This window comes from Calidris pugnax, unplaced genomic scaffold (genome assembly GCF_001431845.1).
Source record: "Calidris pugnax isolate Ruff unplaced genomic scaffold, ASM143184v1 scaffold19, whole genome shotgun sequence".
Classification (NCBI taxonomy): domain Eukaryota; kingdom Metazoa; phylum Chordata; class Aves; order Charadriiformes; family Scolopacidae; genus Calidris; species Calidris pugnax.
In genome coordinates this window covers 1,491,860-1,636,038 of record NW_015090775.1, presented here as the reverse complement: position 1 = coordinate 1,636,038, position 144,179 = coordinate 1,491,860, and the positions used below count along the sequence as shown (strand labels likewise).

Genomic DNA, 144,179 nt, shown 5'->3' with positions numbered 1-144,179 from the left:
AATTCTCTGACTTACTACGCATTTCAACTCTTGACTGGCACTTCCTACTCAACTTTAAAGAAACCCACCCCCCACAGATATTCAAGTGTTTGGGACTCCTTCAGCATGTACAGAATTGTTTTGATGACTGAATGTAAAGCTTTTGCACTCCACAAGGACTGAAGAGAGGAGCACATTCAGGCTCAATTCACAGTACTTCGAAACTTTATTAGAAATGTGTGATATCACTACTGGACTAAACTGATCTTTTTGCAAGCACAGAGCGTGCTCTGATGAGGTAGTTTACTGTCCTTCATGGAACTGAGCATATTCGGAAGCTCCAGTGGAGACTGAGAAGAAGATCTTCCAAGCTTGTAACAAGTTGCAAGATAGGCTTGGGGAAAACTATTTATTTTGTTTTGTCCTCTCTGCTTCAGTTTTTTTCGGTCATTGGTACTAAAACTTCTGCTTTGACCCACTTCTGGTGCAAGATGCTCTCGGTTGGAAGCTGGTGAACACAGGAGAGGGAAGGAGAAGAGAGAACCATCTCGCGAAGGCTGCGCTCACAAACGGCTGTCCTTGCCTGACTTCATCAACAGAATGAATTAAAACAAGGTGTGAGCTCCCTTGGATTTCCCGGGATTAACCATGGCTCCCAAGCTCATTTTTAAAATCGGATTGCTCTTTTTGATTTGCTTGCAGCAAAGTTCTGTTTAGCTTTATTGTTTAAGCATAACACTTTCTAATTTGTGACTTTATCCCAGTATGTGTGTGAATGACTAGCTTGCTTTTTTTTTTTCCCTCCCGCTGGTCATCAAGAGCAATTCCACTGGTGTATTAAGGTCTCTAATTTTAAGGAAAGGGATATCACGTAGTTCTTAAGCGGGGCTTTGCCTAGCTACTGGAAGGTAATATTTCCCTTTACAATTATTTTCTGCAGCTGCAAAGAACAGAAGGCCCACAGAGTTTCCCTGGGCCAAGTGCCATAGAAACTAATTTCAGCTAAGGCAGACTCATAAATTGTTCCATTACTCTATAAATTGGTCTGGGCACATGTCACTTCTAGCCAAGCTGAGTTACTGGCCTGTAGTTCTAAAATCCTGCCGCGCTTTAAAGAACACGTCTTAAAGACATGATGAAAATAAGTAATATCGGAAGTGAGTTAATCTTCTACAAAAGCATGAAACCTGCAAGGATGTCACATTATTAACCATTTCATCGGAAATACGTGATGGCCAGACCAAATATTTTGAAGACAAAGCATTTCTTTCATTTGTAAAACAGAAAAGGAAAAATAGAAAACCACTATCTAGGAGCTGTTTAAAATGCAGACTCCTTAATTGCTCCACATCCAGAAGAACAAATACAATCTGTATGTGGGAACGATTACTGGCTGTGTATGTTTACAGGCAGAGAGCAGCGCCTGCCATTTTTCAGAGGTGCCTTCAAGCATTGACAGGATTTCACATCATTACGGAAGACTTCAAGCAGTCTATGGAACAAAACTTAAAATGCAAAAATCAAAATCGTTAAAATTAATTTACGGAGGTCAATGTAACAATTTCTTAAGCAGGAAAAATTCTGGTATTTCATTTTAAGCACTACCAATTTCCTTTTGCTCCTCAACAGGAAACACAGCACACGAGCAAAGGCTTGCAGAGAGACTGTCAGCCCCAATGGGAGATGGAGCACCCAGCCTGGGTGATGCTTTCTGTTTTTTTGGTTAAATGCAAAAATCAAAATCGTTAAAATTAATTTACGGAGGTCAATGTAATAATTTCTTAAGCAGGAAAAATTCTGATATTTCATTTTAAGCACTACCAATTTCCTTTTGCTCCTCAACAGGAAACACAGCACGCGAGCAAAGGCTTGCAGAGAGACTGTCAGCCCCAATGCGAGATGGAGCACCCAGCCTGGGTGATGCTTTCTTTTCTTTGTTTAGGTGTTTTCTTTTTTTTCTTTCTTTTTTGAAGGTGGAAAAATAGACAACCCACTCCAGTCTAGGCTTGGGAAAGCAGCACAGCCAGGCTTAGTTCCTTTAGTCTCAATCCTAAAGGCGGTGGAAGCCGGGACAGCTTCTCTCCACCTCGTTCAGCTCCCCATAAACCCCCCACCTAAAAGCCCCCCTGGGATCGGCATCCCCCACGTCCCTTGTAGTTCAAACAAAGCCAACTCTCCCTGGGCAGAGAAAGGCCGAAGCCCAGCTCTCCCACTCCCTCTGGGGCCCTCTGCTTCCCTTTTATGACTTCCCCCACTTAGGCAGCACAGCTGTCAGTTCCACCTCCCAGCACTTTAACAAGCCGCAACTGCCAGGTTTTGCAGCTTATATAGTCTTTAAGGGCTAACCTCTTCCTTCTTCTCTACTGAAGGCTTTTAACCCTTTCTAGGTGCTTGCTCAAACTTGTGGCTTGTTTGCGTGCCGCTTTCTGGAGTAACTGGGGTTGTCTGGTGTCTCTCCGTGGTATCCAAACTCCTGTTGTTCCCAGCTGGGGAATTGCAGAGCTGTTCCTGTACGCTGGTGCTCCAGCTGTAGGGTTAGAGGGCAGTATATAAACCAATATATAAACCCTTTTTTTTCCCCAGCAAAAAGATCAGAATTAATAGATTTCACTGTTAAAATGGTGATATTTTATGAATGGCATCAAATACATGTAAACCTGATAAGGCCATTCTGTAGGTACGTCTTCGTGTTTATTCTTCAACTTGAAGGGTGTTTTGCTCAACATCAGGTAATAAATGTCACTTTGAATGATCAATTAATTGCACTTGTACCTGTCTAAATGCTGATCTTTTTTCAAAATGTGCTCTTTTTCTTTTTGAAAAGATTTTAAGCTTCCTGTATCTGTTTTTAATAACCTTTAAAACAGCACACATTTTAATAACAGATTAAGAAATAAAAGGCAGCATTTAATTTCTTAAATCGAGTATACTTTAATAAAAAAGTTCTTGCTGCAGAGCTTATCTCACTTGGTCAAAAACACTGTAAGTTCCATATTCCTCTGGGGGTTATTTTTATTGTTTGTAAAACTTCAGGAGGATTTTAGCTCCTGCTGCAGCACTTCAGCTGTTCGGTTTGTGGCCCAGCAGTGCAGCTTCCTCAGGCTGTGCCAGTTTAGGGGTTCTTGCTGGCTGTGGTTGATCACAGGAACTGCCATGGCTGCAGAGCTGTCAGAGAGCTGCGCTCCTTCCCACACCGTCAAATTTAGACGGTTGCCACAGTTGCTGGGGGGTTTGTTTTCAGAGAAGGTTTTGTTTGTGCGCTCTTTCGGGGTTGCTGTAGCACTTTTTTGAATTTTTCTTCCAGAGGTATTGAAAGGCTACACTAACGCCAGCCCTGGAAAAATCTAGCTAAAATCATGGAAAAGTAAGATAGAGAGTTTTCAAAGCTCAATTTACAAAACCATCCTTTGATTTTTGGATGCCTCCATTTCGGACAGAAAACCAAGACCCCGAGCACTGACAACAATTCCTGAACCTTGAAGCTCTAGTGGCACAGTTTCATGCAAACCAGGTCTCACATCTACCCATATGGTATCTAAATGAAGTAACGTTTAAAACATCTGGCCCTACATACATTCAAAGAATTTGCGGGGTCAGGATTTCATCACACATCGGTTTGCTCCAGGGTTCATCCGTTCCAGTTCTGAAATCTCTGAAGAAGGAAACCCTGCCACCTTTCCTTTTTTGGGGTCGCTCAGCCTGGAGAAGAGAAGGCTCCTGGGACACCTTATTGGGGCCTTTCAGTACTTACAGGGGGTTGTTGTGATAGGACGAGGGGTAATGCTTTTAAACTAAAAGAGGGAAGATTCAGACTAGATATATGAAAGACATTTTTTACAACGAGGGTGGTGAGACACTGGCCCAGGTTGCCCAGAGAGGTGGTTGATGCCCCATCCCTGGAAACATTCATGGTCAGGTTGGACGGGGCTCTGAGCAACCTGACCTAGTTGAAGATGTCCCCGCTCATTGCGGGGGAGGTTGGACTGGACGACTTTTAAACCCAAACTATTCTATGATTCCAGTATTTGGCCACCCGCACAGGGGAAATATTTTTCCACATTTCTAATAAGAATCCCCCGTGCTCTGACTTGTGCCTGTTGCTGCGTATCCTGTCACCAGGCACCTGTGAGAAGAGCCTGGCTCTGCTTTCTCTGTGCTCCTCTCCCGTTAGGGGTCTGGAGGCAGCAGTAAGACCTTCCCTTTGCCTTCATTCCTCTCTGCTGAGCGAGCCCAGATCTCTCCACCACGTCCTACGGCCCCACAACCATCCTGGTGGCCCTCCACTGGGCTCACCCCGGTATGTCAATGCCTCTCTTGTCCCAGGTACCCTCAAACTGGACACAACACTCCAGATAGAGCCTCACAAGTGCTGCAGGAGGGTAATAAACACTTTCCCCAAACAGCTGGCTACACTTTGGCTAATACAAGCCATTTACTCTGCTTCAGACGCGAGACCCCAGGTCCCATTTGCCCTCGTTGAACTTCATGAGTTTCTGTCAGATCGTTCTCTGGTCTCTCCACATCCCTTACTCAGCAGCCCTGTGCTCCCAGCGTAACAGACCCAAACTATTCTATGATTCCAGTATTTGGACACAACACTCCAGACAGAGCCTCACAAGTGCTGCATGAGGGCAATAAACACTTTCCCCAAACAGCTGGCTACACTTTGGCTAATACAAGCCATTTACTCTGCTTCAGACGCGAGACCCCAGGTCCCATTTGCCCTCGTTGAACTTCATGAGTTTCTGTCAGATCGTTCTCTGGTCTCTCCACATCCCTTACTCAGCAGCCCTGTGCTCCCAGCGTAACAGCTGCTCCCTCCAAGGCCATGTTGCCTACAAACCTGCTGAGGCTGCACTCCATCCCACCACCCAGGTCATGAATAAAGATATTAAAGAGTCATCCCCACTACGAATCCTTGAGGGACGCCACTTGTACAACCAGTCCCCAATTCTGCTTCACGTTGTTATTACAACTTCTCCAGCACAGTGGTCCGGCTGATTTTCTACCCGTGTCACCATCCACTTACAGAGTCCGTACCTCACTAATTGGGCTGCAAAGAGATAATGGGAGACCCTATCAAAGGCCTTGCTAGAATCAAAGTCAACAACATGCAGTGCTCCTCCCTTCACGCCAGAGCAAGTCATCTCATGGCAGAAGGCAACCAGGTTGTTCAGGCAGAATTTGCCCTTGATAATCCTGCACTGGCTCTTCCCAACCACCTTCTTATCTTTCCCGTGCTTGGAAGCAGCTCGTAGAAGAATTCAGTCCACAACATTCCCAGGGAGCACAGTTCAGCTGAGTGGCCTCTGCTTCCTCAGATTCTTCTTCTTGTCCTTCTCTAAAACGGATGTGGACCTGCCTTCTTTCTTCTTTATGACTTGTTTGTAATATATTATTATTTCAATCACTTAAAAAATGGCAGTGGGACCCTAATATGCTATTAGAGGGTTAGAATCTACCAGGTCTTCCCTTCTAAGGAAATTTTATATTCTAATCTAAAAAACTTGCAATATTTAGCTTTCAGTAAATTGTGACGTGGTTCTGCTACAGAAATTTTTGCCCTGAGTAACAATCTTGTGTCAAATTATTGCGATTTGCATAACATACACATTTTGCAAGAAATTTTCTGTAAGAAAATGGAAACTAGACAAAGTAATTTCCTCAAATCTACTTTAATTACTCAAAAACTTCCCTAATGCCAATAGACATTTAAAATTCTATTTTATATAAAATAAATGTGAATAACCAGCTTGATAAACACCAGAATAAGAAAGGAGAAAGACCAAATGATGTGAAGAAAAACTTGTCCATCGTAACTATTTTGTAATTGCTACGTGAAACTCGAAGGACTTCAGAGAAAATGAAACTCATTTCTCCCGAGGGCAGAAGGAAGAATGGTGTAAGAGCTGCTTGGGCACAAGACTGAAAGGGACTCTCGTGACATCTGCAAGAAGCTCCATAAAATGCTGGAGAGCTGAGTAAAGAGAAAGTTTTCTGCGTGTACGACGTTGTGTTACAATCCTGCGATTGGACTCATCTTTGATAGGATGAAGCAGCTGTAGCCACAAGATCAGCGCTGTTTGATGTGAGGCAGGGGTAACGGTTGAGTTCTGTTTACTAAAGCTCTCCCCTTTTATACATGTTCGAAAATACTTGTGTATGAGGCCCCATCTACATAATTATTTTTTTGTTAATGTTTTGTAACTAAATGAGGAGTGTAACTTCTAATGCAAATAGTTATGCAAGTGCAGAGGTGACTGCAGCTGCTTACAGTAAACAATTTTACTGGTGAAGGTAGGCGATTTCCTGTTCTTAGGAGAAGCTGCTACACCACTAGAGCACCTTTTTACACGTATGACATCCTCTGCCCCTAAGAAATCATAGTGCTTTGCCTATTTTGGTTTTAAAAAGTGGGTTACACGAAATAATGGCAGCGGATCTAGAGCTGAGGAGGTGCCTCTGTGCCCAAGGTTTCTTCCTCGGTGAGCTCTGGCAGTGGAGGTGGCACTTCTGGTGACCACGGGGACGATAAGATAGTGCTCAGCCTGCACCAGCCACACCAGTGGCGTGGTGTCAGTAACCAGAGTCCTGGCATGACCCAGCCACACCAGTGGCGTGGTGTCAGTAACCCGAGTCCTGGTATGAGATGATTAATTAGTAGGGATTATTGGTGTTGTTCAAACAACGTGACCTGTGAGCAGACAAAGCTGTGATAATTACACGATGCCATAGAGAGCTTCATAGCTGTCTTCAGCAGCGCATCGCCCGGGTTTGTCACCAGAGCTGGCAGCCTTGAGGTTCTCTCGGTTTCACTAGGGAAGCGTAATAATTTCTAAGAATTCAGCTTTGGAGAAAGCCAGTGGTCCCAGAGAGAAAAAAAGAGCCACTTGAGGCAGGAGGCTGATCAGCTTCTTTGCTCTGCTCTGCTCTGCTGAGACCCCACCTGGAGCACCGTGTCCAGCTCTGGAGTCCTCAGCACAGGAAGGACATGGACCTGTTGGAACGGGTCCAGCGGAGGGCCACGAAGATGATCAGAGGGATGGAGCACCTCTGCTGTGAGGACAGGCTGAGAGAGCTGGGGTTGTTCAGCCTGGAGAAGAGAAGGCTCCGGGAAGACCTTAGAGCAGCCTTTCAATATCTGAAGGGGCTACAGGAGAGACAGGGAGGGACTCTGTCAGGAAGTGCAGTGACAGAACAAGGGGTAACAGTTTTAAATTGGAAGAGGGGAGATTTAGATTAGATACTAGAAAGAAATTCTTTGCTGTGAGGGTGGTGAGACACTGGCCCAGGTTGCCCAGAGAAGCTGTGGCTGCCCCATCCCTGGAGGGGTTCAAGGCCAGGCTGGATGGGGCTTGGAGCAACCTGGTCTGGTGGGAGGTGTCCCTGCTCAGGGCAGGGGGTTGGAACTGGGTGATCTTTAAGGTCCCTTCCAACTCTAACCATTCTATGACTCTATGAAATGGATTGTGTTACATCACTACCAGCCATTATTCAATACGTAGTGGAGGGCTTGGGAAGGCAGGTGTGGCCAAGGCGGGGGCCAGCCCCATGTCCACTGCAGATATCGTTTTGACAAGTAAATAAGGGTAGACTTCCCCCATTTTTTTGTTGTTGCTAAGAATTTGGTAAATAATATGAGCCATGTTTTATTTTAAAGTGACACAATATAGGGATGTGAGTTATAATGGCTTATAATTGGTTATTAGTTATTATTTCAAATGTTCAAGGATCCAGTTTGTATTTATTTTGCAGGAGAGCAAAATCCAGCAGAGAGTGGATGCACAATTGGCATAACACAGAGGAAGGAACAGAATATAGAGTAGCCCATGTGAGTTTCTGTGGGCAGAAAGGAACGCCTCTTCTAAGCACTGAACACATCTCAACCCCAGATAGTTCCTTTTAAAATCAAAAAAGTTACAATGATTACTACCAGGCGAGCATCTTGTCGGTGACTAAAGCAGGCTTTGTGATGGATTCATTGGTGGGGGCTGGAAAGGACTGAGATCACAGGTGGACAACTGATGAATGTCCAAAGCTCTCTCTAAAGCACACGATGTTAGGCGACTTAAAGTGACACAATATAGGGATGTGAGTTATAAGGGCTTATAATTGGTTATTAGTTCTTATTTCAAATGTTCAAGGATCCAGTTTGTATTTATTTTGCAGGAGAGCAAAATCCAGCAGAGAGTGGATGCACAATTGGCATAACACAGAGGAAGGAACAGAATATAGAGTAGCCCATGTGAGTTTCTGTGGGCAGAAAGGAACGCCTCTTCTAAGCACTGAACACATCTCAACCCCAGATAGTTCCTTTTAAAATCAAAAAAGTTACAATGATTACTACCAGGCGAGCATCTTGTCGGTGACTAAAGCAGGCTTTGTGATGGATTCATTGGTGGGGGCTGGAAAGGACTGAGATCACAGGTGGACAACTGATGAATGTCCAAAGCTCTCTCTAAAGCACACGATGCGAGGTGGGCAGGGTTAGAGGGGCAGAAAGTGGAAGCAAAAGAACACAGACCACAAACCACAGCTCATGTGGCCCTCCGCTTTCTTACTGCTGCTGCACTTGCAGATGAAGTTGCAGCCACATTTCCTCTGCAAGGCTGGCAGGAAGGACAGAGGAGAAGCTTGCAAACTGCAGAGTAAGGGGAGTTCTATCGATGTTAAGTGGCAGCTCTTTGATGTCAGGTGCTGCCCAGTCCTGCAGAAATTCATAGAATCATAGAATTGTCTAGGTTGGAAGAGACCCTTGGGGTCATTGAGTCCAACCATCTACCCTACTCTACAAAGTCCTCCCCTACACCATGTCCCTCAGCACTGCATCAGGCAGAGCTCCCATCCTGTGTTGAGGAACACAACGAGGAAGCCAAGGGGCTTTGTGTTGCTTTGAAGGGAGGATGAATACAGACTGTGTACAAATGAAATATTCATGCGTCCCTGTGTGGTTTTTTTCAGTTCCTTCAACAACTATATTTTGATTTGACCCCGAGATTAAGAAATGTCTTACACCCTCCAGGGCCTGGAGGCTGTGCTGAATGAGGAGTCTGAGTATTGGTGACACTGGACCAACACCACGTTGACTGCTGCAGACCCTACTTTTCAGTTTAGAACCAATATTTACTGGCAGAAAATTGTCAAAACAAAAATAAAAATCAGACATGCTTAAATATTTGTGACGGGGAAGGAAACCACTTCTATCCTGCTCACAGTTTGCAGACCACATGGTTCCTGTTCAGGTTCCTGCAGGGGAGGGGAGAAAACCTGTGGCAGATTGTGGGGTCTCTTCTATTTCCAAAGCAGAGAAAACTCCAGTGAACATAACCATCTCACCTGCTATTTGTGTGTCCTTTTCCCTGTTATTTTGGCTGCTGAATATTGCAAAGGAGAGGCTTTAGCCATTCTTATGCAGGGCAGATAGGTCAGCTCTTTTCACTAATTGGCAGGCAGAGCCCATTTTTCTGGTTTGTTACCTGACTACCAAAGAACAATGCGAAGGTGCCGCTAAAAAAAAAATAATAATTAAAATAAAAGATTCTTCTGTGTCATTTATTGCTTGCACACCAATGCAGACACACCTATGTATATACAAATACACCAGCCAGAAAGAATCATAGAATCATAGAATGTTTTGGGTTGGAAGGGACCTTAAAGATGATCCAGTTCCAACCCCCTGCCCTGGGCAGGGACACCCCCCACCAGCCCAGGTTGCTCCAAGCCCCATCCAGCCTGACCTTGAACCCCTCCAGGGATGGGGCAGCCACAGCTTCCCCATTGCAGGAAAGAGATGACACAAAGGGAATTGAAGGAGAGAAAAGTAAATAACAAACCCGAGAGGGAGAGAGGGAGTAAGCGGTGGGTGTTTTCTTTCCTCTTCTGCATGGTCTTTGTGACAAGAAAATGACTTTGGAGGTTTAGGCATTAGATTAGATATTTAAAAAGGAATGGCAGAGAAAGCATGAATGAGTGTGATCTTTTGAAACTAGCATTGCCTTATAAATGAAATCAAATTGCTTCTGCTGGGACAGCAGGTCCCATGAAGTATGCCATCAAAGTGACCTGCTCTGTCAGACAGCAAGTCACGCTTCCCCTTCCGCTCAGAGCAAAGAAACAATTTGTATGACTTATCATGTCAGTATTTTATTAATTTGCTTTCTCATCCATTACTGGGATGCGTTCTATCAGCTACTGGGTTCCTCTTGGCTCTGTCCTTCATCATGTTCACTGGCAGAAAGTAGTATTAGCTGGAAACAAATCTCTCAAAGAGAAAGATGTATTTCTCTAGGCATTTCAGCAAGTCTGAAATATTGTTGCTTCTGACAGGTTCTAAGGAAAAGTAGGAAAAAAGCCAAGTCTGAGTATCTTTTGCATGAGGAACTATTTAAAAATACGTGTCGTATTTTGTGTATTAATTTGATTCCTGTGAAGAAAATAGCATTTTCTTGCGGGTCAGAGAGCACAGGGTATGGTAAAAGAATGGTCCGTGCTGCAGAGGGAAATGCAATTCCCTCTTTTCCGTGCATGGAAAGCTCCACTGCTCAGCTCTTCATCACATTGTAGGAACCTCCCAGACACCATCCCCATCGCTCCCACATTGTAGGAACCTCCCAGACACCATCCCCACGGCATCGCTCCCTGGCACTGCCTGCTCTCTGCCTTCAGAGTATCTCAGCTGGTACACAGGGAAATTATATACTAAATTCTTCATGTTCTTCCAGCTGCCACACCACTTGTGAGGTAATAACAGCAGTAATGCTTAAATAGTAATTACGAAGGTAGTAATATTAAAAATTGAAAAGAGAAAAAAAATCATTACAAAAGCAGTTAGCAATTTATAGGAGAAAGTAACTAATTTCCCTGTACTGCAGCCCTGAGATTATTCCCACATTTAAGTGTTTTAAGAACTATGCTTTAACGATTTTAGGCAACAGTCTAAAAAATTGAATAGATACATTAAATATAAGATGAATCCAGGAGACAGGTGAAAATTTACAGCCACATAAATAACAGTTAAAAGCTTCAGTTTCTAAAAGCTCCACCACTGTCCTGGAGAGTTTCACGACTGATTTCCACAGGAGTGGAAAACTTTGGATTTTAAAATCTCACCCGGAAAATGGTGCATAAATATGTAGATATATTTCCCACGAATTCCAGGTGAGAATTGCCAAGTTTAAAAGTAAGGATCAGTCTCAGAACTCAGCCTACGATTTGAGAATTTGTTTTCCCTTTTTTTTTTTTTCCCCTGGCACTAAAAGTTCAGGAGCACTAATGATGCCCTCGTTGGCTTCACCAGCGGGGTTGGACCTCAGTAAAGTGTTCTGGTCACCCACAAAGCCCTTCCAGAAAGAGGAGCTTTGCACTGTGTGCACTAGTGAAGCGCTGTAACAGTATTTTAACCACTTCAATAAAGAGTCATTGCCCCAAATATACACAAAGGAGGGAACTGAGGAGTCGGAAAGCGTGATTGATGAGATATTTATCACCAGAGCAGAAGCGCACTTGAAAAACATCCAGATAAAAAGAACTACCTGAAAAACAGCTATCCTATGGTAAAACTACTTCAAGCTGGTACCTAGAGAGAAGAAAATGTGAGTAACGACATCTGAGGACTGTTTCTTTTGATTTTTGCTCAGGACAACAACTCTAATTGAGGAGAATTTTGCCCAAAGAAGCATGAGACCTTTTGGCTGACTTGGGATCTACTTACACTGGCCTCGGTGAAAACATTTTTGCTTTGGAAATGAGAATTTATGATTTAAAGGAAAGGCCATGACCCAAAAGGAAAAAAAAAACCAAGAAAAAGCACTGGAACTGGTGTGGGGTATTAAAGGAAAGGCCATGACCCAAAAGGAAAAGAAAAACTGAAAAAGCACTGGAACTGGTGTGCGGTCAGGTACAGACGGACTCGGTGGGCAGCAGATGACCACACCATGGGAAAGTGCTGCAATGGGAAGAGGGAAAAGAGGGAGCAAGCCACAGGCAGCCTTAATGTCTGAAATGAGATGAAACCATGCACCTCCCACCAGAAACAACTGGTTTGAGCACTCTTAGCTTCCTGAGAAGGAGAAATTCCCAATATTTTGGCCCTTTTCGAAATGGACATTTTGCCTCCCAGACCTTGTTCTGCTGAGAGAAACCTGAGAGAAGTTTTAGCTGGTGGGACACGTTTGTGCTTTGCTGGGCAGAACCTGTTGTTATTTTAGGAAAAGTTTCATAAAGTATCCCAAAGGAAGTTACTAGTACTAGTTGACATTTATATATATCAGTTTCATAAAGTATCCCAAAGGAAGTTACTGGTACTAGTTGATATTTATATATATTAGCTTTTTAAAGCATGGAACAAATTATAGTTGACTTGTTAATTAACTGATTTTCATTCAGCAGATGGGGAAAACAGACATTGGGAGGGTAGAATAAATTGGCCGTACGAGTTAATGGCAGTCAGGAACACGAATCAGTATCTTCTGGCAAACAGGGCACGAGTCTTTGCCAACTGTGCCACGGTGACAATATGGGCTTCTCTGGTATCGTGTGCTCGCTCTCTCCACGTTTGCCTCCTGCCAAGAGGCACTACTTTCTGCCTGCCAGGAGGTTCCTCATCCTGGCGTGTGGCATGGTCTGGCCATGGCCACTGCCCTACCCCAGCACCCTTTCCTCAATGAAGGACTCCATTTTTCACCTACAAAAAGGCCTTAACTGTTGACTTTTCAAGGCTTAAGTTCAAGCTTCTTTCTTCACACCATTGTCAAAAGCCTTGCAGACCTGATCCACAGCAATTAGGTTTAGTAATTTAATTACATTTTAATCCTCAACCCTTTTGGTCACGTTCTAAAAACTCATCTAGTTTATGAGATGATTTACATGATTAAAATTGTTAATTTTTTGAACGTTTGCCTCCTGCCAAGAGGCACTACTTTATTTCTGCCAGGAGGTTCCTCATCCTGGCACATGGCATGGTCTGGCCATGGCCACTGCCCTACCCCAGCACCCTTTCCTCAATGAAGGACTCCATTTTTCACCTACAAAAAGGCCTTAACTGTTGACTTTTCAAGGCTTAAGTTCAAGCTTCTTTCTTCACACCATTGTCAAAAGCCTTGCAGACCTGATCCACAGCAATTAGGTTTAGTAATTTAATTACATTTTAATCCTCAACCCTTTTGGTCACGTTCTAAAAACTCATCTAGTTTATGAGATGATTTACATGATTAAAATTGTTAATTTTTTGAGATCTCTGAATTTCAGCCAAGGTGCTCCAAGTATGATGGATGACTGTTCAATACAGCCATCTTAAACAGTTTATAATCTATGACTTGGTCGACTGTCAGTTAAAAACTGTCAAGGCTGGGGGATGAAGGGATTGAGAGCAGCTCTGACGAGAAGGACTTGGAGCTACTGGTGGATGAGAAGCTGGACATGAGCTGACAATGCCCTTGCAGCCCCGAAAGCCAACCGCATCCTGGGCTGCATCAAAAGAAGCAAGGCCAACAGGTCGAGAGAGGTGATTCTGCCCCTCTACTCCACTCTGGTGAGACTCCAAATCTGCACTGTTTTTGCAGGCATTCAAAGCATTTCTCTTAAGACCACTTGGCCGTACTCATTCCAACATACCATCTAGCTGTTAGCTTCACATGAGTTCACTTTACACCCAGAAAGTTTAATATGAAAATAACAATTCTATTCTTTACATAATTACCAAAGAAAAGCCTCCTTGGAAATATTCCGAAACCTTCTGGATATGTTTCTGGGCAACTGGCTCGAGGTGGCCCTGCTTGACCAGAGCAGTTGGACCAGATGATCTCCAGAGGTCCCTTCCAAACCTCAACCATTCTGTGATTCTGTAATTGCGAGTATAAGCCGTGTCACTACCAATCTTTTGTCATGGCTTTCTCTTATGCTGCATTTACATCACAATTTAGCAACTCACCACCCTTCACCCCTACCCACCTGTTCCCCTTTCTCTCTCTTGTGCTACCACTGGTGCATATCTCAACCTGGGGTGATCCAGTTCAAGAAGACATTTTTTTCTACTTCAAGCTGGTACCTAGAGAGAAGAAAATGTGAGTAACGACATCTGAGGACTGTTTCTTTTGATTTTTGCTCAGGGCAACAACTCTACTTGATGAGAATTTTGCCCAAAGAAGCATGAGACCTTTTGGCTGACTTGGGATCTACTTACACTGGCCTCGGTGAAAACATTTTCGCTTTGGAAATGAGAATTAATGGTTTAAAGGAAAGGCCATGACCCAAAAGGAAAAGAAAAACTGAAAAAGCACTGGAACTGGTGTGCGGTCAGGTACAGACGGACTCGGTGGGCAGCAGATGACCACACCATGGGAAACTGCTGCAATGGGAAGAGGGAAAAGAGTGAGCAAGCCACAGGCAGCCTTAATGTCTGAAATGAGATGAAACCACGCACCTCCCACCAGAAACAACTGGTTTGAGCACTCTTAGCTTCCTGAGAAGGAGAAATTCCCAATATTTTGGCCCTTTTCGAAATGGACATTTTGCCTCCCAGACCTTGTTCTGCTGAGAGAAACCTGAGAGAAGTTTTAGCTGATGGGACACGTTTGTGCTTTGCTGGGCAGAACCTGTTGTTATTTTAGGAAAAGTTTCATAAAGTATCCCAAAGGAAGTTACTAGTACTAGTTGACATTTATATATATCATATTAGCTTTTTAAAGCATGGAACAAATTATAGTTGACTTGTTAATTAACTGATTTTCATTCAGCAGATGGGGAAAACAGACATTGGGAGGGTAGAATAAATTGGCCGTACGAGTTAATGGCAGTCAGGAACACGAATCAGTATCTTCTGGCAAACAGGGCACAAGTCTTTGCCAACTGTGCCACGGTGACAATATGGGCTTCTCTGGTATCGTGTGCTCGCTCTCTCCACGTTTGCCTCCTGCCAAGAGGCACTACTTTATTTCTGCCAGGAGGTTCCTCATCCTGGCACATGGCATGGTCTGGCCATGGCCACTGCCCTACCCCAGCACTCTTTCCTCAATGAAGGACTCCATTTTTCACCTACAAAAAGGCCTTAACTGTTGACTTTTCAAGGCTTAAGGTCAAGCTTCTTTCTTCACACCATTGTCAAAAGCCTTGCAGACCTGATCCACAGCAATTAGGTTTACTAATTTAATTACATTTTAATCCTCAACCCTTTTGGTCACGTTCTAAAAACTCATCTAGTTTATGAGATGATTTACATGATTAAAATTGTTAATTTTTTGAGATCTCTGAATTTCAGCCAAGGTGCTCCAAGTATGATGGATGACTGTTCAATACAGCCATCTTAAACAGTTTATAATCTATGACTTGGTCGACTGTCAGTTAAAAACTGTCAAGGCTGGGGGATGAAGGGATTGAGAGCAGCTCTGACGAGAAGGACTTGGAGCTACTGGTGGATGAAAAGCTGGACATGAGCTGACAATGCACTTGCAGCCCAGAAAGCCAACTGCATCCTGGGCTGCATCAGAAGAAGCATGGCCAGCAGGTCACAGGAGGTGATTCTGCCCCTCTACTCCGCTCTGGTGAGACCCCAAATCTGCACTGTTTTTGCAGGCATTCAAAGCATTTCTCTTAAGACCACTTGGCCATACTCATTCCAACATACCATCTAGCTGTTAGCTTCACATGAGTTCACTTTACACCCAGAAAGTTTAATATGAAAATAACAATTCTATTCTTTACATAATTACCAAAGAAAAGCCTCCTTGGAAATATTCCGAAACCTTCTGGATATGTTTCTGGGCAACTGGCTCGAGGTGGCCCTGCTTGACCAGAGCAGTTGGACCAGATGATCTCCAGAGGTCCCTTCCAAACCTCAACCATTCTGTGATTCTGTAATTGCGAGTATAAGCCGTGTCACTACCAATCTTTTGTCATGGCTTTCTCTTATGCTGCATTTACATCACAATTTAGCAACTCACCACCCTTCACCCCTACCCACCTGTTCCCCTTTCTCTCTCTTGTGCTACCACTGGTGCATATCTCAACCTGGGGTGATCCAGTTCAAGAAGACATTTTTTTCTGCTTGTTTAAATCCATGAACTGGTAGGCTGTGAAGCAGGTGAGCACCAACACCAGCATAACAGAGAGCAGAGGAGGCGGGCAGGGTTAATTTATCTGGGAATCACAGCCTTAGGCATACTCTGAGGTGTCTTTTGGCCACAGTAGCCAGGAGTCAACTCATCAGCACTATGGCTCTAAAATGGCGTCTTTAGGAGTGGGTTCCCTTTCAGGAAACCTATATTCAACTTGGAGGTTTTTTGGTTGCTGCTGCATATCCAGAGAGCGTCAATGAATGTTTTAAGAACCCTCTGTTTCTCTAGGGACACCGTGTTTCTCGCTGCAATGGGAAGAGGGAAAAGAGTGAGCAAGCCACAGGCAGCCTTAATGTCTGAAATGAGATGAAACCACGCACCTCCCACCAGAAACAACTGGTTTGAGCACTCTTAGCTTCCTGAGAAGGAGAAATTCCCAATATTTTGGCCCTTTTCGAAATGGACATTTTGCCTCCCAGACCTTGTTCTGCTGAGAGAAACCTGAGAGAAGTTTTAGCTGATGGGACACGTTTGTGCTTTGCTGGGCAGAACCTGTTGTTATTTTAGGAAAAGTTTCATAAAGTATCCCAAAGGAAGTTACTAGTACTAGTTGACATTTATATATATCATATTAGCTTTTTAAAGCATGGAACAAATTATAGTTGACTTGTTAATTAACTGATTTTCATTCAGCAGATGGGGAAAACAGACATTGGGAGGGTAGAATAAATTGGCCGTACGAGTTAATGGCAGTCAGGAACACGAATCAGTATCTTCTGGCAAACAGGGCACAAGTCTTTGCCAACTGTGCCACGGTGACAATATGGGCTTCTCTGGTATCGTGTGCTCGCTCTCTCCACGTTTGCCTCCTGCCAAGAGGCACTACTTTATTTCTGCCAGGAGGTTCCTCATCCTGGCACATGGCATGGTCTGGCCATGGCCACTGCCCTACCCCAGCACTCTTTCCTCAATGAAGGACTCCATTTTTCACCTACAAAAAGGCCTTAACTGTTGACTTTTCAAGGCTTAAGGTCAAGCTTCTTTCTTCACACCATTGTCAAAAGCCTTGCAGACCTGATCCACAGCAATTAGGTTTACTAATTTAATTACATTTTAATCCTCAACCCTTTTGGTCACGTTCTAAAAACTCATCTAGTTTATGAGATGATTTACATGATTAAAATTGTTAATTTTTTGAGATCTCTGAATTTCAGCCAAGGTGCTCCAAGTATGATGGATGACTGTTCAATACAGCCATCTTAAACAGTTTATAATCTATGACTTGGTCGACTGTCAGTTAAAAACTGTCAAGGCTGGGGGATGAAGGGATTGAGAGCAGCTCTGACGAGAAGGACTTGGAGCTACTGGTGGATGAAAAGCTGGACATGAGCTGACAATGCACTTGCAGCCCAGAAAGCCAACTGCATCCTGGGCTGCATCAGAAGAAGCATGGCCAGCAGGTCACAGGAGGTGATTCTGCCCCTCTACTCCGCTCTGGTGAGACCCCAAATCTGCACTGTTTTTGCAGGCATTCAAAGCATTTCTCTTAAGACCACTTGGCCGTACTCATTCCAACATACCATCTAGCTGTTAGCTTCACATGAGTTCACTTTACACCCAGAAAGTTTAATATGAAAATAACAATTCTATTCTTTACATAATTACCAAAGAAAAGCCTCCTTGGAAATATTCCGAAACCTTCTGGATATGTTTCTGGGCAACTGGCTCGAGGTGGCCCTGCTTGACCAGAGCAGTTGGACCAGATGATCTCCAGAGGTCCCTTCCAAACCTCAACCATTCTGTGATTCTGTAATTGCGAGTATAAGCCGTGTCACTACCAATCTTTTGTCATGGCTTTCTCTTATGCTGCATTTACATCACAATTTAGCAACTCACCACCCTTCACCCCTACCCACCTGTTCCCCTTTCTCTCTCTTGTGCTACCACTGGTGCATATCTCAACCTGGGGTGATCCAGTTCAAGAAGACATTTTTTTCTGCTTGTTTAAATCCATGAACTGGTAGGCTGTGAAGCAGGTGAGCACCAACACCAGCATAACAGAGAGCAGAGGAGGTGGGCAGGGTTAATTTATCTGGGAATCACAGCCTTAGGCATACTCTGAGGTGTCTTTTGGCCACAGTAGCCAGGAGTCAACTCATCAGCACTATGGCTCTAAAATGGCGTCTTTAGGAGTGGGTTCCCTTTCAGGAAACCTATATTCAACTTGGAGGTTTTTTGGTTGCTGCTGCATATCCAGAGAGCGTCAATGAATGTTTTAAGAACCCTCTGTTTCTCTAGGGACACCGTGTTTCTCTATCTCCTGATGTCTCTCACTATACTATGGTTAAAGGTGTGGATAAATTGCTTAGCATCTCTGAGAGTGAAATAGAACAACCTGATATTTTGCTTGAGACTGCCCTTTCTTCTCCTGTTTTGTCTCAGGAATTGAAATTTAAACATATTTCACTGCAATTTCACCGATTTTGAGAATCAGATATCATGAAAATAATAACTGTGTGGAAATTTCATCTGCCTTTTGGGATTACAGGTATCTTACACATATCACACATGCCATGATAATACCACAGTCTTAGTTTCAGAGGCCCAGTGTGTCACGTTGCCTCCATGTCCTGTTTGTACTCTTTGAAACATTGCTGCTTGTTTGCACTTTTAGAGGCTTGAGTGCATCCCTCCCTTGCAATGGACCCAACTGGGACACCTCATTGTCCAAATATTGCTATTAAATTCAAAAAGTGCTAATGGTTAAATAAGGTACAACTCAATATTACTAAATGGATGAGATTGTATCCTCCACCTCTCGCAATCCAGCAACCTGCTACAGTCCTGGCTACAAAGATGTCAAGAGAAAAGACACTCAAAAAACCTGAGAACGGTACTGGTACGTAACTAATCAGAATCCCCCTTAGCCACAACAAAACAAAGCAGCTTTTTCATTTCTTCTTTTAAAGAAATGGTAAAGAGAACCACAAAGACCCCCTCCTCCACCACACACACAATAAAATTGTGCTTTCCTCTTTCTGAAGGTTTTGCAAAAGAAGAGGGAAGGATTCAGTATTACCTGCCATACCTGCAATGTATATATTGCTGTTGAAGCAGCAGCTTACAGGGCAGGAATTCACTCACAATAGCACTGAGGAGTTACTCGTATCCTGACTGTGTTTTTAACTTCATATATTCCTGTACAGCACTTAAATCATACTTCATCCTTTTGCTCTGTTCAAGTCTGACCCCAGTTTTTAAATGGAAAAACATATTCAGAGAGTCATAATCATAATGCTCCCTCTGGTTCCATTAGCTTTGGAAGAACTGCATTTCATACATTATACGTGACCAAATTAAAAGGCCCAAGTTTTTTGTGTATTATTGCTGGCTTGCAGAGGCTGGGTATAATTATTTCTTCTAGACTATTACTTTATACTGTAATTTGCACAATGGTCCAAAAGCCTTCCAATGTGCCAGCAGAATCAAAAACCCCACAACTTTACAGTCAAGGGCAGTGCTGCTGCTCTGCTTGTTTCAGTGTGGGTAGACAGTTAGGTAATTAGGGTGGAATTAATACCCACATCCCCAGATTAGGGGTTGTATTAATATATAAAAAGAAACACTGAGTTTGGAACATAAATATATTGATCTCATTTCATCAAAAGTCATGAACATAATATTGTTGCATATGAAGTAATTACTTTTAAGTGTGCAACTTGAAATGTTGAAGAGGTTCTACATAAGATAGTCACGCTGAGATTCATAAAACTCTTTCCTCTGCAGCTTTTGGAAGCAAAAGCCCGTACATGTAAAATTAGGTACCATGGAGTCACAGCCATCTCAGTGGACAGAAACAATTTTTATTGTGACAGAAAGTACCTTCCTATGAAGCGTGTGAGTAACGTCACCATTTCAGCTGTCAGCTGACATTCAGCTTGACATTTATAAGATGACTTCAGTGACATTTCTGTAAATTGACTAACTAATGAACCTGAATAACCAACTGATAGCTGAGATCCGACCCAAACATCTGAAGCACCTCTTCAACTTATATTTAAGTTACAAATTGCTATGAAATTTTGAAGACTCTAAGTAATTTTGTGGTCTCTTTAAATCTTGTCGGGATAATTGATACCGCAAAAGCAAAAATTATTATCAAATCATTGTAGAATCTGTGGACCTGGGCTCCCCATTCACTTCTTACCGAATGAGGGTATCTTATTCTTCACACCATGGGTGGTTTTTAATAGCTTATAATAAAGCTAAATGGTTTCTCTGCTCCCAGATTAAATTGTGCTTTTCTGAGGTTGGATGAATTCAGTGAATTGCCATTTTCAAGAAATTGGTTGAAATGGAAAAGATAACTATTATGAAATAGTACCAAAGAAAAATACCAAAAAAGAAAGTTTAACTTTTTCCTTTGAGTTGTCAAACCAATTACTTAAGCTCTCATTTCAGGAACTTTTGATCAATTTCAGAATTTCCCATTATATTCAGAAAATTATGCCATTTATTCTGCTTTATTACCTTGCTGGATATAGAAAATAAATGCTCAGGGAAGCATATCATACTTCATATTTCATATGCTGAAATATATAATTTCAATTAAATTTTATATTAATGTTATGAGTTCATATATTACTTACTCTGCAAGTATCATTTTAAGGATGTCCTGATCTGCAAAATTAAAACATGTCACTGCAAGGAGTTGCTGTCACTCATTCTTTCTCTTGTTATAGCAGGGCTAACGTCAGCATTGCAAGTCATTACATTTATGGTCTTGAAAATGTTTATTCAGATATACCTATTTTCTTTTTTCCTTTGGAAGTTTTGGAAGCTAAATATATCACTTACTGTTATAACATTTTAAAGAAATGCAGTTGCTTTTAATAATTTAAGGAAACTTGGTATCTCTTCAGCACTTGCCTCAAGCTCTATTTTTCTTTCTTTCTTTCTTTCTTTCTTTCTTTCTTTCTTTCTTTCTTTCTTTCTTTCTTTCTTTCTTTCTTTCTTTCTTTCTTTCTTTCTTTCTTTCTTTCTTTCTTTCTTTCTTTCTTTCTTTCTTTCTCTCTCTCTCTCTCTCTCTCTCTCTCTCTCTCTCTCTCTCTCTCTCTCTCTCTCTCTCTCTCTCTCTCTCTCTCTCTCTCTCTCTCTCTCTCTCTCTCTCTCTCTCTCTCTCTCTCTCTCTCTTTCTCTTTCTCTCTTGTTATGATTTGGGAGATTGTATTTATCTAAAAGCTTCACTTTTATGCTTAGAATCACATCGTTTCTAAAATCTGTAGATTTCATCTCAGAAGACTTTTTTTTCAACTCAGAAGACTTGTCTCCTTCATCTGAACTAGTCATATGGACTCCTTTCTAACCACCTCCCGTCATCACATTTTAGAGAGGGACAGGTGGACTATGCCCTGAAAATGTCTGTTTCCTCTCCACTGAATATAAAAGGAGGTTCGGATGACTTCTTGGTCTGACAGGGACCTCTTGCTGTTGCTGTCCAAAATTAGGGGAGATGAAGCCCTCCCAAAGCCCCTATCCCTATAGAAGCTATAATAAAGCCACTGGAAACTGCCAGCTCGGGCTACAAAGAAAGAACAGCCTGCTCAAAAAAACACATGGGGGAAAGATTTGTTTCTGATGAGGCAACCTAGAAACAGTAACGCTATCAGGCATCTGGCATTTGGTTCCTATTACAAGGAACAGCAAGGACAGGTCAATGCTACAACCAAGAGAAATTAATTTCCTTACAGGAAGTGTACTGGCTGTCTTTTTAATTACTTCTGTTTCAAATGCTTTCATTTTATGACTTTGAAAATATGCACTTCATTTTTATACTTCAGTGGGTGATCACACGCAACTAGACTGGGAAGTAGAATGGTTTTTTTAAGGGGGAAAAAAACCCCCAAACCTCACAGTATTTTGGTAAACTTGAAGTTCAGTTGGTATTTTGGTTCATATTATCATTCTATAGAATAGTCTATAGAATTTTTAGGGGATCACCCCAACCCAATTTGCATGATTGTACTGGAATGCAGCTACTTTTATGTAACCACCATCATTCTTTATGTACCTAAATTTGTCCTAAGGATGCAATAACTGCCTCAACCAACCAGATATACCCAGAGAGAAAGAAGTCCCCGAGCAGAGAAGAGACTCAGAAGTCCTCATGACTTGGTATGGTATTTGTAGTGCTGAGCAGGATTTAATCATTTAATTGGAATGGCTTCTTTTTCTTATTGCTCCCAGGGCTGAACTCTTTTCTGCTCTCCCTTCAGTCTGTTCTTATCCAGTCCTGTTCTCCACTTCTCATTCCTCATCACCATCTCATACAAGTCTCTCCAGGCTCCTGAGACTCTTATCCCAGTAAATCCCTGTGTCATTGGTTTAGACTGCCAGTTTCCCATTTGCCTGTTGGCTTGGGGTTTTTTTTGTCCTTGCTTTCCTGTTCCAACATGCTTTTCTGGCTCATTATCTTTGTCCGCTGATGGGACAGATGCCTGGGAAACCACATGAGCACAGGGCAAGCTTGCAGTCAACCTACAAGTTTCCCAGTAAAATACTCTCAGTACTTCCAGCCTAAAATTCCATGTGTGTTGTTATTTATTGGATATCAATGGATTTCACATAGGACAGGATGAGCTTCAAGCTTAACCTCACCTCTTCAAAAGTGTAGATCATCATAAAGAACATTCAGCTTTGTCCTCGTGTCCTCAGGTGGGATAGAAGATGCTATTTATTTTCTAGAGGTAGCTCTTGTGAAGTCTTGGCAATCCTGGGAGCTGTCAGACCTCGAGCACACTAGGGAAAGAAGAATCTTCACATTTTTTAGTTTCAAAATGCAAATTTCTCTACTGAGCGTGAGCAATCTGTGATTTTTTAAGAATTTACAAGTCTTACAAGCAGGAAAATTTGATCAGCTGAATCTTTTTTTCTATGCAAGATGGACAATATCAGCCCAAATTGCTGGACATGTGCAAAGCTACATACCTGGGGAAAAAAAAAAACTATAATGGAAATTATCAACTGACCTAATAACTGTGTTGCTCTCTGCTGTACCTCACAATCATCTGCTGACCTATAGGGCACAACACTTGTAATTAATTAATTATCTCTATGCTCTCATCAAACTAGATATTTGAAATGTTGTATACCTGTTTGCTGTAGACAAAACCAACGTTGTACCACCGTCCTAGGAACACAGATTATTCTACTTCTTTCTCTTGACACTGTAAGTGTTGGAAGAGCAAAACAGCTTGACTTTCTCCTGCCATCCCTGTGATCTCTCTCCCTTTAGTTCTCATCACTTAAAGCTCAGGAACGATGCAAGTTCTTTTCACTGGGGACTTCAGGCTCTCATGCCAAGCCCCATTCTTCAGCTTGTGATGTAGGAGGAACATTCGAATCTTAGATCTGATCATAGCAGTTTTGCATCCTGGACACTTCAGTTGCTGTTTCGTGGACAGGAGGCTGTGTTCCTAACTCTGTGTTCCTTCAAAGCATCATCTGCTGAGGCTGGGGCCAATATGGAATCAGCCTTGAAATCAAGGAGCTGCCCTCACCATTGTTACCCTGCCCTGCATCAGGGGACATTTCACCTACTGACGGTCTTTCTGGGGGGAAAAAGGATTTTTTCTAACATGTTCTCATCCCTCAGATCCATGCAATAATCAATTAATCTTTTTGAAAAGCCTTATAATTTCAAGCAAAGTCTGTTTCCACAAGGGTACCCCCTATTACTGTTTATTGCAACCTGCATCTCAAAGCCATGCAGCTAACAGAATACTGCACTTGCTTTTAGTCCTCCTCCCATTCACACTATTGCATGTGGAGAACCAGAAATTTAAGGACACGATGGATTTTTGTCTACTTCTACAGAAGTCTGTACAACTAGCTAGGAAACTGAAAGCTTTAAACTATGTATGACTTGTACAAATTAATCACTCTGGCAGTCTTTAGGATGTTTGTCTCTTACAATGGAAAATCAAAATATATTAGATTACTACCAGTATGAAACACTGTTTGGAGTCCATGTCCTGATAATATTTTATTAGGTTCAAAAAAATAAATAAAACCACACCAAAGACTAAACCAAATTCACCCAATAGCTCAGTGGGTCTCAACTTCAGACTTGCAATCAGTGGTGTTCTACCAGGGGAGAATGTGGCCCATACCTTTAATTTTGTTTGATATTAGCAGTTAGCTAATATCATATTCCATATGAAAGGATATTGCTTACATTAACATAAATATGTTGGGGAAAAAGAGAGAAAAATGGTGATGCAAGTAAGTTTGCAGAAGTTAGGAAAAATATGAAGGAGAACATTTGTTCTTCAGATTTGGACAGTGATGGCTTATCACAATTATGAATAATTCCTTACAGTTTTTTGTCACTTTCTGCCCTAGAAGCTAAATTAGTTTTACAACTATTAATTGAATTGTCTAACTTCACTACACACTGGGAGATAGAAAGGATTATTAACTCCACAGATAAGGAAACTGAGACAGGGAGAGGAAACGATTAGCTGGAGGTCACATGGGGAATCAGAGGCAGATAAATCCCAGATCTTTCCATCCAACGCATTAAGCGCTGAACATTGCTCCTTCTCCACACAAACAGCCATCAGAAATGAGACACATTTCAAAGAGAAACAATTAAAGCAACATTTCATCAAAGATAAAAGCTTCTGAAATTCATCCTAGGCTGGTGATCCCAAATGCTGTTCTCTTTTGTCTCTGTCACATTGTTTTAAGTGCAGATTATCCCTCCTTCCTTGCTTCCTGCACCATGAGGCCAGCATGTGCAGCACACACACTCATGTTGCTCCTGTAGCCCTCCTGCAAGTATCTGCCTTACCCAGCTCCTGCACACTGCTCTGTGTGCACCTCATCACCACTGCCATTAACAACTACAACAGCAGACCTCATTCCTTAGGACCCAGGGTACCTGAAGTATATGTCTGCCTCCCTGATGAGACCAATCTTTACATTATACAGATGTAGGGTGCTTTTTCTTTTAATAAACTAATGGGCAAGTTCATAAATAAATTTTGTGAGATTTAACTCTCTGAAAGGATGGGGGCGGGGTCAACAATAAAGCAAATACTTCATATTTCTGAGATTTGTTTGGCCTGACCTCACTCACAGGCTGGGTGTCGAGGGAAGCTGTAGCCCAGTCACCTTGCACAGCACGTTTACAATTTCAGCTACCACCAGTCTGAATAAGGTATTTGATTAAACTAATTAAAGTGGTGTTTATTAGCTGACAGCCATTAATAAGTGAGTTGGTTAAACACTTGCCACAGTGTATCAATCAACAGATCAGAATTTTCGTTGTTATACTTTAAGCCTATATGGTTTTGTTCTGATTGCCCTAGTACTTAGATCTAATGTTGAACTTCTGTAAATCAACAGATATGTTGCCATTAATTTCCAAAGGAAAACCATTGGGATCTCTATGAAAAACATTTTATAAAGCATTGTATGTGAGCAAATCAGGCCTCTATTGGTTTTGAAGCAACTTCAGTTTCTGGCTTTGGCATTCCTCTGCATACTTTTGTCTTCACTTAATACTTGTACACAAATTATCTGCTTCATTTCTAACAGACTGAATGAGATCTTATGACTTTAGTTTAACAGGGCAGATCCACACTACTAAAGAAGAAAACAGAGTTATTATATAGCAAACATTAAAGCAAAAATGCCCAGATTCATATAAAACAAAAAAGAATGCTTCAAGAGGTAGCATTAACTATTTGGAAAATCTTGTTTGAGCTATAACATTTTCATTGTTAAAAACCTTCCTCAAGTTCTGCGTGCAAGTTTGTAAAATGAAGAGTTTCTAAATAGCAGCATGGATCAAAAATCAATGTATTTTAAAAATAATTCTTAATGAGTACTAATGCGGTATAGAATTAGCCTTCAGAATGTTTCAAACTTAAATAATCAATATGTTTGTCTGGATTGGTTTCAGTGGAATCACTGTGATTAGCAGACTTGAAGTCCAAAGCTTTAAAAAAGAATCTGGAATTCAAAAAAATGCCATTAGATAAAATTAAAAAGACTTAATAATCATTACTGACATTACAACGGCTGTCTCTGCCCATTACTTTCTATAATTATATAGTTTTCTGCTGGATAGTCCTGATGTCTCTTACAAGGCCTAGAACATGAATGCATTCCAATTTACCTATGGCATTCCGTAGCTAAAAGGTATAACCTGTTAAATTTTAACATTTGATCTAGATATAGAAAAATCATTTATTTTGCTTGTGAGGTGAATATTCCTCTTATTTACTTATAATTTTTCTTGGGGCCACTTAGAGTTTGTTGGAATAAACAATAATGTGTAAAGAATGATGGGTGAATATCTGAAAAGTAGCCAATGTGAATTTAGTTTATAATAAGTTTATAATTATACTTTATAATAAGACTTTTTAAGGGTATCTAAGAAACAGAATTTATAATGGGAGTCTTTTTTCTTCTCAATGACAGCCGTAATAACCTTTCTTAGACTGAAACCCACGTGTTTAGACTACAGCTGTAGGCCATTAAACACCTGTGACCTTCTCCCATGAGCTGCTGGAGATCTTTGAAAATTACTCTTTACCTAGTGGCAACTGTGTAGTCAAAAGAACAAAGCCCAACAACAACAACAAAACCAACCAAACAACAAAAAACCCCAAACCAATCCCAAAACTCTGGAATGAAGGACTGCCCTCCTTCTAGGTGGGGACTGCCCCTGATCTTCTGGGCTGGAAGGGGAAACACTGGCTTAGGAGCCCAGGGAAGTTCCTCCACCAGTGGTATTTGGCAGGGCACAAATTTGCTTGATGTACAATCTCATTAGTGTAAGGGTACTGGATTGTCACATCTACATACAGATTAATTTTCAAGCCCACCTCCAGAAATTTTTCTAATTCTCCTCTTTGCCTCCCAAGTCCCGTCACAGAGACTTGATCTGCTTTGCCTCCATTTTAAATGCCAGGAACTGAATGTTTCGCCACAAAATCAAGGCATCTACATTACTGTTGTGTTTTGAGGCAATGCAAATCCCGACAGTCCTCACTGACTGCACGCTGGTGCAGTCTGCAGAACAGTATTTATACCAACTGGGTTTCCTTGCAGAGAAATCTAACCTGATGGCTGTGCTCCATATGGCCACCGACCGCACTTCAGTCCCTAGTGGGGACACGTGAGCCTGGAACAGTCCTTGCTGCTTCAGGGTATGTCTGCATTGCTGCTGCTCCCTTCAGATCACAAACGGGCACTTGAAGCACATCTCCTGGCTGCCCATTGACTCTTTGATTCATACTGCAGAGGGGTCTCAGAAAACCTAAACTGGGTTCCTTGTAGGTGAAACGAAACTGGAAAATGTACTCCCAGAGTTTCTCCTAACAGGCCACAACTACTGAATGGGACATTCAGTACGTAGGACATCATTCAGTACATATGGCCAGGTGACATCTGATTTGAAGTAAGCCCCCTGAAACACACATAATGTGGTCCTCAGCCCCAGCTACTTCACCCTGCAGCACATTGCTTGCTATCCGAAATACAGCCTCAGATAGCTTCAGACCACGTGTGTGAGGATGATGATGATTGTGGTGCTTCAGGGGACCAAACTGAAACTGCTCCAAAGTAAAACCCCTGAGCTGTTGATAATGTCTATGTACAGGCCTCAGCACTGGTTATTTCATTAACTGCTCCTTTTATTGAACCAAATTACTTGCTAATGTGGACATAGCTGAGTGCTGTTCGCCATTAGACAGCGGCCCGTGGTGCTCAGTCATGCTAACCAAAGGACAGATATTTCAGCCCTTTTATAAAATATAAGCAATTTTATCACATTTTTTACACCTGAACACTTATGTTCATCTCTCTGTTGCTTTAACTCTACAGTACTACTGATGGTGAGGGTGCAAGCAGGGAGAGGTGGGAGATGAGCCACCATGGAGACCCTGAAACGGGCTGAGAAGGGCTGTTGGTTTTCATAGCTCTGCTCCGTTAAGACTTAAATTCCATCATACGGCTTTTGCTGATGGTTTATTTAAATCCTGCAAATGCAGTTTTATTTTATTAATGTGCTCTATATCCGATTAAACTTCATGTATTTTTTTATCTCTGTATATCACCTAGCATTAAAAGTAGAGTTACTGGAATATAAATAAATACATAAGTGAACTCAAATCCACCATAATTCTGCTGTTCTGATTCTGATTTCATGCTAGCATTAATCAGAACTGAAACAACTGGAAAAATCAGATATACTTCCAGAGTTCGTACTAGTGCACTTGATAGATAGTATCAGAAGGTCATCCTCTAACAGCACAGCAACTCCTGCTGCTGCAGATTGCAAATACTAAAGGAAAGAGGAAATCATGATAGAGCCTAAAATTAATCTGATGCAAAGCCCGAGACCTATCCTCCATGGTCCTTGTCAAAAGGGAACAGGAAAGATTTGACTAAGTGTTATTGGTCAGAAATTAAAAAGTGGAAATGAAGGTTTCCACATACCTCTGACTTCTGCCTTTTGATTTCAGTCTGCAATAGAATTAACCTACAAAAGAAAATAAATTGTGGCAGGACTACAGACGCAGAACAAGGCTGCTTCAGATTAAGTTCTCTGTATACATCATGGATCTGTGCCATCTGTTTTGTATTGAAAAAGAATTATATGTTAAGGCATGTTTATTACAATATATTAAGAATCTTAAGAGCTCACATACTCCTTTAAAATATATATAGAAATTAAAGACAAAGTCCTACCATGGAAACTGAGGGTTCTCAGCATCTTTCAGGAGACTTTCAACAATTTCATGATAGCACTGGAAATGAAAAACAAGACTAATATACATGATTCTTGCCTGCATCCTGTAAAAATAATCACCATTACTTATACTGCACTACTCACATATTTTACATGTGTATTCTGTAAGTTGCAAAGAATAAACCAGTCACAATATTCACTGATAAATTTCTGTTATACAACTATATGCAGAACTTTATAAAAACAAAGTATTTGTTTGTTTCTAGTCATTGACGGCCTGAATTTTTGTATACTAGACTTCAGATAAAATGGATTTAAAACACATACAGCTTTTTATTCATGCACTGTACATGAAATTTTTTTTCGTTGGAGTTGTATAATTTATATTATTCACATTTGACAATGCCCTTGCATTGTATGCCTCGGTGAATTCATTATTTTGGGGGTTTTTTTAGATAAAAAAATTGGAGAACCATCACATATTATCCTTGATCACTGAAGTTACACTTTACACTTTCCTTTATACAATTTAGGCTACTCACCCATGCTAGGAGAACTCTCAGTTGCCTGTTTAAATGAGTTATCCAAGGTCATGATAGATATAAAAAGGCCCTAATGGGTTCTGGGATTTTTTTAAAGGTTCTTAGAAACCAGAGTTACGAAGACTGCTTCTCTGCAGATTCCCTGTTCTCTGGCTCTGACTGCAAGTGCAGCAGCAATGCTAATGCCATACTGGGCTGCATTGGCAGCACATGGCTGCAGAGTGGTCCCCACTATTTGACACTCATGTCCAGTTTTGGCAACCCCAGTACAATAAAGACATAGGCATACTGGACCAAGTCCTGCAGTCCTGATGTTTAAGGGACCAGAAAGACAACATACAAGGAGAAGCTGAGGCATCTGAGGTTTGTTCAGCCTGGAGAAGAGATGGCTAAGCGGGAATCTGGTTGTTGCTTTGAACTGTCTCACTGGGCTTACAGAAAGGATGAAGCCAGGCTCTTCTCAGAGCTGCACAGGGAACGGACAAGAGACAACAGTCAGGTTGCAACAAAGGAAATTCTGAGTGGATACAGAAAAAATTCCTCTGTGAGGGCACTTAAGGATAGGAACAGGTTGCCCAGAAAGGGTAGAAACCCATCCTTGACGATACTCAGAACTCAGCTGGAGGGCCCACTGCAATTTGAAAGTTGGTCCTGCTTCGAGCAAGGGACTGGATCTGAAGACCTCCAGAAGGCCTTTCTAAGCCTCTGTGCACAGGTTGCTACTCCTACCACTGTAAGACTTCTCATATCTAGCTTTTCTGCATCTATACACTAAATCTGTCATCTAGATCCTCGTAATCTTGCATCCTGATTAATTCAAAACTGCTGTTTTCAGGCCATCTGTTATACATATCCCCCCCCCCACCTCAATTGAGTATGTACAAAATACAGTGGCTATGATATTCCCTGACCACAATTCTGACGTTACTGCCTTTTTGTGTCTCATCACAGCCTTGCTTATCTCCCCCCACAGCCCAGCGGATTTGCTTGCCCATTTGTCAGATTGTGCCACCGGGATGTGGCTGCGCCAGCAGATCCGCGTGGCGAATCATAGGCCGTGACGAGTCCTTCTGAACCGGTGCGTAAACACCTCCCAGCCTCCCACATTCTCCCACACGGAGTTCAATTACTGTGGTTTTTTTTTTGAAGAAGCTGCCAGATGATGCATAACTAGAAGGGTCATGGTGTTTGTTCGGTTTCTTTCTTTAAAATGATTATATATTCCACATAATCCACAGTACTTCTAATCTGGTATGTCTTGAATTTCTGAGCAGAGCTCAGAAATGACTTACCTTCAATTAAATAATCACAGCAGGTTTTCAAAGTACGTAGGTTCCCATAGATACTAAGGGACACTCTCTTTTCTAAATGCCTAAAAAGGGTAAATGTCTCCTCTCCAGAAATACCAGTGAGAGTCAGGTGTCTCCTTTTGCAGTGTATTTATCCTGCCTGGGTGCTTTTGAAAGTCCCACCAGGCAGAAAATTACACGTTCAGCTAAGCAAGTCTTGAAAATTTGGTTGCTAACATGACATGTAAACAACAGCAACAATAAAAATACTGCAAAGGATCATAATTAATCTTTAAGTTGTCTTTCAGTCCAGTATTGTTTAGGGGTTTTGCTGATTGTGTTTTTGGAGAGGACTGTAGGATGTTGAGCTCTATGTAGATACATAAACCTGCAAACTAAAGTCTCACCGCAAAGGTTTGATTCTATGTGCTTTTACATAGGCACCTGGTGATGCCATTTGAGATGTCCTAGTTTCCTGTGTACCACTCATGGCCTCTAGCTGGGCACTATAAAAAAAGAATCATTCATACACTGCATTTGGCATCTGCCTGAGGATGTCTGAGATCCTCTAGGAGATCTGAAAAGATCTGGAGTACCTTTATGTGCAGGCAACTAAATTGGAGCCCCCAGTCCCTAGTTTGTACGTAACGTGTAAAATAATAAAATAACAATAACAGAGGAGCTAATCCTCAAAAATACACTGAAAAGATTAAAAGAAGATGGTAAGAAAACCAGAGGAACACAAAAGAAAAAAAATCATCCTCAGGTATTCAGTTTCAAATGTTAAGTGAATCAGTACTTGGCACAGGGGGATGGAAAGGACTTCCAGTGTCAGTGCATCCAGTCCCTGCCATCATTGGCACGACCACCCATTATCCTCTCCAAAAACACCAGTTTTGTCCTTGAGCCCGTATCACCTGCTGCTCTTCCAACTAACAGCCAAACGTGTTAATCAGTTATAACGTACATGTGATAGACAAATGGGGTATATTTCATTGGAAATATCTACATTTTGGTTGTTTCTCATGCTCTTTCATTCCTTTGGAGTGTGTTTAGACCATGATTTTAAAGAATTATATCAGTCAAGCTGGATATCAAGCTGCAAGCTGTGGGATGCTTGTCTTCAACTATCTGTCTACAACTTTGTTAGATAAAGTGGAAGCACTTACCAAGTAACAACTCTATTTTTCATGTCCTCATAATAAAAACTACAAGTAATGACATCTCCATTTTCACTGCCTCTGTCCATTTTGGACTGACAATCAGCTGCCTAAAACCTGACATTTTGTTTATCTTATCCCAAATAAAAGGAGAACAAAGATATTCAGGACTGAGACAACAACACAGAAAAAAAAAAAATCCTCAGCTTCAAACCGGTCTGACAAACAATAGCTCCAGTAAGGGAGGATTAGAAATGTAACTAATAAATTAGCTTTGTACTGCACTCTCTGCATAATGGGAAGTTAGAAACGTTTGTGGCTGGACCTCAAACTACACAGTCAACAGAAATCAAACCCACTGACTGGAACTGAGATGTGGATTTGATTCTCACTTTCAAAGGAAGTGAGCACTGGTCACTTCCTATATCTTTGGTCATTTTTTCTTGAAACTCTGTACTGAAAAGTTTAAAATGGGGTAGAGGAGGAGGAATATGAACACAAACAGGGTGTTTGGAAAAAACAAATGTAGTGTTCATCAAAATTATAGAAAGCCAGCTGACTATGAGGTGCTAGCCTATAAATTGCTGCATAACTCCCTGTAAATATAACCACTGGCAAAATCTAAAATAATCTTGTCTATATCAGTTAAAACATTTGCATACAGAGCTCACCAGAATGCCCCCAAATGCATCCATATAATCATTATTCAGCACAATATATTATTACAGATTGAGCGTGATAGCTATGACCAGCTTCACAAAAAAACACTCTGACATAAAGTGTAACCCATGATTGTACTTATAGTAAAGGATTCTTTTCTGGTTTTACATGTTATAACACTCTATCTTTTTTGGAATATTAGTACTATATTCTCCCTTCCTAAGTAGAATTTGAAAATATCTGATGGTGTTCGACTTGTTTTCTTTCTGTATGTTGCTTCTGGCTTAGTGAGCACAACGTGGTTATAGACTTCTATCTTTTTCATCTGAAAGATGTAAGTGATTGTACAAGATGCTAGTCTGTGGCAATCACATCCACTGCGTCACTGAATTTAGCCTTCAGACCTGCCAAGTATTTCACACTGCCTGCAGGGTTCACGCAGTTGGCTCCTGCCTGGCATTCTCTTGCAGCTGGGGATCAAACACACACATTTATTCAGCATTTACACAGATCCTTTGATTTGGTGCATGAGATCATGGAGCAGGAATGAAGCTGTTGTGAGTCCACACCGTCCTAAGGGAGCCTCCTGCTCACAGAGGTCCTGCTGGGGGATATACTCTCCTAGCAGCCCAGTTCCCCAGCTTCATGTTAGTCCATCACTCAGTGCTCCTTCTGTCCCCTGGCCTAGCACAGCATTCTCACAGGTACTGAAATAAATGGGACCCGAAAGCACTGATATCTGATACCACACAATGCACAGAACTTGCAGTTTATTATAAAGCGGACAGTGCAATAAATCCCTCTGTATTATATTTAGTAATGGCATCATTTGTGTCATTCAGGAAAGCCATCTTGATAGTTTTGTAAAAGCCCACGGCTGTGAATAAATCACTTCCACAGTGAAGTATTTGACTGATGAGACACTAACTGTCCTACAGCGAGAAAATTATTCAGGCTGGGAAGATGACAGGTTCAGACCACAAAAAACAATAAGCCATAGAGAAGCTGGAAAGAACAACATGTACAAAAGACCAAAGGGCAATTGTCACTATCCCTGAGTAATGACCATAACAACAGGTGCTAAAACATACAATACAACTACATAGTACTGGCCAATTTCTAAACTGGCAGAAAGCTCAATGGCCAAGTGAAACCCTTTATAAGCAAGAGAGTCTCATTAGCACAATGAAAGGGACAAATAAAAATGGCTAGGTTTTGTTTGCCATACCCATTACTGCCGCCTGCAATGTGAAAGAGCTTCCTGTTTCTATTTCCATCTGATCTCCCTATGCTATAGCTAATATAATAGTTGCCAAGTGGAAAAATGAGTAGAATCTTAAGTTAAAATTGTCTATGGCCTTGAAATTGTTAGAATTTCTTTCCTTGTTTTTCTTTCCAACAAGATCCCCCTCTTACCAAGTACAATATATAATCATTCCAATTTTTCCTCATGAAGATGTTTATCCTTTCTTATCTAGCCTGCCTGTCATATCTGGTTGTAATTTACAGAAATCTGAAATATGCTCTTCTGATAAGTCTGTCAGAACAGTAACAGAAATACATATAGTTAATCATTGTGATAGCCTTTCAATATTATTCAGAGAAAGTTAGAGCTGAATGTTGTGAATAATACTCTAAATGTAATTTATACAAATATATAAACCCTTACCAATGGTTTCCATTTTCTAATAATCGTGAACAACACCTTATCAGTTAAGATCTTAATTGATAAGGTGTCTTAACAATTAATATCTCATCAGATATTACTTGTTCATAAGCATGATTCATTATGACTTACTGTGCATAGATTCGTGACAATGAAGTAAGCAAACAGGCATCAGCATGGAGCATTTCTGAAAATGAAAAAAAACATTTTAGTTATCTATAGGCCTGCCAAATAGGAAATAATACATGTTCTAAAAAATGTCAGTATGTCTGTGTTGGTCTTCAGTACATACATTACTCTGAGCCTTATTTTTAGTATATATTTACCAACACTTTGCAGAAGAAAATAGAGGAACACTATGCAGCAGAGCGGAGCTGGCTAGAGATAAGAAAGTGGTATCAAGCTATCATTGGGGGAAATGTTGCATCCAGATTCTTTAGTCCAGCCAGAGACCTGAAGGGAGATTTATCTTCTCCTGTATAATTGCTAATGACTTCAATGTTGAATTCAAGAGTTCTGAGAACAGAAAGCATAAACCCCAGAGAATGATTTTTTGTTTGAAAGGCACATTAGCTTTAATCCTAAGCATATGTCCCTGCCTCCTGCATGAACATAGGAAAATCCAACAGAATAAGCAATACCATCCTTTGATTTATTTCTCTGACTGCTCATGCTTCAGCTTTGTCATTGAGAGATCCATTTCAGCCTCCTCTCTGCACCTCACATCTCTTTTCTTTTTGCTGTGTCTCATTGCAGCTCTTCTTGCTGCTACAGCCTCCCGAGTCACACGCAAAGAGATTTAGACATGAACATTTAGTGGCAAAGGCCTTTGAAAATTATAGAACTAATTTTTCTTGAGCAGTTTTTGTCTAGTTGATAGCTTGCAGCACCAAACCAAACAGGATCATTAAATGGTTCAGTGGACTAAGATCAAAGACAGACACCTGTGAGGAAAATCCTCTATTATCCTTTCACTGTCAAAAGTAATTGTTGCTAATTGAACAAGTTTGTTTAATTCGAACATAGCTCAAGACACCATATCCTGAGCTGCTGGAAATAGATCTGGTTCTGCTGAAGTCAGCTCCTCTAATCTATAGCAACTGAGGAACTGTCACAAGGAGAGAAGCAGTTAACCCATTGCTTAACTGCATGGGCTGCGTGACCAGCTATTGCAACTGAAATACATGTCTCAAAAATCAGGCTGATCAAGAAAAACAATGACCACAGTCATCATTGCCTAATTTTACATGAGAAGCTATTAAATACACACTTTGATATCAGTAGACTAGAAGACGTCCAACAGAATTTGATGAAGGTAAAAATTAAAATATGCTGGAAAGTCTGCAAGCAGATACCAGCCATCATTTTCTAAATGCTTTTAAAATCTGATTTCCCTTTGCAAGACAGAAAGCTTCTCTCCTCCCTACTCAAGTTGAACACACAACCACAATCAACCAGCAAGCAACAAAAAGCAGTGCTAGCGTATGGATTTAAAGGTTTAGAAAGTAAATAACCACAAATCCAGCACATCTTCAAATCCAGTGTCTTTACAAAAAGAGCTCTGAATACCCTGTGGTTCTGTCTGCCACATCTTAACTCCTGGCACAGTGAATGGAAAAAAACACCCAACCCAAGCAATCACCAAAATGGCTTCCTGTAAGGGCAAATTAGATAGAGCTGTAAGATATAGGTCTGTTACATACATCACACCAGCCTGATTATCAGCAGTAAAATTATATACAAGCAATGTTTTCTGAGGTAGCAGTGCACGTTAAAAACTAAATAATGTAATTTAGGGAGCGATTAAAAGTAATTGGAATCATAAATACAATTATTATTTATTTCAGAATCAGTGCTGGCTCCTTCACTCAGCTAAGATTGAGAGCATACAAAGAACTCCTGTAAAAGCCCAATTTAACCTGTTTGTCTGTCTGGTGCTTCACATGCTTCTGTTTCCCCAGGGCTCGCAGCAGTTCACAGCTCCAAGGCAATGCCAGCGCAACACTGACGTGCTGTGTGGATTGTCAAGCAAATCCCAGCATTTAAAAGAGTCCATATTATCAAGGCTGATGCAGATACAGTCTGTAGAGAGACAGAGTGGTGCAGCTACGTGGATGTGTCACAGAGCATGGGTGCTAAGGACAGCCAAATTCCACTTAGTCCCCTTGCTAACTCCAGTGCCATTTACTTACAATGCTTATTTTACTATTATTATCATTGTTGTTGCTCATCACATTTTCTGTCCTTTCGGCCGAGCTATTCTAAGTCTCCAACCATTACCTTTAGCTCTCATTACCTTGCAGTTACGTTGTTAAAAAAAATAAATATCTATAAACTTTTACATACATATATATATAATTATTTTACTATTATTATCATTGTTGTTGCTTATCACATTTTCTGTCCTTTTGGCCAAGCTATTCTAAGTCTCTAACCATTACCTTTAGCTCTTATTACCTTGAAGTTATGTTGTTAAAAAAAATAAATATCTATAAACTTTTACATATATATATATAAATATCTATAAAAGAAGCTGACACATTGTAAAGACAGCTTGCTAAAACTCACTTCTGCGAGTGAATGGGCATGACAGATGCCATACATTCAGTATGCAGGTCAGAAATCAGCAAGTCTTTTTTTTTTTTTTCAACAAGAGACTTTTCAAGCTCAAAACACTCTAAGAGCCATTGCCCAAAATACAGGGCACAGCCAGATCCCCCCAACGCCTGAGCGACGTGTGTCCCAGGCACTGGGACCTGGATGTAGGTGCCAATAGTTGGGATTACCCAGTGGAGAAGTGGACTGAGGATCCAAAGCAGGTACAGAAAGTAGCAGATAAAACAACATGCAGCAAGTAGTGCTGTAGCCCAGGGATGAGCAGTTCTTTGCAGAGGGCTGCCTGGGTGGAGGCTAGGCGCTAGGAGCAAAGAAACTTCTGCTGCTGTGGAAAGAGGAAGTGTCTCAAAACACACCAGATTTTACAAGTGTGTGTCTATTTTAATTCCAGCACACAGAACCTGAATATTAACCAATTGCACGTCGCAGGGAAGACAGTGTAGAAAATATACAAACAATATAAAAACTATCAGGATTTAAACACAGAATCTGTGGTTGCAATAGCATTTCGTACTTCAGGGTAACCACAGTGGAAAAAGAGACAAGACTACTTGATCTTTTTGGTACAGAATTGTTCATTTGCTGATGGGCTTCCTGGATAAGATGAAGATGTGAGGTGCATACTATGGAAATATATACAATTGCTGCGTTTATCTTCTTAGTTCATTTCAGATGACTTGTGGAACTTTACAGATGGAGATGCAGTGCCATGATACCGTGTCGTGTGCCCCAACGCATTTCCTGCAGGAGTTGATCTATTAAGAATACATGTCATGTAAAGAAATGGTTTCAAATGACCACCCAAACACAGAGACATGCAGTTAGGAAGTGACTTTTCAGACCCTGCTCTAGGTTACAGTAAGAAAATGTGGCACAACACCAGGCTCCCAAGAACAAAAGTCCTGGGAATCATTACGGGACCAAACCTCACTGACTTAAACCAGAGGCCCAGGGGTGCTTCTGAGCTCCCTGGTTTGAGTGTGCTCAGTTACGTGTGTCCCACGTCAGAGACTGAAACACATGAACTCTCCAGCTTGCATCCTTCCCCTTCTCACCCTCTGCAAGACATTCTCTGAATCCACAAGGCGAAAACAAGATCCTGAGGTACCACAAAGACAGCCCTCATTCTGCCTAGGTAGGCCTTTGTGTGTCTACCTAATTAGAAGGAAGATAACCAAAAGACAACTACATGTTCCAAAAGCCTCTTTCAATACTGTTACCCTCTGCATTGGCAACCACACCCTCAGGTCATGGACTTTCCAAACTGTTTGGCAAGTTTTTGCTGTGTTCATATTATCTATCAATGAACCCTGTAAAGCAACTGAACTCAAGTTATTGCTTGTTTGGACAGCAGAGATTTTGCAAAAACACACAGCATTTAGTCCTGTTCTGATTTAAGCATAGCAAAAGGTGCATTATTATGTATCTGCTCAGAAATCAGGACTGGGCAAGTACCAAAAGTATGCTCTTCCTCAAGTCGAGTGCAAGATCCAACAATGCCTAGCTGAACACAGCAAAAGCAGAAGACAAAGGAGGGCTGTGTTGCAGAACATGTTAGTTAGCATCTTATTCATCATCCTAAACTAAACACAGCTCTGAAACAATTCTGTGCAGATGTCCTACCAAACGCTCCTGAATGCACTCTGCCAAACACCTAAAATGACTGGGCTGATGCCCAACTCCTCAATATCCAAAAATAGGTAACATTTTGGTAGGCTGACAAAATGCCAAGGTAATTTTCAACACAAATAATGCCAAACCAAGAATTGGATAGTAATCAAGCTAGGAAAACGTGTGAAATTCAAAATATTTTCAAGTTAAAACAAGAGCCTTATTCATTGCTGTGCAGTTTAAAGGTCACTGACCTAAAGCACAGCTCGTCTTGCTTTTCATGCTCCTCTTCCACTCTATCTAGCTGCCATAGGAGCAAAAATATAAGAAGAGCTTGGCTGATAGATCTAGACCTAGATCTAGATCTAATTCAAGCTGTGAATTACTCTCTTCTAACAATAAGGCCTGGCACTGCAAACAGACTTTGGAGACAGCAGTGCTGGCATCTTTCAAGTTACCCATGGGCTCATTAAGCGGTTGGCCAGCAAGATGCTGGATTCTCTTATCTGATCTGAATCTGGCAAAAGCACTCCAAAAAAAGCATTTCCTTAAAAATTAGTAGGGTGTAGGAACAAATAGATGCTCTGATTTTTACAAAAACTCCCCTGACTATGAGGGGGAGAGAGAGGAAACAGTTTGAAGATGCGTAGGTATCCCTAGATACATGTATCTGACTTTAAAATATTTCAGAAATAACATACACTGACAACTTAACATCAGAAAACACAAAAGAGAGAGGTATCCCAGCTAAGATTAAGAAATGCAATAAACAATATTTAAAAACAATAGATTGATAGTTTAAATAACTTTTAAGTACAATTTCTCATTTCTGAACCCATTTTCTAGACATAAAGGGCATTTTCAGTTAAAAAAAATTGCGACAATAAATGGACTTTCATCCAAACTAATATCTTTCTCAGGAAAATTTATTTGTATGTCTTGTGTGCGTAACTTCAAACTTAAAAATCTTTGTTTCTTTGCTGATTTCTGAACTCAAAAAAATAATCTTTACATGGAGGATTTATTCTCTCTCTCACCTGCAGATCTATTTGGCCTCAAGTTTTTAAAAGTAAGAAAAAGGAAAATGAAACTATAATTCTGTAGTCTGTACTGTTTTCTGAGTTATGTAAATTACAGAGTAGATTAATGAAGAGGAACTGAAGTGAAAAAATTGCTCAATTTCCCCTCTGAACCAGAAAGAAACATAGAAAGAAAAAGAAAGGGACCGGAACATCAAATGCTGAGAATTCTAAATCTATAATTAAAAGAGCAAAGACTTTGACTAGGAAAAGTACCCATTTTGAATGCTACAGTATTGAAACAACTTAAAAATATTCATTAAACTATCTTCTATATTTTGTGACTCTAGCCTTCAAATCAAAGATAAGAACAGAGTTGTCATCCCTTGTTGAAACACAGACTTTGGCAAGGCTTCAGAGGGTTGGTGCTGTTATAAGAATGGAAACAATACAGCACAATTTGTCCTGAGGACACTACAGAATGTTTCATCTTTGAAGACGGAAATTGTAAACTGAAATATGGGCAAGAAAAATCTCAGGTTTTTTAAACCCAATCTGTGTATTCCTTCATCAACACAAGAGATTATGGCCTCTGAGAACACCCAATATCAAACTTAGCATGTCCAGGATGACACTTGGTAGCATCAGAGAGGATTGACAGATCCCAGATGATCTACCTCTTGGGAAAGCAAGAGAGGATTGACAGATCCCAGATGATCTACATCTTGGGAAAGCAAGCAATGTTTTAAAATACATTTGCTAAGAAACTGTGAAAATATTTAGTCAGAATTATCTGATCTGTGTTAGATATAAGGTAAAAAATGTGATTTCTTCATCTATCCCTTCCTTCAGTCATTCCTTACAGGCATCCCTTAACATCTCTGATAACATCTACAGTTTTCAAATACCACTTTAGATAAAAACCACACTTGTATATGTTCGTTTATGTTAGGTGACTGTGGTCACTCCTAAACTACTGGTTTTTAAGAACAAAAAATGTAATAGTCACGGTGACTTAAAACACAATCTCATTTTCTCAGGATACATAGGCCCTAAGAAACAAGTGTGCCACCTATTGATTTGCCAGATACCACTGAAGCACACCCTTCCTAATTTTGTAATGCTTACATGCTCCAACAACAATATTTGAGGACTTTAATGAACTTCAGCTTAAAACACTTTAAACAGAAGCATCCGGTTTCATGGGCAGAAATTCAAGTATAGAAATACTAAAGGTATTTAGTCATTCCAGTTAAACAACTAAATTAGTTTTGTTTTATGCATCTTATTCAGGGATATACAGGAAGCCTATAGTCTCAACTCCCAGTTTAAAACTTTCACTGCTGAACCTATTTTGAGTGTCTCTGAAGATATTAAGTACATACGCACACACACAGTGATGTTATATACCACTACCAGCAGTCAGAGATCTAGGCTGTAGATCTAGGTACAGGCTGGCTGCAAGTCATAGGTTTCTAAATGATATTACTATGGAATTTGCCATTTACAAACTGCTTAATACATTCACTAAAAATAATCATCCATTAAATTAGTTTTAATGTCATATAGGGGAGAAACCGACGAGAGAATACAACTACGCCGGGAGGGCATTTTTCAATACTCCCACACCATGCACTTGGTGAAGGCAGGGTGCCTGCAACAAAATGAAGACTTAGAAATCTCACTTGCAGGCCAAAAGAATGAAAGGCTTGTTCTTTGTTTTGATTTCCCCCCCCCTTTTTTTTTTTTTCCTAGAGAAAGAGGTCCATTTACATTGATATTGAGTATTTTAATGTGTGAAGTAATACAGCAAACCGAAATGCCAAGATGATATGTTATAAATTCATCACTCCCTAAGCCAGCTGCTTCTTGTCAGAAAAGGAAAGTTCCTTTTAAGTGTCTTTTGAGACTGATATAAAACAAGTTATATGACAAGACTGTTTGTACGGTATGTCATCAGGTATTTCTTAAAGCATAAATTATGACTGATCTTTTTTTTAAATGGAAAAAAGAATTATTTCAGACAAGCAATCCACCAAGTAGTAATTCCACTTCTGATGTTTCAGGAAATGAGAAATGACTCCCCCAGTGGTGCTTTCAGTAACACTGGAAAGATAATTTCGAACACCTCAACATGCACATTTCCAACACTTAATTTCAACAAATACTTTGATTTAGCAGTAGCTTATGCATTTAAATCCCTTTTGAAATTAAATATTTAAAATGTTGTTCCACAGTATTCTTTCAAAAATGTTTTTAATCCATACTTGATACATTTTTGTGGAAGCAAATCAAATTGATAGGATATTTGGCCCTGTTCCTTCACAGGAAAGCATACAAATTCTATAGTGGCTTTATCAAAATTTAAGTCATGAAATGTCATTAAAATGTGTAGTTAATAAAGTCCTTATTTGCTTTATTATGTATTTAGTCTCTAGAAAGCTCTTTAATTTCATAATCTCTTATCTTTCATACAATTTATTTTATTCTATATTGTGTATTTTTTACCGTTACAATAAATTATACTTCAATAAAATATTTGTCATTTATGACTGTCAGTTATGAATTCTCATGACAGTTTGCAACTGTTCTCATTAGTCCTCTTCCTTTGCTTCCTTATTAGTATGTTGTTACTTAATGATGTCCTCAGAATATTTTCACGAATTAAATTAAAAAATATTTTTCCTGATATATTTGCATGATTGTGCCAAAACATAATAAATATACTGCAGTTATATGGCTGTCACACAGTGCTTGATTGGCTCTACCCATGGCAAACACAGGAAAAAAATAAAGACAGAAAGGATTACCTCTGCAGAATTCATTTCCGTGGAAAGATACCATGTGTATTTAGTCAATGGAGGAGGTAGCAATGTGCTCATGGTCCCTAACTCCCTGGTACACAACTGAATGGAAAATAACACTAGACGGAGGAACACAGAAGGGATGTGCTCAAATCTCACCATTCGTGAAGTCAAAATGCCACAAAAGCACACACCTGAAGGTGCTTCTGGGTCTTGAAGGTCAGAAGTCTGAACATGGCATGAATAACAGAGCAGGGGAGGGAAGAACATGCTCATCTTTCTCCTGGTCATCTGCTGTTATTACTTTCTCTCTGCCTGCTTCACCATACAGATGCACACTCTTCCCAAAATTTGTGAGAAGGTGCTGGTTATGAGTTTGAGACCACCCACCATTTCCTACCTGCATGACATACTTTGGTCTTCAAGGATAACTGAGCCCATCGTTCAGGGGTGTATTGAAATGCACGGGGATCATGTGTCTAATCTCCATGTCCCTCTTCTTTCACACACGTTCTGCATCATCATATCTCTTTTATGTGACCATTTGTTGTTGTGATTTTGGCTGGGATGAAGTTTACTTTCTTACCAGCAGTTGATATAGTGCTGTGTTTTGGATTTGGGCTAGGAAATAGTGCTGATAGCACACTAATGTTTTTGATTGTTGCTAAGCTCTCAAGGCCTTTTCTGCTTCTTGTACCGTTCTGCTAGCAAGTAGGCTGGGACTGCACAAAAAGCTTGCAGGAGGCACAACCGGGACAGCTGACCCCAACTGACCAAAAGGATATCCCACATCATATAATGTCATTCTTGATATATAAAGCTGGGGGAAGAAGAAGGAAGGGGGGGTATTCAGAGTTATGACATTTGTCTTCCCAAGTGGCCATTACATGTGATGGAGCCCTGCTTTCCTAGAGGTGGCTGAGGACCTGCCTGCTGATGGGAAGAAATGAATGAATTCCTTGTTTTGTTTTGCTTTGCTTGCATTCACGGCTTTTGCTTTATTTATTAAACTGTCTGTATCTCAATCCACAAATTTTTCTGTTGGATTTGGGCTAGGAAATAGTGCTGATAGCACACTAATGTTTTTGATTGTTGCTAAGCTCTCAAGGCCTTTTCTGCTTCTTGTACCGTTCTGCTAGCAAGTAGGCTGGGACTGCACAAAAAGCTTGCAGGAGGCACAACCGGGACAGCTGACCCCAACTGACCAAAAGGATATCCCACATCATATAATGTCATTCTTGATATATAAAGCTGGGGGAAGAAGAAGGAAGGGGGGGATGTTCAGAGTTATGACATTTGTCTTCCCAAGGGGCCATTACATGTGATGGAGCCCTGCTTTCCTAGAGGTGGCTGAGGACCTGCCTGCTGATGGGAAGAAATGAATGAATTCCTTGTTTTGTTTTGCTTTGCTTGCATTCAGATGGAGCCCTGCTTTCCTAGAGGTGGCTGAGGACCTGCCTGCTGATGGGAAGAAATGAATGAATTCCTTGTTTTGTTTTGCTTTGCTTGCATTCACGGCTTTTGCTTTATTTATTAAACTGTCTGTATCTCAATCCACAAATTTTTCTGACTTTTACCCTTCTGATTCTCTTCCCCATCCGGGGGGAGTAAATGAGCAGCTGTGTGCTCCTCATTGCCAGCTGGGGTTAAACCTCCACGCTATTCATATGAAATAAAGAAAAGGCTCAACCACCGAAAATTTTTCCCAAATTATGTTCGAAACAGCCATAAGAACCACCATAATTGAAGACAAGAAAAATAAAAGCTTCCCCAGTCATGGAAATCATGGGGTTCGTGGTGAGTAGATCCCAACCAGCAACTGAGCCCCCACCAGCACATCCTACAAGCAGACCAGTCCCCAAGCAACAGCTATATCGGAAAGACAATAGCCCCTCAGGTTTATTACTGAGCCTGATGTTATATGGCATAAAAGAACCCTTTGGTCAGTTGGGGTCAGCTCTCCCAGCTGTGTCCCCTCCCAGCATCTTACCCACTCCCAGACTACCTGCTGGCAGGGCAGTGTGAGAAACAGAGAAGGCCTTGACATTCTGCAAGCACCACTTAGCAATAGCTACGACGCTGCTGCGTTATCAGTGCTGGTTTGGTCACAAATCTACACACAAGATGCCACGAAGAAAACTAACTCCACCCCAGACTCAGCACAGAGTTAAAAGCAAATCTTTGCCTTTCAGTGTTTACATTCATCTCTTGTTATATTTCTACCACCTGCCCAACACTGTAGTGCCCAAGGCTGTTTAGGGATAGAAAAGCCCATGAAGAAGTTTGCGAAGCAGATGACTTGCCTCTACCAAGCTACTGCAAAATTTTTCCCTTTCTCCCCTGCCAGTGGGAGCTTCTTCTAACCATTGTAAAAACATGAGAGATCAGCCAGACTTCATGGAGTATCTGTCAGTCAAAAGTCCAGTGTGATTCCTCCTGTCTGCTGAGATACAGGTCAGTATAAATGGTTCTTGACTTGTCGTCGCAGCTGCTTTCCAATGAAGGTGATTATAAATCTCCATAAATTTTCTATGGGACTGGTGACGTTAAAAGTGGACTGAGACACCTTCATGCATGTGGCTTGCTCACACCTCAAAGTGACCCACCAACCCTTCTGTTACCATGGTGCACCTTTACCAAAGAGTAAGGCCGGGATCTGTTTGTGCTGTGATCTCAACAGATTGATATGACTTGTAAAAATAGAACTAAATTTCTACTTGCAGTGCAGCATTACAAGAAATCTGGGGAGACGGCAATGAGATTTGTGATAAAAAGGACTCACAGGAGATAGTTGATAGCAGCTGTAATTTCTTTACCTATTATTACCTGACTTTGAGGCTCCAAAATGATTATATTTTCCTGCTTCCTGTTAGTTCTGCAGTTACTGATAGCAATTAAGCTGCATTTCAAGACAGAGAATGTTATTTGATTTTAGAATTTGGCTTCGTATTTCTTCCAAAATAGCCCCGGCTGGCAAAAGAGAATACTACAATGAATTATTCTTCTGAGAATAGCACAACTAGCAGTACAGCATGCCTTTCTCCATCATCAACCCAGAGCTGATAACAGAAAGTAGTTGGCTCTTTTGGCCCTCTGACAAAGCTCTGTGCCAATGTCTCACCAGAGGGGCCACAACCGGTGGTGCTCCAGAAGAGATTTGCCTGTGCCCTCTTCAGAGTCATCTCACTGTTTTATCTGTTTGCTCCCAAGAACGGATGGCTTTTTCAGCTTTTTTTTTTCACGAATGCAGCGAAAAGAGATAATGAAACATCTCTTCACCTTCATTCAGAGCAACTGACATATCCACCTGGACTTGAACAAAGCATTTGACATTGTCTGCCATGATATCCTTCTCTCCAAAATGGATAGATAGGGATTTGATGGATGGACCACTCATTGGATAAGGAACTGGATGGATGGCCGCACTCAGAGAGTTGAGGTGAACGGCTCGATGTCTAAGCATCAAGCAGTGACAAGTGGCGTTCCTCAGGGTTCTAAGGAACTGGATGGATGGCCGCACTCAAAGAGTTGAGGTGAACGGCTCGATGTAGCAGCAAGCAGTGACAAGTGGTGTTCCTCAGGGTTTGGTACTGGGACCGGTACTGTTTAATATCTTTGTTGGTGACATGGACAGTGGGATTGAGTGCACCCTCAGAAAGTTTACCATCGACATCAAGCTGTGTGGCACGGTTGACACACTGGAGGGAAGGGATGCCATCCAGAGGCACCTGGACAGGCTTGAGAAGTGGGCCTGTACAAACCACCTGATGTTCAACCAGGCCAAGTGCAAGGTCTTGCACCTGTGTCATGGCAATCCCAAGCACGAATACAGTCTGGACAGAGAACGGATTGAGAGCAGCCTTGAGGAGGACTTGGGGGTGTTGGTGGATGAGAAGCTCAACATGACCCAGCAATGTGTGCTGGCAGCCCCGAAAGCAACCATATCTTGGGATGCATTTAAAGAAGCGTGGCCAGCAAGTTGATGAGAAGCTCAACACGACCCAGCAATGTGTGGTGGCAGCCCCAAAAGCAACCATATCCTGGGATGCATTTAAAGAAGCATGGCCAGCGAGTTGGGGGGCGTCTCCTGGCAACCGCCGCAACACCGGCGCGGGCCCGCTGCTGCCTGGTCGCCCCCGGGCGGCGCGGCGTGGCCGCGGCCGGTGAGTGAGGGCTGGGGGCTGCGGCAGGCCCGGAGCGGGCGAGGGGGGGCAACTCTGCTGTGAAGACAGGCAGAAGAGAAGAGAAGGCTCTGGGGAAACCTTATTAAGGCCTTCTAGTACCTAAATGGAGCCTACAAGAACTCTGGAGAGGGGCATGTTTATGACAGGATGGGAGCACTGTGTCCAGCTCTGGAGCCCTCCACACAGAACTGTTGGAACAGGTCCAGAAGAGGGCCATGAAGATCATGAGAGGGCTGGGGCAACTCTGCTGTGAAGACAGGCAGAAGAGAAGAGAAGGCTCTGGGGAAACCTTATTAAGGCCTTCTAGTACCTAAATGGAGCCTACAAGAACTCTGGAGAGGGGCATGTTTATGACAGGATGAGGAATAAAGGTTTTAAACTGGAAGAGGGTAGATTTAGACTAGATATCAGGAAGAAACTTTTCACTCTGAGGGTGGTGAGACTCTGGAACAGGTTGCCCAGAGAAGCTGTGGCTGCCCCATCCCTGGAGGGGTTCAAGGCCAGGCTGGATGGGTCTTTGAGCAACCTGGTCTGGTGGGAGGTGTCCCTGCCCAGGGCAGGGGGATTGGAATTGGATGATCTTTAAGATCCCTTCCAACCTAAAACATTCCATGATTCTATGATGAAACAGGAACAAGAGACAATAAAAGGAAGGCGTGGGGTTGGCAACTTTCAAGACAGACTTGCACTTCTGTTAAATTTTAGAAATACTGAGTGTTCTTTGGGTGAGAAGGTAGCCTTTTTTTTGTGGTGTTTTTTTTTAAGTTTTGAGAAATAACTGATTTATTTTTTTCATCACTATCCCAGCCCACCAGCACCAGTGACTTAATGCTTCCCTCTAAGATGTGTTGGTTACCAGCACCTTGGAGATGGGATAAAGCCGTGGAGAGATGGATGAACACACGTGTGGAGGTGAAAGCACTCTCCAAGGGCTCTGGAAATTCGAATTAAAGGAAGGCACTTGAAGCCTCTGCCCGGGGACGACGGGGAAAGGCCCGGGTAGGGAAGGCGCGGTGGCGGCGGGCCCCGGCTCCCCTCAGCCCGCCCGGCTCCCCTCAGCCCGCCCGGCTCCCCTCAGCCCGCCCGGCTCCCCTCAGCCCGCCCGGCTCCCCTCAGCCCGCCCGGCTCCCCTCAGCCCGCCCCACCTTCCCGCCCGCGGCCCCGCGCGCCCCTCAGCGCATGCGCCGCGGGCGTCTCCTGGCAACCGCCGCAACACCGGCGCGGGCCCGCTGCTGCCTGGTCGCCCCCGGGCGGCGCGGCGTGGCCGCGGCCGGTGAGTGAGGGCTGGGGGCTGCGGCAGGCCCGGAGCGGGCGAGGGGGTTCTCCACTGCGAGCCTGTGGCGGAAGGAAGGCGGGCGAAGGGGACGGGTACCGCCAGGGCGGAGGGCTGGGTCGCCGGCGGCGCCGAGTTTGTAGTAATACCCCGATTTGTGTGGGTGGCGAGTGAGGGGCCGGGGTGGCGATGGAAGGGTGGCGGTGGCCGTTAGGGATGATCTTTAAGATCCCTTCCAACCTAAAACATTCCATGATTCTATGATGAAACAGGAACAAGAGACAATAAAAGGAAGGCGTGGGGTTGGCAACTTTCAAGACAGACTTGCACTTCTGTTAAATTTTAGAAATACTGAGTGTTCTTTGGGTGAGAAGGTAGCCTTTTTTTTGTGTTGTTTTTTTTTAAGTTTTGAGAAATAACTGATTTATTTTTTTCATCACTATCCCAGCCCACCAGCACCAGTGACTTAATGCTTCCCTCTAAGATGTGTTGGTTACCAGCACCTTGGAGATGGGATAAAGCCGTGGAGAGATGGATGAACACACGTGTGGAGGTGAAAGCACTCTCCAAGGGCTCTGGAAATTCGAATTAAAGGAAGGCACTTGAAGCCTCTGCCCGGGGACGACGGGGAAAGGCCCGGGTAGGGAAGGCGCGGTGGCGGCGGGCCCCGGCTCCCCTCAGCCCGCCCGGCTCCCCTCAGCCCGCCCGGCTCCCCTCAGCCCGCCCGGCTCCCCTCAGCCCGCCCGGCTCCCCTCAGCCCGCCCGGCTCCCCTCAGCCCGCCCGGCTCCCCTCAGCCCGCCCCACCTTCCCGCCCGCGGCCCCGCGCGCCCCTCAGCGCATGCGCCGCGGGCGTCTCCTGGCAACCGCCGCAACACCGGCGCGGGCCCGCTGCTGCCTGGTCGCCCCCGGGCGGCGCGGCGTGGCCGCGGCCGGTGAGTGAGGGCTGGGGGCTGCGGCAGGCCCGGAGCGGGCGAGGGGGTTCTCCACTGCGAGCCTGTGGCGGAAGGAAGGCGGGCGAAGGGGACGGGTACCGCCAGGGCGGAGGGCTGGGTCGCCGGCGGCGCCGAGTTTGTAGTAATACCCCGATTTGTGTGGGTGGCGAGTGAGGGGCCGGGGTGGCGATGGAAGGGTGGCGGTGGCCGTTAGAGCCCGCTTGCCGCCGGGCCAGTGAGCCCTCGAAGGTCGGTTCCACGCCTGTGGAGGGGGTTCGGTTCCACCCGTGCCCTGAGGGCCCCACATCTGGGGGCCTTCGAAAGTCACGAGTCAAAGTTGAAAAAGAATAATGATTCTTTTTCTTATTTTTTTTTTAAAGGTGTACCTTGAATTTTCCTCCAACCGCAACCAAAAAGCCCCTAAAAACTTCTTGCTGTCTGCTTGATAATGGCCTCTACAGAAAAGCAGTGATAGTTGCAAGATTTATAATAAAACCGTATGATTTGCTAACAGGTGAAGTATATCAGACTGAACGTAAATAACATTTAAAACCAGGCAGGGGCAATCCTGCATTTAGGGGGCTCTTGATGCTGTTTCCTACTGGAAACTGGGAGACATTGGGGGGACTGAGGGGTAACTGAGACTAGTATTTTCAGGTGTGAACTGGGAAGCAAGAAAGAGCAGTGGACCTGCCCTGAGGAACCTTGCATGGTAGAGAGAAAGAGTTTTATTTAAAAGTTTGGATAGGTAATATGAACAAAGAAAGAAGAGTGTACAGCTAACATAGGTAAGACATGTAGAATTTATGTGTGACAGTAACATGAAAGGGATGAGACCCTTTCTCATCAAAAAAAAAAAGGAATGAAATCTTAAATACAGAAGTTTTATCTTCAAGAACGCTATCAGATGATTAGGCTATTAGGAAAGAAGTCTCCCCTAGTTTATTCATGTTTCAAAGGTTTCAGGGCACCTGCACACAGGAATTTCAAAAACAAAGTATGGATATTCTGTCAGAGGAGCATCATCTGTAGAACAGAACTCCTATAATCTTGTTGCTAATCTGAAGTTATCTATGTAAGGTAGTCTGATATTGTATTATCTTAACCTATGTAAGACAAGCGTCTGTTTTCTGTTGTTCATTGACTGAGCAAACTCACTTTCTCACCTTTGTTGATGGAAGCAAGATTTCCTTTTTTTTTCTTTTCATTTTAAAATTTTTATCATGCAGCCATTTTCTGATTACCTAATGTTTTTCTAATACAATGAATTCCAAGGTGGGCTTGTATGTCCTATAGTTCCTACTTTTGTTTGCAAACCTGCTACTTGTATTTTTGTCCTAAACTGTAACATTTCTTTTGAATTTTTTTTTAACTGTTAACATATTAAAGCCTGTTAAATGAACAGTTAAAATTAAATGATAGGGCACTATCCTGTCAGTTTGACACAACCATAAAAGTCATGAATGTGATAGTAACACAGCTGAGGTATTTCTAGTGTTGACAAAAAAGTATGAGTACAATTTTGTACAAGTTGGGAGAGGCTTCATCTGGGATGCTGTGTTCAGCTGTGGTCATCCATGTTTTCAAGAATTTGACTTAAAAAAGGCTTAAGAGAGTGACGTGGGGAATGAAGAATCATTTTTTGCAGGACATTAGAAGAGTTTTTTAACCTAATAACAAACATATCCCCACTCTGTTTTCATTTTATCTTCAAACATATTCTGAGTCTATGTCTCTAAATATATATAGTGTATATATATTATACTGTATGTATAGAATATAGTATATATATTGTATAGTATAAATATTTCATATAAATAATGTTTTTTGATACATACCAGCAAAGACAGTAATTGACAGCAGTTCAAACATGACATGAATACAGTAGACTGGTCATGAATAAATGTAGACTAAAAATTAAAACAGGTCCCTGCCTGTCTGACTAATCAGCTTGTGGATCAGCTCTTTAAGGAGAGAAATAGGAACAAAATACCTAACGATTTTTAAGATACAGCATGATAGGTACCTGGTGGGATTAATGTGATGCAGTGTCTGTGATGGGGAGGGGAATGAATCCGATGGTTCAGAATGTCCCTTTCAGCCTGATGTCCCTGTGAAACCGGCAGAAGGAAGCATTCATTTGAAGACATGTAGATTGGCACAGCTGGCTAAAAATTTAGGAGTGTCTTTAATTTTTCACTAGTTTTTAAAATGTCTTTCTTCTTCAGGCAGACCATCTTTGACTTCTGTATGAAAAGTGCCCTGCTACTATTGTTCAGACAGTGGTTGGGTGGCTACTCTCTCATTTGTTTTAGACTAAGTCAATTTTTCTTCAGTCTCTTTCTCATGGGATGAGGGATTTCACTATACATCTCAACGAGACACTTAAAATCACACACATAACTCCTAAAAATCTCCTTCATTCAGGTTGTCACAGCTTAGATTCTCCAAGGATAGATCCCAGGTCTGATGTTATAATTTGGAAATGAGCAGTAACATAGAGAAATCAGATTTTTCTGGTGAGATGAAATAATTTATGCTGAGACTAAAAAAGACTGGCAGAAACTTCTGAGATCTCTTCTGCAGTTAGGTGAGCTGGTAACACCGTGACAGATAAAATTCACTGTTGATGAAACCAATGTCATTTACACTGCTGGGAACATTTGGCACAACTTCAGCAATGAAGCTAAATTAATTGTGATCAACTGGGAAAATGACCTATTTACCATATGTGAATATCTTTGTGAAAATCTTCACTAAGGAAATTTGGTAAAAATTAGTACCCAAAAAGTTATAATGTCACTGGAATAAATCAGTAGTGTTCTAGAATTGATTATGGTATTTCAGGTTAGGTTCATCATATCTGAGAGATTTAACAGCCACACAGGGACTCTGAGACAAGAAACATATATGTCTGGAAAAGCTAGATGGAAAAAATAATTAAGGCGGCTTAGAAAGGTGATAAATCATAATGTACAGGGAGTTATAAAAGAAAGTAGAAAAGATCAAGTCAGGGCATCTCTTAACTACAGTTGTAATACAAGAACAGGGGGATGTTGTATTGAATTGACTAACACATTAAAGCTGTTTACTTTTTTAAAAAATCTAAGGAGTACTTCCTTACACAGTACACTTGTCAGTTGGACCTGTGCTGTAGCATGTCAGATTAGGAATGAGGACTAAAAGGATTAAGCATTGATGTGAACAGTAAAAATAGCTACTATTGTTACGAAGAACATAAAAACTTCAGGAGATCTAAACCTTTGTACTTAAGGGAAATAAAAACCCTGTAACAGATGGAGGAAATTTGACTTTTGGGATTGGTTTCATGCATTTATCAGAAGCATTTGGCTCTTACCACTCTGGAGGCAGGATACTGGTCTGCCATGGAAGACTGTTCTTATTCAGTGAAGGAGGGGTTTTGTGCTGAAGCCTCTTAGTTATTCTGTGATTTGGACAGAATACTATCATGTTCTTCAATTCCCATTACTTCTTTTCATTAACATTCATACATCATCTTTTACACTGCACACATTGGAGAATATATTCTGCCTCTACAGCTTAAGATCTTAACATGTTGACTGAAACACTCCTGCCTTAGTACACCTCTTACTAGGTGTACCAAGCTGTTCAGCTTCAGAAAACAGTGAAGTATGGTCCTTGGGCAGTGTGAAAAAAGGTGCTGCTATCGATCAGAGGCTGTACGTGAGTCAAAAGTTTATTGCAAACCTTATATATTTTCACAGCATTACTTTGTGGAATCAAATACCTGAGAATCTAGACTCTTGTTAGAAATCTAAGCATCTACCCTTGGGCTCTTGAAAGTAACACTCAGCTGAATGTTAATGTGATATCAGAAAGCAAATAAAAAGTATTAATGTGTCTTAAAAGTTCTGAGATCTTAAATAAATAATTGTATTTCTTTTAGCTCACCTAAAATCCCCACCTTCTCTCTCCCATTGGTATTTCCTCAGCCTGGCATCTTACTACGAACTCATTTTGGTTTTAAGGGTTTGTCTGCAAAGTACTTCACTCTGCATCTTTCAGTTTGGGGCTTTTTTTTAATTATTCTTTTGTGTGTGTATAGTTTATAAACTTTCAAGATTATTCCACATTGTTCTCTTAATTATGACAAAGCTGCCTGAGAGTGTATTTAAGCTGGCATAGAAAGGACATACTAGTTTATGGACCTAAGAAACGAGTGAGACTTTCTGCCAATGCTATGATTATAATTTTAGTATCTTCCTTTTGATTGCTTTGGAAGGCAGCAAAACTAGAGTGTCCATACAGAAATTAATTGAAACAATCAATGAAGATGATCAATATATAGGCAATTTTCACTGTCACCACAGAAAAAGGATTTTAATTTCTGTGAGACGAGAAGAAACAGCAAGACTTCATTTAAACTAGCTAGACTAAATTGAGATTACATAATTATCACTTGGAAGGCAAAAAGAATCTCACTTGTGCATCATTTTTGGGAAGAGCCTGAAAATCATGGCCAGGTTGTAGAAACACAGCTACAGACTGTCTTAAAGCGTGGGACAGTTTATTTGCGACGTGAAACATGTAATAAGATAACTGGTTAGAATCTGTTCTTAAATCCTTTTCTCTGCACTGCTTTTCCATAGGAGTAATTGCTCTCAGAAGAGGCCTTTGATTCCTTGACTAAGAGGTAAGTTCCACAGCTTGGCTGTGTCTTGGACTTATTCCTGTTCTTTGTCTCATGTCTCACTAACGTTCAGTATGTGCTGGGTATTAGGTTGTTGTGTCAGTTACTTAAGGTTTTAGAAAACAGAAGATGCAAATGGAACAGGTGACGTTATCTACCTGCATTGTCTGACTTAAAACCACGAAATATTATGGTCTTTAAATGTAGGGAACAGGATTCTAATAGTATAGGTATACACTCCACACTGTAAAGGAATTGTTTATAAGATTTCAGTAATTTGAACAGAAAAACCACCATAAGACTTTCCTCATATTTCAAAGTATGATTTATAGACTCTTTTTGTTACAGCTCACTTGCTATCCATCATCTAAAAAATATCCACCATCTAAAAAAAAAAAAGTATAGTGACTAGAAATAAATTGATATCTCAGATTGGCAATCTAAGAAACTATTCACACTGAGCAGAGAGATTCCTAGAGCAAGACAATAAAGTGAAGTAAGTACAGGGATTGTGGCCATCATTATCTTGTGATCTAGTACTTGGAATTTGCTCCTCTGGGCAGGCATCTGCAACAAATCTTTCAAAAAGTAAATAAATTTTCCTTATTTTATTTGACACGGCAGAGATGCCAGTTCATGATATAATAGCCAAGAGGTTAGAGGATTCCAGTTTTTAACTAAAATGTCTACATTTATGACCTTCCTCATGATCGTTTTCCACTTACGGGCAAGATGTTCTGGAGATGGGCCTATTCCTTCAGCCACTTTTAAAAAGGCAAGGTGGCTGTGTTTTGTCATATGCCTAGTTCTGCTAATAAATGTTCAGTCTACTCTGATAATATCTGCCAGACCTAAGCCTGGCATGTGGGTTCATGTGGAGAAACAGGGTAATAAGTTTATCTCAGTAACTTTAGATGTCAGTGTAAATGTAAATGTCAATACATGAGGTAGCAACTCTAAACTCTGGTTTTGGTCCATGGAAAAAGTAGTTATTTTTAAGGTGCAATTCAATTTTAGATACTTACTTTAGGATGAATCTGCCTTAAGAGCTATTGACTGTGTTGACTGGTTCTCCATCGGTTATCAAGGACAGTGACTGACTTAAGTACTGATGTCTCATTTAGTTTAGTGAACACTGCTTATAGTTTCTGGATACTGGTGGATACTCACACTGGGGTATTTCTGGTCCTATGGGAAAACTGGAGGCCCTAATGAAGTTCAGTGAAACAGGGAAATGCCTGCCAAGCTCAGGCACCAAGAATAGCTAGAGCTGAGGAGAGCGTTGGGGACTGTAGTTTTGGAATGAGGATTTAGTTAGATATAATGACTGTCCTGCTTGCTGAGAGACAATACCTTATTAGACGACTGCACTGAAACTGGATAGGAGCAAAGTAAAGCAAAGCAAAGGATTTAGTTAGATATAATGACTGTCCTGCTGGCTGAGAGACAATACCTTATTAGATGACTGCAGTGAAACTGGATAGGAGCAAAGTAAAGCAGGCTTATTTGATGTCTCATTTAGTTTAGTGAACACTGCTTATAGTTTCTGGATACTAGTTCACTTCAGATACTCACACTGGGGTATTTCTGGTCCTATGGGAAAACTGGAGGCCCTAATGAAGTTCAGTGAAACAGGGAAATGCCTGCCAAGCTCAGGCACCAAGAATAGCTAAAGCTGAGGAGAGCATTGGGGACTGTAGCTTTGGAATGAGGATTTAGTTAGATATAATGACTGTCCTGCTTGCTGAGAGACAATACCTTATTAGACGACTGCACTGAAACTGGATAGGAGCAAAGTAAAGCAAAGCAAAGTCTACCATTGAAGGCAATGAATTCCAGGTGAAGGACAGGAACTAGCATAGAATGGCAACTTCATAGAATGATTGACTATACATTGGCTACATCTGCTATGTCAAAGTCCTTTATTACCTCTAGTTCTATATGACTTAAAACAATCAAGCATTTTATCTCAAAAAAACATTGTGGATAAAGTATGCTGCTATGATTTTAGAAACCTACAGAACATGAAGTAAAAAATATTACTCAAATGAGAATATTCTTTATTTTGTCTTTAAGAATTAGAATCTTAGAATTGTTTAGGTTGGAAAAGACCTTTAAGATCATCAAGTCCAACAATTAACCTAGCACTGATAGTGAACACTGCTTATAGTTTCTGGATACTGGTGGATACTCACACTGGGGTATTTCTGGTCCTATGGGAAAACTGGAGGCCCTAATGAAGTTCAGTGAAACAGGGAAATGCCTGCCAAGCTCAGGCACCAAGAATAGCTAAAGCTGAGGAGAGCATTGGGGACTGTAGCTTTGGAATGAGGATTTAGTTAGATATAATGACTGTCCTGCTTGCTGAGAGACAATACCTTATTAGACGACTGCACTGAAACTGGATAGGAGCAAAGTAAAGCAAAGCAAAGTCTACCATTGAAGGCAATGAATTCCAGGTGAAGGACAGGAACTAGCATAGAATGGCAACTTCATAGAATGATTGACTATACATTGGCTACATCTGCTATGTCAAAGTCCTTTATTACCTCTAGTTCTATATGACTTAAAACAATCAAGCATTTTATCTCAAAAAACATTGTAGATAAACTATGCTGCTATGATTTTAGAAACCTACAGAACATGAAGTAAAAGATATTACTCAAATGAGAATATTCTTTATTTTGTCTTTAAGAATTAGAATCTTAGAATTGTTTAGGTTGGAAAAGACCTTTAAGATCATCAAGTCCAACAATTAACCTAGCACTGATAAGTCCACCACTAAACCATGTCCCTCAGCACTATGTCTGAACTGGCCCTAATACTGAGCCCTGGGGAGCACTGGTGCATGGTGCATGGCCACCAACTGGATTTAACTCCATTCACCACATCTCTTTGGGCCTGGCCATCCAGCCAGTTTTTAACCCAGCAAAGAGTACATGCATCCAAGCCATGAGCAGCTAATTTATTCAGGAATTAATTTATTTAACTACTTACAGTTAATTACTAGCGAATAGAGTCTTAAGTTTTTAAAAGAAGTTTTTCAGGTAACATAGACTCAGCATTTAATCAGATTTAAAAATCTCAATCCTACTACAGTTTTTTTTTCTGATTTCTAAATATTTAGAACAGTAAACTGAGAAACAAAGCTATGCATACTGTAAACCTACGGAGAAAAAGAGAGCATGCAGTTATCATGGAGAGAAAGGGATTTGAATAAGAAGTTCTTTTATGGGTCAGTAGCCTTTCAATACCTGTACACATTGATTGTCAGCAAGAATTAAAATTCAATGCAGAAGACACATTTTTAATTATCAGTAAGCCAAAGAATTCTACATGCATCCTTTCCTCAAGTCAAAAAATGACCACTGAATACAGAGAGCTTTATGGGAACAAACCAAACATCAACATTTGATGGCAGAATGCATTGAAATCCAGAGTAGTAACTGCAGCAAAGAAACAGACTGAGGGGCACAATCCACAATAAAGTTGTGTTCTCTATGCTTTTTGCTACCAATTATACTGCTTTTTTAATATTACCAAGGAACCAAATATTTTTGGACCTGTAGAAAAATGTGTTAGTTTCTTGAAAATATGCTCAGAAGTTGGATGTATTTATAAAGCGTGAAGAAATATTTACAATTAAAGACTTAAGTTATTCACAGTCTTGGAATATGTAAAATTATTTGAATCTGTGAACATTAATTGTACAACATTATAAATACTTTTACATTAATTAACTTTATTAACTTTTAAAATAGTTTAGTTTAAACCTAATTAAACTCATTCAAAATTAAAATGGCTTTTTATGACTTTAACTTAATTTATATCTGAAATTAATTGAGCTGAATGGAAAAATTCTAAGCCAGTGTCCATATCTCCATACCAGGATTTAACACAATTTAAATAACCCAGATTTCCTGAATGTCTCTGTAAATCTGATTCTTGTATATGTGCATGATGCTTACTTTCTGCAGTGACTGCGTAAATCAGGAGGTAGTATGTCCATTATTTTTGTTGAATATACTGTCAGTAATTTGTCCTTATGCTTTCTCATATAAGTTGATTTGCCTCTAGCCAAAGCTGTGCTTTCTGAAACACTGAATTCTAGTGTGTGTGTGTATGTGTTCATATGTGTTCATATGTGTATGTGTTTGTATGTATATATGCACAAGGGTAAAGGGGATTGAAGCAGAAGAAGCTTTGATTGTATGGGTCTTCCTCTCAAAACTAAAATTAGTGACCTGGCTATGAAGTTTTACATTTCAGATCGATTTTTAGGATGTGCTTATCAACTGGTTTCACCACTGTTGTGTTACAATTTATTTGAGAGGCCAGCAGAGGAACAACATCTGAAAAAATTAAGAGGATTCAAGAAGAGGTCCAAATGTTTGTTGAACACAGCAAACAATAGCCCTGACTTCATAGAATCATAGAATCATAGAATTTCCCAGGCCGGAAGGGACCTCCAAGGGTCATCTAGTCCGACCTCCCCGCAGTCAGCAGGGACACCCCCAACTAGACCAGGTTGCCCAGGGCCTCGTCGAGCCTCTCCTTGAATATCTCCAGGGATGGGGCCTCAACCACCTCCCTGGGCAACCTGTTCCAGTGCTCCACCACCCTCACAGTAAAGAACCCCCTTCTAATCTCCAATCTAAATCTGTTCCCCTCCAGCTTGAAGCCATTTCCCCTCGTCCTGTCACTACAGGCCTTTCTAAACAGGTTCTCCCCAGCCTTCCTGTAGGCTCCCTTCAGGTACTGGAAGGCTGCTATTAGGTCTCCCCGGAGCCTCCTCTTCTCCAGGCTGAACAACCCCAGTTCCTTCAGCCTGTCCTTGTAGCAGAGGTGCTCCATCCCCTTGATCATCCTTGTGGCCCTCCTCTGGACCCTCTCCATCAGGTCCATGTCCTTCTTGTATTGAGGGCTCCAGACCTGCACACAATACTCCAGGTGAGGTCTCACCAGAGCAGAGTAAAGTGGCAGAATCACCTCTCTGGACCTGACTTCAGTAACCAGCCAGGCTAGAGCTCATGTTGCACTAGAAAATAATCTCTTATACCAAAGGGAAGCTGTCAGGACAGTCCTGCCTGAGGGTGAACGTGTGGTTTCCCTTTGAGGAGGAGTTACTGAGGGGTACTAACAGTGCACATTTCACTTTCATGTAGTGTGAAAACAAACCTGAGTTGGGCATAACTTGGGTTACGTTCTATGCATAGCTAGTGCTAGTAGGTCATGTTGTTCTTTACTTTTGCCTGTAGCTTAATGGGAAGGCTCTGCTGTGGCTTTGCAAGCCACATGAAATTAGGTCCATGTGAGGTATTACATCCATATGCTTCAGAGGCTGCTGTTAGATGCAGCTGAGAAGGTCTTCCTGGTTCACCTGCACATGTGCTAATACAAAAAAAAGCAGAAGACGGAAGCTGGACTTGGTGTAAATAGATGTAACTTTTAAAAATCAGTCAAGTTTGTACTGTGCAGAACTGTTTCTTAATACCTGTAGACCATATATGATTTTTGTCTTTTGTGAAATACGAATAGAGAACTCAAATTGAATTTGAACCACATTTTCAAAGTAGAACATAATTGTACGTTCTGCAGTTGTATGGAATGCTTGCCAACATAGAATGTATAGACAAAAATGGAGAAATACCCTATCAGGACCTTCAAGTTCACAGATTTAGGCTGGATGGGGCTTTGAGCAACCTGGTCTAGTGGGAGGTGTCCCTGCCCATGGCAGGGGGTTGGCACTTGATGATCTTTAAAGTCCCTTCCAAGTCTAAGCGTTCTATGACTCTATATATGATTTATGCATTGTGGTGGGTTGACCTTGGCTGAACACCAGGTGCCCACCAAACCACTCTATCACTCCCCTCCTCAGTGGACAGAGAGGGGAAAAAATAAGATGGAAAAAGACCTGCTGGGTCTCTAAAGACAATTTAATAAAGCAAAAGCAAAGGCTGCACATGGAAGTAAAGAAAAACAAAAGATTTTTTTCTCTACTTCCCATCAGCAGGCGATATCCAGCCACTTCCCAGGAAGCAGGGCTTCGGTATGTGCAGCGGTTGCTCTGCAAGACAAATGTTGTAAATAAAGGATGTGCTTCACCCCCTCTCCCTCCATCTTTCTTCTCCTTTCTCTTAGCTTTTACTGCTGAGTAGGCATCATATGGTATGGAATATCCCTTTGGTCAGTTTGGGCCAGTTGTCCTGGCTGTGTCCCCTCCCAAGATCTTGCTTACTGGTTGGAGGGGCAATGTTGGAGAAACAGCCTTGATGCCCTCAGCAATAGCCAAAACACCAGTGTGTTGGCAACACCTACCAGTACAAAGCACAGCACTGTTAGGGCTGCTACGGGGAAATTTAACTCCGCCTCAGGCAGACCCAATACATAGATGCAGATAAAACTAACTTATAGAAAAGCATGTCCTATGTATTTGCACCACATCATAAGCTGAGCCTGAGATGTCTCACATCTTTCATTTTAGTTATGTGTTTTGTTGACAGATATATTTTACCAAATGTGTTCAAATGTTAGAAAGTTTGGTTTTTTTATAAGGGATTACTTTCTGCATAGAAATTACTGTGTCAAAGAACTCTTCAAACTGATTAAATGGGTCAGATGAAGGAGAAAGTCTCTTACAAGCTTTTCTGAATCACTGGTAAGCTGATTCCTAAAACAGAGAAGGGATTTTGTTTGTCCGCTTTTATTTTGTTGTTTGTTTTTGTTTTTAGGATGGGTAAAAAAGTAAAGAAGGAAGTAGAGCCTCCACCCAAGGATGTGGTAAGTTTAAAAACTGCTATGTACTATAATATAAACATTACACGATTATAGGTCCAGCTCTACCATCCTCACTCTTCTAGGTTACCCACATTATTCTAAAAATGTCTTTTAAAGATGATTCTGTTTCTGCTTTTCTTGGACAGCATACAGACTAGAGTGACTGGGCATGTGTAGTTCTTTGTGGAGGTTGTTGTCTTTGGCAGGCTTTGCAAATAATAATGTATGAAACAATCCAGGCTTCTTTTTATTTGAAGAGCAATATTAGCTTTCCATTTGTAAAAATCAAAGGAGAAGGGAAAAGAGTGAAAAGACCTGAAATCTGCCTGTCTTTTCAACTGTGGAGACATGCCCTTTCTTTAAGGATGAAAGAGTTAAGAGCCTAGATGGCTCTGCAGACTTTTTTACTGAATACAGAATTTTACAGATATTTTGAATGACGGTACTATGTATCCTGGACCTTTTGCAAAGATATACTGTTTTAGCAGCAGTTCAGGTGTTTCTGGTATCATTGGAAGTTCACAGTGAAAAGCACAAGAGGTGAAGCCAAATATGGAATAATGGTGGTAATGTGACTTTTTTTCAAAAGGTGGAATTTAAGAGTCTGACAGTAGCACACTTTCCAAGACTTTCTATAAATTCACAAGGTACAAAGACACCCCCCAAAAGACAGAGGTTCAAAACATAGGCATTTTTAAAGTTTAATTGGTTTATTCAGAAAGAAGTAGGGGAAATAAGACAGAGACATTGAAAAAAGTATATTATAAATTCTGTGCCAGATAATAACAAAGTTAATGAAAATCAGGACCTCGACAAGTCCACAGAAGAGCATGAAACTAAATGCATAGTTCAGGACACTGTTTAAAAAAAAACAATGGGTTTGTCTGTAAAGAGACATGGTACTTTAAGAGCTTTTTCAAAGGTCGTAGAAAAGTTGATCAGCAAAAACTACGTCACAATTTCAATATTAAATAACCATAAATAATTTTGACTAAGACAGTAATATCCAATAGCCATGATGTCACTGAGGCATAGCAATTGATATCAGGTTTTGCCCAACTGTTCTGTGGAAAGACGAATATTGCAAACATAATTCATAAGCTCCAATCAATAATAAATCCTTATGAAAGGAGACTTGACGTAAAACTTCAACATGAGAGGATAAATCGATCTAAAGCTATTTCTGTATGGCATAACCTACAAAACAAGGAGAAGACACAAAGAAGGTGTATGTGGATAGGACTAATTAAAACAAGCCTGAGGAAATAAAACTTAGTATCTTTGCAGTCTAAGAAAAAAAAAATGAAAGGCATGAAAATAGATTTAAAGCATACAGATGAGCTAACCCCCTCCAAAGTAATAAAAATCGACTTTTTCAGTAAATATCTAAAAAGTCAGTAGAGGCAGCACCAAAATTTCTATATCCAAAAGACTCTATTAGATTTTCTGGAGAAAATTATGGTACAGCCTACGAACTACTACAATAAACTGAACAATGCTAGAAAAGATATTCAACAACTGAAAAAAAATTACAGAAAAGGTGAATAAAACTATTAAAAAGGAAAGAATTGGAAAGAGGAAAGTCCAGATGGCATCTGCATTTTTTGGCTTAGTTTTCACCCTTATCATACTTCAGGCTGGCATATCTCTTTTAGCAGTCCTATCAGGAGAAAAAAACCTGAATGTAGGGAAGCAAAACAGTATTAAACATTAAAACAGATCATTGATTAGTTCTAACTATCAACCAAGAAAATCTTCTAGCTATGAGAATATTGTTAATAGTGATCATGTAAAGTTGAATCTCTAACCTTTAAATTTCATCTGGATATTTCAGATGGCAGGAAATGAGATGCAGACAAAATAAAAGATGTATTAGCTATTATCTTCTGATTGATAATCTGCTTATGAAAATGTCAAGTCCAAGAAAAGAAGCCTTGAGATAATGTGGACAGGCTGATAAAAGAGGGCCTTTGTGCATGTGGAATGCTCTGAGGATATATGGTACTGCAGATGACCACTAATTTTTATAGATTTCTAGGAACAGGTGGGAAACGCATCTCTTCAGAAAGTATTCTGAGGACTCTGTTTTCCTTGCCTTTCATAATTTGTCTTTTACTATTATCCATTCTGAGAATTGGGCTTCTCCAGGAAAAATATTGCTTTAAGCCTCTGTCTCTATATGGATGACCTTATACAGTAATTCAGGCAGATAAAATATGCTAGCTTTGACAGAGATCGATAGGAACTTTTCATATGATATCTTCATTAAGTTTGGTCTAGAAAATGTTACTGTTTGATGATCAGCTAGGGCACAGACATTAAAAGGGAAGCCTAAGATTACCACTAGAGAAAATACTGAGGTGTTATCACTGAAAGCTGAGTATTTTTGAAAATGGCTTCATTCACAATAATGATGTTAAAAAGGTGGAATATATGAAGTGGCACTGTCAACTCCTGAAATTCAGTCTCCACAGAAACACCTTATTATGAGTAATTAATGCCTAAATATTAATTTGACTCGACTTTAGTAAGGCTTTCAGCACTGTCTCTCATAGCTGATTAAGGTCATAAAAGAAAAGCAAAATGACTTATTTTTGTGTCAAAAGACAAAGCTATGTAGCAAATCACTAAAACAAACGCGAGGAAATTGGCAAAATATGAATAAATAGTAGTTGTCCAGGTCTTGTTCTAACTGAAAAATAACTAAAATCTGAAATTGTGGTACTGTCACTTGTGGTATTTAATGTGTAGCCTTTGTACTAGAGGAATGGAGGGTGAAAGTTTCATTTTCAAAAAGAAGTACATCAATAATTACAGAAAATTTGTCTTCCATGTGGTGTTAATTGGTAGAAATAGTTACAAACAAAAAAAAAGGAAAAAAAATACATGGATAAATAGGATAGTAATGGAGGAAAATCAATATTGTTTTGTAGAGGAAAGTTTGATCTCTGAAATCTATTTGAATTCTTTAGAGGAGTCTGTGAGCAAGTGGATAATGGTCATCTCGTTGATACAGTCATTTAGCTTTTTCAAAAAATTATAGACCAGGCTCTTCACTCACATAAACACTAACAGAAAAAAATAAATTCTTTTTCTGGCAATAATGTCTGTTGTAAAATAGAAAGCAAAGGTGAGAAAACAAATTACTGTTCAGGTTTCAAAACTGAGAGAGGTTGCCATTGGAATGTCATGGGGTTTTATTCTGCATCCGGTGTCATCCAGTCTGTCAGAATTAATGTGGATACTTTCATGAAAATGGCAGCCAGTTACTCAGTAGGCAAAAAGTGAATAAATACAACATTTCAAAATCCAGAAATAAAAGGCCAAGCACCATGTCACTAGCAAATGCATTATGCATGCACATGTTGGATGCCATTAACAGTTCTGGTGTTTCCATCTCAAAAAAAGGTAAAGTTGAACTATAGAAAAGTACTAAGAAGGACAACCAGAATAGACAGAGTGGCTTCTGTATAAAGAAAGATCAAAGACAGTAGGTTTCTTTATCCCCAAAAGGAAATGATTGTGAAGAGGAATATCAGAGAAACTCACAAAATGGTGACTATACAGAGAAAGCAAATGGGTGTCATTTATTTTGCTATTTCCTGTGGTGAATGAAGTGGAGGACAAATAAAATTATCAGGCAGTAGTTTTAAAACAAAGGAAAGGCACAGATATTTATATGACTGTTAAACTGTGATACTTGTGTCTCAGAATATTAAACATGGATAAAATATAGATGGCTTCAAAAATTATTTACCAAATTAAGTTGAGTTAAATTGATGGAATAAAAAAAAACCCAACCAGATACTTTGCAGTTTCTAATGGCTTTGAAGTCAAATGTAAACAAAAATCAAAGATGGCTTTGAAGTCAAATGTAAACAAAAATCATGATCAAAGTCATATAGGAGTTTTTGAATTATAGCTTTCTTTTTCATTTAACTTGCTTTTTTCTTAATACAAACTGAATGTTGGAAATGTTGTTACTTATAAAACAGTTACATTTCTGTGTTTAAATCAAGGTCATTTGTAACTTCAGGAATATTCTTATAGCAGATAATCTGTCCTTATGTGCCATTAAGGAAAGAGTCTGCAATGATGTATGAAGATTTAGGAGCAAGCCTTGATTTTAAAAGAAAATAAAGGGGAACTGTAGCTATGCTGCCATTCTGATAAGCAAAAGTCTTACCCAGTTCTATGATAGTTTTGACAAACAGTGTTACTTTGCAGCAAATCACTGACCTGTTCAGGGCTCTGATTTCTTAAACATACCTTGACTTCAGTGGCTCTTCTTACTGTGTTTTCAGCACAAAATTGCTTCTAATAGGAAAGTGCCTATTGAATATTTCAGATAGTAGAAGTGAATCTAATGTCTATACAAATGGGTAGAGATTAAACCAATTTCACTCTGCTCATGTGCCAACCTGTCACTAAAGCCTAGGAGTTATCATTGAATTGTAGTTTATACAATTACTTGTGAACAGGAGAGGCAATGAAAATGGAGCAACGTAATAGCATCTGTGGTATTAGATCAATGTAAATAGATAACTGAGATTTTGAACTCTTATTTCATATTTCATTTCTTATTAAACTTCATCTGAGATCAATCTTTGTGTTTATTTTACTCTGGAGGACTAACAGCCTTTACTAGAAATTGCAGTTTTATCCCATCAGCAAGTATTTGGCCAGATTCAGGAGATATGTCTGTTCTTAAATCATAGTACTACCTGTAGGATCATGTTCTGTCCACGCAAGGACACAAATGGGCAGAAGCAGAGAAGTATGAAGGTGCTAAAGGGCCTTTCTGTCCCTTTATTCTCCTGTATGCCTCTCCTATGGGTAGAATGAATGAATATTGCTAATTTTTTTGCCTGTTTACCATTCAAAAGAAAATTCCCATAAAGAATTCCATCATTTTAGGCCCATCATTAAGATGGTAACTTGGACCACTCTGCCACTGTTTGGTTTAATTCTTGCTGCTGAGTCATTGTAAAGCAAAATTACTTACGGTACAGTAAACTGATACTATTTTCTTTGAAAAGGAGCTTTGTTCCATGACTTGCTCCATGACTTTTGCCATGCTTCCATGCTTCCAGCTTGTCCCAGCAAGCATGAAGTTGGACAGTGTCTTCAGGTTTTCAGTCCTGCTTGAAGCTAGGGAGACTAATGAAGCACATTAGCTAGGCAGCCTCTTAACTTGGTCTTGGTCTTGCAGACGGTTAAATTGTGTGATATGCCTCATGGAAAATAATGAAATTACTTAGATTTTACAACCTATCAAAACTATTAATTTAGAAGTTTGGCTACTAGTGTCATATTTTGCCTTATTTTTGAACAAGTCAGAGGAGAGTGAAGAAAAAAAGCCTGCTTTTTGTTCATTTTCCTGCTACGACACTCACAACATTTTTGAAGATTTGCTCCAGATAATTTCCTTGCATGGCAACTGGCTTGTATGTATCTTCATGCCCTTATTGTTCAGCAACATCTGCCTCTGATGTAGCTATTAGAGGATTTTTTTAAATGAAGTAAACTAAATAACAGACATTTTAAAATACATGTGGTATATCCATTGTAATAATATTTTAAAATGTTTACTGCTATCTTAAATTATTAATCTGCTGTTTTGTAAGATAAATACATTGATATTGAGAGACTGCACGACTCCAGAATTTAGTAGTTTCTGTGTATAACACAGCTACTCTATAGGCCTAAAGTCTGAAGAGAGAAGACAGTTTTTTCCATATTAAAAAATTATTTTAAATCCAAATAAGCTTAAAACTTTTTAATGGGTAGAATTTTCAGAAACCCTTGAGCCTTGTTAAAGAACAAAAGGCTTTTCTAGAAGATTCCCTTGCTCAAGTGATGTTAGTCCTGAAGAGTCTATTAAGAGGGTAAGATTTCTTTCCGTATTTCTTTCCGTCTTTTTATTTTTTTTAAAGAAACCACAAAGTGTTAATGCCACAGAGTAATCAAGTCCTCTTGCTCATACACCACCTAACGTGGCAGGCTCTGTGCACAGCTGCTCAAAAGAAACTTCAGAATCCTGCGGTTCTGAAGCCACAGGATGCTCTTACATGTGTAAGAGAATTACATAGTTTGTTACCTTCAAGACTTCTGAGATGTAAGGGGAATTGTCAAGGGTTTCTCGACATCTTCATACAGGATGTCCTGGTTTGAGGCAGAACAGAACCAACTTTCAGTTCAGTGATTTGATTTCTCAGTTAAGCCTCTTCTGTCGTCTCGTCGTTTGCTGATCTGGCCTGAACCACGACACAGGATGAAATAATGATTATATTTGGAAGTCAATTATTCATTCTTATTTTTCAAAAACATCTCAAATTGTTCTTAAAAATTTTAATTTCTCCAAGTAAATAGCTACTCATTAATATTTCTAACTCAAACTATGTTTTTTTAATGAAGTGTGGGAATCTACCGCAGCACACAGGATAAATCAAACTATTCTTTCTTTTTTTTTTTGCTTCATTTGTAGTTTGATCCTAATAGCTACTCATTAATATTTCTAACTCAAACTATGTTTTTTTAATGAAGTGTGGGAATCTACCGCAGCACACAGGATAAATCAAACTATTCTTTCTTTTTTTGTTGTTTCATTTGTAGTTCGATCCATTATTGGTTGAAAGCAAAACAGCAGCAACAGTTGTGCTAATGCTTAGTTCTCCTGAAGAGGAAATTTTGGCTAAAGCATGTGATGCTCTGTATAAATTCGCATCAAAAGGTTAGTCTTTTTGCAATGAGCTTTCCTTTGTGTTGCTTAGATTTTGATAGTAGTTCACAAGTTTTTGGTTTCCTAGCACCAAAATCTTCATTTCATCTCAAAGTTCTCTGTCAAGGTTTTGGGGGTTTTCTGAAATATCTATCAAACCTGTATTTGCAGTTATAAAGAAGTCCTGTGGTTTCTGTGATGGAAATTCTTATAATTTTGTTGTAGAATTTTATATTCTCTGTTTAATGGAGCTTGGTTTAAATACAACCTGTATCTGTTTTGTTATGAGCAACAGACTTGCATCTGAGAAAGAATTCTCTTTTTTATGTTACAGTTTGAAACTTCTGTACCAGTGTAGTTATTTCAAGGTTCAGTTTTCAATGAAAATTACTTTTTAACCTGTGTCTGTTATTATATATTATATATTATAGCTCTTGTGTCAGTACTTTTGTGACAGATGTTTTATTAGAGACTGCTCAGCCTCCTTTATCAAGCTTATTTCTGCATTTGTTGGGAAAATAGCAAGTCTACAAGATTCCAAATTTTCCAAAGGTCCCTGTATTATCTCTAGCTAAGCATCATGTTCTGGGTACCCAGAAGACAACTGTATAACAAAGGCTCAAAATTATGCAGCACATAATGTCCTAAGTTGTCTTCTACTCATTCCATGTCAGCCACTCTAATTGGTGTACACTGGTAGTATTCTTGCTGTAATTAATTTGTTTTAATATTAATTTCCATTTAATTTATTTTTTTCTTAAAAAAATAAGGATTTATATGCTGATTGCTGATGGCAATCATCAACACTACTAAGTTGTAAGAGAAGAGCTGAAGGGTCTGAAGGATCACTGGGTTCTGAAAGATATTTAGGTTCAGCTTAATATGGCAAGCTTAGCTGAGGGCATGCAACCAAATTTTGAACATGTGAAGAGAGAATTTGGACTGTCAGGAGACAGCTGTACACAACACAACATACACTCTGTTGGCTCCTTCCTTGCTGTCCACAGTAAAATACAGCACACTGCAAGAGGACAAATATTTATTTTTTCTATTTCTACTAAATGAATAATCCTTTAAAATGTTAATATTATCATTGCTATATCATTGTTATTCCTGCAGTCTTCCAGAAGACTTCGCAGTGGGTCTCAAGAGAAGGAGTTGTTTTCACTTTGCAGTTAATTTATTTCATAGAATTATAGAATGGTTAGAGTTAGAAGGGACCTTAAAGATCATCCAGTTCCAGCCCTCCTGCCATGGGCAGGGACAAGTCCAGGGATGGGGCATCCACTACTTCCCTGGGCAACCTCTTCCAGGTTCACCACCCTCACAGTAAAGAGTTTCTTCCTAATATCTAATCTAAATCTCCCCTCTTTCAGATTAAAACCATTACCCTCATCCTATCCCTCCATTCCCTGGTAAAGAGTCCCTCCCCACCTCTCCTGCAGGCTCCCTTTAGGTACTGGAAGGCTGCTATAAGGTCTCCCCAGAGCCTTCTCCAGGTTGAACAACCCCAACTTTTTCAGCCTGTCTTCATAGGAGAGGTGCTCCAGCCCTCTGACCATCTTCAGAGCCCTCCTCTGGACCCACTCCAACAGGTCCATGTACTTTTGTTGGGAGCTCCAGAGCTGGATGCAGTACTCCAGGTGGGGTCTCACCCGAGCAGAGTAGAACATGTCTTGAATGTTGCTAGTAAAATATGTCCTAGCCCTCAATAAAAAATAGTTCTTTTATTTTAATTGTATTTTGGCCTGAGAATGAGCATAGTCCTCCAGTTTCTTCTTGCATTGCTCACTTGCTTCGTTAGAAAATTAATTATAAAGCTGTTGTGGGAACCAAGAATAGAAGTAGGTTTCGGATTTTGTTTCTTGGGTTTTTTTCTTGTTTCTTTGGGTGTTTTTTGAGTGAGAAAGAACTGAAGGCTGTAATCATACAAAATGCTTCTGTCCTTTGCATGGCCAGAGAGTATTCAGCTACAAAGTGCTCCATTCTCAGGTGGTAGAAATTTCAGGTGGGATTTAAGGATCCAAATCCTTGCAGTTGCTTCAGTTGATGGGTAGTGCAGATCCATAGGCTGAATTAACTGTTATTTTGAGGAAAATAAATTGGGAGGCAAGAAAAGAGGAAAACGACGGGTTTTTTATGATATCTTGGTGTCTGCTTTGTTAAGTAGAAAGCTGTCCTTTGTACTACCACTGCAGTCTCCAAAGAATTAGTTGGGTGTCCAATAGACAGAAACATCCTTTGCTTTACGAACGTGAATTAATCCTAGATACTACAAATCCTTGATACTATTTGACACATGTTTATTTGTCAATAAAATAAAATAAATCTATTTGGGGCATAGATTAGATGATGTCCCAAGGTCCTGCCCAGGCCATTGTTCTTTGATTTGACAGTCCAATGAAAGATTGGTAGCTGGTTTACTTCGTTACATTAGAACTGTGAGCTTGCTGCATTTTTATAGAACTTTATCCTAATTACTCTTCAGGTGATGAGAACAAAGTGACACTTCTTGGTCTTGGAGCAGTGGAACATCTGTTTAAACTCATCTCACATGAAGATCCAATTGTACGCAGAAATGCCATCGTGGTACTTGGCATCATGGCTTCTAATCGTAAGAGTCTCCATTTTTGAATATTTTTCAATGTTTATGAGTGTGGTCATCAAAGCAATGGGTGGCCCATGTGAAGAAATCCTTTTTTAACGGCCCAGAATAAAGGAACACATTCAGCTTGAATGAACACCACTGAAGTAAAGTAAATTCAACTCATACCTCTTTTCTTGGATTTTAACACCGTAATGTGTAGATAGTAACAACACAGCCTTGTAAGATCACATGAAGTCTGAAAAACACAAAGAATGTTTTTTGGTTATTCTGTCCAGTGGTTGTGGATATCCTGCCATTGATGACAGTAAAAATGCATTCTGAAAGTCTTCAATGTGATTTTGATAAGACCTATATAATTCATGTTTTCAATTTGCAGTGTGGGCTGTGTTAGCATAAAATTAGAAAGTGATGGCTTGAAAATTAAATAACGGAAGGATTGCTTTTATTTTGATAATTTTAACCACAAATAATTTTAACTATTAGATTACAACTTCTTTGACAACTAAAACTGTGCAATATTTAATCAGAACCTGCTAGATGTAAGTATTTTGAATAATGTTTCAATGAAGTACTGAGGAACTTCCTATATATCAAATGTCACAAAATGTCATCTGGTACTTGAAAATCTTCTCTCTGATTTCTGGGCCATTATGATCTTGGTATAACTTCAGTTGTGTGTCATTCCCATTCAGATCTTTTTGTCACTCAGGGAGTAACCATAAGTACATATCCCTTGGAGTAGAGTCTGTTTCTTTGCTCAGCCAAGATTGCCAAACGAAAGGCTTCGCATTTGTATTTATTTCATTGCAGATGATGTCAAGAAATTACTGAGGGAACTGGATGTCACAAATTCACTTATATCACAGCTGGCGCCAGAAGGTAGCTTGCAGTATTCATTCCTTGTGCAAAAATACACTCAGAAATAATTTATGATTGCCATTTGATTGGACAATTTAATAAAATCTTCCTTGTAACTTATGATTTGTCATACTACATGTTAAATAGGTAATTACTTTTATAGGATTAGCTCTGTTACTCACTGAGTAGTGTTTTATGTTGTACAGATGGAGCAAGATGTTTATGGAGATGTCAGGTATGATTAACAGCTCTTGTTTATTGACTTGAAATAATATTTTAAACCACTGGATTAGCGAACATATACTGTGCTGAATAAAACTTGACCAAAATATTTCTTTTTTCCCTCCCCATAGAAGAAGTAGTTATCCATGAATTTGCTAGTCTCTGCCTAGCACACATGGCTGTTGAATATACTACTAAAGTACAAATATTTGAGCAAGGTGGATTAGAACCACTTGTCAGACTGCTAGGTAGCCCTGATCCTGATGTTAAGAAGAATTCGCTTGAATGTATCTACCTCGTGATGCAGGTAAAGTTTGTTGTTGTTTTAAATGACAGAGGCAGAAAAGCACTTCTCCCCCACCCCTGCCATCCTTTGTGGGATTAATAATTTTAAAATATTTGGTTCCTTTACTCCCCAGTGTTCATCAAAGTATTTGAAAACATTACACCCAAGTCCTTGATTGTTGCACTAGTTATGAACATAGCTGATTTGACTAATTCTGTTTAACTTAATGCAGTTATCCATGCTGTACAGCAATGTAAGTGAGATCAGATTCAGATTTTTTAAATTAAAGATCAATTTGGCAAATGCTATTCTTGGTAATGAGAGTTATAACCTGTCCTTCCAAAAGGTTGGAATAATCCTGTAAATTAAAGACCTTGCAATTTGCATTGTGCCTTGTTTTGGCCAGCAAGTCTATAGTCACAATTTTGAACATCTTTTTAATGATAGGTGAATGCTGTCAACAGCTACTTTCCATACTGGGAGGAATAGATTTGTTATTGGCTACTTTCACACTCAGCACTAATGTCATCCATATGCTGCTTAGCAAAAGAATGGTGCATTTGTATGGCAGTTCTCTCCATGGCTTAAGCGAATCAATTCAATAATGAATTCAGTTTATAACTCTATCTCTTTTGGGGCATCAGAGCATGTCTATTCAGAATCACATTTTACTCTTTCTCCCTTTTTACTATCTCGCTGTCTTTGTTGCAGGGTATATCTGGATAACTGCACCTGGTGCTTGCTTATATTGATAAGGATAATTGCATGCTGCACATATGCAATAAGCTATTTAAAAGCAAATTGTAATTTATTTATTTATTTTCTATTTTAATATCATCTACTACTGTCTTTTTGCTAAGCTGCATATACACAGTTTAAAGTTGAAATTTTAAATTGTTGGTTTATAATTAGTAAAACGAAAGGAAATATAACCAGGCAACCACAGTAGAGTGTGAAAGCTCTTTTGCCCCTCCACTGAGGTAAATAAAAATAATGAAACTAAATTTTAAAAAGTTTCTCAAAGAAATATGTATGTTGAGACAAACATGGCAAAACCAAGAGTCTCTGTAGTGTGTACTTCAGTCACGCAAAAAAATGGAACTTAAGGTTGGTGGGTCTTGATTATATTGAGTTGGATTCTTAGCTGAATAGAAAGAAATCTTCAGAACTGGAAGTTCTGGAATATTGACTCATTTGTGTATGTTTGAAATCAGATTTTGGTGTTCTTTCTGGAAAGTCAGGAATTGATGTACTGTTACACTCTCTATCACTAACAGTCTTTGTTGAATATTTTACTGCAGGATTTTCAAAGCCATGCTGCGGTTCGTGCGCTGAATGTAATTCCACCCTTGCTGGAACTACTGAAATCTGAATACCCAGTTATTCAGTTGTTAGCCCTTAAAATCTTAGAAGAAATTAGCAAAGACAGAGAAACCAGGATAATACTGAGAGAAAATAACGGATTAGATTGTCTTCTGAAGATACTGGAAACCAATGTACGGTTTACTTGCCTTAAAAGTTTTTTGTTCTTGCTGCTAATGTTTGTATGACTAATGCAAATTATTGTTCATGTTATGAAAGAGTGATAAAAGAAGAAAGAACTCCTTAGTTAGAACTAACTGCATAGAAAGAGGATAAGCTAGGATACCTAGCTTGCTAAGAGAGGAACCAAAGGGCTTCATCAAAATGTTTATATTAGTTTTGTTGCTTTATTGCTACTAGTAATACTGTTTTGCATTTACTGTCTATTTCTCAAACTGTTGTAAATATCAGAAAAAATCATCATATAGCTTTTTTATATAATGGTTTTCTCAAAATTTTTTATTATATGCTGAATTCTGGTGCTAGTTCCTAGTTTGAACGCTGATTTTTTTTTCTGAATTTGCTTTGTTATCAGTGGCCTTAAGTATAATTTCCTACCTTGGAAATTTTGCTGCTCATGTTATTATGAGACTCATTTTAGTGCTTCTTGAGTTCAGATCTCACCATGGGAAATATAATGCATAGAGAAATTTGTGAAGTTTTTAAAATTTTAAAGTGACAGATCCTTTCTGAATACCTGCCTAACCCACCTTGATGTAAATCAGGAACTTCTGCTGGTTTTACTCTTTTTGATAAATTGTAGTGCATGCAAAGGCACATCAATTAAATTATACAGAAAGTATACATATGAAAAAGATGTATTTTACAGTGTGAATAAACTGTGCAAAATAAAGTTATGACAATTATCCTACAAAATTAAAAGCACAAGATATTGAAATCCTGATTTGAAGGTTATTTGTTTGGGTTTTTTTCTTCATTAGGAATTCAGCGATCTACATGTGGAAGCTCTTGCTGTGTTGGGAAATTGTCTGGAAGACACGCATACTCTGCAACTGATTCAGCAGACAGGAGGCCTTAAAAAGCTACTTTCATTTGTAGGAGATTCTACTGTTCCAGATATTCAGAAGAATGCAGCAAAGGCAATTACCAGAGCAGCTTATGACTGTATGTGACTTTTTAAAAATTCATGGACATGAATTTGTTTATGAAGTAAATCTTCATCCAGAATGAAGCCATCTTATCTGGTTGAGGGTAGTTCTTGTGCTGAGGAAAACACTTGCAAGAATGAATTACAGTGATGATTCTTGCCAATCAGAGCAGCAATTGGATGCTAGGCTAGAGATAGATATATATATATGAAAATGTTAAGATTTTGCCTCAAATTATTTTTAAATGTAATATATTCTTGCAAAATGCTGTCCTCAAAAAGGAAAATGGAGCTCTAAAAATATGATCTTTATCTTTTGTTTAGTGATGCCATCTGAAGCCACCTTCACTGGCACTATTTCTCATCGCTTACTTGCTTTTGCAGTGATGCCATCTGAAGCCACCTTCACTGGCTATCAGCTGAGAATGAAAAGCTTACTTGCTTTTGGTTACAACTGCTCATCTAAATGTCAGGCAATCGTCTCAAATGAAAATTCCTTTATCAAGGACATGAAAAAAAGCCTTTCAAATGGCTTTTAGATTAATATTCCCAGTGGAGTTAAATAGCTTCACTGAGAGCAGCTTTGAGAATGACTTGGGGGTGTTGGTTGATGAGAAGCTCAACATGAGTCAGCAATGTGTGGTGGCAGCCCAGGAAGCCAACCACATCCTGTGCTGCATCAAGAGAAGCATGACCAGCGGGTTAAGGGAAGTGATTCTCCCCTCTACTCCGCTCTGGTGAGACACCATGTGGAGTATTGTGTCCAGCTCTGGACCTTCCCCTCTACTCCGCTCTGGTGAGACACCACATGGAGTATTGTGTCCAGCTCTGGAGCTCTCAGCATAGAAGAGACATGGACCTGTTGGAACAGGTCCAGAGGAGGGCCATGAAGATGATAGAGGGCTGGAGGAACTCTGCTGTGAGGACAGGCAGAGAACTGGGGTTGTTCATCCTGGAGAAGAGAAGGCTCCAGGGAGCCATTAATGGAGCCTTTCAATGGAGAAGAGAAGGCTCCAGGGAGCCCTTAATGGAGCCTTTCAGTATCTGAATGGGGCCTACAGGAGGGATGGGGAGGGACCTTTTACAAGAACATGTGGTGATAGGATGAGGGGTAATGGCTTCAAACTGAAAGAAGGTAGATTTAGATTAGATATCAGCAAGAAATTTTTCACTCTGAGGGTGGTGAGACACAGGAAGAGGTTGCCCAGAGAAGCTGTGGATGCCCCGTCCCTGGGAAGTGTTCAAGGCCAGGCTGGATGGGGCTTTGAGCAACCTGGTCTGGTGGGAGGTGTCCCTGCAAGGAGCAAGGTGGTTGGGACTAGATGCTCTTTAAGGTCGCTTCCAACCTAAACCATTCTATGATTCTATAATTATTTATCCTATAGTTCTTTTTTATACACTTTTCTTTAATTCACCAAGGAATTCTGAATTAGGCAGAACATTCTTGTCATTTTTGCCCACAAGGATGCTCTTTAAATAAATCGACATTTGGAATTCCTTCCATACATTGGCTTCTGAGTTGCAACATATGCCTAGCAGTGCAATCTAACAAAATGCAATGCAAGAAATAACATACTTTTGTCTATAGAAGATTTGAATTCTGTCAAGGGATTTTGATGACAGTAGCTATGACAGTAGAGCTTAAATATTTCATTCATATTTCTATCATCTCATGGTTGAATCATGGCTTTAATTTATGTGTATTTTATTTAATACATGGCTAAAATAATCTCTTAGCTATGACAGTAGAGCTTAAATATTTCATTCATATTTCTATCATCTCATGGTTGAATCATGGCTTTAATTTATGTGTATTTTACAAATATATTATTTAATACATGGCTAAAATAATCTTTCTACATTATTTCAGACCTTCTTTCTTCTCTCCCCCTCCTATCTTCCCAGTTCTTTTCTCACCTTCGTTAGCTTGACATCCTGAGTATTTGTAATTATTTGGATTGCAAATAAGAAATTAAGAGAGTGGAAACTATCTTTCCTAGTATTCTGTGGGTTTCTGTATGCTTTTATCATTATCTTTGGATGCTTTGCAAGTCACTGAAATCATTTTTCATTAATGTTTAGGTATCAAAGATAGGAAGGGACCTTCTTGTGCCAGTATTTTCTTTGTGTATTTTCCTATATTGTTATTTTATTATGCTACTTAGGACTGTCAGTATCATTTTGATAGTCCTGTGACAGGCTTGTAAGTAGTATGCTAAGCAGATTTATATTTGCTCCTACTACTTTATACTGCCTCTTACTCCTCTTTCATATTTTTTTTTTCAGCTAAGCATAGCCTTCTTTTCCTCTTCCACACCTTTTTTCACTTTTTGTGGCCTAATATTTTAGCAGCTGTTAGTAGAAGCATGTCTGAACACAACATTTTTAAAGCACGGTGGCAAGAACTACACGTAATATATTACAGTACTGCCTATGATCTTATATCATGGGATGTTACCGTCAGTGAAGATGCATCTTCTTGTCATACTTCTTTACAAATGGAGTCAATGTGGTTTCATTATAAAGGTTTGCTCTCTTCGTCAGCCTGTGACAGTTGGTATGGATGCAGCAAGCTGGGAAAATAGATCAAAAGAAGATTTAAAAGACTTGCTTCCAAGCCGTAGAATTTTGGCGACAACCAGTTAGACAAAGGGCAACGTGTACTGGTGCAGTGGAAAACACAGTCCAGTAAACTTGCTGCTCAACATGGCCCCCAGAAATATTCCATATACATAGAGCTGCTGGTCTAAAGTCAGCCTTCCAGTGGAAAGAAAAGTGCCATTGGGGCCACTATGAGAAATAGTCCAAGTGCAAAAAGAAAACAGAAATACTTGCAGTTCTTGTTTGTTTGTTTGGATTCTGCTTGTAAATATACTAAACAGCCTATCCAAACTGCATCACTTATGTATACTAGACTAAATACTTGCCTTGATGTAAACCCAATCTAATACAACACAGCTCTAAGTTCTTTTATCACCTTTTCATTAAATTTGCAGTAGCCATACAGTAGCCCACGTTATTCAGGTTTGATAATCATGGTTGCAATTTACCGACATTCCCTGCATACTTGAGAAAAAAAAATAAAAATACTGGTTTTCATTGAAATGAAAAACTTAATTCTGCTGTGATAGAACATGTATCTATCTATTTTTATAACCCTGGCAGCTGAGTATACAGCAGTGTCTGGTTTTGAAATTATTATTGGTGACAGATGGATTTTAGTTTTGTTTTTTTCCTGATAGATGTGATCTTACCAAGCAGTTTTGTTTTATGTCCCTTCCAGCCCTCTGGAAACGGACTCCTGTAAGTTTTTGTTATTGTTGTTATAAGACAGATCTATCCCTTAAGAGCTATTCTCAATATCAGAATAAATTACATGGTACAAACACTGTATTCAATTTTAAATAGCAGCTTTAGGATGCTGCTCTGTTTAAGTAATTAAAATTGATCATATTTCTATACATAATCATTATCCCTTCGCCCCTGAAAACTTGTTTTGTTCTGTAACATAACTTTGGATTTAATATATTAATTTGACGATGGTTTTATTTTGTATGCTCAGAATTACGGCGGTAAATTTTACTCTGATTCCCTCCTTGCCCAGCAAATAATGCAGCCATTTCAGAATGCAAAATATAATCTAATGCTATAAATTATTGAATATTTGTGAGTGGGTTATCTGGACTGTTGAATAAGGAGGGCCTGAGTTTCCCCTGACAATGCCAGACACACCAGCATCGACACAATCCTATGGTGTGTGCATGGGGAAAGGGATGTTGAGTTTGGCCTCACTGCCAAACTTCTGGTTTGAGGCTCTTCCCATTCTTTATGTGTATCTAAATGCAAATCCTTTCAAAAGGGAGCATACTAAACATGCTCTGTAGCCTGATTAACATGTGCTTTTTCATAACACAGGTTTTTATTTATCTGGGTTATCTCAACTCAAGATCAGGGAGAGGTCGTGATACCATTTAACATTAACCTTTTTTCGTTTGAAAATGGTATAAATAATGCCAGAGGGTGACGACAGTGAGCTGAAAAGGTAATCAGGAGAAGTCTGATCATGATTTTGGGGTAAGAGGGGGAAATAGGAAAATATATTGAAAAACAAAGGTTGGCTCATGATGGGGTCAATGCATGAAAAACTGAACAGAAGTGTTAGTACTCCAGACTCTTTTATTGGGTGTGCATGTGTATTTTACTCCATGTTAAATCAATGTATTCAAATTACTTAGGGGTCAAGAAATTCATCACTTTAAATATGGTACTGGCACTGACATGAGAAGTGCTTAAGTACAAAGGATGCTTTTCAGTTGTAAATTCTTTCTTTTCCCGACTCATACAAATGGAGAGAGGATCAGCAGAAAATATTCAACCCGTAAATAGAATTGGCACCCAGATCTTAAAATATTAATAATTTTCATCTGACTGTCTAGCTAGCTAAATACATGTGCATACTCTTTACTGTAAATTCAAATCCAAAATCTGATTTTCCACATTATCGAGCAATTATTTATTCTGTTTGAAATATTTCAAATCGCTATTTTCACTCATTCAAATTGACTATTCATTTTATTATTATTACTGTTATTACATAGAGGCATAAATTATCTTTAAAATGAAACACCCATCATCATAACTGTCTGTAAAAGCAGGAATAATTTTTAAGAAAATGTGTAGAGTAATAAGTTTAAGTTGCTGTACAAGAAGCAAATTACTGAGGCATGAAGAACCTCTAGAGATCATTATTAGGGATTATGGACTACTTTGGCAAGGAACAGGCCAGCAGCATACTTGATAACTTGTCGAAACGGGCTGTAATCCCAATTAAGGCCTTCTCTTGAGAGCTGGCTGATATGCATCAAGGTTGTGGCCAAGGTTCTGCTAACACTTAATATTCTCCCTTATTTGTTGCATCTTTTGCTTTGTGATTTCAGTTGCATATCTCTGATTGTTCAAAAAATATTTAAAATTGAGTTAGAGGGGAGCATTAAGTCATTTCTGCTCTAAACAGATTTGCAATCAAACTTTAATTTCATTGGCTTTGTGGACTTCTTTTTGTTTACTTTTATTCACTACAGATTCAGTTTTATTTAAAAGAGTACTTACGTTATTTTTCTTTCCTTTTTAAACCTTTTATTCATAAGATAACCTCCAAATAAGGAAATGATCCCTCAAAGCATTAGTAAGCACTGGTAAAATTTCCAAATATGTCAAAAACCCTACTGACTTCCAAGTTCCTGAATTTCTTTGATATGTGTGAAAATTTTACCATGTAGATATAATGTCAAGGATGTAATTAATCCGCTTCAAATTATGCGTATGGTTAAATGTTTATTGACCCTCATAACCGTAGAGATTCCGTGCTGTCCAGAGCCTTTCTGGCTGAGAAAGTTTCGCTCAAGGCTCTTTCTAACAAACACCTGCACTGCTGATCTCACCCGTTTGGGGATGAATGAGCTTATTAGTATAATTCTCAGATGACTGTAGATGCTTTGTGGATGGTCTGTGGTGTTGCTTGAGTAGAGGGAGGGAACATCCTTCGTTAGCTGCTGCCGATCATTGCAGCGTAGCTCTGCAGCAGGGAACCCCATGTCACCAGGCTAAAATACACAATTGAAATTCTCTGCAAAGTGTGCATTAACGAAGAACCACAAGCTGTGCAGAATTTAAAATTCAATTTTTAATACCCCTTGCCTTTTTTCTGGCTATTGTGGTATGTTAACTCGTATTCCCCAAGTTTGATTTTACATTTACTACTATGTTCTTCAGTTTTATGTGTTTGGACTTTGTTAGCATAAACCGAAGTTGGGCACGATCCTGAGTAAGTATGATCTGTTGAATTGGAAAAGCTGTTTTTAGCAAGCCTGTGTGCATTCTGTGGTTTTAAGTCTTATAGAGAACAAACTTTGCATTCTTTCGGGTTATATATGCTTGAAGCTATATTTAAGAGTCGTCTTTTGGGCTTGATTCAGAGTTCACTGAAGTCTAATGGGTTTTGGATGAGGTACTTTGTGCACGTTTCTTAATTGCTGGTGTCTCTGTTACCAAATATTTCCATTTCCATGGTATCAAGAACAAGTGTTACGTTGGAAACAGCTATATGAAATAAAATTAATGTCTTTACACTGTTTTGGAAAATGAAAGCAGATTAATGCTACTACTTTTTTTTGTTTAAAGCTGAAAATAGAAAAATCTTAAGGGAGGAAGAGGTTGAGAAGTGTCTCATAAACTTTTTGGAAGTTGATAATGATGGAGTTAAAGTTGCTGCTTCGGAAGCAATTTCTGCCATGTGTGAGAATTCAGCTAGCAAACGTGCACTTGGAGTCCAGGGTAAGTGAGGTGGGAAGGGATGAATTGAGAATCTGTGCTTTTCCTTTTATAAGGAGCATATTATAATTTTGCCAACTGCCGTGGTTTATTTAAAGGTTCATGTGTACAATTATTTCTTTCAAAGGGATTCCCCCGCTAGTGCAGTTGCTAAGCAGTGACAATGAAGAGGTAAAAGAAGCTGCAGTGACAGCATTAGTTAATTTGACAGCAGACAGTCCTAGTAATGCCAGGTGAGTCTGCAAAAATTAAATTCTTATTTCAAACATTAATCTGAACACAGGTGGTAATATTTTGATTTTTAAAGAATGCCTCATCTCTCCTTATCCTGCAAGGCAGGTCTGTTTGAATTTGACTGTAAGACACTTTTTGGTGCTTATGAGTCATCTGGAATAGGTTGGTTCTCATCGTTTTTACAAGAGTTATGCTATCTCTACTAACATTTGCTGTATCAAGGAAAGGTATGAAGCAGATGTAATGAAAGCAGAGATATAAATCATGTTTTGAAGTGAACATATGAGGAAAATATGCCTCGTAATCTAAGACATTTTGTGTGAGATATTTTTTGAAAATTCAAAATCAGTCAGGTATCCTTTCAGATTTGATGGTTCATGCAACTTTTTGGACTGATCTAAACCCAGTCTTTGAGAGAGCTAGCACTCGGATATTCTGAATATTAGGATTGTCTTTCTTTTTTTATTGTTTCCCAGGTAATAGATAATGCATTATCTAAAAGAAAATAAGTGTAATTTCAGTATTCAAAATAAGTAACTAAGGATCGTTAGCTGACTGTAAGCTCAAAAATAATTGCATCAACTAAATTCTACTGTCAGTTGCAGAGTTCTGTTACCCCAACTCTATTAAAAGTTCTGTTCAGGGAGAAGAAACAGAGCAGCCTGAAGTATATGAGCAATCACATGTAACTAACAAACCATAAAATAAAATTCCTTAAAAGTTTCCTGGAATATACTTAAGGAAGTTGTAATCCATTCGCAGGCGTTCTTTGAAGTGAAAAAGTAAAATAACTCACCAAATAAATTATTTGCTTCAATTTATTGATTCAGCTCTAATAGTCACCAGAATTCACTTAATGTTACCAGATGGAGACATAATTTGACACAAGAGAATAATACTCTGTTCTCAGATTCACGTAGTAGATTTTTTTTTGTCTGATATTCTGCTCTCCTCATGTGCATGACTCTTCAGTTGGTGTCAGTGGGAGTCATACACACATAAAAAGAGCACAGTGCTGGAGTCCAGGGGTCAAACTTTCAGCTCTGCTACAGCTGGTTTTCGTAGCACAGCCCTTTGAGGTTTTGCATTGTGAAAAGGGAATCTCTGGAGAGTTTTGAGTTGGTATAGCAGCTCATGCCAACTCATTCAGCTTCTTTTGCCAAGGAGATAGTCAGGACATTGTTCAGCTCAACTGCTAGAACAGTTCTCTCAGACCTCAGGCAGGGAAATAGCCCTCTCTGTTCCTCTGCATTATAATGGGCTCCGTATTTGTTTCTTGCTGGGCAGAGTCAGGAAATTGTAAAGGTGGCTTACACATACTTCTCTCTCTTCACAATCCAGCTCCGAGTACAATATGGAAGCACCAGATAATCTAATCACAGGTCTTCTGTGAAAATCAGGAAGCAATAATTTACATTAAATATGTATATTGGATGAATGCCATGTGACTATATAATTACTTCAAAGCTTCATTTCTAAATCAAAACCATTAATAAGTCATAGAAGGGTCCAAGTGTGACTAGGATCTATAAATGAATATATAGAGTTGAACCCTCAGCTGATACAAATTGGTATAGTTCCAGCTCACTGACTGAGTATCTGGCCCATATTTATTTTACATTCACATAATAGGAAAAAAAATAGTTTGGAGAAAATGCATTCCAGATTGAGTTACCATAATCATATTTCATTCTGGAATATTTTTTGTGTGTGTCTTGTAAACCACTGAAAATAAGTGTATATATAATGAAGATGCTGATATACTTCTGTAATGATGTGACTTAGCTGTGTAATTATGTTGATAATTTTCTGGTCCCGAATGAGACTAATGAGACTAGTGCCATTTCATTGGTTATATATTAGATTCTTGTTATAAACCCTCCAAGAATATTAAATCATAAAGCTAATAGTAGCAGGTAGACCTTATGTGGCCAGAACAAAATGGCTACAGTACAGGGAAGACTATTTACAGTAAATGTTTCCACTTTTTTAGCAGCCAGCCAAAAATTCAGTCTTGTTGAAATAATATGCACGTGCTCTGCCATATTTCATTTCATGAGCATTTTTGCATGTATTATATTGATTGAAGGACGTGTACCTTGTCTTTTCATTGTGGACGGTATGTATTACAGAATGTAAATGGAGTACAAGACACTGCCATTTTTGCTGGAGATTTATTGGTTTTGTTAGGAATATTTGGTCAAGAAGTGTTGTCTGCTTTTCATATGATATGAAAAAAAGGAGAAGTTAAAGCAAATTGTGTAATTAAGGCTCCCACAATAGCTAGCTCATAAGGATAAAGTCTTCCATTGATTAATAACACAAGAACAGCATAGGCAATGGGCAATGCTACCCCCCACTAATGTATATTAACCTTGACCTTTAGGTGCTTCCCCACAGCAATGAAAGGCTCGTTCTATACCCCTACCCAATCAATCCTTTGTTTCTCAACCGAGACAGCTAATAAAGGTGTCAAATATGGTGGAGGTTTTGTAATTAGAACACCTGTTCACGATGAACGGGACAGAGACCAGCTTGTCATTTCACACAAGTCCCCAAGCAACCACGATTTGGCAAAAATAAATAAATTTATGAATGACTGGCCCCCATAGTAGTTTAACCAAAGATCCAGAGCAGGAGAAAACATGAGTCCCATAGAAATGTTTTTTTGGGCTTACTGGAAAACATAGATTTTCGATATGATCTCTACCAGAACAGAGCTGATGTTGTATCATGCATCTGTAGCACATAGAAAAAAAGTACGTGGTCAAATGCCTCATTAGTTTACAAACTGACACCCCCAGATGATGCTTTTATCAGAATTTTATTATAAAGTAATGACAGAATTGTAATGCTGCTGTATATTGATGATAAATTATCTGTAAACTTGTTAATCATTTGGCTAAATAACAATAAAATTGCAGAGTGTTCTGCAGCTTAAAATCCCAAGTACTTATTGTAACGTACGATGAAGAGATTATTTTGTTATGTTATAAAGTGTGTAGCTCTGAGGCCATCCTTGATATATGTGTCAGAATTCGTTTCTGTGGTCAGCTTCTGGGAAGAAGGAAATTATGTTCAGCTGGGTATTTGCATCCGCTTCACATTTTTTAATCCAGAACACTAACTTGCTTTATTGAAAACTGTATACAGTTATTTGGACAGCAGAATGCCATTTTCAGGACTCTGTGAAATCTGTCTATTTTTGACGTGTCCAAGGGTTGGAAAATGTAGGCACAGTCGCTTCAATAACATACATTATGCACAAATTGCAAAATTACACACAAAGAAACAGCAGTGCCATCTATTGGGCAGAAAAATAAATTATTCTGTGCTGTGCAACTAACTACGGAACAAACAATTTACTTCAGCCTCCGCCTATTTTTTCCCATTTAGCGTATAATCAATTATTTTTGCTTTTCATGCATTTAGGATAAGCTAATCGTGTTCGATATAAATATGATATTAGTTAGAAGTAACACGTTAGTCAGTTAGTCAGACATTAATTTGACCAGCTCTTTTCTTCAGCATTGTCGTAGCATAAATGCCATTTCTAATAACTGTCTTCATAAATCTGGCAATGTCTGAATTCTGGGCACCTAATGGAGTTACTACTAAGGAAAAACATATGCTCTGAAATTTAGAGCTTTGTACTGGACATGAAAACTAATTAACAGCCTCAATAATATTTGTCTTAAATTGTTTATTTTAAGCGCAAAATTTATAGCATTCAGTTAGGGTTTGGTCTGGGGGAAGAAGGAAAGGGATGGTTTTTGTTCAGCTGTACTAAGGGCTGCAGGAAATTGTGGTACATGACAGACTTATGATCTGGTAGAATATTTCTCCTGGGGTTTATAATTAGTGTGACGTTACATATTTCTAAGTATTATATCTGTATTCAAAATAGTGAAGTGTCATCCTCAAAATTGAGAAGTCAACAAGCTTGATGTCATTTAATTGTCTAGTTCTCTAATTCTTCACAGGAATCAGTGGACCTATTTACGTTAGCAAAATTATGTCCATATAGGCAGTTACAGGCATTATCACGGCATCTGAATGTATGCTTTCTCAAATGCATCAAGATTTCCAAGATTTGGGAGTAGGTTGGGGATAGGGAGGTAGGTTGGGAGCTCACTGATTATGGGCAGTGCCCAGCGAGGAGAAAGCGAGTTGTGCCTTTGACTTCTGTGGGTGTTGCATTGATTCCAAACTGAAATTCATATATACGGATCTAATGACCCAAAAATACATCCTTAGTCTATTCCATGTGGATAATGCCCACCTGTAGTGAGAGTCTTGCACCTTCTTAATGACGATTTTCAGTATCCACAACAGATTTTTATGGTTTTTAAGATGGGTATGGCTGTCAAATTTAAAGAATGTCTGGTTTTCTCACATTTCAAATTTTGTGACTATTATTGGGAAGCAATGATTATTACTGTTACGTAGTAATATCACGAGGTAGTCATCTTCCTTATTAGACCATGGGAAACTTCTTCATAGCTTTTTGCTTTCAAGATTGTAGATGGAACAAGATTCACATAAATGGATCAATATTGAAGAGTCGGTATTATGTAAGATAATAAACTCGCATGAATATATGTTTTAATTTATGAGAACAGGAACAAACATTTCTAGTACCTGAGAGCTACATTTAAGAACAGAAATAGGTAATAATCCATTGTATAGGGCTTGTATTTTTTTATGGTTTAATAGTTCTTCTTTATAACATAAGTTTGTGTTTCTGAAGGAGGGAATCAACAATAGAATGCCACTGGCTGTATTGTGTAAGGGTAATATGTTTTAATACTGACCCCTAGTGACAGAATTACATTTTTGAGCTACTGTGCTGCAAGGTAAAGGGATTTTGTAGGGTTTTGTGGTTTGTGTTGTTATTTTTTACATTAGCTGGTATTCTGCTGAGCCCTATGCAAATACAGTTAACTCACGCCACAAACAGATTCCAGTTTTGACTTTCTCTTACTGTATATGGATAGTGTGATGGGTGCTATCCATCCACCATACTATGGACATGTGGAAAAGACAGAAAAAAAGACAACTCGGTCATTACCCAAGAGCTCACAAGCTTTTCCTTGCAAGTCACAGACATTGATTTCCATTGAAAACTGAAAAATGTTTTATGGTGAATTTCTCCCTTGGCAGAAAAGCTGAATCAAGGCCTAATGCTGAGATGTCATTCAGAAATGGGTTCCTCCGGTGACTTTACATCAGATGACTGATAGACAGCCCATGGACAGTACACTAAATGGTGCCCTGCTGGCAGGTGTGCAATGTTTCACTCAGCCAGCTGTTGGTTTTCTCTCTCAGATTTGTGAAGGTGTGGCTATATGGAAAAGTCCCTCTATGGACTCAGACACCATAACTGCATTTTGTTCTCAGTTCAGCTGCTCTTTCGCAAAAAAACCCAACAATTGTTATTCATTTTCCTTTTATGCATTTTGGACTTGATGGTCTTAAAGGTCTTTTCCAACCATAATGATTCCATGATTTTTTTTTGTTTGTTTTTAAATTCTGTTGCCTATCAGGCAACTTTATTGGAGACAAATGGAGAGCATTCATCTCTATCTAAAACAAATCTCATGTCACAGCATCTTAAAGTGCATGAGAACCTAAGTGTATCCAGAATAGTTTCAGCCAGAAAACAGAACACATCTAAATTGGGATACTGCTAACTATATAGAAGTTCTACCCCTTATAGATATTGCAGAATCATTTGGCCTGTTGATACTCTCTTACCTTCAAAGCCTTGCACTATGATCACTGTTTACTTTAGCTGTGGAAGGCTGGGATTTCACTCGGAGCCTGTGTGTTGTCACCTGTAACTTCCCATGGTAGATTTCTCTGGGATCAGATGAAATTTCTTTCTTCCTGGATGGAGACTCTAAAGCCTGGGAGAGAAAACTGTGTTTTTTGGAGTGGCACAAGTACAATTATTTCTCTGGAGTGTGCATCCCTACAGTGACATTCAGTGATACGCCCTGAAATGAATTATACTTTTTATGAATTAAAAGCTGCAATGGTTATTTTGTTTTTGAGTAAATTTCAGACAAATACTTTGGTGCTTTTACATGCACATTTTCTTTGTAGCACACTTCTAAATTACATGCAAATTATTTAAGTAGGTGCTTTAACTTTAGTATAGTGTGAAGTTATTTATTTTAAATGTGTATAAGTGTATTGCAGGTTTATGGCTGATCATGCAAACTGAATTCTGTCCTGCTGTGAATTTAACCTGTGCGCTGACTGTGGCATGTTGTCTAATTGGAGTGTCATACACACAACGGGGTAAAAATAAGCTTTCACAAGTAACTTTAAACATTTTGACTTGCAACCTCAGTAATTTTCTCTTAACATAGTAGCACATGATATTTAAAAGAGAAAACTAAAGTCATACATTTCTCCACTCTGAGTCATCATGAAAGCTTGAGCCTTAAGCAAAGCAAAAGAGATTGCTGCCATTTGAGGTACGTTAAGGTAAGCCCCTGTCATATTTTAAAATAGGTGTACTACAGCTTTAGAACTGAGATTTACATGACTTTGTCAGAAGAGTTCAGTGACAGACATTATAAGATCTCTGTGTATCACTAAATGAGTCAGGTATTACGGTCTCTGCTAACCCAGACAGTTTAAGGTTTTATTGCTTCCAGACCATGAGGTTTATTAAGTTTTGGATTTGTTGATGTTTTAACAAGATACTTGCCATTAAAAAACAGGAATAGACAGTTCAGTTCCTGAAATGGAAAATAAATATGCTTTGTTGATTTCATCAATATTTTTACTGTAGCACAAAGGGGCCCCAAATTGTAGACCATAGTCTCTTGTGCTAGATTCCCTTACTCAGAATAAACATACTGACGTTAATTTCCTTTGTATAGTGAAAAAAATGGAAGTAATATTAACCTTTAAATAAAATACAAGTGACTATATACACCAGTCAATTGCTTTTGAAAATAATTAAATCGCAAAGTGAAAATTTTGGTAAATGCAGAAGACATTTATTGGATGTGATTATTCTGATGACATAACAAGGCAAATGAAGAATACTAATACATTTAAGGGATAAAAATGAAGATGTTTCTTGAGCTTTTTCAGACTTCTGGTTATGATGTACCTTCTCAGTCAGAAATTACGTAATAGAGCTGGATCAAAAATGCCTTGGGTGAAAAAGAAGTCATGCGATTTAACACAGACAGAGTTGATTTTAAAAAATGTCTATGTAATTAGATGCATAATTCTTATGCATAATTTACATGCAATTATGTATGAAAATGAGATATGCACAGGCATAAATGGCTAGCTAAGCACCTCACACACAATCACAGTAATTTTGCACAGAAATTAAACATGCAGTTGCAAATACATTTGTTAAATGAAGTCCATAAGGAGTCCAATGGCCTTTGTGGGAAGGAAAAATTTGAATTTTTTTCTGAGCAGAAATTGCGTTAAATCCTCAGACAGAAGGGGAGAAGCAAACAGCATAGAAGTGAATAAAAATATAATATAATATAAACCAGTTTATGTTGTGGTAGAAGAAGCAAAACCAAACATACTTTACCATTTTTATGAAGTGTATAGTAGCATATAGTGTAAATGAAACACAATCCAGACTAAACAGTGGTGTGAAGCTGCACCTCTGCTGCTCCCTTCTCTCTCCCCTCCACGGGTTATGGGTTTGGGGGCAGCCTTGGTGGTTTCTGTCAGCTCTTTGAACACTGATAGTCGCTTTCTGTGTTAGGCTGGACCTTGTCTTCAGGAGGAGAAGCTAGCTGCACCATTCCCTATGCACTAAATAAATAATCCGTTATCTTTCTTGCCATGGCTAGGAGGCTTGGTCAGGGACCAGAGTTATTACACTTAATATGATGCCAACAAAGAGGTGGGTTTTGCCCCCGAGAGCTTATGGTCCTAAAAATGAAATAAAAACCCCCATGGAGTTTTGATGCAGTTTTTACTGATAATTATTTTCACAACATTCTACCAATGTCTGAGCTTTTCCTGAGCACCCCAGACAACTAAAGCAACAAAATATTCAGTTCAGTGAAATTCGTATGCATCTCCAAAGCAACTACTTAAAAAAAGTTTGTATTGTGAAACTTTTGGTAATGCTACAGTAAAAACAGCAAAGAAAACATTTGTTTTTCTCAAACTCTCAGCATTTATTCTGAGTCTTGAGTAATCTTTTAGAGAATTTTCAAAAAAATCTCTCAATAACTTGTTATGGGGTTTATTTAAAATTAATAATTTAAATTAAATAGTTGTTATCCAACCATCTAATGTTTGCCTTTCCAATGACACTTGAAAAAATATTTAGATATTTTTGGATACAGTAATTTGAATTTAATTGTAATGAGAATTTTACTGTTTCACTATGGGGCATGGTTAAGGTCATTAGGGTACCTGAACCAGGTATACCCTGGTTAAGGTAAATGCCTAACCCTGTTAGATTAGGCACTCTAATGATCATGACCACGTGCTTATAAGTCATAACATTTAAATTATTTTAACTTTAATTTGAGCTCTGCGATTTCTATGCCTATCTTGTTTGGTTTTTCTTGTTTGTTTGTTTGTGATTCAGATAGTCAGCTTCCACTTTTCAGAAACCCATGGTGATATTGCAAATGCAGCATCCTTTTCTTCCCCACTTTGCATTGTCTTCTTTCCTTTTCTCCAATCTTTTCTCTCCATGATTAAGGAAGTTGATGCATTTTGGATCTTTACACAACACGGAGGGAAAAAGCTGTGCATTTATATCTTTTACTCCTGTTCCACGCCAAAAAGTGTATGCTTTTTTTCAGCTAAACCCTCTAAGGCCCCCCTCTTCCTTGAGGACGTAGTCCTGTGGTGGGAGCACTGACCTCAGCAGGATGTGTCTGAGGCAGAGTGTGTTCTGGAGGCAGGGAGAGAGGATAACGCTGATCTACATTAGGCAAAGGCAGTGCTGGTAAAAGCTTCTTCCTCTGACGTTTGTTTCCTTGTAATAAAAAACCTACATATCTCTGCCCAAGCTGGAAGGGAACGAGGACCTCCATCCTTAGATCTTAATGTTGGAGTATTTCAGCACCTTAAAAACTTAAGCATATTCGTTCTTTCAGCTCCCTTCTGAGGTCAACCTCTTCTGTCTCTCCAGCACCTGGGGCTCCACGTCCCGGGGTGACAGCACTATTTCTGTGTTCTCCAAAGGGCTATGGGGTAGGAGTGAGCTGAACTATGGATTCCCCTTTCTTCCCTCTTCCCTCATAACCTCTTCTGTACGCATCTCTGTTACCAGGGCACAGCATTGCCCTCGGGTGTTCACACCCTCTTAAAATTGTGTTCTCAAAGGTATTGGTTACCTTCAACTCTCATTACCTGCTGTTGTCACTCCTACTGTGATTTCTCTTTGCCTGGTGATCCATTGTGCTACTGGATTAAACTATACTCGTGAAACTGTGATTCGAAATGAATCTGTGCAGAACTAGAATGCAGGATTGAAATAAATATGTATGATTGTCTAAATCAGTGGTTCTCAACCTTTTTGAAGTTGAGTGGCACTTGAGAAAATTGGCTGTGCTCTGTACCTTGTTGAGGTCAACTCTGACTGTATGAGGAGTTGTCACCTTGCTCTTTGGTTAAGTAGTTGTGTACTTGCTGGTTTCCTGGAAATTATAGTAAATCTGCTTATAATGTGATTGGCTACGTCTTTCAGTTCCGTGTGTCATCCTGGGATCAGTCTGTTGGGGACTATACATTTATTAGGGTTTCCTGTGGGAGAATACATGTTATTTGGTGTAGTATAGAAATAGTAAGTCCCGTGCTGACTGCAGAAGTATTGGCTGTACTACACCTGAGCCATGCAGTGACACATTTCACGAGTAGTGGATCTGTCCCATAAATCCTGGAATTTCTGTGTGTCCGTTGTAGAGGAAAACCTGTTTGATTTTGTTTGGTTGGGGTTTTTTTTTTATTTCCTGGATAAGCTATGGTGTATGTACTGCGTAACGCTGTAAATCTGATAGCTCGTGGACATGCCTTACCGTGCGTGGCTGTGTGGGTGTATGGAGAGTCTCTCCCACACGCTGCCAGCAGGCACGGCGTGTCCTTGTTACACGTGCTAGGAATGGGATGTTTTCCGGTAAACCTGCCATACATGTGGTGTGTGGCTGCTCCTTACATGTGCAATCAACATGTCCAGGATTCCTTCATATACAGCAGCCTGGATAGAGCTCCAGGGCTCTTGAAGCTGGAAATCTGGATAAAGTTTTCATGGGAAGAGCAGACAATATTAACCAGAGAGCCTAGAAATACAGTGCCCTCACCTAAGGAAAAAAAAAAAAACCCAACCAGCCAAACAAAAATCAAACCAAACCAACCAACCAAAAAAAACCCAGCAAAAAATAAAACCCAAACAAAGCACTTTCAGCCCTTCTTTATCTGGTCAAGGAGGGAAGGGGAGGGAGGACATGCAGATAAGGGAAAAAAAAAAAACCCAACCAGCCAAACAAAACCAAGACCAAACCAAAAAACTAAAAAAAAAACCAACATAAAACCCAAACAAAGCATTTTCAGCCCTTCTTTATCTGGTCAAGGATGGAAGGGGAGGGAGGACATGCAGATAAGGAGAAATCCAGCTAATTGAAGACAGTGTGAGGAGCGTAGTGCAGGACATCTGGAAACATAGGATGCTCTTCTGAACAGACACTGAAGTGCTTGCGTTAAAGTTACTGGTGCTCTAGGAGGATTAATTAGCCAACACCAAGCTGGCCCTATACCTTTATGCTGCACCCAAGCTCATAACCCTACAAACCTTCAGTCCCTGGATTGCTGCCTTTTCCCTGGTTTTCCAAACTGGCCCTATACCTTTATGCTGCACCCAAGCTAATAACCCTACAAACCTTCAGTCCCTGGATTGCTGCCTTCTCCCTGGTTTTCCAAACCTGCCAGCCTGCCAGCCTTCCTCCCCGCTGTGCTCCATCACCACCTGTGAGCTGCCATCGCCTCGTAGCGGAGGCAGAGATCGGGCTGACGAAGCATGGATGCAGGACCTGCATCCCCCTCTCTCCAAATCCAGTTTGGAGCTACCTGCCCTAAGATGAGTTCTCAGCCAGATGGACACCACGGTGCCCACGTAATGGGATTTTACAGCACAGGTTGGCAAGTATTCTGCTTTCTATCCTCTTTGCATAAGCCTGTGACTATCAGCATTCCTGGCGTTTTTTGTTTTGTTTTTATGAATGCCTTGACACTCTTTGACAGCATACTTCTTTCTTGTCTATGTAATACTTCTAAGCCTGTCTTTATTTTGTAACTGTGAAAGTTACCAAAAGGTTAGTTGGATTTTGATAAAACACTGTTACAGTAAAAATAAGATTCTCACATCCAGATTTCTCTTATTAATGTGTTGACAGAAATTTAGCAAAACTTATAAAGAATGTGCACTCTTTGGTTGTTGAAGCGCTCAGATATGCTTCTATAGAGGTGGGAGGGTTTGTTATGTTTCTGATAGAGCCAAAATGTACTAAAAGAGGGTATAAAAAGCAGTTGCAAGGAAAATTCAAATTGCCATCTGCACATTTCCATTGCTAACAGTATTGCCAACTTTTGTTTAACAAACAGATGAGCCCAATGTAAAATTACTAAGAGCAGATAGTAAATTGGACATATGCCTCAAATCATTTGATCAAATGTTATATACAAACTCAGAAGGAAGACAATTCAATTTTTATAGTGTGCTGGATTACAGTGACATTGGAAAAAGCAGCACTGAAACAAATGAAAGATGATACAAAGAAATAAGTTCCTGTTGTTTGGTAGGAAGCAAAGTTTTGGCAAGGAGGTCAACAAGAATCTGAAGTTATGGAATATCTTATGGCATCTGAAGAATTTAAACTACATTTGTACGTTTGTATCAGTAGTCTCTTTGCCTGTGGCAAAGAAATCAAAGCATACATAATGCGGTGGTAACCCAGAAACGTATGGCTCTTCAGATTTGTTAGAGCATGGTAATTTCCCCTTAGCCAGGCCAGGTTCTCTCTTCAGGGTCTGCATCACTTGTAGTCAGGAGTTTACTATCTTTATACAGCATGTCACCAGCTGCTTTCAGATAGATTCTTTACCTGATATTAAATATGAAATTGACTTTTTTTTTCTTTTAAAAGGCACTATCCCAGTGAGTGCCAGAATATTTAAGTCATTTGCAAATGTCTCCTCTAATAGTGCAGCTGCCTGCACCTTCTGCTGCCTCCTGCCTGAAGCTGCTATTTCCTTACTAGTGCTTCTTCAACTGGTTTGTGTGGTTTTTTTCTTGCACGTTCTCTAACCTAAACCTATGAAATGATCCATAACAAAATCCCAACAACTTACTAGTGCTTCTTCAACTGGTTTGTGTGTTTTTTCTTGGACGTTCTCTAACCTAAACCTATAAAATGATCCATAACAAAATCCCAACATTCTTCCTCCATTTTATTTGCCGATGGGTGGTTTTGCACGTCCAGCTTAGAACGTGGCCACACCGGTGTTTGCCCCAGCGCTGCTGAGGGGCAGCACCTTCTTCAGCCACGGCCACAACATCACCTGGGAGCAGAGGCAATATTTAAACCTGATCTGCTGCTCACGGACCAGTTGATGTGGCACCACAGCCATAGTCAGCCCTGTGCCCATGTGTCTGTCGTGCTCCTGCTGTCTCAATCAGGTTGTATAAAACCGGCTCAATAGACCACCCTCCGATGACCAAACTGCACCATGAACACCTACTCGGTAAGAGTGGCAGAAGCTTGGTGTGCTGTGTTCCTGCCACCTGGGTATCCCATCACAGAAATTTATGGAGACAGCAAAAAGAACAACAGCATGCTATAATCCTTACTGGGAGAAGTGCTGGAGTGATTATGGAGAGAGGTGATAAGAGTCTGCAGAAGCATCTGCCTGGAACTAAAGTTATGGAAATTCTGCATGTTTGAAAATATGCAAGATTTAATTCACTTGTTCAAAACCATGGAAAGAATCCATGTCCTAGTAAGTTAAAGAAGAAAAGAGGAAATGGGCACAAGCTTGAACATAAGAAGTTCCACCTAAACTTGAGGAGGAACTTCTTTCCTGTGAGGGTGGCAGAGCCCTGGCAGAGGCTGCCCAGGGAGGTGGTGGAGTCTCCTTCTCTGGAGACATCCAAAATTGGCCCGGACACCCTCCTGTGGGACCTGCTCTGGGTGGATTTGCTTTGGCAGGGGGTTGGACTGGATGATCTCCAGAGGTTCCTTCCAACCCCATGGGATTCTGTGGTTCTGTTTGTGACCTGGTTTGTCTGCGTACGTTGCGCCTCGCAAACTTCACACAGAGTCATATATAAATGACATACATGTATTTATATATATATAAAATCTTGCAATGTAGTACTAATGTAGTTGGTCAATCACGCTAGGATGAAGAAATGTCCTAAAATAACAAAGATATTTATTTTTTCCTTCATTTTGCTAGGGCTGTTGCTGAGGCTGAAGTAGCTGAGCCATTAGTAAATCTCTTGAGCTCTGGGAGGGACGGAGCGGTCGCTCACGCCGCCACAGTGCTGACAACTCTGGCCACCCAAGAGCCCTTCCGCAGGCGCGCGAGGAGACACGGTGTCATGGGAGCACTGACAGCACCCCTGGGCTCCCCCAACGGCCAGCTGCAAGGCAGGGCAGCCTCTGCCGTGGCTGCTTTTGGTTGTGACGCTGATGCAAGAACTGAGGTAAAGCTACCCTTCCAGGCTGGGGTTATTTATATTTCTGGATCCTGGGGTTGCTGTTATACCTACCTGGAATGCTTTCTATTTTGTCTCGGTCCTAGCAGTCCCAAGCTTTAGATAGTAACTTATTTTTTGCTTTCATCGCAGGCTTGTTCAGCTCAAATTAGGTCAGTTTGTCACGAGAACTTGGAAAGGGTTTTCTTTAATTTGTATTATTACTGCCATATTTTCTTGCACCAAATTAATGTTTTACAGCTTTCCAGTGGCTTCAATGAGCTTTAACCAGGGCTATATCTTAATCCCCACGTCTATGAGCACTAAACATCAAGGTTTCTTTCAGCTGCAACTGTCGGCTCAACTTTGAAGATGAGAAGTTCTGTCCTCTTTACTCTCCCTCAGTGTAGTTCTGTTGCTCACTGTCAAGGCCTGTACAGCAATGTCTGACCTTCAATAATAACATACTGGGTGAGCACAGAGTAAATGTAATTCAGACAAAATTCAAACTGCAATTAGTGCCTTGATCAGTGGCATCCAGCAGGTCGAACTTTTTGCTGCCTATCAATGGTCATGCTATTTTCCTCTCATAAATAAGGATGATGCTCTGTGCATTCATGGATCCTAAGCTACGGTTTTCTCATGGATCAAGGCTGCTAATTAGGACATGAATAAGGGGCATAGATAATTAATCTACCTCTTTCAGTGTCCTTAAAATGTCTTTCTCTTCAAAAATCCAAATGAGCAATATTTCCTCCAGCGTGTATGGGAAAGATACTATAGCACACAAGAGAATAGGACGTTAATAAGATTGTCATACATACAATACAATACAAATTCTAATATATTGTGATGTAAATTAGTTGCTAGGAGGCAACAGAACACAGAAAAAGCTGTGTAACTCTCCATGGCAGTCTTGGGTTGCACGGTCTCTTTGGTTTCCACACCACAACCTAATAACTGAACAGCAAGGCAGAGCCAGAAGGGATGTGTGCCTTGTACCGCTCGCTTCAGCTCCAGCACATGCAGAGTCCAGAAAAGCACAGAATCTCTGTAAATGGCCTTTGCACCAGCCCAGCATAGCTTCTCTGCAAGGCTTGAACGTTTTGGAAGGTGAATTTCACACCTTGCTGGGAGAGACGAAATATTTAAGTGGCAATGTCTTCATTTTTTAATAGTTAAGAAATGCAGGTGGACTGGAACCCCTCGTTGAATTGCTGCATTCTAGGAATAAAGAAGTCAGAAGAAATGCCTGTTTGGCTGTTACGGTCTGTGCCAGTGATGAACCAACTGCTGTTGAACTGTGCAGGCTAGGGTGAGTAGAAACAGTATCAAGGGGCAGAGGGAAGATTCTGATGTGAGTCCTCTGTTCAGTCAATCTTTACGTATTTATAGCAGAATAACAAAGATAAGCTGGACTTTTTGGTAAGCAGAAACTGCTTTTGCACCACAGATGTTACAGATGAAAGGGTATTGATTTTAAGTAACAGAAGCCTTAAGAAAAAATGCAAGACTGAAGAGACAACTGTCTGGAATTATAAAAATGTTTATTGTTTTTGTGACTGAATTAGGCTTTATGAAGGTGTGTGTGTATCAGTCAAAATTACATTCTGCAGTGCCCTATACATATGAAACTGAAATTAAGGTTTCAGGCTAAGTTCAATATACAGTAAATTGTACTTATTACACAGAGGCTAAATTTTATTTACAAGGTCTGTTTAGCTGCAGGTGTGCTTAAGTGCCACATAAAAGAGATTCTATTTTACTCCTTCTTAGAAACTCCAAGTTCCATATATTAATATCTGAATTACAAAAGGTTATAAGAATTATGACACAGGTTTACTTATAAAGGGTGACTTTTTTAGTTATTGTTAAATTAAAATATGCATAATTGCTCTACTCCCTCTACTGGACACTTACTGCACAGATACTTAAAATCCATCTATGAGGGGATTCTGCAGAGTGAGGATCTCAGAAATTTAGGTCAGGAGGGCAATTCAAAGGTGATGTTATCATCTGCTCACTGTAAGGTAATCAGGTTCACTGACATATTTTGATTATTCAGTGTAAATACCAATTCTGAGGGGGTCTCAACCTGTAGTTTCCTTACAATTAGGAGGGGTTTCCGAGTTCTAAATATCCTTCACAGCACATCAATCCAACTACACATTGTCCTACTTTCAGTGGGATTGAATAACCAGCTTTTTATAGCAACTTCAGTTTAACGACTTGAATTCTCTCATGTCCCATGTCCCTCTCTCAGTTTCCTTTTCATGACAAAGTAAAGGTGTTAAACTTCTTGTTTTGAAATCTTGTGTCATTTTGTCACACGTCTCTGAATTTCTCCCATTTGTTTATGCCATTTTGAAGTGCTGTCTCCCAGCCTGGATGAAGTACTTCAGCTGAGGTCAGACCACCATCAAATAAAGCTCAGTAATTATTTTCTAAACCTTGCATATAGCACTGTTCTTATTTAATCCTTTCTTTGTGACAGTATCGGAGTAGGACTCTAATTTATGTGTCCTTCCAGTTGGAAAGCATGTTATTGATAACAATACATTAAGCATAGTTTTTCAACCAGTCAGGCACTACATCATGTTATTTTCATGTAGATCATATTTCCCTGACTTGCTCATGAGTATTCAAGTAGGAATCTGTGAAAAGACTTATTAAAGTCAAAACATATCTCAAAGTCAACTCGTATCTTCTTCTGCCTATACATTAAGTCAGTTACCCTATCACAGAAAGGATTAGATTGCCTTTACATGATTTATTCTTGACAAATACATAATGGCTATTTCTTATCTCTTGTTGCTTGCAAACTGATTGCTTAATAATTTGATACGGTGTTCTTTGGACACTGAAATTTGGCCGAATGATCTCTATTACAATTTCTTTGTTCTTCATTTTTCAAATCTAGATACTATCTTTGCCCTTCTTCACTCTCCTGGCACCTAGCCTGTCCTCCCTGAATTTTCAAATACAATTATAAATAGTTCAGAGGTTGCTTTTGCCAATTCATAGAGTAGTGTGAGGTAAGTGTCCCCTGGGACTGCAAACTTTGTCTCCTCAAACTTATTCTAGACACGTTAAGCCTACTGATTCTGCCTCCTTGTTAGTATTACTGCCAGGCATCTGCTTGCAACTCTTCTATGAAAACTGAAGCAAAAAAGGCATCAGACACTTCAGTCTTTTCTGTGCCATCTGTTATGAGTTTTCTTCCCACATTGAGTAATAGGCCTACATTTTCCTCTCTGACTTGTAGCATATGAAACATTTATTTTTGTTTCGGTCCCTGAACAGTTGTGTCTTGCTTTGCCTGTGGGTCTTTTGGGTTTGTCCCTTACTTTTTCTTTTCAGTTGGAAGTGTCAGTGCTTCCATTTCTGTATGAGTCCTTTTTTTTTCGGTTTTTGGGTCTTCACAGAATTTTTGGTGCAGCTGTATTTGTCCATTTTTGTCCTGTCTTTCCTCCATACGAGGGGGTTCATGTGCCATTGTGCCTGTAATGTCATCTGGTTTAGACACTGCTGAACACATTAGCTTTTCCTTATTCTTTTTCCCCTTTAAGATTTTTCCTTGCTGGTTACCTGACTCTGTTGCAGTATGCTGTATGACAAATAGCCTGTTCTGCTCTTCCAGTATTTTCTCCCATTGCTCTCTTCTAAAAGACAAGGTTGCCATTTGCCTCGCCTGAAAAGCTTGTCCTCTGGAATTCATCTGAGGTACCTTCATAAGTCTACGTTGTAAACGTCCACAGCTGAGGCTCCCTGTGTAGATCACAGAGAGAAATGGGCAGTCTAAACATGGAGTTCATTTTATTTATATATATATATATATCAAAATAATCAATTCCTTAGGATGTGAAGAATGTCTGCATGTGTGTATATACACACACAGATATAAATTTGGGTATGTACACACACATACACACATGAATATACTGAACTCTATTTTTTCTGTTTTTTTTTTTTCATTCCTAAACAGTTCCAGAATTGCCCTGTGCTATGGTCTCCTGATTCAGCTTCCTTTATCTTCTTAGTGAGCTATTCCTTAGCTTTTCAGGTCAGAAGTTATCAGTGTGTGGGGCTCAGCACCACAAGGAGGTTAAGAAATGAATTCCTCTCCTCCCATGTCCCCACACGACTGTTTGTTTCTACCCCCGTGCTGCAAAACTCCTGCCACCCTGGTGGTGCTGACACAACTGCTTGTGTTGCCGTGCTCCTCCGTGTTGAGCAAGTCTCTGCCAACTGTGCCTCCTCCAAACACAGTGAGAGTCCTAAACCAGAAGGATTCCCATGTTGTGTGATGCACAACTGCAACCTGCAAATTGCAACGGAAAGAAAGAGAGAGATTGTATCACTTGGTCAGCTCTGAACATTATTCCTTTTCTAATTACTTTTAAATCCTTCTTTTTCTGAAGTTCTCCGTGGTGCCTGACATTCTTCTGATGAAACGTTGCAGTGTCCTGCCTGCATTTCTTTAGGTCACAGTTAAACTGCCTAAAGGAGTGGCTTTGGAGCAGTTTGGGGTGATTTCCTCCTCTAGGGAAAGAATTCCCTGCAGCACAGCCAGCCCCTTGCTGGCCCAGAGGGCACAAGGCCAGCGCTTGGAAATGAATCTCTCTTGGCCTCTGTAATGCTGAAAGCTAACTCTGAACTGTATAATAACAATTAATTGGTATTTAATGATGAATTAGCCTTTGTAATTTGTTTAACAGCGCTTTAGACATCCTAGAAGAAATTAATCTATCAATGGTGCGCAGAAAAAACTATAGTGAAGCTGCTCTGGAAATGTTACTTGATAACAATCTTTCCCAAAAGTACAGCCGGATGGGATATTTATCATCAAGTAATATCATTACTGATGGATTCTATGATTGTGGTCAGGTAAGCTACTTTAAATAAATTCCTCTGCTTAGAAAGAGTAAATTTTTCTTCTTGCTTTAAAAAAATGTAAGAATACTTTAGCAAAACCCAGACTCTGGCAATGTAAAATTCTTTGTTTTCTTGTCCTGAAGTTTTCCAGCTTTTATACTTATTTCTTTTGATTATCTTTCTTCATGGATGAAATCTCATCCTCTTCATGCTATTCCCCAGTTGCAATCTTCTTCCTAATCCTAAATTCCTTCCCAGATCCTTTCTCAAACCTTAGTTATTCTGGTCTCTTTCCCTGCAATATACTTAATACTGACCTGACACTGAATGACCTGTGGACTTTTTGTTTGTTTATTTTCACATAAAGAAGTAAAGAGTTCACATTTTCACCTTGGTCAGGAGCCTTTCTCTCACAAAGCAGTGTTTATATATAAGGACTAACTCCGGTATCACTTATTAGTGCTGAGTATAAATCTGAGAAGGACTTTTCAAAATGCCTAAATGAATTAGAAATACCAATCTTACCGAAAATCAGTGAAATACCTGGTCCTAAAGCACTTGGTTGCTTTTGAAAATTCCTATCTTGTAAAGGCTTCAGAGGCAGGAACATTTACTTATTCAAGAACTGTTTGGAATGACATAGTAACAATAACTACAAGTTCAATAATTTATAAACAATCTTTTCGGAGAAAATTGATGAAGAAAAAGCAAATGAAGAAGAAAACAATTTCAGGCATTTTGAATGGCTTTATAAGTTCTTGTGTAAGTCTTCTGTTAAGGATTAGGAATTTTAAATTACTCTGTAGATATCTTTTCAATATATTTTTTCTCTTCATCTTTAACTGAACAGAACACCTTATCTTTTATGCTAATTTTCTTGTAGATAAAACCTGGAGTGAAATTTTTATCTTTGAAGGAACTGAGTATGCAAGAGCTGACTGACCAGCGGGCCGTAATCTTCATTAATGCTAAACCACAAGAAGAGTGAGTCGTGTTTGATCTACCAGCATTTATTGCAATAGCTCATCTTTTCCATCATTTCCACTGTTTCCAGTACAAACTACATAGTATAGATATATAGACACATATATAAAATAGATCTGTTGTAATCCCAGTGCAGTGCTGCATTTTCTAGAAGGCAAGGGATGTGTATTTTGTAAAATAAGAATTTGGAAAATAACTTTTTTTTTTTTCCCTCTAGACAGAAAAGATTTATTCAACTTAGCTGTTAAGACTCGTTCATTTAACACCCCTTGATTCCTGGTGGTGGGACACTCAGTGTTTTATTGGTTATAACAAAGCTTGTCATCTGCCATGATTATTATGTTAACTAAGCTGAATGTCAACATTTGACATTGAAACCCATGATTTGATGATCTTCTTGTACAGAACAAATGCTTGGAGTTTTAAGCACAACATCCCAAGAGGGGGGACAAAGCCAAGCACGGAGCTTTCGGGCTTGATAAAGAACCTGTGTCCATTTCCTCTCTGTTGAAGCTGAAGCCAGCCTAACAAATCTTCTTCCATTTGAATGCAGGAAGTTGCTATTGGCCTTGTTTAACTGGGAGTCATTTGCTGTAAACAGTCCCACAGATCAAAGAATGCTCCACCAATATTTTGCAAGTTCAAAACCTTCTTCTCTGTCAACACCGTGTATTTCGTTTACAGTATCATTAGCTTCCCTTTTAAGCTTGTATATGACACTGTAAAGATGTCTGAGAATATCTGTGACAAATGAAACTTCCATGCTCTTTGTTGATCCTTAGTGTTGTCTTTAACTATCAGCTTTTCTTTCTTTGACTTTGATACAGCTTCTTGCCTTTGCACCTTGGCAGCAGTCTCACTCCTCAGTTACTTTTTTGTCCATCATTTGGTATTCCATACTTCATCTCTGATCCCTGAGTCAATATCCAGTTGACAAGTGGTTATCTTATTTCTTTCATTTATATACTTCCTAAGATTATATTTACTGTCCTTTAAAACCAGAGCTCCATTTTTACAGCTTAACATGCAAATACTAACTCTGCAAATAACACGCAAAAATATCTTGTTCTGTTTCAGTCTTGCAGTAGAGGAGAAGGAACAAGATTCATTTGATGAACTGGCTATCGTGTCGCCTTCTATTTCAAGAAGAAGCAGTAGAGAAAGAGCAAGGTATTGTCTTAAGATTTACTAGTTGTCAATGCTCTAACGTTAGAAATAGAATTCTGAGTGAAAAATGGTGATAGTTTGCTAAGGGCATACAAATGCTCAAATACAATGTTAAATATGTTTTCGGAGTCTTTCTTTCACCCCCTAATTGCAGTAATCTTCCTTTGTCTACCTTAGTCATTATTCATCCTCCCTCCCCATGCTGTATTTGAACATCTCCCATTTATTTAGCTGTTTTTCCTTTCAATATCCCTTGGAGGGAGTGAAATGCTGTCATTTTACAGCTTGACAACCAAGACACAGGGAAATTGGGGGTTGAAGTTCTTTCTCAGTTTAGAACCTTGTCCCATGAAAAGCTCCTACGCTGCCTACATGCCTCCTTATTTCTAGATTAAATTTCTTCCAGTGGAATTCCACAGATGACTAAAAGCTGGGAAGGGTGTGCTCAGAACTGGTCCAGTTTTGACAGCAACCAGCCAAAAAATGCCTCGCTCTTACAGGTCTCTCTCTGATCCCCACAATACACTGGGTATAATCCTGCACTCCTGGAAGTGTGGAACTGATCTGGTGGGCACGTCTGCTCACAACAAATAGGTCAGAACCTCTAACCTTGTTAGAAATTAAAGAAATTAATTTCCTTCTTTTGCAGAAAAATGATCTGAGGCTGCCCCTCCCACCTGCAGGTGGCTGATCTCAAGGTTTTGGGGGTTTAGCACTCTCATTCTGCTTCATTGTAGCTGTTCACTAACGAAGAGGCATAATGAGCAGAGCTTTCTACTTCAGCAGTTAGGACACCCATCTGAGAGAGGCGAGACCAAAGTTCTAGTCTTTGTCTTGATGACTTTTCATATAAAATGCTTAATCTTTAGTTTGCTCCTGTGGAAGAAAACTGAACGATGGTCTCTCAACCAAACAGGTGACTCTTTATGTAGAACAGCAGCACGATCCCAGCCACGGCAGAGCCTGGCAGAGAAGGCAGCTGTAATTGCCTAATTCAAAGGGAATGTTCAGGATTCCAAATCCAGTCCACATAGAGCCTCTTTGCTATCAATGGGATGGTGTCTGGACCTTGATAGGAATGTGATGTAACCTACAAATCTCCTCTGCTTTTGTGTTAGCTAACTTAGTGAGCTGATCATTTATCATGCTGGTTTCTGTGGCTCCCAGTCTTGACCTCCTAATTTTCCTTATTTTATGGTGGAGGGGGCCTTGGCCGTGCCTCGGGGCTGTTAATTCTAGTCAGTGGTGAGCAGGAGTTGTCTGGACAAAGGTCTTCACCGAGCAAAAGCAGCACTAGAGAAAAAGGGTTAAGCTATTATATTTTGAATTATATGTGTATCAGTTTGTTTAGAAGTGACATGTAGATTGTTGACAGATAATAGCTACAAATAAAACTGACTGTGAAGGGTTGAGGTTCTGACTTAAAGCAGGACCCAAATTGTGAGATAAGTCTATACAAAAGTTGTTGACTTTCAAGGCAGACATTTACATTTGACTCATTATTTGGGCTGCAAGCACTTCTGGAATTCAGTTTAAATCATTTTGTAGTAGATACCTGAGAGGGATCGTATGAACCGCATTGTGGAAGGTTCCTGTTTCAGGATGCAGAAGGGTAGATACTGCATCTTGAGTGTCTTCCCAGGCCTATTCTAGCTTCTGCTCATTTACCAGGTCCTCCAGATGCCCAGCATGCTCTGGTCACGACCCACTGTGCATATGCCAGTTTACTCAAAGGGAGCAGGAGGCAAAGGGAGATATTGAACCCCACTTAAGCTTGCTCTGCACCAGTGGGGGATCCTTCATCTCAGAAGATGCTCTGGAGTCATAGACTGTGTCTCATGGTCTCAAGCAGCCATGCAGAGCTCAGAGAACTGTTCAGACAAGATAATACGTGTGTTTATTACAGTGTGAGATGAGGATACCTTTGGATGGTTGCTTGTAATTTATGTCAGTTACACAGTAAATGCTCTGTTAGCAACCATGACACTTTTGGAAAGCAAAAAATTTTCTTTAGGAAAAAACAAATACCTGGCTCAATTTCGCATAATAAACTTTCAGGGATGCAAAGACTTCTTTCTTCAAGAATGAAATAATTGCTTTTGAATGTCATGATCAAGTTGTATGATTTATAACCCCATTGTCATTCATTTTGAATCCATAATTCATATATCATTATTATTATTAATTTGTGAGATATATGGGAGTTACTTGAAGGTCAGTATCTTACTCCAAGTCTCAAACAAGCTTAGACGTTTTCCTACATATTTTTTCCTTTGATCATATGTTTCTGTTCATCATTATTTTGGAAAGCACTACTGAACAGAGTTTAAAGCCATTGTTTTGAAAAAGTGATACTACTTTATATAAACCATAGTTGAAAGCGAAGAGAAAGGGCAGTTGTAATTGTCTGCTGGAAGTGTTTGAATTAGATGTAAAGGAAGTGCCTGGCTGATAGTTTGACATACATTTGCATAGACAGATAGTGACTTTTTTGATCAAACAGTTGCGTGTCTGATACACACATTGACTGGGCTAAAAGATAATATTTAATGTAGACTGATAAATGTGCATTTATTCCACGCTATGTTCCAGGACAGCATTTAAGGAAATACTTTCAGTGCTCATTTACTCCTTTTCTAAAGACAGCTGAGGTGTTGAGCTATGCCAAAAAAAGAAAGAAAATAGGTGTCCTGGCTGTCTTTTTTGGTGGTAGGATCCTTGTATTGACTGCATTCTTCCTCACACTGGCTCTCTGGTGACCCATTGGTCTCCTGTGCTGAAGTTGCAACAGGAATCAGAAACAGCTTGGAGACTCCTGACTGCCAGGAGTTCTCCTTTGCAATGTTCCTGTGTCTCATGAGGAGTAAGATGGCTTTGGGAAAGGGGAGTGGGTTTTTTTATTTCTGATGTCTGAACATGAGCCAGCAGTGTGCCCAGGTGGCCAAGAAGGCCAACAGCATCCTGGCCTGTATCAGGAACAGTGTGGGGAGTAGGGCCCGAGAAGTGATCGTCCCCCTGTACTGGGCACTGGTGAGACCCCACCTCGAGTACTGTGTCCAGTTTTGGGCCCCCTACCACAAGAGGGACATTGAGGTGCTGGAGCAGGTCCAGAGAAGGGCAACGAAGCTGGTGAGGGGTCTGGAGCACAAGTCTTACGAGGAGAGGCTGAGGGAGCTGGGGTTGTTCAGTCTGGGGAAGAGGAGACTGAGGGGAGACCTTATCGCTCTGTACAAGTACCTGAAAGGAGGCTGTAGAGAGACGGGGGTCGGTCTCTTCTCCCAAGTTACAGATGTCAGGACAAGGGGCAATGGCTTCAAGTTGCACCAGGGGAAGTTCAGGTTAGATATTAGGAAACATTTCTTTACTGAAAGGGTTGTCAGGCATTGGAATGGGCTGCCCAGGGAGGTGGTGGAGTCACCATCCCTGGAGGTATTTAAGAAACGTGTAGACATGTTTCTTCAGGGCATGCTCTAGTGCCCAAGATTATTTTTTTTTTTGGTTTTTTTTTTTTTGTGGTTGGACTCGATGATCTCTGAGGTCCCTTCCAACCACCACAATTCTGTGATTCTGTGATTCTGTAATTCCCATTGATAAAAGAGGATAGGAAAAAAATATCAGAAGTCTGCTGCAATGGTTACTGAATATTTGATATCACTGAGCTGTACAATGGTAACTCTACAGTTCTTTGTGAGATAAATATTAGACAGACACGGTGAAGAGCTGAGGAATAGGATAGAGACAGGTGTCAAAGACCACCTTATTCCACCAAGGAACAGAACATAGTCATACCCTAGAGAAATAAGGAAAAAAACCAAACTACAAAACCATTGTTCAAATGGTCTTTTCTTCCGGAAAACTGGAAAGAATGAGAAAGAATAAGAGTGATTCAAGAGTCATGTAAGTAGATAGGAAAAGGGAACAAATTCTCCTGCTATAGCGCTGCAATTTAGCACTGCACTTCTCACAGATAAAAGAAAGCACTGGGAGAATAGAAGGGAAGAGCAGGGGACAAAGATAGAAAATGGCCAAGGAACAAGGATTCTACCGTTTGCAGAAATTGTTGTTTTGAAAACCTCCTAAAAGTCAGACACCAGAGAGGTGGGAATAATTCAGGGTTTGTTTTTTTTAAACAGGATATACTTAACCGTAATAATGAGTGTATAAATGGAGAAGTAGGTAGCTGTTTAATCCAGCCTCGTAAATTCCCCTGGTTGTAGTTAAGTAGAGTCACATTAGATAAAGAAAACTGTTTGTCTGCTTTTTTCAAGTATAAGTGTAATTAATAACCAGAACAGTTTATTTAAGAGCGTAGTGAATTTTCTGTAATTTGGAGATTAAATCTTAATTGGTTATCCTTCTAAAAAAATGTGCTTTATGAAATCTGTGAAAAGGGCTTTTGGTGAATATGATAAATTTCAAAAACCAAACTACAAAACCATTGTTCAAATGGTCTTTTCTTCCGGAAAACTGGAAAGAATGAGAAAGAATAAGAGTGATTCAAGAGTCATGTAAGTAGATAGGAAAAGGGAACAAATTCTCCTGCTATAGCGCTGCAATTTAGCACTGCACTTCTCACAGATAAAAGAAAGCACTGGGAGAATAGAAGGGAAGAGCAGGGGACAAAGATAGAAAATGGCCAAGGAACAAGGATTCTACCGTTTGCAGAAATTGTTGTTTTGAAAACCTCCTAAAAGTCAGACACCAGAGAGGTGGGAATAATTCAGGGTTTGTTTTTTTTAAACAGGATATACTTAACCGTAATAATGAGTGTATAAATGGAGAAGTAGGTAGCTGTTTAATCCAGCCTCGTAAATTCCCCTGGTTGTAGTTAAGTAGAGTCACATTAGATAAAGAAAACTGTTTGTCTGCTTTTTTCAAGTATAAGTGTAATTAATAACCAGAACAGTTTATTTAAGAGCGTAGTGAATTTTCTGTAATTTGGAGATTAAATCTTAATTGGTTATCCTTCTAAAAAAATGTGCTTTATGAAATCTGTGAAAAGGGCTTTTGGTGAATGGGTAAAAGAAAAGTTTGCAAAGTATTCCAAAGACAAATTGCTTGAATTAGACTGCTGATAACGGCACATGCCCTTCTGCTTTACCCAATGCCTTCCATCTTAAGAGTGCTGTTCATTGGTAAAATTTTAAGAATAATTTGAAAAGCGTGCAATAATGATAGTGTGCCCTGGAGCCATGTACACTAGTGGTCCTTTATTTCTTTCTTTTTTTTTCCTTCCAACGGTGCCAGAAGTATTATAGATTTTGAAAAATAAGCCAGAACTGTTAACCAAAGGAAAGAAATTTTGTCGTATTTCACATTAGAATTATTCAGGACCTATGCTGAAAAGACATCATGCTTACAAAACACAAATTCCATGTGTTCCCACAAATGAAAAATCCTGAACTAGATTTTGAAAAATAAGCCAGAACTGTTAACCAAAGGAAAGAAATTTTGTCGTATTTCACATTAGAATTATTCAGGACCTATGCTGAAAAGACATCATGCTTACAAAACACAAATTCCATGTGTTCCCACAAATGAAAAATCCTAAACTGTCTAACTGTATAGATCTTAATGACCCCTCTGGTAAGATGCTGATGTTATAGTTGCTTCATAACTTGTGAAATGCACAATATTCTAGCTGAGCTGAACAAGCATTTCATTTCTACCTCTGCTAGGTGCTTATGATGCCTCTTCAGGATCACAAAATCTGAACATTAGTGAAAAACGTAGCATGTACAATGAAAAAAGTCAACAAAACCAGATCTCTCATAAAATCCTCATCTGACAAACCATGTTGTAGTTTGTATAATGCTTGAAGTACATGGATTTGCAACCAGAGCCCACGGCTTGGCATGGCCTGCCAAGATTTCAGCTGTGCTCACGAGACTGTTCCTTTATTTGAAGCCCAAATCTCTGTCCAGTAAAAACTCATGGGAGTTCATGATTTTTAAATCATGACCGTATGCAACCGAACTGTAACTGTCTAAAAATGTTTACTACATACTCTCTAAAAACTTGCTGTTTTTATTATGTAGCTGTACTTAGGTAAGTGTCTTCTCCCCTAGATAATCCCTGAATGGGAAAAGCATACAGGAGCCACACACAAACATAAAATGAGAATTTACAGGAATATTAATATGGAATTAGTGTCACTTGGTACCTAACCATCTCCTGAGGGCATGTTCCACAAATATTCTCTACAGCTTTGTAGATTTTGGACTGATCATTATCAAGAGAAAAGATTTTCCCTACCTTTCCCCCAAAATCAGTTTGTCTAAAATGTCCTGTTGGAGAATAATTGTGTTAGAATTTGAATTTTAGAGATTACAGTATTCTGAATAAGTGTATTTATTTTTTTTTCTCTCTAAGAAAAGGGAAGGGGAAAAAAGAAGAGGAAAAGCTGAAAGAAATTGTACAGGTTATATCTAAAGTCCAGAATGAAATAAATCAAAAACATTCACATTGGCCTCCACCACCTGACCTCATTTTACTGGATTACATCAATGATGCTTCCAAAACAATTCTGCCTCTAACTACTACCCGGGAACAGGTTGTGGCTCTTGCACAGTGAGTACCAAATTGTGTTTCTATAAATAATGCAAGTAAGTTGAACTGGTAAAATAACACTTTTCTCATCCAAGGACAACTTTTCCAAATTTGTTATTTTCCTGGTCCTTAATCGGAATCCAAATCAGCTTTGGTCCAGAATTTTGACATAATTTTAGATTTTAAGCCTCTTGTTTCTAAATTTGTTGTAATTAATTTTTTTAAAGTAAAATATCATTTGCAACAAAAGGGTAGACATTTCTCATTTTGAAAATATTCATATGGACAATTTCTTTTTTTTTTTTTTTCACATTTATGTATCTGTACTGATCCTTTCCAAGGAAAACATCAGCTGCATATAGCATCTATAGCATGAAGGAAGAGGAGTGAGCCTGCTGCTGGGCTGAGACTATGCTGAGACTATTGCAATTTATACGTATCATGTCTGTTCTTTCTCTTACAGCCTCTCTTGCCTACTTGGCTTGGGAACAAACCCCTTGGGACAGGAACTCGCTTGTATTTTGTTTTCCTATAGAGCCAAAAGCACGGGACGTTTTTCTAGTGTAGTTTTTAGGTAATTAACATCCTGATGATTTAATAGTGCCAGAATTTTGCAACGGTGCGTGTGCAGGCTGTTGTTATCAATGTGTGATTCATTAGTTACACTGAGTACTCGGCCTTGGGCACCAATCACTGTCACCTCCGAGCAGCGTGCTGCTTTCATCTTCTCCTTCCTTTAACCTTTACTATCTGAGCAGTTTCCTGGCCACCTCCTGAATCCGGAGCGTTTGGCGTCAGATCCCACTGAGTCTCACAGAATTTGTTTCTTTCACTAACTTTCATTTTTAATGAAGTGGTCTAAGGTGATATGAGGAATGACTTTTCCGTTGATTGCAGAATTTGACAGGACAGATATTCCTCCTTAACTATCCAGCTGTGTATAAATCACGCTGCCTTCCTCAAAGTGGAATCCATAAAACGCTCTTTCAGATCCCCTCTTCAAACACCCCAGTGGAAATACTTGCAGACACACAACCCAGCAAAGCAATCACGGGAAATTTAAGTAGAATGGTTTCTGCGGGGTTTTTTTTTTGTGGAGGAGGAGGAGGAGGAGGAGGAGGAGGCAGCTGCAGAGCCCTGGGCAGCCTGAGCAGAGCTCCTGCTGCACACACCGGGGAGGCAGTGGGGGCACATGAGGGGACACCCCACGGCACTGGCTCTCTGCTTTCCAGCTTTGGCTGGCTGCAGGCACAAGCGACCACAGAGCCCCCCACTTCTTCAGCCTCACCCAGTAATGCCCAACTTCAAGATGCCACGACCAGCCTGTCCCGGGGTAACTCCCCGTGCCCGTCCTGCTGCTGCAACCGGTACCTCCTCGGGCACCACTCTGCGAGAAACACAGCCTTTGAGGTTGCCTTGTGTTGTGGTATCGCCCAAATTTACCAAAACCAGACTGACAGATGGCCCCTCCCCCCCTAAAAGAGAGGAGAGGAAGAGATAAGGAGATTTAGAAGTTTAGAATGAACTAAACTACTTTAATGAAGAATTGATATTAAAATCAGAAAGAAGAAAATAATGAAATAGATACAATATATACCAAGCCGTATCAAGCTCCCAGGATGACAGTCCCGTCACCAGCAGGCACTGGGGGAGTCCCAGACTGGACTCGGCAACAGATGGGAACTGGGTTCCAGCTCTGGAGTCAGGAACACACGGATCAGGATCAAAGGCAGATGAACAGAGTCTGCATGGGGCAGATGGGATGGAACACCCCCGAACAGAGTCCTCTTCGGACGTTGGCCATGGACTGTCTGCTCCTCCCCACAGATGTGACCCCTCTATGTTTTTCCATTTCCAACCCTCCAATGGGGCAAATAACAAAATTGGCTGCCCTTGGTTGTTATAGCAATGAGTATAAGCAAGGGCCTCTCTGCACACCATTCCCTGGCAGGGAGCACTAACATCAGTCTTATCACTCTGAGAACGAGCAGTTTTCTCCATGACAGGCTGTTAATTTCAGAGAGTTAGAAGAGACCTAGCTAGAATGTAAAATTACAGAACAGAAAACTGGTTCTGTTTTACTTCAAACCGGGACACCTTGCACGTACGGGACACGAGGACAGAACCTGTTCCTGCAGAGCAGGTGATGTGGATTTTAGCTCCCTGTCCAAAGCAGTGGCTTGTGATTCCCATGTCAGCTCTGCAACAGCTTCTCTGGATTGAGAACCCTCAGTAACACTTGTGCCTGTGGCTGAGGACACTTTGAGCAACAAAGGTCTTTACACACAGGGGCCATGGATGGTGGAGGTGAAGGTGCACACAAGGAGGTAGGGGTGTGATCCTGGGGGTGCACAATCACCCTAAAGACACGTTTTGGCAGCGCTGGCACAGACTCTGACTCCTGATCTTCAGTTTCTTTGACTGAGCCATTCTGTTCAATGGATAAATCCCTGCCACTCACCCCCCAGATGTGGGCATTGGTACAGCCATGGAGTCATAGAACCACTTAGGTTGAAAAGGCCTTTAAGGTCATCGAGTCCAACTGTAAACAAAACCCTGAATAAGAAAGCACACGCAGAAGTTGAAGTACCCCTCCTGGATATAGCTGCTTTCCTACGTTGAGATAATTACTTATAGCTTTGTCATACATATTGTAAGAAAGCACACGCAGAAGTTGAAGTACCCTTCCTGGATGTAGTTGCTTTCCTGTGTTGGGATCATTACCTATGGCTTCATTTTTGTCATCCATATTCTCACACCTTTATTGCTATTGGAAACAGATGGAAGGGCTGGGGATGGTAATCCATAGCTCACGTCACCGGTTAGTTGTAAAGATGATGTAAAGAAGATGTTAGCTTCTGAATGAGTTCCTCAGTAATTACACTGGCAGTGGTGGTTTCCTCTGAGGACTTTGTGGCTACCCTAGACCTCTCCAGAATCTCCTGACAGGTCTGTGACACATGTGAATGACCCGAGCTATGGCTGCCTGTGTTTAACATATATTTAAAATATGAGTTACTAAATAAAATAATTAAAGCAAAATAGCAAAAGTATTAGAGTCCTATATGTCATTCACTTCTTGCTTGTAAACATTTCATTTCACTGTATTTTTGTCATAAATTCAAGAGGAATTACAGATGTAATTGGTCCCGGTGTACATTGAAACAGGTTTGTTGCGGACAAGATGGGTGGCCCCATTGAAAGAGACAAAGTGCATGACTTCAGCTGGGAGCTGCACATGAGTGAAATAGAATTTGAACTGAAAAGCAACGTTGTGCCCATCGGGAAAGTCAAAAAAGGGACATTCTGCCACAGGGCTTTACTTTTCAAGGTACCTTAACATTTATTTTATAACACAACATATTGATGTTAAGTGGATATTATAAACTAAAGGATACTTGCAGCAGTATAATATAATATTTATACTCATGCAAAATCTTTTGTATACGCTGAAGTAATTTTTCACTGGCAAAGTTGCTCTCCCAGTGAATGAAAGCCAGCATCGCTTCTTTCTATAAACATTCTTGTTTTCATTAAATTGTCTTAAGTGATATCAGCAGAATACTTGATAAATGGCAAAAAGCCAAAATATTTGATTGGAAGTCAAAACATTTTACATTTTCTGTAAACTGTAAAATATTGAATTATGCAGCTTCCTTTTTTTTTTTCCGTGCTGCAAATGTAAACTTGATGGGACAATTTTTTATTTGGTACCTCTCCAATATTCTATGATAGTATATAACAGCTTTTGTGTTCTGGTTTCTTAGACTGGGAGGATTCATTTCTTCTGTCTTCATGTGAAGCTGTACTGGTGCAGACACTGAACTGTCACATCCTTTTTCCTTGGCTGTTGGGTAGCTGGGCTCTTCTCCTTCTTGGAGGGAAAGAGAAGCAAGGGCACTAAGCGGGAAGGACCTAGGGAGTTGGGTAGCTGGGCTCTTCTCCTTCTTGGATGGCAAGGCAAAGAGCAGCAAGGGCACTAAGCAGGAAGGACCTAGGAAACAGGACTGTTGGGTAGCTGGGCTCTTCTCCTTCTTGGAGGGAAAGAGAAGCAAGGGCACTAAGCGGGAAGGACCTAGGGAACAGGAGAAAGAGCACAATCCTAAATTTGTGCTATCCATGGGGACAGAAAGTTTCCAAAATATTTTGTGGAGGTCTGAGGGCATGATTCAATGTGCTGGAGCAGCACTGATGCCCACGTATCCTCCTAAGAAACTTTTGTAGGGACAGATCCCCTCTCTTACAGCCACGGCAGTCTAAGCAATGAACACCCTTGTAGCAAGTTAAAAATCTTTCAGGATTTCATTCCCCCACAGCAGCTGTGTTCTGAGAAAGCCGTGGTGTAGCTGGAAGCCATTAGGTGTGTGTCAGAGGGAGGGCAGGTGTTTCATCTCGAGCTGGAAGCCATTAGGTGTGTGTCAGAGGGCAGGTGTTTCATCTCACGGGCGCTTGCCTCGCGTTTCATTGCTTCCCCCGTTCCCGGGGCCGAGGAGCAGGGATGTGCCTGGGAGAGAAGCAGCAGCCCCCACGCTTACACTGACAACAATGGTGCATTTTTGCACTCAATATTTCCTCCTAGCTCTATGTGTGCAAGGGACCTACACCTCATCGCTCGGATAGACAGTTCTTCCAAATGTTACTCAGAAATAAGTCTTCCATCAACCGGCCGATAAACAAATGTATCAGTGTCTGAAAAGAGTTAAAACGAATATTTTTCATCTTGTGCATAGAATAGGGTAGAAATAACCTTTAAAAGCCTACACATTCTAAGCAAAACCAACACTAAAGATTTGCAGTTTGGAACACTTTAGAGGTTTACAAAGTCCGTTTCAAGAGAGCTCTTGGTCTTTCAGATATTTGTTTTCTTTTTAAGCATCTCTTGGCCTTGCTGTATGTCACAGAAGGTACCTCTATTAACTGTGATTAACTCCTCTCTCTTTCCTTTCCAGGTGATAGCAGACAGAATTGGCATTTGCTGCAGTTTAGTTCGTGGTGACTATAACAGAGCGTGGAATGAAGTTGAATTGGTTGATGACTCTCCTCAAGGAATAGCTGGGCTTCTGCTTCCTCCTAAACAGTATATTGTAGATCTGATGTTTGAGCCGGGCTCCTTGCTGAAACAAAGAAGTGCAGAGGCAGATCAGTACAAACATATTTAATCATCTTGACAACTTTCACCGAAATAACTGTTTTAAAAATGTTTGCAGTGCTAATGTGTATGAAATGTGAGGTCCGGCTATCAAAAAGAAGCAGATCTGGTATGCTGTCCTAAATGTTTAATTAAACATTTTAGATAATCAACTTCAATAGTTAGAAATTTTGTTAATTTTTTTGTACTATTTTTAGACTAAACTAGGAAACTACAGATTAAAATTTAGTAGGTGAAGAATATATGATATGTGTTAACATTATAATGCTCATTAAATAGGTTAACAGGTTTAAATTATTTCCAAAATACACTATATTCTCTTTTTCTTACATTCCTTCAACTCCCATGCATCCTTATAGGAATTATATGTCCATGAAGAAAGAAAGTGTGACATTTGGTGAAGTAACAAGTCACCTAAAATCAACTAGACAGGTTTTTTGTATGAAATAATCCAAGAACTGAGAATTAGAAGAACTAAGATAACAGTATACTTTCAGCCTCTACAGAAAACATCACATTTATATTTCTTGGGAGGGTTAATAATTACAGATAATAGTGTACTCTGGATGAAAGTAAATACTGTTTGTCCTGGCAGAGGGAAGACAGATGATTGATAAGTTATTGCTTGTGATCTCCTTTTAAATTTTTTACTTTTCACTTGAAGATAAAATGGGCTCTGAGAAGGCAGCAGTTTTAGTGAGGGAATTTGTCTTTCTTGCTGCCTTGGCTGATGTGGTGTTGCTGAAGTGTGGTGGGGCATCTACGAGAGGTAAAACACTGGCTAGAACCCTCTAGTGAATGTTTTCTGGTGAAGCTGCCAGGAATGTACTGGAGTATTTTGGGGAGTACCACTGCTGAGTGACCTTACTGTGAAAAACTGAGACAAAGCCCCGTACAGACGTTAGGCCAACGCAGACAACACTGTGCCAAACCGAATTTCAGGAGACCAGAACGCCAACGACAAGGTGTTCACTTCCTGCCCACCAAAAACGTGATACAAAAATTTGGGGGTCTGTGTTCTTTTAGATTTTTAATGCTTACGTATGCACAGTGACTTTGCTTTGGTTTGTGGAGGTCTGTGTCTGTTGTATTCATTAGTGCTTATGAGCGTGATCCCACCGCTCCCCTCCTTCCTCCTTGACACGCAGCACCATTTGCCACTAGCCCTTTGGGGAACATTTTATCTTTCTGTTGTAAATTCACTTATATGGCCACACATTCATAGTGTTTTTTTTTTTACCTCCTGTTCAGTAGTATTCTCAACATCAGAATGAAAAAGAACTCTGGAAACAAAACAGATGATTACGCCAGCAGAGCTGAGTGGCAGGTGAGGATGTGTGTCTTATCGTTGCTGTGTAGCAGGTCGGGGGCTGATGAAAAGGGATATTCTCTCACTGACAGGCATGATCGGGTATAGAAACCTGCAACTTTGAAAGTGCAGGAAATGGAAGTAAAATAAGGATTAATTTCCTACTAGCTCTCATTTTGTATAGCTTTCCTACGTTGGAATTTCATTATTTTGTATTGGAACCATAATGTCAAAGTGTGACTTACTCTGTTTGAGAAGGTCTTAAAAAACAAAGCAATTTCTGTTGTTTCTAATAAAAGTCAATATAAAAAAGAGGACAGAATATAAGTTTTTCAAAATAAAAACTGGGAAACCTCTATTCTAGACATATAATCTTGCTTTACATAAAATTATTACCTAACCAAACCAAAACAAAACAAAAAAACTATATGATCTTGTGTAATGTAGAATCTGATGATCCAAAAATGCTGGATGAGGGTTGTTTTATGTCTTTCACAATTTTCAGCTTTGTATTAACTGAGTTCTGTCACTTCAAAGTTGCAATACGTGTGTTTTGGGTGTCAGAAATAAGATTGAGGTAGAATATAACCACTTGAATTCCAAATTGTTGCTTTAAAACTTGCAGTTTTGTGGTCAACTAAGTCAAGAGAAGCCCCGCTTTTTTTATTTGATGCTTCCTGGGGACCTGCAGCTGTGCCCATGCCCTGGTGAAGAACTCCCCCAGCCTTGACACACTCCTTCCACACCTGAGTCTGAAAACAAAACATTTGGAAGTTTCTGGAGGTCTCAGCTGGGTGAATATTCCCAGGACATGCCCAGCATACACCATGTGGCTTGGGCCATGCCTGAGTGAAGGGATCACCTACCTGAGCAGATGGGAGGGGAAGGGCCTCCTATTTCCTTTCACATCATCGTTCGTGGGCAGATCAGTCAGTCAGGACACGGAAGGAGTCAGGCTTGATGCCTTTCTAATCCTGAATGAACCAGTCTGCAGCTACCTAATTGCCAGGGTATATTCTGGCCACTTCTTCGTCCCTCTTTTTGAAGCTCTGCTATCAGGTAGAAAAGAATGCAGGATTTATAGACTATAGAAACAAAAAAAGTGGGGCAACCTCTTCAGCCCAATATTAGGAGTAACAGGTTTTTCCTTTGGGAGAAGAGAATCTGGGTCTGCCAGAAATGTTCTTAGAGTTTACCGCATGTCTACTGTACAATGGAGGAACTGGACCCTACCTAGAACTCTCCTGCAAGGTGAAAAGCTATCTTAAGCAAAGACAGGAGCTGAAGGGAGGTTCATTCCTCCACAGCTGTAACCACTGGGCAATTACACAGAAGTAGGCATCATGGCCAGCAGCTGTGCAGAATGAGAACCAAAGCAGACAGTCTCAGCTTCTTGAAAGAGAGGGCGTGCAGGGGATTATCCCAGGGCAGTGATGAGGACTGTGGATCATGGTTTGAAAGAGGCACCTCTCAGTTGTCCTTCCTGTGATGTCTGTGCTTCCAAGAGAAGCTCGCGTGAAGACACTGTAGCCTTGGTTCCTCTGGTTCACTGGAACTGCTGAACTTCATGCTGACTGTGCTGAACTTAGGTAGTTGCCCCACTCAGCTCCTCTTTATTGCATGGTCTGTTCCAAGGCATCTGGAGATGACACACTCTCACACACACACACTCACCCCTGCCATACATGTTCATTAAAAAGAATTTTGGTTTTGACTTGGCATTGGAAAACACAATGTTTTACATACAGCACATCTGCATATCAAGAAATACAAAACTGGATTGTGCTGATGAAAGGTCAGACGTGATTTCTAACTTTCCAGTGAAGATGAACCAGCAAAGCAGCAGACCGACATTGGTGGCACCGCCAACGTGATGTCAAGTTGCAACAGAGCCTTTGGTATGAGGGAATCTAATGTCTTGACCCTGCACACTTCTCTGTCTTTGCTGGTTTGGTGTGTGCCCGAACCATTGTGACTCAATGGATTTGCAGTGGACAATTCCAGGCTCTTCAGAGCAGTTTTTGGCTGGGACCTGTTTCTGAGGGTGCTTCTGGTGAACGCCTCGCTGCAGAAGTGGACTCTTCTGGTTTTCCTCAAGCAGGTGCCTCGCTGCAGAAGTGGACTCTTCTGGTTTTCCCCAAGCAGATGCAGAGGCAGCACAGACCTCTGGCTGCAGCTGTACAGCACTTCCACACTTCCCTTCTGTTGCCCTTGATCCCTGAGCAGTAGGAGCACTGAGGTTAACTTACACTGGTTTTATCTTCAGGCTGGCAGGGAACGACTGCTGTGTAATTTACAGAATTAACACGTTTCAAATAGTTTCCTATTGCCCACTGCTGAGCTGCAGCAAGGGCAGAACATCACTCCCTCAAACTGTGTGCTCCCTGACATAGTGGACATCGAAACGAGCTCTTCCTCCGGTAAATCTCTGTCACTGATTAACTCTAGACCCTGAGAAGAATCCAAAGCTCTTAGAGCAAAACGGGTGTTTCTTTTCCCATCCAAGAGGAACTTTTATTCTGTTATTTTTGACATCAAACTTGACTTCAGGGAAAACCAAAAAAGTCTTTTACTAGTAAATATGGGGTTTGAATGGTGACATTATTTCATTCATAGCTCCTTTGCATGAATCTTCACCTCTTCTACTGCATGATTCATTTCTCTATAAATCCAGCTGATTATCAACACGGAGTGTCAAAATGGAGACAGTGCAGAGGCAGCAGACATTTACGGGCTGGTGTGCCAACTTAGTTAAGATAGAAGAGTGCACTAATACATTTATTATATTCATAGCTCTCTTGCTGGTTTATACAAGAGTCTTCTCCCCAACAACTCATTGGCAGTACCTATTTTCCTTCAGAAGACTGAAAATAAGCAAAAAAAACCGCCCATAGTCAAGTCAGCATATGCCATCACAGCAAAATACGCATTTTCCTTTTGCAATAAAGGATTTGGTCATTATGCCACCCTGAGAAGGTCCAGATCTCCTGATCCAGCCTGGCTGTCTGGCCAGGAGACAGGTGTGCCTTGCAGGGAGCCCGCCACGTGTTCGAGATGGGTCAGTCTTTAGGGCTGCTGAAAGCTCTGCAGAAGTTGCTGCAGACCCAGGGCACAACACTTCACACGGGGCAGAGGTGCTGATGGCAGAAGGATTTACCCCATAAAAAATACAGAGGACCAAGATACTACTCTCAGCCCCTTGACTTGTTCGATTGCATCCAGTTTTTAGTATAAGATTTCCAGAGGACAGAGGCTGCCAGGAGTCCTTACCCACACAACACAAGCGAAGCAGAACTTGAACTCCCAGCTAAACCAGTATAAACCATTACCGCCGCTGGTGGCTCGGACAGCAGCTGTACAAAAGAATCTGGGGTCATTCATAAGAAGCAGGACGTGCACACTCAGCCCCCCTGAGCTTTCTGCCTGTCTTCTAAACGGAGAGCACTGCAGTGAGATGAGTTACCCCACAGATCTACCAGCCATGCCTGCACCACAGCAAAAGTGGGACGCAGGAAAAGTGGAATTTGGGGGTAATTTTTAAGGAGCATGTTTTTGTGCTTTCCCTGACTGGAAAATGCATTGACAATAAATCTTTTGTGCCTCACCTAAGAGAGAAGGAAAGAAGGTTCATAACTGCACTTATGTGAATCCCAAATTTAAAAACACATTTAAGATGAATAAGTGGGGATAAAAGCCGGTCTGGTGAGCCCCGCTCCTCAGGAATTCCTGTTGCTGGGAAAGAGGCAAAGTGCTCTCAGGGAAGTCGGTCCATTGAAGGGACAGCAATTTCCTGCAGTCGGAGTGTGAAGCCTGACATACCCTACTCTTAAATCATGTATATTTTACTTTTTTATGATGCAATCATGAATTAGCTTTTTCTGCATTCATAAGTAGAGGATAGAACAGATGGTCAGGGCTTAGTCCAGGGTGATAAACCCATTAAGATAACCTACAAAAAGCTGCTGCGACGGTGGTTGCTGCCAAATAACTGTTCATTCAAGACTTTGTTCAGGCTTTGGGTACCGAGTAGAAGAAGAACCATCCCAGATCTTTACTACCTTGAGGTCCAAGGGATAAGAAATCACAGACGAGTTTGGGGAACGTATTATTACTGTCTCCATGGCTCAAGGGATGTGGATGGTGTGATGCAGGGGGTGCGTGGGGGGAAAAAAAGCCAGGGAAAGAGGCTGGAGATGTGGCTGCCCTGCTGCCCCTGCAGACACGGGCGCTCCCTCCCAGAGCACATGTTCAAAGTGGATGAAATGGAGCTGAGCGGGCGGCCAGACTGCAGAGTCGAGTTTTCTATCAAGGAGTGATGGCCAAACACCCATTTCACTTTGAATTCATGTCTTCACTCATTTTGCAAGAAATTTCTCACAGCATTTAGGATCCTTATGCTGGACAGGACCTACAGAGGGCATTTGGTCTAATCCAACTCAAAGCATTTGTCACAGCAGACCAAACCTGCACGTCTCTTCCAACTGGAACTATGCTATGCTGTACTGTGCTACTCTAAATTCCATTGTTAGACTCCAACAGAAGGCTCCTGCTTGAGCTAGTCCACAAATATGACCCTTTATTTTTTTTTTTCCTAAAAACAGAGGTCAGAATGATTCAGTATCCTATAGCTTACAATTAGCAAAAAGAGATATTAAACCCTAATGCAAACAAGGCAAGAATTTGTGTGTTCGTTATTTCTGATGAAGCCTTTGAGCTGGATCACACCGTGCTACTCCACAAGCAAATCTCAGCAGAATCAGTGGGTCAGCTTCAGGGAGACTCAGATCTGTGTTCAGCCTCTCTGTGCCTCTGGAAACCAGCAATATCCTTTCCCAAGATGCTTTGGCATTTCTGCTACTAATAATTTTTGCTGAACTCCCTTTCCATCATTGGAATTCAGCACCAGAGCATTACCAAATATCTTTGGGTAACATTTCCACGTGGAAAGAGGGTCTCCATATACAAGGAGCTCAGAGTCTCATCACATCTGAGCAGCTAGAAACCAGCTGTGGGTTTGTATCAAGTCTGTTAGAGGAGAGGGAATACTCTGCTGAGGAAGGACGTGGAGTTCCTGTGACCATCTTCAGGGAGACTCAGATCTGTGTTCAGCCTCTCTGTGCCTCTGGAAACCAGCAATATCCTTTCCCAAGATGCTTTGGCACTTCTGCTACTAATAAATTTTGCTGAACTCCCTTTCCATCATTGGAATTCAGCACCACATATCTTTGGGTAACATTTCCATGTGGAAAGAGGGTCTCCATATACTAGGAGCTCAGAGTCTCAGACTCCCTTTCCATCATTGGAATTCAGCACCAGAGCATTACCAAATATCTTTGGGTAACATTTCCACGTGGAAAGAGGGTCTCCATATACAAGGAGCTCAGAGTCTCATCACATCTGAGCAGCTAGAAACCAGCTGTGGGGTTGTATCAAGTCTGTTAGAGGAGAGGGAATACTCTGCTGAGGAAGGACGTGGAGTTCCTGTGACCATCTCCTGCAAAAGCAGTGAGGATTTCTGCGAGGAACATGGAGCCAGCTCCAGGTACAACCTGCCTACCGAAGTGCTCATGCTGGTCCCCTTTTCTTCATTCTCTGGGGGCCTGGGCACACAGCACCAGAACATATCACACATCCAAGCCAAACCCTTGTATGTTGAGCTCCCGTATGTTTCAACAGGAACATCCCGTAGGAGGGGACACACATTAGGCATGACAAAATCAGCAGAGGAAAATTGACTGCATACAAATGCATACAAAACTGAAAATACCACTATTGCAGTGTCTTCTTCTGTACATAGTAATGTCGAGGGGCTTTATTAGCAAAAGCTGCTTAAGCAGAGGTTTGAATTTGCATAGGGTTCATTTGGTTTCTGCACCTCGCCGCTTCCTGGCTGACTGCTCAGTATCTGCCAGCGTAGGCATTCTGTGACGCTCTGCTTGTCCCCAAAGCTGTCAGTCAAGACACAGCCTGGGCTGGGAAATGGTTAGAGCCGAATAAATATTAGCAGGATGGTCTGGACCGTGACCGCTTCCCTCCTCCTCTCGCCTTCACCCGCCTACACACACGCTGCTGCTGCTGCCGCCACCGCAAAGGAACGCCCCGGGAGGAGCCCAGGAGCTTCTCCCCCTTCTCCACACACCTAATGAGACATTGTGCCTTCCGTGAGTGACCCTGCCCTGTTAACTCCTCTCTTATGTGCTGGAGTCAGATGTGCTGGAGTCAGGTGACATTCTCAACAACAAACCCGCTGAATTGCAATTCAGGGAGAATTTCCTTGAAAATTTACATAATGTAGCTAGGGGAGACTTTTAACTGCTTCCCCTTGTGCATAAGGGAGAAAAAAAAAAAAAAAAAGGAGGAAAATTAATTAACAGCCTAATTGGCTTTTATAACAGTCTATGGGGAGAAATGCGGGCCGGTTCTCTGCCTAGCTACGAAGCTTGGTATGTGCTGTAACCATGGGAGGCAATATTACAGGCATGACAGGACAATGATTTGGTTTTTCAGCACTGAAGATCTGAAAAATGAGATACCTCCAGCTGGGGGGGTTGTTTTTTCCGCTTGAGGAGGACCTGCCATGCCTGTTGGGAGGACTGCAGGTCAGGCTGCTGTCGGAGGGAAACACAGAGGATGTGATCCACCAGCACAACACCTCCAGTGTGGGGCACGGCCACGGGGATGAACGGGACCTGCCTCCTCCACCACCGCGCTCGTTTTCATCAGGGGGTGGCTTGCAATAAATTGGGTAAGGGAGAGGATGAGGAGGCTGGGGCTGACGAGCTGAATGCTTCCTGCTCCGTGGGGCGGATGGCCCAGGAGCCTGGTCCTCTCCTCCAGAGCAGGAGGGACATGGCACAGCAACGGACCTGTGCTGCTTCGGTCCCCACCGCCTCGAAACGGCTGCAGTTTGGCACTGTCCCACTACCAGGGACCTGCAAGATCTCAACTGGCACTTCGTTTTGTATTGAATTCCACCTCTTAAAAAAGCACCAGTTAAATCAATGTCAATTACACTAAAACATGCAAGATTCAGATTAGACCTCAGGAAGAAATTTTTTACTATGAGGGTGGTGAGATACTGGAACAGGTTGCCCAGAGAAGCTGTGGCTGCCCCATCCCTGGAGGGGTTCAAGGCCAGGCTGGATGGGGCTTGGAGCAACCTGGTCTGGTGGGAGGTGTCCCTGCCCAGGGCAGGGGGGTTGGAACTCGATGATTTTTGAGGTCCCTTCCAACTCTGACCATTCTATGATTCTATGATTCTATGATTCAGGACTAATCACTTTCTCTCGCCCTCCTTCATCTCCCAGATCCCGTTGTTCAGGGAGAACACCGTGGATTGCCTGTTCTCCTCAGCAGCAAACGCTGCCTGAGACCAAGGCCAGGAACAGGAGGGAAATGCCTCTTCCATGGCTGAGCTGGAGAGAGGAGAGGTGAGCCCTGGGAGCGACACCATTGCCTGCCACCACCTTCCAGCCCCAAGCCATTTGCCAGAACTTGGGGAGCGCCAAATTGAGTCTCTCAAAAGGCTCCTTAACATTCTTTAATTCCCTCCCAAATCCTGGCTAAACGACTGATATAAGATGCCATAGGAGTAAGCTAGAAGGGGTTTGGAAAGATGTTTTTCTGGTATTCACGGAAAGGTTTTTCTCTGATCTTCACTTCCCAAAATAGTTGAACATGGAAAAATGTTGTCCTTCTCCCCACAACATAGACACTGCCCTCCATCAGCACCGAGAGCCCCGACAATGCCCTCTCCTCCATTCCCAGCAGCCCCACTCCCCTTCCATCCTTAATCATGGTCCTGAGGACTCACAGGCATCACATCTCCTCCAGGATTTTTAGTGAGGTGCCCTGACTTCACTCCACCATGTCTCATGACATAGGACAAAGCCATTTGCTGCTGCAGACAGCGAATGCAATCACCTACAAGCCTTGCTGCCACCCCTCCTCCCATGTGGGGCTGAGTGGTTCCCAGCAGAGGACTTGGTCCCAGCCGTGGTACCCACCATAACACTGTGCTGGATGCCCCCAGCTGCCATTGAACTCACCATCTTAGGCATGAGGTTGGCTCAATAAAAGGGGTATTTCTACACAAGGCTGACCACAGAACACTTTTTTTTTTTTTTGCTTTGATTTAAAAATGATGCTAGAAGAATTAGACTAAAAAGAAAGCTGTTTTGCATTAAACACCGTTATTAGCTTTGTTACCCGATGCGATCAAAACAGTTCCTTCAACCTAGAAGATTCTGTGATTCTGTGATTCTGTAATGATGAACTAATTCCAAATCAGAAATGGAGCTATTGGGAAGAAAAAAAAAAAAAGCAGACGACAGCATTAAAGCTTAACCTGGCAAACTGGCTCGTGCTTAGGTCTACCTTTTAAGCAGAGGAGGCTAAACTAAAAGAGGGGTCCTATTACAGGTATATTTATAGGCCAAGTGAAAGCAGCTGTGGCTGCAAATCACGCTGCATAAACAAGTAGCCACTTAAATAGCCCATCGCCTTTGCAATTACTCGATCAATATAACTAAGTGCAATGCCTGTAACACGCATTCAGGGGAGCAAGAGCCCTTCTGCATGCAAATACTAGACTCGTCCTCCTTAAAAACAACCTATAACGGCCACAAATGTCTCGACAGGATTTTGTTGTATTTATGGCTGCAGTGATAGTTCAATTTTTAAGCTGACGTCTCTGCCTCGGTATGAAAGGATTGAAACCTCCACCTGCAAACGCTGCACTGGGTATTTAAGAGTGTGGTTGAGCCGCTGCTTTTGTGCAGTGTGATTATTTAGGTGGCACACGCGGATTAGCCGTCCCGCCCCGCCGATATGGCGGCTCGTCTGCTCCGGGGGATGCTCGGGAGCCGCCGCCTCCTCCTCCTCCTCCTCTCCCCGGCGCGGGGCTCCGGCAGCGGCAGAGGTACCCACCGCCGGGGCATGGGGAGGACGGGAGGAAAGGGCAGGAGCAGCCCTGGCAAGGGGCGGGCATCCCCATCCCCGGTGTCCTCCAGCCAGTGGGAAAGGGCTAAGGCAGCCTGCGCTGGGCATTTCTCTGGAGCCAGCAGGCTAAGCTATGGGGTTTAGAGTTAAACTGCAATTAGGAATTCCTTCATTTTTTCCCCAGTATCATCTCTGCATTGCAAGAGATGTATCCAGGGAAGCGTTCATCACTCAGGAGCTGTTTTTTTTTTTTCATGGATCCTGTGCTGATGGGAGATAAGCGTGGAGGTAGTCCCCCATCTCAGGCTTTTTGATTAGAAAGGAATGAAATTATTTTACCCGTTGTTTTTCAGCCAATCTATTCATTCTTTGCCAATGCTGTGCAGCCAGAACTGTTCTGCATGGTGGGTACAGACTCACAGGAGGCATTGCTGGAGGTTTGCACCATGATGGGTGACTTCTGCTCTCCTGTTGTGCGTCCCTCGCTTAACTATGGCCCCATTTCCCTTGGGCTGTAGGTGTTGCTTTATTCCAGGGTTCCTTAATAGCACCGCTTTTCACTTTGCTAGTCATTAATGGCCCACAAATGAGCATTAGTTCTGGTTTCTGAGGGTTTCCAAGAGCCAGACTGTCAAAGCTTTCAGTGATACCTAGGGATGAGGAAGGAAGGAGCACCAGCAGAGCAGCAGTTATCCCAGGGCAGGAAAGAGGGCTGCATTGGGAGAGGGGATGGTACCTTGGGTGGTAGGTGTCCCTTTCCATCCAGAGCCTTCCCAAATGGTTGGTGTGCTGGAGCTGCTGGTGTCCCTTTCCATCCAGAGCCTTCCCAAATGGTCGATGTGCTGGAGCTGCTCTCCATGCAGAGCACACAGAACACCAAGCAGACGCAGCGTCCTGCACTTGCTCCTGCTCTTCTCTCCCTGAGCTGGTGCTCCATCTGTACCCACAGAAACTTGGGGAGAATTGAGGTGATGATGGAAAGCATCAACAGAGTCTAAGTTAAAATGGTGTTAAAAGCAATACAAATTGTCTTTCTATATCTAACTGAAGATCCAGGCTCTCTGACTAGACAAGCTGAAGCAACCGTTGCTACAGAATGGAAAAAAAAATTGACTCCGGAGCAATTCTACGTTACAAGAGAAAAAGGAACGGAACCGGTAAGCAAAAACGTGAATGCTCTCCAAGGCTGAGCCACCTCCCCTGCCTGCTGGGCAGAAAAAACCTGCCCGGTTTTCCCCCTGCCTGGGGACCTGTCACCACTCAGCTGCTTTGGAGGTTTTCCCCTGCCTTCCTGTGGATGAAAGTCAGACTCAGCATACCGAACGGGGTGGATTTTGTTCTGACCCACACTGGTTTGCAGATGAAAAAACATTCTGCATTCTTTTCTTTTTTTTTTTTATTTTTTTTTTTCCTGGGATACTTTACTGCCAGCTCAGCCGTCTGTGTGGCAGTAGTGGAGGCCTCTCCAGAGGGAAGGGAGAAGATCATATTTTTGTCCCGTAGTCTCCTTTTTTTGACCATTCAGGAGCTGGGTTATCCCTCGTGTACCAGATCACTCACCCACCCACCTTCTCCCTGTGTTTTCATAGAATCACAGAATCTTCATGGTTGGAAGGGACCTTTGAGATAATCAAGTCCGACCACAAAAAAAAAAACAGACAAAAACCCCCAAGAAACCCAAAATCACCACACCCACCCACAGACAGACACAACCCAACAATCCTGGTCACCAGACCGTGCCCTGAAGTGCCACATCTACACGTTTCTTAAATACCTCCAGGGATGGTGACTCCACCACCTCCCTGGGCAGGCTGGTCCAGTGCCTGACCACCCTCTCAATAAAGTAATTCTTCCTAATATCTCATCTAAACCTCCCCTTCAGACCATTTCCTCTGCTCCTGTCATTATTCCCTTGGGAGAAGAGGCCAACCCCCACCTCTCTACACCCTCCTTTCAGGTAGAGGGCAATGAGGTCTCCCCTCAGCTCCCCATTCTCCAAACTAAACATACCCAGGCATGGGCATTGCTTTCTTCCCATTCTGTTTCCTTCTGTGACAGAGGCCGTGGAGCGTTGTGGGTGGAGATCTGGTGTCCCAAGCCCAGAGCCAGGGCTTCCATGCGTGCACAGAGCATGTACTGTGGGATTAAATCATGTGAACCGTGCCCAAACCCTTCTCTGCAAAATAAGGATCCCAATTCCAGAGCATGCAGGGAGGAGGAGAGCCCCTTTGTGGAGCCACTTTGAAGTCGTGGCACTCCGTAGCAGAGCCCTGGTCTTTGGGATCCTGCACATTTCACAAGTTCCTCGGAGGTCACGACTCCGGCCCTGGTACCTGGATGATTTATGCATCTGACTGGTCTCAGAGTTTCTTGGGGCAGGGGGTAGTCTTCATGATTAATCCAAAGGCATCCTCCCCTTCATTTCTTTAGGCTGCTAATGTTTGTTCTTCAAAGCCCCCCTGTGAAGCCTTCTTTTTATGTTTTTTCTCCTGTTTTGAATCTGATTCCTACATGCTTGTTCCAGATGGTGAGCTTTTAAAGACCTGCATTATTAACTTTTTTTTTTTTTTTTTCCTTCCTTTTCTAAAAGCCATTTAGTGGGATCTACCTGAATAACACAGAGTCAGGACTCTACCACTGTGTGTGCTGCAACGCCCCGCTGTTCAGGTAACATCCTTTAGATCTCACAGCATCCTCAAAGTGCTGTAACTGTGGCGGGGGGGGGCAGCGTGTTTCCATGAGAGGAATGTTAAGTGGAGGTCAGAAGAACAATCCTTTGGTGCCAGAGTATAAGATTTCCAGAGAACCTGTGGTGATACAGGTACATGGTAACCCTTTCCTTGAGCAGATGAGGGTCTCCAGTGGCCAGCAGGCAGTAGCTGCTACGTTAGGGTCTGCTTTTTTCTCCTGATGTGCACACACTGTCCTTTTTGGTTGATAATAATTCTCTGTTGAAGAGGTCCCTAAGCCACAAGCTGCCACAAAATATGTGTGTTTATCCCTGAGTATCACGGTATGTTTGCTCTGCTCTTGTGCTCTTCCACAGTCATCTTCTGCCACTTGTGACTCTGGGCTAGAGAGACCTTTGGTGTGCCTTAGTCTGCCTGGGTCTACTGCTGGGGTTCCTCGTGCTGGAGCTGAGACCTCCTCTTCACCCCCACCCCCTTCTTGTTCCCTAAATTAAATTCCACTTTTTTTTGACTTTTTGGTTACATCTACATTTTAAAACCTGACTCTGAACGACTGCGCTATTAACCTCTGTGCTCTTTACAATACTATATATTTTGCAACTTCATTAAAGGCTAAGTAAAAGGAAATAGAGTGCCTCGGAGTAGGATGTGCAGAGGGTGTTCTGTTCTCTGTAACCGAACCAGAAAAGACAGTTCCTTGTATTTTTGATCTAGAAAATAGCCTTTATTTATTCCCAACTGAGACTTCAATGGAACGTGGCTGATATGCCCGTTTTTATGAAGACTTTAAAGGATGCATCACAGATCAGGACTTCAAATGGGAATCTGAGGAACAAGTGACCTGGGTAGTAAGAAAGGGCGAAAAATATAATAGCTGTATTAAAAATAAACCTTAACTAAACAATTAAATGGTAAAATTGGGGGCTGATAATTGTGAACGGTTAGTTTTCCTTTGGCCAAGCGCAGAAAACTGCTGTTGTGCAAATAAACATTCGCTTAAATGTATCTTTTTCTATAAAGGTTTGTTACTAAACACCCTTAAATAAATCTATTTCAAAAGCTAATGCAGCATCGCAGAATATTCTGAAGACAAATACAAAACCTAAAAATACCTCTGGAAAATTCAGATAAATCAGAGAAATTTTAAATTACTAAGCTGTGGATGAGTTCCTTCAATTCCTTCAAATGTTCCTTCAATTTAGGCATCCTTTATATTAGAAAATAGATATTTACAGACCAACATGAAGAGAGATGAGCACTGGAGAGAATTGCTTCTGCTGCTAAACTAATAACAAAACAACAATATAACCAAACAGTCATGCTGCTTTTTGCAGTATCCAGCTCTTAGAGAATATAGGTACCTTTGTTTAAAGCATAAAGTAATGCTGAGCCTTACAGGCTGATACAGGGAAATTAAAAAAACCAAACTTCGAGAAAAAAACCTTTTAAGGAAATTGAAAATTATTAAATGTGCAGAATAGTCTGAAAAATCTATTTTCTGTGCATGCATTATGTTGTGGAGGACACTACCAATGAGGAAAAAAATGGTATTTGATATGAGATTCATTCATCATGTTTATTTCCTAGTACATTTTAAACGTCCTTTCTTTTTCAAATGCATGGGGTCATTAGCTCCAGGTAAATATGAAGCATTTCCTCCTTTCTTTCTAAGTATATGTGTGTGTGTATATTTATACCAGAATTTATTAACTTCAGCTACCAAATATTCATTTGAAAGAGTTGGAAATACATGGAACAAACCCCTAACCTTTATAGATAGCAAATTGTGGTGCTTTAATGAAATCTCAAACCTTCAGCAAACCATAAACCTACAGCTGAGATTCATACAGCAAAAAGCACTTTTTAGAATTATCTGGATTCCATCCAGGACGACTGAAATAGGGATCAAAGTAAATGACATGTGCTGGAGGAATGGTGTGTCGAAGGCTAATCTAATGCATATGTTTAGGGAAAGTCCATTTATCCATAAATTAAGTGGTGAAATACTTCAAAGGACAAATATGATCTTGGACAGCAATATTTTGGGGTACTAAAATGTTTCTATTAGGGAATCTAAGTGATATTACTGTTAGTAAAACCACACAGAGACCATTTCTGTTGAGAGCTAGTTTAACAGCTCAAAAGATTGATCCTTTAGCAGTGGAAAACATCTACAATAAACTGAAGTATTGTGAGTGGCATGTAAGGGACGGAGGCAGTCAGGGTCAGATGCAAAGCCCACATAGTATTTAAGACCTTCCTTGACTCTACAGGGTTTCAGAGAGAATCCTCATAGCTGCATATGAATAAGCAGCAGGATCCCTGTGTCAAAAAATGAAGACTTCTGATTGAAATCATTTGAAAACAATAAAAGAAATAGCACAGGCATACGCCAAGGAAACTCAGAAGGAGCGTACGGACATTTGTCTGCCCCCAGGTGATTCTTTGGGACTCTGTGGCTGGTAGGCACAGTGCTCCTGTGGTTTGCCCTCTTTGGCTGGAAAGAACTAGACCTGGAGCCTTAAATACCTTCTCATACAAACGTGGAGTCTGCAAACTGCATTTCCTCCCATGCAGCGTGCTTCCCTTCCCTGTTTCTCCCTGATTTTTGGTGGGGAGGAGGTAGGAGAGCATTTCTCCTGGATCTGCCTGGATTGCTGTAGAGGGCTGAGCAACAGCCAGCACAAAACCGAACCTTTGGTCATTCTGTGTTTCCAAATCCCCTTTTATTTCCGCAGTCTCCTGTACAGTTAATTATAAAACGCGTGCTGAAGCATACACTGTTCTTTGCCTTGGATGATTTTTTTAAGCTTTTTGCCCAGCTTGTTTGTCTTGTCTTTCCAAAAGGCACCGCAACTAAGATTTTTCAGATTTTTCTTCACTGTATTAATATCCCACCAAAATATATGTGACATATACTAGATATTTTGCTTTAAATTCCATATTGACTAATGGACTAATCCGCTAGATCACAGAAAACTGCTGCTGGTGTTGGTGTCTCCATCCACCACTAGATGCCAGTAAAAGCATTAGGTTTGTACAACTGGAATAAAACAGGGGAAATGGTGAGGAAGCGGTTGTGGTGGGTCTCCAGACCACTTACCCCAGCAGTGTGTGAGTCTGTTTTCATTTCTTGCTCTAACTCACGCTAGGTCACTCTTTGCTAGGAGACAGTACTGACTGCAGAGCTTTAAATAGAAGGGGTCATCTCATTCCTGTATGCTAAATCCCCCCAAAAATATTTTCCAATATGCTGTAGGTTTTCATATGCAACTCAACAGGGTTGGGAATCCAGGATGTTAACAGGAGGCACCCAAGAGCTGAGAGCCTGCAGTGCTGCTGCTGAGGGCTGCGGTTCTCTCTGGGGAAAAGCAGATCTTTGTGCTGTGAGGGCTCGTCATTGGTTGACCCATGGTTTGAGCAAGGCTTTATCTGATTTTCCAAAGCAGTTTGGTGGTTGACCACGAGCTGAAGCCACCACTGGACGTGAGCCTGGGCTTCCCATACTTTGCTCCTTCTTGCAAACTCTTGTCTCTGTGGTTGTGCTGTGTTGGACCACGCTTTGAACTGCAGCTTTGCAGGTGTAATGCAGCTAAACAATGTGCTCAGTTGTTGGAAAAACTTTTTTTTCAAGCTGTCAGTGAAATAGAAACAGTGAGGCAAAAGCTCCTGTTGTGGGCTGATGGAGAATTCCCTTTGGAAAAGACCTGCCAGCACAGTTTGATGCCAGTGAGAAAACTTCTACTGTGCCAAATATTATTAATAGTAGTACAAGACAGGGATGAAGAAAAAAGCCAATGTTCTTATTAAAACCAGACTTTTTTGTAACATCTCTGTTATTAATTAACAAGAAGATCTGGTTTCCACTATAGTTCAGAAAAGAAGTATAATTCTGGGACTGGATGGCCATCGTTTTCTGAGGCTTACGGTACTTGTGGCAAAGATGAAAGTAATACCAATATCATGAGACGACCAGACAACTCGTTGGGATCAACTAGAACTGAAGTCGTCTGCAAACAGGTATGTTTCTTTTGGAGGTGACACCCAAAGACCCAAATCTTAACAAAGGAGTTTTTCTTTGTGCCCATGAATGAATCTTCCTAAATACAGCAGCAATAGTATTACAGTATCACCTGAACCATTTTATCTCATTTCTTGGTATGAAACACATGAGTAGAGCTCGAAGTATCAAATATAGGCAATTGGTTTGGGGTGAAGAAAATTATGTGACTGGGGAGAGTAGTTGTGTAAGTATAGCCAAGGGCTGGAGCTTAAACAGAACATTATTCAGAGGATCACAGCTGAACTGCAGGGTGTGACAACACACAGCAGAATGGACTCTGAGATTTAGTCCACGTGTTTGCCTCATCACAGGGGCAGTCCTTCTAACTTCAGTCCTGCTAAATGTTTGCTGAAGCTGTTCTTGAAATATGCAGTGATGGACACTCCGTAGCCTTACTGGGTAATGAGCTGTAACCTTTGTGTCTTCCTACTGTTGGTTAGACACTGGGGAAAACACTGAATTTGCTTTGCAGCAGTTGAAGCTTATTACTATTTGCCCTGCACGGTGGTGGTGGTGGTGCCCCACATCTCCACAGATATCTCCTAAGGGTTCTCTTATATATTATCTCTGCTGTAATACTCAGGTCCTTTTTTCTTCAAGAACTGCCATCCCTAACCATTACTTCCTAACCTTATATCTGTGCTGTTCATTCCTTTTAAGATATAACAGTATGCAATTGAGTTTAATGAATTGTATCTTGGGTTTGGGATTGGGGTTTTTTGTGTGTGTGTGTGTGTCTGTTTTTCCAAACTGTTGAGATTGCTGATGCTGCCCTCCAGTGAGCTCGCAGCCCCTGCTAGCAGGATTAGGTATTAGCTGCAGATGTAACAAGCGTTCGCTGCAGTCCATTAACATGGTAGAGTTCATGTTTGCAGGAATATCCAGCAACCACCTTTCAAGAACCCCAGCTGAAGACAACCAACTAATTGTATAATGAGACGCTGATAGCTATTCTGGGTCTATTTTTTTCCCATCAGTAATTTAGGGGGAGTGAAATCCTCAGCTGACCTGTGAGAAGGACCTATAGTGACGGTCTCAATTAATTTGAAATTTTTTGTTATATATTGAGATGTCTAGATCCTTCCATTTACTTCCTGTACCTCCTGGCATTAGTAGCTTTTGACTTGCTCTTCTGGGATGTGCTTGTTTGGGGGCAGATATTCTCCCACTGGCCAGAGGTGATTACTCCAGGGTGTACTTCTAGTCTCTCCCCAAGACTCCCCCACCCACTCAACTCAAGAGTGAATTAATTATACAAGTTTCTTAATCCAGGATAGCACAGTAAGTACCAGTTGGTCCATGTTTGGTCCATATGTATGGTCCAGTTGGTCCATAACTGCAGTGGTAATAATTGTACACAATTTCTGTTGCAGTGTGATGCCCATCTAGGCCATGTGTTCGATGATGGTCCCACACCTTCTGGGCAGAGGTTCTGTATCAACAGTGTTTCATTAAACTTCAAACCAGGCTCTGGTTAGTGAGAAGTGGATCTCTGTGGTTCATAGAACATCCTTTCGCTGCTCGTACAACCGGCTTGTGAAAAACCCTCACACTTTTAATGTAGAACTCAGATGTTAGTATTTATGCCATTGCAGCTTTGCTTTCCAGCTATTATCAGTGTTGATAAAACATATATTTTTGTGTTAATTCTTTGGCAGCTTGCCTTTTCACGGTTAGTGTGAGGTAAGTGTTGATCTGTTTATTGTATTTTTTTAATTTACAAAAAAAATGGATCTATGCAATAGTTCACATTCGTAACTATCATCATTAACTGTAGTGAGGCTGCTGAAATGAAGTGGTCTGCTGAACCTGACTTTGCCTACTCTGAACAATAGTTGTGGCACCCTGGAATACAGATATACATGTCTGATCATGTCAGAGCTTTTACTTCTGTAAAATCATCATATCCTTCTAAAGAGAATCAAAAATAAAGTGAATCTCCAAATTAGGCTTGGGTGGGGGCCGTGTCCCCTGATGCGAGAGACCTTTAGCCAAGCTGAGTGACTTTTCTGTGGACCCATAAAATCAAAGTCCTGAAGGAGGGTCTAATTAAAACTATTCCAGGCAAGGGAATCAGTGGAGACACGGAATCTTTCTTCTTTTAAATCAATTACTTTGATTCTGTGTCCTACAGCAGAGCTGAAGTAAGGTTTGCTCCAGAAACATCCTCATACATAAATAATATTATAATAATGTAATGATCTCTGTAGTATCTCCAGACTTCTGCTATCACTTGTGTATTTCAGAACAAAAATGAATGTGAAATGTACTGTATTTGGGGGAAAAAATCAGCATCAAAACACATGTTCAGTAGTGATGCTTTTGTTGACAACATGCTTTGTCTGTTCTTCCTTGTACAAGTTTGTAAATAATTCTGTATTCTCCCAAGCATTGTCACCACGGTTTGCTGTAACAGGAAAATAAATCGTATGTTTGTTAAATTGAGCTTTCCTGCTTTCAGGTTTTTTTTCCAGAGAAAATAATCTCTTGAGTCAGAACATCAGCTTGGCTAAACTGGCTGGGTTTAAATGCTTCCCTGCTGAGAGTTACTAGGCAACATCTCATTTGGCTTTACCTATAACAGGCTGTTTCCATTCTCCCCACTTTGGTTGCCTCAGTAATAAAAAGGGTGTGTTCATTTACTAGTGTAGTCTTAAAACTGTTTAATATCTTCAGAAAATGGACCTCTGCGGCACTGAATTTATCTTTGCTCACTCTGTCTGGGAGCTCTGCAGTTTTTTCATTCTCCTGTACTTTCTACAGGAGAACCCGACAGTTTCATAACTTTGAAAAACATCACACGAAGACAGCGATCACCACAGCCAACCTAAACCAGAATGGCCCCAAGGCCACCAGAGGTGTGAAGCAGCATGAATGAAGCAGACACTTTGCTGCTACTGGTTTTATCACCATCCTCGTACGCTCTGAGTACAGGAACCCCTTATCCTGATATACTTTCCTTCACTGGTTTGTTTGGGTTTTTTCTTAAAATCTATTGCCCAGCTACTGGAAAGGGGGCTTGGCCCTTCCAGGCATTCTTTAGTCAGACAGCCCTCTCTGGTCTCCTCACCTTTCCCATCAGGAGAGGGTTGTCTCAGAAAGGAGCGTGACTAGAAGGTGTCCCCAGCTGGACTCCTGGGTTCAGCCAGGTGCTGGTGGAGAGGCCAGCACCCGCCCGAGTACAGTGATTTTTGGCTGGGATACCAAACTGAAATGGTCCTCATTTCAAGAAATAGCAGAAAGCAGGAAGAGAACTGGCAAAATAGCTGTTTCGTGCCCATCTCCACAGATACCAGGTCTCACCTATAGATAAGAACGGATGCCACACAAACAAAATACACCACAGAGCTACCAAAACAAGTATCCACACGCAGACTTGTGTGCAAACCACACTGTTTAGTACATTGGATGCACATGGTTGGTGGAGACCAGCTCTTAGTTAACTGGCAAGTTGGTAGCTATGAGTGACAGAGGAAGCTTGCCTGAGCAGAAAGCGTATTTATTTTACACCTCTAAACATCATTGTATGCAACTGGACGTTTGGGCTAAGCAGCAGCTGGTGGCTCCTCACTCATACAGGAGGATGACCTGAGGAGAGTCCTGTAAGGCCCCACTTTAGCTTGTGCAGTGTTAATTGCAGGTACCTAACTAATCATATGAGCAAACCTGTATCTTCAAGAAGAGCGCCTGACCTGCCCTACACTGATACGTCACCAAGCAAAACTGAGCTAAGCAACATTGTTCTGCTGATTCAAATGAAAATGGGGAAAATAGGAAGGTTTGGCTTCACCAGGTGGGTAAAACCAGAGTAACGGCACATCACCTTTCAGCGTGGCTGTATGTCCCACGGTTTGGAGTAGCCACACTGAGAGGTGTTCGAATATCCCACCCCTTACACCTTACTGTAAATCTAAAAGCGTTTAAATGTCTGTATATATAGCAGTAGGGACACAAGAGAAACAATTTTGCTTTGCAAGCATGGCCAGTAATCAATAAAAACCAAAATCAACGGAAGCTCTCTTACCACTGCCAGCCCTCCCCATCGTGGGCAGTTTGCACCCCTACTATTAAAACACAACCATACAAATGAATGACGCAGGACTGAGCAGAGGAAAAGGGAGGGGGTGGGTAAGGGAGGAACAAGTGGAGGAGATAGGTAAGAACTTCTTGAATAGCTCTTCTGATGCTTTTTTTTGGCAATGTCTGACCCCTTCTCTTACATTCTCTGCTGTATTGGATAGTGGCTGGAACTGGTTGCACAGCAATCGCAAGTAGCGTGGTGGGGATAAAGCGAGGGTTTCTTACCCCATCCATCTCTTTATTACATTATCACTTGTGGAGAAAAAAAATGGATTACTCCTCAGTAGTCCTTCATAGATTAGCAAATTTGACAGCCTTGTTTTCTATTATTTGTCTTACAGCACAAGATAGGGGAGAGGGACCACGGTCATTTGGGTACAAGACAATTATATCTTGAGCAGAGCATTATTATTATTAGGTTAACAATTAATTTTGAGGATGTGCCATGATCTGCATGTATAAAACTGCAAGTTGCCTGTGTCTTTGGTTTTACTGTTCCCTCTACTGGCTTTTTATTCTCTACATATCAGCTCAAACTTCTACTTTCCAGTTTTAAGACCTATCACAGCACAGCTCCACCAGTAATGCCTGCCTTTGTGAGTTTAAGGTCAAGTTTTCTTCAAATATGTTTGTGCTTTACCTTGGGCTGCCAAAACCAAAGAGAAGATCCATCAAAGACTCTGCAAGGTCAGTTAGTTACCCTGCCTCTTGCTGGCCCATCTCTCACCATGCACACAGAGCACATCTAAGCCACTGACAGTTACACCAGCCCAAACGATGCCTTGTGCTCCATGCATCTGCCAGGGGAATCCACGTCACATTTCTCAGCATGTACTTCAGCTTATGTCCCTTGATGATGCACGTACACAAACTAATTTAATGTCTATAAACATAAAATTTGTGAGTTGTTGATATTTATGGTCTCCGACCCCTGTGATGTAAACTGCTGAACATTCAGAACTTCTGACCATAAGCTCTTTGGGGCAGGGAACTTCATTACCTTCTGTGTCTGCTATATCAACCACACCAGAACAGATCCCAGCTTAAGGACCAAAGTATTATAAGATTGTGAATAATAAAGACCAATAATAATGGAAGATGAGTATCACAGGCTACAAGAGTTTCCTTGTGTATCTGCACTTTGTTCCACCATAGCAAATAAAGAGCAGAATATACTCTGCCAGGCAACTGCAGATTTATGTTCCATCCTTCACATCTGAGAAGTTTTTCAACATTGTTATTTCATTAATTTGTTTCAGTGATGTGCTGAATCTATCCTATTGTGCTTTTAAATAACCTTTTTATAAATCCTAATTGAGGTTTCTATATAATTCTTAAGAGATTTTAACATCTTAAATAAACCATTTAAAGACTTCCTTAGTCTTTGCAGCATCTCTACAAGGCAAGTAATTACTTTCAGTTTTACTGAGGGAAGACTTGATGAGAAGAATTTAATTGACTTGCTCAAGACTACAAATTAAATTTGCAGCCAAGCCAGAATTAGACTCTGCATGGCACCGAACAGCCTCCAGATCTTCAGACCCTGCTTCTTCTGAAACTTGGCTTGGTACCTGATTGTTTTGGGGGGTGAATCATCAAAAGAGAAGAATTAAAATTAGTATACGTTTTTACAGCTATGGTATTAAAATCAAAGCTAAGCCAACTAGGCAACACATAAAGAGCTATATTGACTCCCAAGTCACAGGAGATAGGACAAGAGGAAATGGCCTCAAGTTGCACCAGGGGAGGTTCAGATTGGATATTAGGAAAAATGGTTACATGGAAAGGGTTATTTAGCATTGGAATGGGCTGCCCAGGGAAGTGGCTGAGGCACCATCCCTGGAGGTGTTCAAAAGACGGGTTGACATAGTGCTTTGAGACATGGTTTAGTGATGTGGGTTTTTGTTTAGAGACATGGTTTAGTGATGTGGTTTTTTGTTTAGTTTAGGTTTTGGTTGTTTTTTTTATCAGAGTTAGGTTGATGGTTGGACGAGATGATTTTAAAGGTCCCTTCCAACCTGGACAATTCTATGATTCTATGATTCTTTCTCAGAGCAAAGGTGGCAGGGGCTTGGTTAGGAATTAGGCTGCTGTATCCTCTGGCTGTGCCATGTATTGTCTAAAATGAACCGACGTTCTTCATGTTCCAAGACAGCTTTAGGTAGAAATGACACAAGGCAGCTTGCTAACAGCAACTTCTTTGCCTGAGGGACAGCATGACTTTTTTTTTGTGAGCGTAGAGAGAAGACAACAGCTTGCTAACAGCAACTTCTTTGCCTGAGAGACAGCATGGCTTTTTTTTTTGTGAGCGTAGAGAGAAGACAGGAAAGAAGCAGCAGGTTGCTCTTATACTACTAGTAGCTTCAAGTTCCTTTCACCAGAAATCATAACGCCCATTATTTCAGCCACGTAACCACAGAACTGTAGTGATGATCTTTTCTATTGTACCTCGCTACAAATAATTTGGATTCTCTTTTAAGCTTGTTGACAAACTAGTTTGACTCTGGTCAGAACAAGATAAGAAGACAGACTTTTGTCAGAGCAAAAATAGGATTTTGCCACGCCAGAACATCTCCAGTATCAAGGTGGCTTGGAATGCAGCCTGCATGAGAAGGAACTGAGAAAGTCTCAGTTTGAGTTTTGGTTTTTTTTTCTGGTTTTGAACATGATGGTGAAGACTTAGCTAGTACTCCTAAGCATGCTTGTATTTTCTAGTCTTCAACCTTGACCCTACTGTGTAGAAAAAATGAGTGCTGTTACCTCACAACTGAACTGCCTCCTCTTCCATTCACTTGATGACTTCTCACACTGGGAGCCAAGCGTTTTAAACCGTCCTCTTGTGCCTGTCCCACCTCCTGCTGCACCCAAGTGAGGAGCTGTGGTAACACTACCCTCACAGCGTGTCACAGAGCACTCAGCACCTCACCAACCTCATGGATTTCACAGCTCTTTACACACCAATGATGCTCAGCCCCAGCCCTTTGAGGTAGTGGTGAGCCACATGTCACAGAATAGGAAGCTGGGGGACAGCTGTGGGAAGTGACTCGCCCACAGTCCCCCCGGGGCAAGGCAGGGAAATCTGATTACAGAAAGGGTTCTCAAAAGCTCTCCAAGTGCGAGCCGCTGCCAAAATTCACAAAGGCAAAGTAGTTTAAAAGCAAAGCTCTTTATTGAAGAAGTGCCCAGATTTTTTCAAGACTAAAAGAATTTGTCTCAAGGCAGGTGTGTCCATGGGGACTGGTTTTAGTAGCGCTGAGGAATGTGTGTGGAAGGGATTGGCAGCTTGCCATGGGGCAGAAGAAAGAGAAATTCATGCCCATTATTGCGCTCCCTTTTACTGTCTTCCCTTTTGTTGTTTTTCTTTTTTTTTTTTTTTTTTTTATTGCAGCAGGATCCCAACCTAATTCTTCTCCAAGATGGAGCTGGGAAGTGGAAACCTGAGCCTATCGGACCTAATCCTAAAGGATTTCTGTCTTCCCTTTTTTTTTTTTTTTTTTTTTTTTTTTTTTGGTCTGTGGTATCCTTCCTCCCTCCTCCTCCTCAATCTCTTTGTAATATCCTCCAGGCTCTGACTTTCTTGACAGCACTCACCCTCACCTTGTGCCTGAACCCTCCTAGTTCCATACTCTTGGTTTGTTGCCCTTGGTGCCAGAGAGATGATCAAACACACTGTCCTGTGCCCACATCTGAGCCAGCAGATACCTGTATGGGCTGGAGCAGACCATGGGGATCTGGCCTGTGGGCTCTGGAGAGGCCAGCATCAGCTGTGCTCATCCAGCTCACCTCCTTTGCTCGCACAGTTTGACAGTGATCTTCAAAGTGACTTCCAGAAAAAACTTGTCAGGGACAGAAGAGCTGCCACAAAATCAGGAAAAAGAAAATAAAAAGTCATCAGAGATGTTCCAGTAGCCTGCTTAGTTCTGGTAACGGAGACTGTGCTGCCCTGCTACATTACTGATGTATGGGATGTAGAAATGTGGACCACAGCCAGGTCATCTTTTCTGTCATTTTTGGAAGATCAGAAGATGAATCCAGACATTTTGTGATAGGAGGAAGGAACACGAAAGGAGAGCAAAGTATTTTGCACAACAGTTAGGAAAGAGGTAAAGGCAACACAGCGGAAGGTGCTGGAGTCAAAGACAGACAATGAGAATTCATGTTTTCCTTTCCAGGAGGAGTCATCACTGAAGGATGAGGACATAGATGGTGGATGGAAAGCGTGCAGAGGATGGCACCCAAAGAGCTGACTGTGAGCTCTCAAGAATGGAAGAGCCGAGATCAATCCTCCCTGGTGTGGCAGTCTCCTGGTGACAGTTCTGACAGAGCCAAGGGATGCCTATGCATTTCCTTGGACTGCTGAAGGAGGAAGCCTTGTGAAGGGCTAAGATCTGAGCAGAGCTAGAAGCAGGTGTTCATGCTTGGGAAGTTCAGGAGATTGACCGCACTGTTAATCTGAATACCAGGTGCAAAATGAACCCTCACACATTCACTGCCCCAGAAATGACCCTTTTCCCAATCCAGAAAATGTTCCCTCCCTATTTCAGGCTTTACATTACCTCTTAGTCCTGGGCCTCTCCTGAATGCACTTGGGTATTCATGCTCAGGCCCATTATGAACAAAGGTCATTAAACGTTGTCATGTACAATATGTCTAGCTGGAGTTTCCTTAGGCCCCCAGAGAAGGAAAAAAAGCGCCTCCATGACACTTCTCCTTGGCAATAGCCCAAATAGCCTCTGCCTCTGGGCCTGGTCTGTTAGAAGGGCATTTTCCAAAACTGGATCACATGTAACTTTCTATGACCTTGTAGCCTTCACTTTACTTTTATGAATGAATCTCTATTAAAAGCGGGGGGTAAATGTTTTTCCTTTGTCCCTCTTTCAGTTTACAAATTTGTCTTCTCCTATAGCCAGCTGTTAAAAGATTGGTTCTGCCCCTGCTTTCACCTTTCCTGTTTTATCAGCTGAGACGTCAAACTGAGGGCCTGACCACTCGGTGTTAAAGATCCATGGCTCTTTTTGTTGGCCTGGCCAACTCTAGACTCTAAATGCTGCCTTGTCTTACAGTTTGAGTTAGCCTCTCACACCCTAAATTGCAAGGCGTCGTTGCCTTGAGCAATGAACAGCTTCTCTGTCCTAATTCAGGGGTGACAGCAGTTAAGCAATAGGTGAAAGAAACTGCGTATTTCTGACGTGTGAGCACTGCTGAGAGGCTTAATTTTTTTCAGCTCTTGCAAATTGCTTGACATCCACAGATGAAAAGGGCTGTAGAAATGCTTATGATGGCTTATTATTTTGTTCCTGTTGCTATTCTTATTTCTATCAGCCCTGTGCCAATTTATCTTCTTTTCTGCAAGTTTCACCTTCTTGCTCTACACCTGCCTCAAGAATAGGCAGAAATTGCCAATAAAAAACACTGCCTAAAACAGAGATGGCAGATGAACTGCTCCAAAGAGACACAGTAAAACACATCCATTCTGCCTAGGCCATGGTATTTAACTAAGCCCATTAAGCACCTCTCCACAGATAACTACAGCAGACCAGAGGTGTCCAGCTGTGCTTGTGATGACTTCCCAGCCTGTGGCAACCACAACAGTGGCTGCAGGAATCTGTCTTCAATCAGAACCTTCCTTCTGGCCAGAGAAGGACAAAGGAGACTATTTGTTGGGACCGCAGTGGGGAGAGGCAACTTGTGGGTGCTGGGGAGATGTGATGCACACGGGATGAGGAGGTTGGGCTACTCCGCATCAGGAAGACCTCATGGACTGCAGTGTGGTACAGGGAGTAGCTGGGAATATGAGGTGGAGGGTGCAGCGTGAAGGAGGTGATATTCCATCTGAAAAAGGTAACAGGGTACGGTTTGGGGGTCCTGCTCTGTGGAGTTATGGCATATGGTTGGGTGGTTTTGGAGAGGGATGGACAGTGGCTACTCAGAATGACCTCAAAATACATTTTAAAAACCAAATCTACTTCAATATTCCAGAATATTTTGACAATTTTCCTTCAGAATACAGAGCAGTTCAAATGGATGCTCTGCAGTGACCTCTAGGGTACATCTACTTTCATACCCGCTGCAACCGTAGACCACTTAGAAAAAATAATCTTCTCACAAATAGATCATACAGACTTACTTTCTCTCCTAAGATTGGCTTGTGCCATTGCCAGTCTCGGTCTTTCTCCACATAATGCCTTAGGTAGAGCGTTTATGGAGAAGAGAGGCTTGTTATCTCCAGTTTGCTGGTGCATCAAAGGAAGTTGCAGATGCTCCACATGGATCTGATCCAATACTCTTTGAAGTCAATGAAAACCCTTCCCTCGACCTCTCATTCAGTTCCCCTCTCTCAGTAGCTCCTTATGCAAATCGTAATCTATTTTGTGTGTCTCTCCAACAAAATCAACATGTTTCCCCCAAGCATTTTCCTTTGTGGAACCTGATAGCAAACCTTTCAAAATTCTTGGTGTTCCCTTTTTCTGATGAAGCGTGACTCGAAAGCAGATTAATGCTATCCAAAGCAGGGGAAGAAGCAAGCCCTGACCCTACAAACCTGTGGAAGTACCAATTATTGACAGCTATTATCACTCTGAGTGCAGTGGGACTGCTCACCTGGGTAACAGCCAGGAGGAATAGACCCTCAGAGAGGGACCTGCTGAAAATCAGACACAAGGCAAATGAAATGCAGGCCACTTGACAGCAGCAGGTTGTCATGAAGCCAAACTGGAAAGAGTAGGCCAAGCCTGAAGTGGAATCATCCGTATTTGCTAAAATAAATAAATAAATAAAACCACGGTTGGAAGTATAGAGTACAGAAGTCCTAGAAAGCTCAGGATGGAACCATGCAAAAATGAGACCAAAATTCACAGCAGAAGCTAAAAGTAAAAAAAACGGGCAGCCCCACCTGTGATGACTGGGATGCAATCCTAACGCTTTGTGCCTTTTAAGATAGTCCTTCTGTATTCGTGTGCCAACAGCCCCCCCTCCCCCTTAACAATTAAAAATCTGGGATACGGATTAAAGCGATAGCAGGTGGCAATCTAATTGCTATCAATCTTACATCTGAACCTCTCGTTTGTCATATAAACTCAACAACAGCAGCTGGCTCTCAACCCTGGTTATCCGCACGGCTCTTACCACAGGTTCAAAGAAGGTATGGCTGCCGGGTCCTCATCAAGGAGCGAGAGGAGGTGATGGGGTGCTGGGCTCTTCAGAGGAGATGAAGGGGGCACCAGCTAAGCCCCCTTTTTCCTTCTCTTCACAGGAGTCCTTCATGGCGGGACTCGGCGTCCATTACCTGGTACCAGCTTCAAACATCTTCACACTGAACCAACGTGGGCTGAAGAACATCCAGCGGCCCACAAGCCGTTGTTTTAGCCATATGGAGATGTTTCGGGGCATTGTGCTTGGGCGAGCCTGTTTTTTGTTGTTGTTTTATTTTTTGTGGAGGTGGGGGAGTAACCTGTTTTGAGGAGCCGAGCTGTGGAAAGGGAAAGGGGGTGGCCATGACAGGGTGTAACCACCTGTGGGGGCTCAGTGAGGGGGCTTGGCTGCCACCCACCCAGTCCCGGAGACAGCAAGGGGGGGGTTTGGCGGCGTGGCCACCGCCGCCAAACCCCCCCGGGGCTGGAGAAACGAGGGGGAGCGCCATCACAGGGCCCTTCCCTGTCAGCGCCCGTTCCGCGCGGCGTCACAAGATGGCGGCAGAGCCCCGAAGCCGGGCCCTCACAGCTCCCACCGCCGGGTCGGCTCGTCTTCTTCCTTCCGCGAGGAATCACCAGAACTGGCAGAAACTAAGGGTGGGCTGAACTGCTGTTTTGTGATTTTCTTTATTTATTTATTTATTGGGGGAGGGAGGGTGTGTGACAGAAACTCGGTCAATTATGGCAGCCAAGGGCTCCATGGTTTGCTTCACGCTTCGGCCCAGGAGTGCAAAGGTGCAGGCCCAAATTTACTCGAAGTTTTGAGAGGTCTCTGTGGCATTGACCTCTGGAGTTAAAAGGTGGAGGCCGGCCGTGCTATCTGTGTCTTCTCTGGTGGCATTTTGGTGGGGGACGGTGACATTTGGCTTGACATGCAGAGGGGCAAAGCTTGGGTAGGGAGGGAGAAGAGGGAGCAAAAGGAGATGGCGGCTCTGGGCACCAACCAAGAGATGAGGTGTCAAGGGCAGAGGGGGTTGTAGGGCAGGGGAGGGAGGGAATGGGACGCTCACTGAAGTGAGGTGGCATGGACAGGTGCTTCAGTCCATAGCTGGGATTAGTGGGAGAGGAGAGTGGAGTCACCTCATCCCTGGGGATTCAGTGGAGTGTATAACCTGGGTGTCTTTGTGGCTTCAGGTATCGTTACTAACATGAAACTTCAAAGCAATGGGGTTACGTTCTGCAACCAACTCAATTTTCATTTGATGCTAGGAAAGAACTGGTGATGCTATAGCCGAAAGTACACATTGAAATGTATTATTGTCCCTCAACTGCTATTCCTAAACAACCGCAGAGCCCAAGATTCCAAAATACAGGGAGGCAGCATCTCTGCCCTCAAAAGTAAGGACTATCCAGTGTGTGAAATACCAGCCAGAAGCCCTGGGAATGCGGGAGCTGAGCCGTGAAGACCTGCAGAGGATTTGCAGTGAATGTTGGCATGGCATAAAGAGGGCACTGAATTCACACGCATTCCCCTAAGCCTTTGTGTGCCAGTGCGCAGGGCCAGCTCTCGCTGCCCAGCCCCACAGCCGTAATTAAGGGATTCCCACTCCCCACGAACAGGTGCAGCCCCACCCAAACAACAAGGCTGCAGACAAAAGATTACAAATAAGGGCTAAATCCCTCTACTGTACATTGCAGTGGTGAGCAGGGACAGGTGGCCTAGGGTAAATCGGGTTCAGTCCTCATGCTGGGGTGGGAAACTGCAGCAGCTCATTTGGATCTGAACTATTATATGATAACTCCTTGTGGGCTCTGTTGATGGGGAAGCTGGTGGAGTCATGGATTAAATCAGACAGCCTGTGTGCTAATGGCAGTGGAATTATTCCTACAAATTTCTGACAGCTTGCAAATAAAGGCACAGAGGAGGGAAATGCTGCTTTCTCCAGCTAGCCCTTCCTCACCAGTGCTATATGCCATTCATTCATTCAGCTATAATTGATCATAAAGACCTTGTACATCAGAAGAGGGTGATTATATGTATGCAGCTCAACCTGTGGATTTGCAATGCTCATGTACCTTTGGGACTCATCATGTCCAGAAGAGGTCTTGAGCATTTTGGTAACAAAAGAGAAGCAATTGTCATCTGATGTGGTCTTTGATGTTTTCTCAATTTACTGCATTTGGTGGTGTGTTAGATGTGTCCTGCCATCAGTGTCTTGTCTGTAGATCAGGAGGAAGGTCTTAACACAGTTCGGGGCTGTGGGCAGCTCAGGTGAAGTTCCAGTGTTGCATTCTGTACTTACATTGTGCATCAAACCCTTCTGCCTTGAGCGCGTGTGGTTCAGTTACCACAGATCAGAGTGCCTCGCAAGCTTTTATGTGGTTATCCTCACAACAACCTGAGAGTGAGTGAAAGGCTGTTTTCTGCACTTGATAGATAGGGCTGAGCTACAAAACCTTGGGTTCCTCTCAACCAACAAAACCACCTAAGCTAAGGTTTAATTAGTGCAGGTTCTTTTGGTAATTGTTAAGAGAGCTATGGGCATGTAAAGAGGGGACTCAAGATTTCAGGAGGCTTTGGAGCTTCCTACATTGAGTACCTTTGGTAGTACTGAAAATCAGACAGAATAAGCATGGGCCAGTCTAGGAGCAAGGCATTCAGATACTTCAAAATGCTTGCTAGGTGTTTGGACCACTAACATATCAGAACACCTTGAAAAACATGTAGTCCTGTAACTTGAAGCTAAATTTTTTTTGATTGCTTCTGTTGCTGGTGAACCTGGAGTGGCATCTCCAAAGGCCAGCAGACTCCATCTTAAGAAAGTTTCCTCCTGAGCGTGGTTTGTTACGCGCATCTTTTCCCCTTGAATGTTAATGAACATCTTATAGTTAGAGGTGCAGTCACTTCAGTGTAGATACAGATGCCCTGTCCCATTCTTGATGGTATCAGGTATCCTGCATGGACACTCCAGGCTGGGCTTCCAGAAAGGTACCAGTCTCTTATATATAATGTCTTGGATACTGTGTAGTCTATAAGTACTGGGCTTCCAGAAAGGTACCAGTCTCTTACATATAATGTCTTGGATACTGTGTAGTCTATAGTAATAAGTATTATACATAAGTGCTTATATAAGTACTTAAATGATGTATATTATATATATTTATAGTATGTATTACTAAATATTATCTATTGATAACTACTGTATTTATGGTATACTTAACATGATACTAGACTATGCGTGTCATGTTCCTGTGTGTAAGGAACTGAATCCCTCTCCTAATTAATGTCCAGCTTTTGACTGGCTGAAGTTAGAGGCAATGGTGACCCACACCCTAAGTGACTTGCTTGAGGACATTGATGCCAGAGGCGTGTGTTTACAAGCCCAAAAAAGAGCAAAGAGGAGGATCCTGGGAAGTATTAATCCATCAGCCTAACCATGATAATGAGAGTCAATTATTAATCAATTTGTAAGCACAGAAGTGATAAGAAGGCAGTAGAACATATCAACATGGATTAATCAAGAACATATCACTTCAAATTAATTTGGTGTCCTTATCTGAAGGACTAACTAGCCAAGTGTATAAAGGGATAGACTTCGTTAGTGTCAAAAGCCCTACTGTTCTTATAAACAAAACCGTGTAATGAGATCTAAATGAAATCCAGATTAGAGTAAGCACGTAAGGTTTGATTCATACTAAAGCACTCATCCACGGTTCAGTGTCAAAGCTGGACATGCCAAGTGGGGTCCTGCAGGTGTCTGCTGCAGCCCCAATGTTTTCAACAATAAATCGGCTACTGGAAAAGA

The 144,179-nt window shown here is 41.1% G+C and overlaps 2 protein-coding genes across 2 annotated transcripts; both read left to right on the top strand.

Moving 5' to 3' along the window:
- Positions 1 to 48,949: 48,949 nt before the first annotated feature.
- ARMC3 (armadillo repeat containing 3) lies at positions 48,950 to 113,776 on the top strand. Its single transcript, XM_014945879.1, has 19 exons — positions 48,950 to 49,065; positions 53,183 to 53,226; positions 59,955 to 60,003; positions 66,616 to 66,733; positions 69,210 to 69,335; positions 70,140 to 70,208; positions 70,541 to 70,716; positions 71,997 to 72,191; positions 72,999 to 73,182; positions 79,346 to 79,498; positions 79,623 to 79,728; positions 93,197 to 93,446; positions 94,616 to 94,752; positions 98,156 to 98,324; positions 99,196 to 99,296; positions 100,374 to 100,466; positions 106,836 to 107,033; positions 110,181 to 110,343; positions 111,962 to 113,776. The coding sequence occupies exons 3-19, from the start codon at positions 59,956 to 59,958 to the stop codon at positions 112,169 to 112,171; spliced, it is 2,496 nt and encodes an 831-aa protein (XP_014801365.1). The 5' UTR covers positions 48,950 to 49,065; positions 53,183 to 53,226; position 59,955; the 3' UTR covers positions 112,172 to 113,776.
- An 8,340-nt stretch (positions 113,777 to 122,116) lies between these two features.
- On the top strand, positions 122,117 to 130,821 carry MSRB2 (methionine sulfoxide reductase B2). The gene is made up of 5 exons (XM_014945921.1): positions 122,117 to 122,390; positions 123,461 to 123,567; positions 125,001 to 125,077; positions 128,973 to 129,120; positions 130,537 to 130,821. Exons 1-5 carry the CDS (start codon positions 122,300 to 122,302, stop codon positions 130,639 to 130,641), a joined length of 528 nt encoding a protein of 175 aa, XP_014801407.1. The 5' UTR covers positions 122,117 to 122,299; the 3' UTR covers positions 130,642 to 130,821.
- The last annotated feature ends 13,358 nt before the right edge of the window (positions 130,822 to 144,179 follow it).

What these genes read in the sequence shown, in the direction of transcription:
- ARMC3 (XM_014945879.1), top strand. Translation starts at nt 59,956, where the DNA reads ATGGGTAAAAAAGTAAAGAAGGAAGTAGAGCCTCCACCCAAGGATGTG. An exon ending in TGAAGATACTGGAAACCAAT is followed by an intron (nt 72,192 to 72,998) that starts GTACGGTTTACT and finishes TTTCTTCATTAG; the next exon opens with GAATTCAGCGATCTACATGT. An exon ending in AGCAGTAGAGAAAGAGCAAG is followed by an intron (nt 100,467 to 106,835) that starts GTATTGTCTTAA and finishes TTTCTCTCTAAG; the next exon opens with AAAAGGGAAGGGGAAAAAAG.
- MSRB2 (XM_014945921.1), top strand. Translation starts at nt 122,300, where the DNA reads ATGGCGGCTCGTCTGCTCCGGGGGATGCTCGGGAGCCGCCGCCTCCTC. An exon ending in GAGAAAAAGGAACGGAACCG is followed by an intron (nt 123,568 to 125,000) that starts GTAAGCAAAAAC and finishes CTTTTCTAAAAG; the next exon opens with CCATTTAGTGGGATCTACCT. An exon ending in CTGAAGTCGTCTGCAAACAG is followed by an intron (nt 129,121 to 130,536) that starts GTATGTTTCTTT and finishes TTTCTGTTGCAG; the next exon opens with TGTGATGCCCATCTAGGCCA.